Here is a 144,179-nt window from a genome sequence, read left to right on the forward strand (position 1 = left end):
TGAACTCGGTAAAGGTTACTGATGTCTACTAAAGTTTGCCTTTCTTTGCATGTGTAAACAAACATTCCCACATCTGTTTGTGTGTCTACCTGCCGTCCTCACACCTGTAATTACTATGTGAAATATTTATATTTTGGTAGTGCAAGCGAGAAATGATAGCAAGACGGAAGCTGACAGCGAGGGCGACAACAGATTAACTACAGCACATGTCGCTCATTACTGATGTCCACGTGATGATTCCAACAATAACAGCAAGGACTGCGTTAGGTGCTAAGGTCAGTGACGACGAGAGAGTGATGAGGTCACAGTGATGACGATAAAGTGCTGACGTCATAGTCATGACACACAAGGAAGTGGTGACGTCACAGGCTCACCTCGATGTTGGAGAGCTCGTACCAGGGCTGCTGGCCGAAGGTGAAGGTCTCCCACAGCGTGACTCCAAAGCTCCACACGTCGGACTCCACTGTGAAGGTGCGGTACAGGATGCTTTCTGGCGGCATCCACCTGACAGGCAACATGGCCGTCCCCCCTACCTGTAAACAATTCACGCTAACATGTGACATTACCGTCAAACCTCCTACCTCACACCACCTCGACAATCGTCACGGACGTGCGACACTCCATCACGTCCCTCACAACCTCCCCAGCGCCACTGATGGCCGACAGTTTGTGTTGTGACGTGTCGTGAAGGTCTCCGTTGTATCGACTGTATCACACACGTCATCACTGATACAGACAGTCCACACAGCAGTTTCCAGATAACTACTTGACACAAAGATGTCACAGACAGTGACTGCAAACACGTGCTGAAACAAACATTTACAAGTAGAGATGCTCAGTCACTTACCCGGTAGTAGTCTGTGCTGTAGACGTCACGTGACATGCCGAAATCCCCGATCTTGACCTTGAGCTTGTCCCCCACCAAGCAGTTCCTGGTGGCCAAGTCCCGGTGAACGAAGTGCTGAGAGGCCAGGTACTCCATCCCTGCCGATACCTGCGACAACACAGCGATCAACAGGTGTCACACCCTCCACAGCTGCTGACATCACAACAAATAGTTTCAAGCAGAATCGTTGGACTGTCACGCTGCCGAAAGAACTGCTTCAGTGATGCTCGTCTCTGAGTCTGCGCACTGTCGTTTCCAACTTTATTTGGAAGGAGAGAACAAGAAATTTACAAATTTAGCTTTGGTCATCAACTTCACGACAGCTCTTGGTGTCGTGACATTCGGTAATGTATGTGTCGTGACATTCGGTAATGTATGTGTCGTGACATTAGTAATGTATGTGTCGTGACATTAAGTAATGTATGTGTCGTGACATTCGGTAATGTATGTGTCGTGACATTAGGTAATGTATGTGTCGTGACATTCGGTAATGTATGTGTCGTGACATTAAGTAATGTATGGGTCGTGACATTAAGTAATGTATGTGTCGTGACAATAAGTAATGTATGGGTCGTGACATTCGGTAATGTATGTGTCGTGACATTAAGTAATGTATGGGTAGTAACATTCGGTAATGTATGTGTCGTGACAATAAGTAATGTATGCGTCGTGACATTCGGTAATGTACGTGTCGTGACAATAAGTAACGTATGTGTCATGACATTCGGTAATGTATGTGTCGTGACATTAAGTAATGTATGGGTCGTGACATTCGGTAATGTATGTGCCGTGACAATAAGTAATGTATGTGTCGTGACATTCGGTAATGTATGTGTCGTGACATTCGGTAATGTATGTGCCGTGACAATAAGTAATGTATGTGTCGTGACATTCGGTAATGTATGTGTCGTGACATTAAGTAATGTATGTGTCGTGACATTCGGTAATGTATGTGCCGTGACAATAAGTAATGTATGTGTCGTGACATTCGGTAATGTATGTGTCGTGACATTAAGTAATGTATGTAACATTCGGTAATGTATGTGTCGTGACATAAGTAATGTATGCGTCGTGACATTCGGTAATGTACGTGTCGTGACAATAAGTAATGTATGTGTCATGACATTCGGTAATGTATGTGTCGTGACATTAAGTAATGTATGTGTCGTGACATTCGGTAATGTATGTGTCGTGACATTAAGTAATGTATGTGTCGTGACATTCGGTAATGTATGTGTCGTGACATTAAGTAATGTATGTGTCGTGACATTAAGTAATGTATGTGTCGTGACATTAAGTAATGTATGTGTCGTGACATTCGGTAATGTATGTGCCGTGACAATAAGTAATGTATGTGTCGTGACATTCGGTAATGTATGTGTCGTGACATTAAGTAATGTATGTGTCGTGACATTAGGTAATGTATGTGTCGTGACATTCGGTAATGTATGTGTCGTGACATTAAGTAATGTATGTATTGTTACATGTATGTGTCGTGACATTAAGTAATGTATGTGTCGTGACATTCGGTAATGTATGTGTCGTGACAGTAATGTATGGGTCGTGACATTCGGTAATGTATGTGTCGTGACAATAAGTAATGTATGTGAATGGAATTGCTGAGAGAGAGAGAGATGTGCTGGGGATATTAGCTGTGCCCATCGGCCTAGAACCTTCTAGAACCTCGATTTGTAGAGTCTCCACAACATGAAAGAGAAACACGTGATGTCGTTAGGTCTACTGTTGTAGTACCCGGATGAGAAACTGTAAGTAACAGCTCTGTTAACCATTTGGTAGATTAGCTAATGCTGGTTACCAAATAATGACTTTAGCTACATTACTCGCTTTTGAACCAGAACCATGCTTATAGCTTAATCATGGCCTGGTAGCTACGTGGTGCAGATTGCTGTCACAGGTCGACAGGTCACGTGACAGCCGTGGATACCTACAAGGGACTACAAGCCACAGCGAATGGTCTTCTGCACACGATGAGTGTGACAGAGGCAGCTAGTGAAGGAAGGATGGAGGTGAATAAAGCAACAGATCACAAACCAAGATCATGTCAGCCTGCGCACCACATCTACATCAGCATCGACACACTTCTCTTTTATCGCCGCCATTCGACCTCAACCGCCGGCAACATCACGTCTAACACAGCAGCAGACGATGACAGCATCAACAACCGTTATTTCTAGCAGCCCCAAAAGAACTTCCAGCGTCAAAACTCTACAGCAGCGTAGAGAAAGTAAGCAGTGGAGTCAGCCAGTCAACCAGCAACGTGATGTCAACACAACGTCATCAATACCACGTTAGCACCACGTTAACAACACGTTAAAATAACGTTAGCACCACGTTAACACAACGTTAAAATAACGTTAGCACCACGTTAACACAACGTTAACACAACGTTAAAACAGCGTTAGCACCACGTTAGCACCACGTTAACACCACGTTAAAACAACGTTAGCACCACGTGAACACAACGTTAAAACAGCGTTAGCACCACGTTAACACAACGTCACGTGACCACAGATCTAACACAGCGTAACATCAACACAAACACAAAAACCTTAACGTTCCGAGTCTGGAACTAAGGCCAGATGGGGCTCAACGTGACAAGAGCAAGCAGACAGGCAAGAGAAAGTCTAGAACAGTTTGCAGACTTCCTGGAGACGAGGAGAATGCAAATGAAGTCAAAGTAAGGGGCAGTCAGGGAGGGATGCCGACCTCACGGGACGCGCATCTTAACAGATTAACGTCCATTGGTCAACCACACGAGGCGTGCATATTAACAGCTTGACATCTATTGGTCAACTAGTCCCACCCTTCCCACAGTTCCTAGCTCTCAGTTTCCTCTTAAATTCAATTAACTCGACCTCTCTTCCGGAACAGGAAGGCAACAGAAAATAAATTGATGACATTTCTGGTCGACAGCACAGTACCCTTCAAACGAAGAATAATTTGCTGTTTGCCTCCCCTGAATCCAGAATTTGCTTCTGCCTCAAGGAATACCTGAAGGAAGGCCAAGGAATGCCTCAAGGAATACCAAGGAAGGCCTCAAGATGTTCAGAAATGCATCGTGTTTAGCAGTAGCTCGGTGACTCCCCGGGTCAAGAGGAGGTCTGTACCCACCTGGGCAGGTAGGGGGCAAGCAGGGGACACCTGTAGGTGTCAGGAAGCCAGAACAGGTCAGAAGCAAAACAGCAAAAGTCGCATTCAGAAATCTGAGGAGCTCCGGGGCAACCAGCACACGTACCCACGCAACCTGTTTCCTGTAAATGTGGATCTTGCTAACCACTGAGACATAACAACACCCCGAGGTCATCACAAATCATCTACACATCATACACATCACACACATCATCACAACATCACAGAGTAGTAAGAGCAATGCGTTGTCAGCGCACTTCCTGTTGGTTTGTTGATGTCTGTTTGTTTGTTACTCGTTCTCAACTTTCTCAACAACCACGCTGAGCCCCAGTCTTGCTTCAGTTCTGAGTTTTTGCAGTCTTGCTGTTCTCCGATACTTCCACAATCTCCATTTTCCGCTGTTTCCACTGGCTGCTGGTGAAGGAGTTCGATTGTCTTTTTTGTGCAGCTGCCGAGGGCGTGTTTGTCACTTGTCGATAAGCGTCTGACGTCCTTCAAACTTCTTGTCACGTCATCACGCAGTGCCTCCCTCCCCTTCCCCACAGTTTCGCCCCTTTCCTCGAGGAGATGAGGTCAGCAGCGCCACTAGGAATCATGAGAGGAGCGCATTGGAGGGCACGCTGGTCTCATGATGATGAGTTGCACTCCACGGCTCGTTCTCTTCAGACACCCAACAAACGCTGGCGATGCACCCGAGAAAAGCGAACACAATCTGGTTGTCTTGACGACTGGTGGGCGTTGTAGTTGAGGGTGATGTGAGGGTTAGCTCGCGCTGTAGTTGAGGGTTAGGGTTAGCTGTGTGCCAGTGAAATTACTACTCAGGTGTGGCTCTGCTCAGCGTGTTGTAGACTCGTGCTAACTTACTTCAAGTTAAGATGCTCACACGACGAGTACAAACACAGGTTAGCCGAGGTCATGGATGAACACACGGCACCGCCTATGACAGGGTTGCGACGGCTGTGGTGGCCACTGGGTGAAGACGGTGATAAGGGGATTGGCGATGCAGGAAATCGAGAGCTGAGGACTGTTCAACACGTCACCACCCGATTTCTCGTCCATGGCGCTGTCCGGGTGCATTTGACCGGAAAATGTCAAGACCGGAAACCTTCGGAGGTCACATTCTGGTTGCCATAGAAACCGACTACAAAGTGTCCGGTCGTGTGTGTAGCTGTAAAGCACACGACATTACAATTCTGCAAAACATAATCACAGGCTGTGGCTGTGCTTCGGATCGCGCGAGAAACAACAGTTCAGGTCACACGTGGCTGGATAGGTCATAGGTCGTTTGTAAAGCATGATTGACTTCTCTATGTGGGCTTTCTATATATAGGCAAGGTACTGGGACACATACACACATGCAGCCTATACGTTCACACACACATACACACACACAGAGCACACACATACAGCCTATACGTAAACACACACACACACGTGCGTTAAGCCAGACGCCAGATGGAGGAACAGGAGGACGTTTTAGCGAGGAAGGAGTTTGCCGTTGAACCAGTGGCTACAAGGAGGCGCTAGCAGCACTTGAGACTGTGGGAGGTGATGGAGAGACACACTGTGGAGGGACACCATGCTATGTCCACAGGCGGCACGTCGCGCCTAGGGACAGCAGAGGGGTGGATGTCCGCAGGACTGAGCAGCAGAACATAAACCATACTTGGGTGGAAAGGGCAGACAACTCTGATTTGTGAATTGTATCTGATGCTTGAGCTGAGAGGAAGAGAATATCGATATAGAGAAGGGTCACGTGGCAGGTCAGTACGTCACATGGCAGGTCAGTACGTCACGTGGCAGGTCAGTACGTCACATGGCAGGTCAATACGTCACATGGTAGGTCAGTACGTCACATGGCAGGTCAGTACGTCACATGGCAGGTCAGTACGTCACGTGGCAGGTCAGTAAGTCACGTGGCGGGTCAGTACGTCACGTGGCAGGTCAGTACGTCACATGGCAGGTCAGTACGTCACGTGGCAGGTCAGTATGTCAAAATTAACACTGGAGAGAGAGAGATAGAGCGTTTAAAAGGCTTTTGAAGCTATTTTTCGGCGTACACTGTTGACGCCTGCAGTGATGTAGTTGAGGTTAGAAGCGACAGAAAGATAAGATTTGTTGTGCAGGTGTCAAGCACCTGATGTATTGTTAACGTAGTTGTCAGCTTCTCACGTGCAAGGTGTGCATCATCTGCAACGTAAATATACAAACGAAGGTTTTGACACTGTCAACCTGCTGTCTGTTGTACATGTATATAGTGTGTATATATATATATTATGTACCTTGAGTGAGAAGGGAAGACGCGGGTGGCTGCCGAGTGTTTGCAGGGTTAGGGGCGAACACCATTTACCCAAGAACAAAGAAGTTCCGCATATTTTAGCCATTTTCTTTTTCTCCGCCTACACTCAGCTTGCAGACAATAGTTGGTGGCTTTTAAAGTGCAAACCGAGGACTTGCTTATAGGACTAGAGGAAACGTTGATGACAACATTCACGTGTTAATGAAAACAGTTAACTAAACTGCTCATCGTCAGGCACGCTTGGTGTGTGTCACTGAACACAGCAAATACAAGTGACATTCGCATTGTGATGTTACACGTTCATGTTGCAAGGTGTACTTGCAATAACTAAAACCATTAACGGTTTCAGCTTTTCCTCAAATAGTTTCTTTAAATAGATTAGAGGGACTTTGTATTTGAATGAATATCACCCAACGTTGTTTGAAGGTTTGACCACACCTGTGGGATTCTCAAAGGAAGCAAACGGTTTCAGGACAAACGTTCGAGATTTTTGTCACGAGTTTGCGCTAAGTTCAAAGTTGATGTCCCAAACCTTGTCACACTTGCGGTCTGATTGTGTTTAGAAGCGACTGTAAATAAGCGATTTATTTGCAACCCACAATTTGGATTGGAGGTGGTTCAGGACGTCCGTTGCGCGTAGTTGAGCCCCACTGATTGTTTACTTTCTCTTAACAAACAAATAACAACAGCAGACTAGCAGGTAGACAAGTGAGCACTACTCACAAACTACTCTACACTGTGCTGTAATGGCGGTGTCCTCAGTCTCCACACCATGGCCTACCTGGTTAGCGATGTGCAGCAGCTCCACCACGTGCAGGTGGCTCTCGATGACGTCATTCTGTCTGTGGACGTGGTGCACGTGTTGGTGGAGCATTGAATGGTCTTGTAGCAGAGGATGCGGGTGTTGTTGTTGCTGCTGCTGCTGTAGACGTTGGCGGAGACTGGCGTGTAGCGTAGCATCGGACCGTGACTCCTACACAGAGACACAGTGGGACACATGGCACTAGGGTCAGAGGTCATGGCCGTGGTCACACACACACACACAGAGTGAAAGAAAGGAAGAGCGAGAGAAAGAGAGAGAATCTGACACACAACCCTAAAGCCAGAGGCTAGGACCATAGTTCCTACAGAAACAAAAGTCAGTCCCATGCACTAGGGTCATAGCTTATTATAACATTATTATATTTTATCTCTTCTATACCGATCTTTTGGTTTTACTTTGTGAATTTATTCTCTTCTTCAACTGAAGATGAACTGTATACAAACTATGAACAGCAAATCTAAAGATTAACTGGAGAAAATATTTTTCTTAGTCTTCTTCTGGTTCTTTTCCTTCTCTTCCAGTTGATTCTTTCTGTCGTCTGCTTAGGTAACTGTTGCTGTAGGACTAGTAAGTCATAGTCATCTCCCCTCATTCGACCTTTACTTTCTCGTCCAAACTTGAAATTAAACCAAAAATTATTGTGCAACATGTGAACTGCTGGAAATGATTTAATGCTGCTTTTTCACCATGCAGGCAGACAGACAGACAGACAGACAGACAGACAGGCAGACAGCAGACAGACAGAATGAATGAATGAATGAAACTAAAGAGTGTAAAAGACCACCTTGGCGCACTGCACGGGAAGATCCAGTCACAGTCCAGTGAAGAAACAAAAGCAAAGACAGGACCTGGTGACACAACAGCTTAGTGTGGGGACAACCAGTTTCTCACGGGAAGAAGGCAGGAAGAAAGCAGGAAGAAGAACAAGACAGGCGGAGATCAGTGTGAAAAACACGATGTAGATAAAAGTCATCTTCAACCAGGTAACAAAGCCCCAACCAATGACCTGTGAGTATGTATCTCAGTCTAATCGTTTGTTGCTCAATCGTTTCATCAAGGCACCAAACAAAGAAGTGGAAGAAGAATGGAGCCATTGTATGGTGTAAACAAGTGTTTACACATCACTATGTGCATGCACGACAATTGTACAAGTGAATGCGACAAATCACGGACCGCGAAGCAAATGGCAGAGTATGGAGAAGGTCAGTCAACAAAAACTTCATCTCATCCGTACATTCCATCAAAACAAGACAGAAACCCAGAGAGGAAGTCAAGGAGGATGTTATCCACGGTGATGATAGAACCAGAATATTACAGACGAAAGAGAAGAACAAGACTTGCTGCAGTCAGCCTATCAGGGAGGGACATCACAGGCACAGCCCGGAGAAGAAGGTTGTGTCATCAGATGTTGAAGTCATGTGACCAGCAGCATCAGCACAGCGACATGGAGACGGACGTCTGCAAGCCTCTGTCCCACAACAAATGTTCTCGCAAGGATTTATTTGATTTTGTTTTATCGGCCTCCCTGTTGTTTGTTTGTTTCCTTCTTTCTTGGGGCGCAGTTCTCCCGTGATGCCATGTTTGGTCTCATGCACACAGGCAAACATCGATCGCACATCGCCAGCCGCCATTGCTGGCGCTTCTCTGAGAAAATGTCATCAACTCATTAATTAACTCATTAATTGAGAAACCAATGAAATCGATTCCCCGTGCAAGAGCAGCCAGGCACAGTCAATACTTGTCCAGTTAACAGCTTTCTCATACACTTCCATGACATGTGAGCTTAGTGCTTCCGGTCGGCCACACGGTGTCCGGAAGTCACTGGGTTTTCTCTCTTAGTTGTACGTCACGTGCGCAGAACGTGCTTTAGTGTGTTCCTTTATGTTAGCAATCCAGGTGCGACACTTCAAATAGATTACCTGGCTGCTACTTTCTTTTTTACCTGATGGAGTATCGTGGGTAAAGGGAACTGTTCTGAATGCAACGTTTGCAGGTTCGATTTCTACAGGATACTTTGTTCATTGGTATGCTCCGTTTTTTTTAAGGTATGAGTAGCACTTTGTGTTTGTGCGCGTAAAATTATTTGTAACTACTTAACTCGACAGGTGTGCAGGTGTGCACAAAACGGTGTTGGTGCTCAGGTCAGGGTTAGGATTAAGCTTTGGTCGAGGGATTAGGCTCAGGTTGTACGCTCGGCTGAGACCAAGGTCAGGTCACCGGCAAAAGCTTTGAACTGTGGGTGAATGTGTAGAACACACCAGTGACACAACTTCACGGGAACAAGGTAGTCACTGCCAGGTAATGAACTTCTGAGTGACCTGATAGTGTGTGACAACCACTCACAGCTCCCTCTTGACAGATATGTTGACAAGCGGGGCTATGCGAGGAGGCCCAAATGAGTTCAGAGGCCATCGGCAGAGATGCGGTGCGAATACAGCGACATTACAGTGTTAGCTCAGTCACCTGTCGGTCATCGTCATCAGTCGTCAGACCACAGCCTTTAGTTTCAGGGAAAATATTCTTGAGACACTGCGATAATCTTCAACAGAAAAGGATAAAACCAAAGAAACAAGTCTACTAGCATATATGCAAGAGCACCACATCAACTGAACAAGTCACACTGTCCCATGTAATAGTGAAACATCTTTCCATGGAGTAAGATGTGCAAGTTCCACTTCCACAGCTCGTAGTTCAGGTCCACACATTGCTAATCTGTAATGAAAGCAGATCAAGATAGAACTGGAAACAGTTCTTGTCCACAGGTCCCACAGGTCCACAGGTCCACAGCATCCACGTGATGACGAGGCAGACTGCCTGACCTCCCCGGCAAAGTGAGTGAAGAAGGCATGTTGGCGAGGTGCGAGGCCGGCAGTCGATGGCAGGAAGACGTGAGGCGGGGTGGACATGAAGACGGTCAGGTGCAAACAAAAAGCAACAATTCAAATGAATGGCGCACAAAACTCAGACAAGAGAAGACTTACATCCAGGAAGAAGACAAAACTGTGAGAGAGCAGTCCCCCCTCCAGACAGTTAGGCCAAGAACAATCCATTTCCAGCGCTGACATTCCTTGTGTCATCCCTCGTCAGCAAAACTACGCTGTGTACTCTCTGTGTACTCTGTGTACTCTCTGTACTTTACCTTCTGCTTCTGCCCCACTTCCTAAATCCCCCACCCCTCACACTCACCCACACATACACACCCTCACACACACACATACACACACTCACACACACACACACACACCCTCACACACACACACACGCACCCATTGACCTGATGTCGTGTGCCATGAGGTGGCGTGATAAAATGAAGTTTTCCTTGATTCATTCCTCTCACTTATTTTCTCTCTACCTCCGCTCCCTCCATTGTCCACGCCCTCCATCATTACTCAGACTTCATTGACTTGATATTTACAGGAACTCTTTTGTAGACATTTCTATTCTCCTAATCGTCGGTTCTCGCCCTTGTCGCTCGAGGACCGTTATTATTCACGAAGACTTTTTCTCTCCACTTACTATGAACGTGTCTGTCGAGTGTCCACTCGTCCTTCTGTCACTCTGAGTGTGGCAGTCATCGTGCGGAGTGGGTATGACACTACGGTCCGTGCAAACCGGTCTCCGGTTACATTGCTCCCGTATCTATGGCAACGCCGCATCAGGCAGTAGCGAGCAGGGCGAGAGTTACCTGTGTGACCGTTTCACAGTCAATACATACAATCTTCCTCCTCTCGTGTAGCGTTCGACACCACGTGACTTGTGTAGGTGGTGTGACGGTCACAGCGTGTTTCTGCCGCCACCCTCAGTCACATTCTGTGTTTTCATTGGTAGACGCACTGGCACTCACACTTACGTGTAATCACGTGATCATAAGTCTATGAGATAAAGATAGACTAGAGAAGATAAGTCATGGACAGACAAATCATACCAACTGTCACCTCACAGCAGACACAAAAACGCGCGTGTGCGTGTGCTCGTGCGTGTGTATGTACGTGCGTGTGTATGTACGTGCATGTGTATGTATGTGCGTGTGTATGTATGTGCGTGTGTATGTGTCCGTGTGTGCGGCAAGCACTGCTGGAGGAGCAGGTCAGCAATCAGACCTCGCGGCCCTCGCTCCTGTCGAAGGTGAAGAGAGTGACTAGTGCTCACTTCACACACTTGGTCGATGAAGGCTCGGCCAGCCTGTTAGTACGCATGCGCGCTTGTCCACGTGAGGGCGCTGCTTGCAGGCCAGGAGGAGGCAGGCTCAGGGTAACAGCAACCTTTGGAAGAAGCGATCACTCGATGGATCGTAGACAAAGGTCGTCGTTCTTGCTTTTATGTTGATTTCTTTTCAGTTTGCCCTGACAGACAACTCTGGCTTCCAAGATGGATGCTAGTACACGTGACCGACATTACAGACCGTTTGTATGGTTTGTACTAGCCTTTCTTGTCACGTGAAGAGTTGAAACAACAAACAGCGTGAGTAGTGCTTGTCGTCTGTAGACTCAGTGACGTGTGACTGTCTTCACGCTGCTTGCACGTGGCCTCTCTCTCATTGGGTTATCTCCTCTTATCCTCTCCTTGCCCGTCTCCAGGAGGAGCACCAGGCAGGTCAAACTATTGAACATTCCAATTTCTCTTGTGACCCTCTTAGCAGTCATACTCTCACCAAGTCACGTGTTCTCGTCTGTCCTCACGAGATCACGTGTCACTGTCTTGTGGCAGCTTTCACCCCGACCCCAGTTTGTGACCAACGCTTGAGGCCGTGTTCACAGCAGAGTGCAAACTGGGATCGACGATGATCGTCTGATCCTCCTGAACCAGGTTCCGAGTGGGGGTGGGTGGTGGTGCTCAGTCTACACACTGCTTGAAGCATAGACAGTATAGACAGTACAGTCATAGACAGCATCGTGTGTAGTCCAGTCATAGACAGTATAGACAGTACAGTCGTGTGTAGTCCAGTCATAGACAGTGTAGACAGTACAGTCGTGTGTAGTCCAGTCATAGACAGTATAGACAGTACAGTCGTGTGTAGTCCAGTCATAGACAGTGTAGACAGTACAGTCGTGTGTAGTGCAGTCATAGACAGTATAGACAGTACAGTCGTGTGTACTCCAGTCATACAGTCATGTCTCTATGCTGTACAACAGAAGGTCCAAGAACCTAAAAGTGTTTTCTACTCAAGCTGCGTCCAGCTGTTGTCATGGCGACAGTGCAGACAACAAAACAGACGGCAAACTACAAATGTAAGGCTGGCTACCGGAAGCTGTAATGTTGTTCATACCTGTAACATGCCTGTAACATACCTGTAACATACCTGTAACATAACTGTAAGGTTGGTAAGGGGGAGCACATTGCCCAGACTGGGTGTAGCGGGACCTTCACATCCTCGGACAACTGGAACTGGAGGATGTACAGCGACAGGAAAGACAAGAAAGACAGGAAAGACAAGACAGGATATAAAAGTGAAAAAGACAGGAGTTCTGAGAGCAGCTAATTAGTGGCGATTGTCCCCGAACAACAACTGTACAACCAAAGATGTGGAAAAGGTCTTTGCTGGCGGAAATAAAAGTTCATTAATGACTCTGCCCGAGACTTCTCTTGTGAATGAATGATGGCGTGTCTGGTGATTGTTCCTTTGTGCTGTCTGAACTTTCTCTCTGTGCATTCATCAAAATCTTGGAAGCTGCCAAAAAAAAAAAAAAAAAACAAAAAAAAAAAACTAAAGAAATGAGATTTTAAAATGTCTTATCTCGAATGTGCCATCCCTGTCTTTACTTGAGGCCTGTACACAGGGTGTACTTGTGTACGATCCCATGGAAACGTGTAGACAGGTGTTTGATGTTGTGGTGCTGTTACATGTAGTGAGTGTAGAGAGAAATACTGTTGTTACTACAGTGTTACACGTAGTGAGTGTAGAGAGAAATACTATTGTTACTACAGTGTTACATGTAGTGAGTACAGAGAGAAATACTGTTGTTACTAGTGTTACACGTAGTGAGTACAGAGTAACACTGCTGTTACTGCAGTGTTACATGTGTAAGTATAGAGAGAAATACTTTTGTTACTACAGTGTTACACGTAGTGAGTATAGAGTAACACTGCTGTTACTACAGTGTTACATGTGTAAGTATAGAGAGAAATACTATTGTTACTACAGTGTTACACGTAGTGAGTATAGAGTAACACTATTGTTACTACAGTGTAATGCTGATAGTCCAGTAGTCCTATGTTCTCCTGTTGTTACGTGCAATCAGTACAGTCCGTGCTACTGTGAACACTTGTCCACTTTATCATCGTTATCATCAAGACAGTGCTGGCCTCATTTGTGTGGATGCCATGACAGTCGTGTCACGTGACGAGGGAGGTCTCAGTGCTGCAGTCTGGCTGTAGCTGTGCTGCTGGTTCCTTGTCTCGTGTGTCGTGCACGACATTTCTCACCATTAGAGCGACATGCACCCCCTTCCTTGACCTCCCCCGTCCCTTGACCTCCCCCCTGCCTTAAGCTGGCACAGACACAGAACTGGAGGATCACAGACCCACGGCAGGTAGCAGCTGCGATGAAGAGCGGCTCCGGCGGATGGGCTTTGAAAGTAAGTACAAACGGCGCGCGGGGGACGTGTGACAGGCTTTGCTGTCTCCTCATCACCAGTAAGTCCGAGCTGGCAGGCAGGCCTGGAGGGACAGACTCCATCCTCACATCACTCACACCTCAGGCGCAAAGCTCACAAACGAAGCCACTTGAAAGTGAATGAGAAGATCTTTCAACATTTGTTCCAATGCATTTCTATCATCTGAACTTCCGGCGCGTGACCACGTGACATATGTACGTAGCAAGGAGGGGGTGACTGTGGAGGAGGAGACACACACGCCCTGGAGGAATCTGCAGTCTCGAGCTGAACTAACTCTGAGGGCTGAGAGGTTGCGAGTCGGGAAATCGGAGACGAGGCTATTAATGTGTCAGGTGGATACAAACCGTGCGACGTCAATTTGTTTATTTATTATAAGGGAGGGGAGGAGGATGCACCTACCTGAGGTAGTTGTTGAGGTCTCCGTTCTCCATGAACTCGAAGATCATCATGAGTGTGTCGCCCTCCGTACACACGCCGTAGAAGGTGACGATGTTGTTGTGCTGCAGGCCCGACAGCAGCTCCGCCTCGCGCTCAAAGTCCGCCCTCGTGACGTCACTCGGCTCCCCCTTCAGCGTCTTCACTGCCACCAGCGTGATCTCCCCCTTGAAGAGGTGCGTGCACGTGCCCAGGTACACCCTTCCAAACGCCCCTCCCCCAGCACCCGGATGAAGAGGATGGTTTCTAGCTTAATGTTGCGAATGCTGCCTAAACAACACACAATGCATTTCTGGGTATAAGTTTACATAAACAAGCTTGTAAACAACACTTGTAAACAACTCTAAAAATAGACGCAAGCCAGCTACAGTGGAATGGCGTTACTAAGACGAGCGCCACATTGTCTCCCTGAGACAAGCATAGGACAGGCAACAAGGACTTTGAGTAGACAGGACACAAGCATCTTGGGACAGGACTAGAGGATGACACAGGTGATACAAGGACAACTCCAGCAGATGACAGACAATTGAATTATGTCCCCTGAGGTCAGCGATGACCATGCGTACAAAGGGAAAACAATCTTGAGGTCATGGGTCAGGGTTAGGCTGGTGAGGCGGATCTGCGCCAGGAAGCAGGCGAGGTTCAGCAAGATGTTCACTCAGGCGCAGCGCACTGCAAGTATCCATGGCAGCGACCTTTATTTTGTCAGCCTGCGGAGGTTGAATAGACTGCCACGTAGGGGTCGGCCCCTGAGCACCATTCTGTGGTAGAATTACTCGACCACGACGAACGTGCGCGTGCACCCGACCATCGACACGGTCTCCCACGGTCACTCGAGGAAACGTTCACTCACTGCCCACGAGCCCCTTCAGGTAGTCAGCGATGTCCACAGGTCAGCTCAGTGAAGATATTTCTGCTCTGTGGTCTGTCTTTGATGCTGTCCATGGTTCAATGGCTCAATGGTTCATGAGCCAAGGAGGAGAGCACAGCTACCGTCTAATGCGGTTTCTTGGACGGCCAAGTGGGATGACCGTTAGCTGTACGGTCAGATTTCCGGAGGGAGATGGAGGCCCGAGATGCGTGAGCTGCCGTGAGCAGGACACAACACGTTTCCACAGATACTAGTACAATGATAAACACACACACAGACACACACTACAGTACAACCATGTCTAGTCGACAGGCACGCAAGCAGTCACACAGACACAGACACAGACACACAGATACAGACACACAGATACAGACACACAGACACACAAACACACAAACACACAAACACACAGATACTGACACACAGACACACAGACACACAGACACACAGATACTGACACACAGACACACAGACACACAGACACACAGACACACAGACACACAGACACAATCATGGCTACCTCATGACATCAGCAATACGCGCGAGTCCCACTGAGAGAGTGAAGCAATTAGTCGACATCAGTAATTAGTCTCGCGCATGACACAAGTACTCAGGGTGGAGTAGTGTCTGTCACAAGTGATTACACGGGGTCCAGCACCTGACTGACGTCATCACAGGAAGAAGCAGCGTATGACGTAGACAGTCAAGGTCAGGCCGTGCAGCAGGTCACGAGGTCAAGGACTGACGGACCCTCGCAAAACGACTTTGGAGACTATCTGCCAGTCACACGAGACTGTCATGTCACTGTTACATCACACGGATCTGTCCACCTTCTTGTCTTGTATCGTTCCGTGGTCGGGTGTGTGGGTAAGTGCAGTACAGTCAGTACAGGTGTATATATATAGTCAGTACAGGTGTATATATACAGTTAGTACAGGTATATATATAGTCAGTACATGTATATACAGTCAGTACAGGTGTATACAGTCAGTACAGGTATATATACAGTCCGTACAGGTGTATGTATACAGTCAGTACAGGTATATATATATATAGTCAGTACAGGTATATATATATACACAGTCAGTACAGGTGTATATATACAGTCAGTACAGGGGTATATATACAGTCAGTACAGGTGTATATACAGTCAGTACATTTTATTTTTATTTATTTAAGCCCTTTCGCCCCTCCTGGGGCATAGGCCATCGACTACTGTTGTCGATGTTTCAGTAGCAAGGATTTGTTTTTACGGGTGGGGTGCTGGCCCCACGCACAACCCTCCTCCTTTTTCAGCCGGCTTGGAACGTCCTTGCGGAGGCGGCCAGCCCTGTAAACAGATGCCACGTGCAGAGAAAGAACAGCGTGCCCGAGACGAGAAATGAACTCAGGGCAGCCAACCTTCACTGTATTGGTGACAGGCGCTAACAGCGCTAACCGTTGCGCCACCGGGCCGCCTACAGTCAGTACAGGTGTATAGATAGTCAGTGCAGGTGTATATATATATAGTCCGTACAGGTGTATATATAGTCAATACAGGTGTAAATATATATACAGTCAGTACAGGTGTATACAGTCGGTGCACGTGTCCAGCAAGTCCAGGCACCACAGACGCACCCACCACCAACTCACACTAAAAACATACATTGTAAGGAATGCGTGTTTGGCCGACACATCAGCTAACGGACTGAAGGATACTACCCTGACTGTCAATGTGAGGGAGGTAGAGAGTAGAGGAGACCACGCACTGGAGTGAGACAGCTTGTGGGCGGACGTGTCGTCGTAGTTGGGGTTGTCCACCAGGTACAAGCCCGTCAGAGGCATGGCTTCTCGTTGTCTGCTCTCTGTCTTGGCACCTGGCGTCGGCAGCTTGCGGCGGCTTCGACAGTTTCCCGTCTGGCGCGCGAGTTTCCGTCGTCTGATGCGAATGACGATGAGAGGCGTGAGAACGATGATGACGAGAGCAGCAACGCAAGGAGCGATGACGATGTACATCTGCAAACAGACAACATCGTGTGCTCAGTGATGCGTGGCCGTCACAGCAGCAGCAGGAAATCGTATTCAAATATTTCTGCAAAATTATTCCTGAAGTTAGGTCTCACGGAAGAGACTATTTGTTCTGAACTTCCATGTCTGTCTTTGTTTATTTGTTTTTGTCACCCAAACAGCCTGTCTCTCAAGTATTTTCAGTATTTCATTATTATTCTTCTGAAACTCCACACACCTCACCTTCTCGCCTTCGGTTTTCGGCCATGTTGGAGTGAGTGGTGTGAGTGGTGTGAGTACCTACTGTGTCAACACTCAGCGGAGGTTTCATCTGCGCATGCGTGCTGCTGCTGTTGCCCGCAGGGGCTCTGGGCACTGCAGGCAGGTCTGGTGCTCCCCAGGGCACAGACAACTTGTTTGGCTCTGGTTTGTCGGAAGGCATTTTAATGCTGCTGTCTGAAAATAAATTGAAATTTTAAAAAAACTTAATTTTGTGGGCAGCGCTTCGTGAGGCCAAGCAAGAAACGTTTAGTTTCACAGGAAATCCGCCTGAGAAAAAGCGAGACAGTGACATGTCATCGTCACTTCTTTCCTTCCATAAAGAAATTGTTAGGTATGTTGGAAATGCCAGACGATGATGACACGGGTCTACGAAATGGGGACAAAGGGGAACAATTCCACTTCCCGTTTTGTGTTCCTTCGTACAAGGAATGAGTGCCACGGAAACGCATGGGGAATACATTCAAAGACAAATATTTTGTCAAGAAAAGAGAAGTTCTACAAACAAATAGAAAGAGTAAGTGCGGCCCAGAAAAAAGAAAGTTCGTGACGGGGATAGGAACTCAACGAAGGCGCCGCGTGGTGGACACCGGAAGTGCTGTCGGCCTTGTCGGGCTGGAGAAACGAGCGACAGGGACCCGAGGCTGCGAGAGTTTGCTCAAAGTCACGGGCTAACCGTTGCCATCACTCCTATCCTCACAAAGGGCAGAGGTCAGCCACCTGCCATTTTCCAGATGTTCGATCCATAATGAGATCGACTCCATCTTGCCACCGAGGCGCTTCAAGTCCACAATCGACGAGGTGCAGATGGGCACAAACAACGAGCACTACCTTGTCTTCACGAGCCTGTAGGTCCAGCTCCTCACACACGACCCTCGAAGTCGCTGTGACCTGGACAAACTGACAGAGGCGGTCATTGCGGAAGTCTTCAGGCCCACCCTGGGGGCAGGTTTGCTGCCCTGAACTTGGTCGATGGTGAGGTGGCAACCTTCTCTGGCTTCATCAGAGAGGTTCTCCAGCCCACAACCAGAGAAACTAGGGCACTGGATGACACAGAAGTGGCTTGGGGTCACGAAGGAGGCTCTTTGTGACCGCAGACAGATCCTCAAGAATGACAGAAAGTCCAGCCCCAGAGCATCAGCTCCAGAGCAACTGCCTGGTGTCGGAATATCAACAGGGAGGAAGGCGGCCATGGAAGCCTGACGGAAGGGAAGTCTCCAGGAGTTGATAAAGTCAAGCGGAGTTGCTCAAACGTTTAGGAAAAGAGACATGAAATGTACTGACTACACTAGGTCGGAAAATGTGGGTTCTGGCAAACTGTCTGTAGTTCGCATCTCTCTCTCTCTCACCCTCTCTCGCTGTGGTAACTAGCGCAAATAGCGGTGGATAATAATGGTACGACTAGCGATGCTTTGGTGAAACTGGGATCGTACAGGTTAACGAGTCGGGTACCTTTGTAAGGTGCAGGAGGTATATACTCGGGTACCTTTGTAAGGTCCAGGAAAGTATGAGGTATTGACTCGAGGACCTTTGTAGAGTGCAGGGAAGGACACGGTGATGTTGGCGACGTCCTGGCCGAGGGCATTGGTGGCGATCAGCGTGTACTCGCCCTCCAGGGTCAGCACGCGGTACAGCAGCATGCGCCCTCCCTCCAGCCGCCCCTCCTTGCTGAGTCGGTGCTCGTCTCGCCACAGCTGCTCCTTCTCCTTCTCCGCCTGCACGCCATTGTGTAGCCACGTGACCTGTGGCAACGGCCAACCAGCGACATCGTAGCAAAGGCAGGTCTCACTGTCATCGTCTCTTTTCTTCTTGATGAGACTCAGTATGTGTGGAGCGTCTGTAAAGTACAAGTTCATTCTTTGATCTTTTGTCAGCGAGGAGCTTTAGCTACAGAGGGTCTTGGAGCTACAGCCAGTCATGCTTTGAGTATTTGTCTTCCTCCCTTAAGGTGCATGTGAAGTTTAATACAGTTACTTAGCTAAAACTAAATATACACTGTCCTCATAACATGTGTAGGAATTCTCACTTCTTGGGCATGCGCAGACACACAACAGTCGTGTTACTAAAGTTGCTTTTTACACGAAAATACATCTACAGGCCACTACTTGCTCTTATCTTTCTCTCCCAACGTTGATTAAAGTGTGTTGACGGCGATAATAGCTACAGTGTCGCTGTTGCATGACAACACGCTTCACAGGGTCTTTAGCTACAGTTACTTGGATTAATTGTCTTTAGTTACAGTTACTTGCGGTTAGAATGTCTTTAGTTACAGTTACTTGGCTTAATTGTCTAGCTACAATTGTTACTTGCTAATTTCTTTAGTTAACAGTTACTTGCGGTTAATTATTGTCTTTAGTTACATGTACTTTGTTTAATGTCTTTGAGTTAGTTACAGCTACAACCACAAGGACACGTGTGTCATAAAAGTAACAACCATAGCTATTACCTATTCCAGGCCTGATGCCGTGCGGCTGATACAACACAACAGATGACAAGATGATGTGATGGTCGTGGACAGAGAATCACGGTAAAGACAACAAGCAAGTTGCTAAGATAATGAAGAAGTATGGCGATGATAATTTCAGCAAGTACAGCAAAGCATCACACGACTACATTGACCAACACCTCCACACAGATGTGGTTTGTTTACTGCGTAAACTTTCAGTTGTAAACATTGCTACTTAAATGTTGTCTACACACTTCGCTACTTAGATATTGTCTACACACATCACTATGTAAATAATGTCTACACACATCGCTACTTAGATATTGTCTACGACACATCGCTACTTTGATATTGTCTACACACATCGCTATATAAATGTTGTCTACACACATCGCTACATTAATATTGTCTACACACATCACTACTTACTTATGACTGTTTTATCAAGTAGACGGTGTTAGCGGTGGTTTGATCACAAGCATCACTACAGCACTACAAGACTGTTAGCCTGATAGTCAGTTAGTCACTGGTGACACAACATGTCCAACAGGTGTGAGCTGCATTGTGCTCACGACAAATTAAGGTGTGTATAATTATAGTCATAAACAATCAGAACGCAGAATGTTGTAACCACGTGCTACAGCTGGACACACACGCCACAGCTGGGTTTACAACTGTTTGTGTTTCTGTTGGAAGTTATCACACTCACAACGTCTGCCATCACACCACACGTGACTACTATAGTTGACAGGACACCTGCATCATACAGACTATAACAACGACGATGATGAGAGTAATGGACCAATACTTCTCTCCCCTGGTTTGGATCAAAGGGAGGTAAGTGGCGAGGGCAGACTTACGTTTGACGTGAAGCCTGACACTCAGCTTGACGTAGTCCACCCAACTATAGGCAAAGCACGTGACGTTGACGTAGTGGTCGGCTAAGGTCACATTTTCAACCCTCAGCAGCAGCGAGCCGTTGTCCACAGCAGAAATGTGCAGGCGAGATGTCAGGCTATGGGTCTCCCACATTAACGACGGCGTGACGTCACTGTGGTTGGAGTCGCACACCAGTGACACGTCATCCCCGGGAGACAACTCTACAGACGTTTGGCTGACGTGCACCTGCATGGTGTCTGTTAACAGTCATTGATGAGATGTAACATGTTTGCTCACTCACTCTCCCACCCACTCACTCACTCACCCACTCTCACTCACCAACTACTCACCCACACTCTCTCACTCACAAACTACTCACTCACTCACCAACTGCTCACTCACCAACTACTCACCCACACTCTCACTCACAACTACTCACTCACTCACCAACTGCTCACCCACACTCTCACCCACTCACCAACTATTCACCCACACTCTCACTCATCACCTACTCACCCACACCACTCACAAACTACTCACCCACATCCACTCACCAACTACTCACCCACACTCACTCACCAACTCACCACAATGCGTGAGGCGGACGTGGCTGAGAGGCATGGGGCTGCCGGTGGATGTCAGGCAGGTGGTGGTGTCGCCGTGACTCACCGTCAGTCGGTCCTGACGGGAGGACAGCAGCCGCTGAAGCCAGCGAACACTGCAGCTGCACTGAAGGGGGTTACCTAGCAACGACCTGCCACAGGCAATAAGAAAAATACAATGGTTACCTTTCTACTTGTGTGTCTGTCAGTGTGCCCGTACTTCTTTCTGTACATCATCTGTCTGTCTGTCTGTCTGTCTGTCTGTCTGTCTGTCTGTCTGTCAGCCTTCTGCTCTCCCCAAGATGACGGGCTTCTAGTCATCAATCTGCTGTTGGTCATCTGCCTCACCTGAAGATGTAAGGTGACGGCAAATCCTATTCCCTTCATCAAACCAGACCCTGACGTTACAGACCCCAGACTTGCTATCTATCTGCTTTGTCTACGTTGTTGACAGCGCCACCTACAACGTCTTACACGGATGGCCGCACAGACAAGGTACGCAGTGCATTTCTCTGCTGAACACGAGGCTGACGAAAGTTCCAGAGAGTCACATCACAGAGAGTCACATCACAGAGAGTCACATAATCACAGAGTCACGTCACAGAGGTCAATCACATCACACACAGAGAGTCAGAGAGTCAAGAGGTAACAGAGAGTCAGAGAGTCACATCACAGAGAGTCACATCAGACACTGACGCCGACACTCGAGAGCCACCAACACCAGACACACTGTCCTGCACACCAGGGCACCCGGGGTAGCTCCTCCTTGCCGGGCAGACAACTCCAGCGGCATGGCTTAGGGCAGCGCGTGCAGTCGGCTGCAGACACGAAGCAGTCGTAGTGCGCACAAAGTCAACACTTCACGGTCACGTGGTCACGTGCTTCAGCGTCACAGAGACGTGAGAGAGTAGACAAGGCTGCCAGGTCTCGCATCATTCATAGCGAAGAGAAGCGTTGTAGTTGTGTCAACAGTCCGAAACAGTTCATCGCACAATTGCCAAAACAAGTCACAGACGTGGGTGACACAGATGTCACAGTGCAGTTGTGATAATAATAGATGTTGCCGTACACACGTCACAATACACATATGACGTGGCAGTACTGACGTCACAATACACATATGACGTGGCAGTACTGACGTCACAATACACATATGACGTGACAGTACTGACGTGAAGTACACGTCGATGACTGTGACAGTACGTCACAATACACATATGACGTGACAGTACTGACGTCACAATACACATATGACAGTACAGACGTGGCAATACACATCAACGTACAACAAACGGAAAGAGATGGAGAGTAGTCGCCCTTTAGCCACTTGACCAACGGACATCACGCCAGACAGTCATGAAACCTGTCTGTCCGTCTGCCTGTCCTTCTGTCTGTCTGTCTGTCCGTCTGTCTGTCTGTCTCACATACTGTAAAGAAAGAAATGAACTCACAAGTATTTGAGATGTGGGCTTTCTCCCAGAGTCCATGGTATCCACTGCAGCTTGTTTGAGTCCAGGTCTCTGGCCACACACACGTACACACACGTACACACACACACACAGCGTACACACACACACATATACACACACACACACACACACACACACACGTACACACACACACACACACACATACACACACACACACACACACGTACACAATCAGTTACAAGGATTATAAACAACACACAATCAACTCTAATGCTCATAGTCAAACACCAGTGAAAAGCGCAGCTACGTGGCAGAAGCAATCAAGCATGCACGTGAACTGCTGTAGTCAGTCAAGCACATCGTTGCTAATGAACACGCGCGGATGCTCACTCGTCTCACACACTCACTTCAGTAAAGACGGGAGGATGTGTTGCCGGCTGCTGCTGGGGGAGAAGGGGGCGCGTGCGGAACAAACAGCTTTTGCCGTCTGGTGAGATGTACAGGACATCTATGGTCTGCACCTCATCGTAACACCCTGTAACTGACTGGGTCACCTCACCGTAACACCCTGACTAGTAGCCATTACCCAGTCACACACCCTATTAGTTCGATATGTCGTAGCATTTCAAAGCAGGGTTAAACATTCAGAAGCAGAGAGCAATCTGTTATGTAATAATGTCTTGGGGTTGCATATTGTGAGGATAAGTGAGGAGTGATTAGTGAGGATAAGTGAGGAGTGAGGATAAGTGAGGAGTGAGGACGTGTGCGCAGTGACCAAGCACATGGGCCGGTGAGGAAGAGCTGGACCAATGCACTCACAAGTGTTGTAGTTGTGGTGAGGCTGACAAGACATCGGTAGACACCAGGGTCACAGCAGAATGGCGGACTGTCCTGCAAGCAGAAACCATTGGTCAAGACTGTCATCAATGTCAACACCACACGCGCGTCATGTCATCATAGCAAAGGGAGGCAACTAATTCCAGTTGCTGACACAACGCTCCACAGTGCATGCCCTTGCTGTGCCTGTCACACACTGACCACCAGGGTGGAGGCTGCAGGGTGTGGAGCAGCGGTCGCTGTCATTATTTTAGTTTCCGCTCACATACTACATCTTATTATTCCTTACTGCTGGCGTGCCTGATGTCAGGCACGTGACCCTATCCTGACCTTTACCTTCAGCACCGGGCACTGGATGCCCTGTCTGGAGGCCGCCAGACGGACATCAGCTAAAGTCGGTTAGTGTGTCTGCTGCTCACACGTGACCACACGTGACCTCACGTGACCTTTAGTCAGTCATTGCCAACCTGTCTGCCTATGTGCTCACCCATGTTATCTGTTATCATCGCCCCGTTAGTCGGGGCTCAACCCTGTGATGGCGATCATGACATACATCAACTACCCTTCCACAAGGTTGTGGATGTTGCCATGACGACTGTAAACGGTTGATCTCCACGTCACTGCTGACATCTGTCAGGCTCCGTCCACTGTATTGGAGGACGACCTTCTGACGCAAGCCACTCCGCACCTGGACTTTATTTTGACTTCCGGAATTCGTGTCGAACAGTGCGGAGGGCTGTTGTAGTCCTGGCTATCGCTAACGTTCATTTTGGTAGTAACTGTCAGACAGGATAGCTACAGGGTTACCAGGCGATCTGCTCCCATGTTATAGGAGCAGTACAGTAGTGTGATATATGCTTTGTTGTTGTTGTTGTTGTTGTTGTTGTTTATTATAGCACTAGCGTATAAAGGTTTCTATTATCACTAAGTGCTACAAACACTCACAGTGTCCTAAGTTGACCAAAGGTCCTGAGGAACTTGAGATCCAAAGTCTTCAGAGCAGCTTGATTCTCTATCCACCTGCACAAACAAAGCAGGATAGTGAGATGCTCATGTGACCCTGGACAGTGTGGACAGCTGCAGCAGACACAGGACAGTATGGTTGTCAACTCACCTTTCCCTACACCCCGCCCGGCCTCCACTTGTCTCGGGACAAAGATGATGTCATGCTAGCCCCAACCAATCGCCTTCAGCCATAAAGTGAGCCACGGGGCTTTGTAACCCCCGGGATAACCTTGAGTCGTTTGTAACAGCAATATTGACCCCTGTACCCCTTTACACCTGGCTGTCGTTCTGCAGACGATGGATGGAAACTCACTCTGTGTGGGTAGGTCTTCTACACCCTTACTTATGGCGACAGAGAGAGGAGGGCCGAGTGTGTTGTTACTGACACACTGTATTGTCATATCACTGTCATGCCACTGTCATGTCATCATGTTATCCTCCTACGTGCGTGTCACCATCAGATGGTCCTTGTGTCCCCGTCATGTCTTACCATGCTGTTACCTTTCAGTTTTCACAGGAAGCCAATACTTGCAGGTGTAGTGTGGTGGCTGCACGACACCAGGACACCACAGAACCACACCAGAGGCTCCGCCATGTATCTCGGGGTGTCCCCTTGTACACCGCACCCCAGTGGTGCCTGGTGGGACCGGGGAAGGGAAGGCTCGACGGGCAGCTTTGGCGACGGGCCCTCGTCTGGCGGTGGGGACCGGTGATCGATCACATCACAGATACCGGAGATCGATGGCATGACACCGGCAACAGCCTGTTGCACTGTCTTGTGGGCAACTCCAAGACGACACACCGCTGGCTCTCCAACCACGGTGACTGCACATGTCGCCTGCCCCAGCAGCAACAGAGGGCGCTGCCTGCTGTTGACGGAGACCGGGCCACCAGCGGCTTAATGAGCGCCTGTCCGAGCGTAATGCGTGGGTAGGGTGGCCCTCTCACCGGACACCCCCTCCCCACCATCCCCACCACCACCACTCCACACAACACCTCCAACATCCCCACCACCACCATCCCACCACCCACCACATCCCCAACCATCCCCACCACCACCACCACCACCACACCCACCACATCCCCACACCACCACCACACCAACATCCCCACCACCACCACCACCACCACCACCTTGAGGTCTCGTGTGATGGCTGCCTGACTTCCGACGGAGACACAGAGAAATGACGGCATTCTTCACTGTTACAGCGCGGGACGGAAATGAACCCAAGTAAAGCACGCCCTCTGGTGGCAGGTCACATTCCATTTGATAAGGTGCACCACACAGCCACGGCACGTCAGTCTTGCTGTTGCTCCCCACAATAACTGTACAATGTACATGTATGTACAAACTTGCAGGTCACAACCACGTGTACTAACGCCTGACTGCCAGTCTGTAGTCCTGCCACTCAGCTGTTGTCGCTGTTCTCAAGGTATATACACAGATATCACTACAGCCAGCTGTGTGTGACAGCACTATACTGTAACAGTGTATTACACAGATTGCTACAGTGGGACAGACAGCTGTGTTACCGGACATCACTACAGCTTGAGTGCAGACAGCTGTGTAACTTGATAGTATGCCTACAGACAGCTGTGTGTGACGAGATAGTATGACTACAGACAGACAGCTGTGTGACTAGACATCACTACAATATGACTACAGACAGCTGTGTGTGACTAGATACTGTGACTACAGACAGCTGTGTGTGACGAGATAGTATGACTACAGAGCAGACAACTGTGTGACTAGACATCACTACAGTCTGACGACAGACAGCTGTGTGTGATCAGATACTATGACTACAGACAGCTGTGTGTGATCAGATACTACGACTACAGACAGCTGTGTGTGACTAGACATCACTACAGTATGACTACAGACAGCTGTGTGTGATTAGATACTATGACTACAGACAGCTGTGTGTGACTACATATGATATATTTAACCAACACGCGGTGTGTACCATCACATCAAGTGAGGCTTGAGCCCAGCTGTAACCGATGTAGAAAAGTAGCCTTATCACCCGGTTCATTGAAGGCGGTTGACTAACGGCCCACAGCTCCGCACCCCATTGCTCACCACCCAATGTACTCCCGCCACCCGAATCTTGCTGCGGTGGTAGCGGGTGCCGCCAGCTGCCCCAACATGCCTCAATGGTGTGTGTGACAAGTTTGTTGGAGTCATTAGCCTGCTTCTGCACCAACTGAGGAGTAGTTCACTGAGCACAGCTCTGTCTGCCCGCTCATTGTATGCTGAGTAGGCATTCTACCAGCACAATAAACGGATTTTTCTCGCTAAGTTATCATCATCATCATCATCATCATCATCATCTATTTCTCTTTTTATTTGTTCTTTTCTTCTTGACACTTGCTTATTCTCTCTCTCCGTATCTGTGTCTGTGTGTGGCAGTGGGTGGCCGGTGTGTGTAACTGTGTAACTAGTGTGTGAGCGTGTGACTGCCCATCTGTCCATCTGTCTGTGTTTGTGTAAGCACGAGTGTACTTGCGTGTCTAACAAGTTTCAGGTGGCGCCACCACACCAAGGAAAGCAGACAGGAAAGCGCCGTCAGCCTCCACAAGAAAATTAAGTGCATTCTGCTGGGGAAGGGTGGGAAGAAGAAGGAAGGACTTGCAGCTCCTGTCCTAGCCCTATATTATTTCCCATGCGTGTAGTGAAAGCTCCCACTTTTTGCGCTTGAGAGTGTGGCAGAAGAGTGGGTTCCCCCTCCGTCTTCCCGGGAAACCCTTGGTCCTGCCGCCTTGTGTCTGTTCTTTATATGCTCGGGGCATTACACCGCCAATCTTGATGAATTCTTGCAAGTACAATGGGGCCTTGCCTATTGAATCAGGAGAGATGTAATTAAAGAGGCGCAGCACCGGGCCTGTTTCTGCTAATTGGATGGTATTCCGGTCGACAAGCGGAGCAAGCTGGCCAGGGAATTGGTTGCCGAGGCCAGACCTTGGCACCACACCAGTGTGTGTGAAGTGAACCATCCTCTGGCAGCTCAGCTTCATTTAGCAGCTACATCAGCCACTGTCCCTGCACTGGGCGACACACTAACCATCGCCATTGTCGTCAGCGAGTGGTCTAGACTCTGACTAGACAGACATCTTCTGGGCGCGAGGTGATGACAATGGCATTCAATGAACACACCGATGATTGTAGCACTGATGATACAGTAGATACAGTTGTGGTCACGCTAATCACGTTTTCAGTGCCACTAAATGTTAGTAGACTGATGACTGAAGCTGAAGGCTGTTGTGATGACAGTTTGCTTTCTGTACTCAGTGTCAGTTGTCCTGAGGACAATGTGCTCACTGTTACAGTTTGAGACAGTTTGAGACAACAGGAAAATGATGTCAAGGTGAGGCTCACCACCCGGTATGTCTGGTGCCGTGAGTGTTAAAGGGACACTCAAGGTTTGTGCTAAGGCTGTGGCGACGGTCAAACGTTTGTAAAATATATTTAGTTACAATGACAGAGCACGAGAGCGATACAGGAGAAATAAAGGATTCGTTTCTCACTTAATTACCACTTATTAGCACTATTTCCGTTGCGCATGTTTATAAAAATTGAAAAAATCCAGTGAAATCGACCCTTGTGTCCTTCCGCCGTGTAACCACGATAGCTTCCCGACATGATCAAGAATGTCTTCTTGTGACATCAGTCTCCTTATGACGTCAGTCTCCTTATGACGTCACACGCACAAGAAGTGTTTGAGGTCATTGCGAAGATTTGACGTCATCTGTTTACTCTATGACGCACTCTGTGTGTCAGGCTCTGTCTGTCAGAAACTGATGACAAGACAATTTTAATCTTTTTCCATCTTTTCGTGGCAGTCGGGTGCAGCACATTCTCGAGGCATGGTTGTCACCATGGAAACCACACGTCATAGGGTCACGTGACGGAGAACGAGACTTCGAGGAAGCAAAAAAAGAGTCCCGTGTAATTTCTCTTATTAAACACAACATTCTACTAAAAACTTCAACGTTTTCCACATAAACACATAAATAGACGAGATTCAAATTTATCTTCTCTTTACGCCATTTTAATTAGTTTTATTTTGCCGTTAGAATCCCTTTAAAGAGGAAGGTAGATAAGGAGAAGGGGCTACCCTACTTGCCGGTGTGTGCATTGCTACTGAAAATGTGATTTTAACTTCTCTAAGGGAATTTATACTTTATGATGTTTTTGTGTCTAAGTATACTTTTGAATTGATTGTATCTGTATTTTATGTCTGGGTATTATTCATAAAATCATTAAGAGAGGTTTCAGGTTCGCACTTCAAAGACCAGCGCCGTCCCCGACTGACAAGGGGCAGAACTCCTGTCCACGGCCACCAAGCACGCAACAGCGTCCTTTGAAACCTGACAGAGGAAAAGAGAAAAGAAGAAGTGGAGAGGAAGGAAACCTTAGGAGATGAGAATGGGGAGGAAAGAAGCAGCAGCTTAACCACCTACTAGTGATTACAGCGCCATCTGCTACAAGCCACAGCCAGCATCCACCTCGTTAGTCACCTCGACCCTGCAGCAGTCCCCCCAGGCCCTCGGCGCACACCTCCCGGCATTTCTCACTTTTCTAAAGAAGCAAATGTACAAATGTTGTTCTAAACTAGCTCCGGTGCCATTTAGAAAAATGAGCTGATGGAAAAGTCTGGCTTATACAGTTTTATGTTTTAAAACAACTTTTAAAATATTTAAAAATGTGATGTAAATGTATTTTTAGAAAACACTTATCTACACAAGATTTAGGGACTAAAATTGTTTCAGATTATCAATGTGTTGTGTAACTGTCCACAGAACTGCAGGTGAAATATCAGCCTGTTACTACAGGAATATGACTGGGGACTTGAATATTGATGTTTGTAATGTTAGAGTAGGATTGGTGCATGTAATGTAGGTATATGTATATGAAGCACTGGTGTATCGAGTACTGGTGTATCGAGTATTGGTGTATCGAGTATTAGTGTATCGAGTATTGGTGTACTGCTATACCAGCATGATTAGTGTATCTCGGGTTGACAGGATACTGAGTAGAACTAGTGTCGCTGAATGGCGAGTGTAGCTCACAATTCGCAGTTTGGTCATTGGTAATTTGTATCCATGGATACATGGGCATTAACTTAACGTGAGGACAGAAATAACTAGTTGCATCCCCTGTATGTAAACTAGCTGCCTAGGAAACACAGTAAACTTGCAGCCACAGAGTGGATGAAGTTACCAAACCGACTGAGAATCCTCCAAACTGGAAACGATTGGCCATGCGCTGTTCACTCGACATGTGAACCTACAACTAAACCAAACAAAGTGTTTTTAATCTACAAAACCAAACAGGAATTGCGGAAAGTCAAGTTCATTCATTCCTAACGAATGCTGTCCGTAAGGGAGAGACGAGGGTGGCGCTGTCTCCGCAAAAGGCCGTCAGCTGACGTACGAGCGTCAGACAGCGCCAGTCAGCGCCCCCTGATTACTGAGGGCGACGACAAAACTCATCCTTCATACTCGCCATCGCGTCACGTGAGCCGAGCGCCGCCTGACGAGTTATTTCCGTCACCTCACCGAGCCTCGCTCAGGCGCGATAAGCAGGGCTGGCTTCAGGCGGTGACGTCTCCTTGGAGAGTGACATGCATCACGTGCGTCACATCTTGCCAAGGGCAGCAACCGCACAGTGGACACTGGGTGCACGTCACCAGCTGTTTACCCAGCTGCTTATCCTCCCCTGCTTTGGTCCATCGACTGCTGCTGATGGCGGCGACAGGGCCGCATTCCTGACCCCGGGGTCGCCCTGCACAAAGCGTTCTAACAACTGGAATTTCCTCACAGCCTACCTTTCCCCCGGGTGATTAGTTGTGACTGATTCACTTCAACAGACGTGAACACTTTCCACACACACTGGACAGACATCACCGGGTAGAACTGTCGGGTGCGATATAATGACACACTATTCACTGCCTCAGAAATAATGGTACAGAGTTGTTTGTGACAGGTACAATGGTATAAAGCTGGTTGGTACCCACCGTTGTCACTGGAATCGTGATTTGAAATACGAGAAATAGCAGACGCCATGGAAACAGACAGTGAATAGTGCGATGGACAAAGTGTTCAACGGCAATTTTTGTTGTTGATCATTTTGTTCTCGAATGTAAATAAAGAAATATTTTATAGCTTCACAAACATCCTTGGGGGACAGCAAGACTACAGACAAAGGTCACTGACATAAAAACAAAATAGTTTAGCGTCGTGCACTCAAATTATTGCCGTACAACAAAAGCAACTTGCACGAGAGAAAGGTTGTCACTCAGAAAAGTTTTCTCACAGAAAACTCACATAATCACTCAGAAAACCAATATTGTTACTGGGAGAACTCGTGTCGTCTCACAGACAACCCATATTATCAATATAAACCCTCATTCACGCTGAAGAAACGAGAATGAGATGGGAACCTGCTGTACACAGTTGTGTGGTTACTATAGCAACCCGCGAGACAGATTCTTGAGCGAACAAGTTCTTCCATTTACAAATTACACAAGACTTTTTATTTTTTAACTATCAAGCAGCTCAGTTTAAAAAAAAAAATCTTGAACTCAGAAGTTGGTGCAAGATGTGCAGGACTAAGTGTTTAAGCAGATCTCGCGGTGTGTGACGAGAAGGACGCGTGTCACGTGGGGTACGTGCGCGGCGACGATGGAGGACAGGAAGGAGCGAGCAGACACAAAGAGGCGAGAGTCGGAGCTGGTGAATGTGCACGAGTAGAGATTAGGTTCGGACCTCGGCCTGACATGATGTTCTCAACATTTCCCGGCATTCTACTCCTTCGGCATTATCCTCATTCAGCATCACTCCTAGTCGGCTTTATCCTCACTCGGTTTGCCCGTCAGCGTGGGGCCGTGCGCAATCACATTTTAGTCCAGAATGTTGCAGGCAACGTGACGCTCCGGCCGGCGGGAGGGCAGGGTGTGGGGGGAGTAGGGGGATGGGGAGCGTGAAATTCGAGGGATATGCTGGTACTGGCGGCAGGCCAACATTCTACAAATTGTTTCCCGAATTACAGCTGGCTAGATCCGTTGTCCGCTTGACATAGTAGACGATTATACCTTCTATTTTCTCTTTCATTCTCTTCCTCCAAGAACGCCGTAGTAACGCCTTTAAACGACAAGCAGACCCGTGGCCTTGACATCTGTCGTCATGAAAGTTCTAGAACCACTGTTGCTCAAACATCTCTTGGCACAGCTTACCTCAGGTGGTTACCTCTCCAGTTTCCCATCAGGCCAATCGGTCAGTGAGGACCCTGCCTGCTTCTTCACTCTATTCTTCGGTACCTTGCATTCCCCGGATCCTTGTCATCGTGGATGACAGCTCTGTCTTCAGCACCTGTCTTCAGCACCTGTTGCCCCGTGTTTACTCGATGTGTTTATAGCCAGGACATGTAACAGTTGTTACAATTGTAACTCATCACCTGATGTGTTGTTATTTCCTGTTGAAGCCTTGTAAGTAAAGCTGATCAGGGTTGTGTCCCTACAACTGTAGAAGATTACCCCTTGAAGCCTTATACAGTTATTTGCTTTGATGCTTCTTTGCGACCTGATAAAAGTGGCTCACTGGGTAAGTCCAGCTCTCCCCGCCCCTGGCAGTGCTTTCTGTTCTACTCACAAATCTCTTCATAAGTCTTGTCACGGGCACCGGCTAATCCCGACAGGAGGATCAATCGTCTTGACCACAAGCAAACCATCAAACGTGCGGCACGCGGGGATCAGACGCCAGACGCCGACACCACGTGCACCCACACAGGCAGGGGTGAGGGTGGGGAACGAAGCTGGAAAGTAGGAGAAAACTGCCAAGAGGACGAGTGGGGAATAGGAGAAGACAGAGGTGGACGGAGAAAGAAGCTTAAAATAGAAACAACCACAAGGAAATAAAAAGAAAAAAAAAAACGAACAAAAAGAGGAAGACAGAATTACGGGTGAGTGAGAATGGGAGGTCAGGGAGCAAGAGCAGAGAGAGAGAGAGAGAATGAGTTTTCGTGGAGGACAAGCAAGGAGGCTATTTCACGAAGTCTTGGGATATTACCCTGGGCTAGGAATCGTGTCTCACTACAATTTTAAATTAGATGCCACAGGGTTGCAATCTTGGGAGGATGAGATTCATACATTCAACATGTTGCTTGAAACCAAACTTTAATTAAAGGACCGTTGCATCTTTCATGTCTGGGTCAATATTTCTCACTACTTTAAAGCAGGATCTGCTGAAAAAGCCATTTTGATCAACATGGAGGCTCTGTGTACCGTTTATACCGGTTATTGGATACTTTGATAATGCGGGAATCTTGATAACTATATACCTACACATTACATAAGGATTGTGTAAATTTATATATATAGAGGGCGTCCATGGCGAAAGCTTGGCAGCAATGAAAGTGAGTCGCGAAGCTGTTGACAGGCTGGCACGAAAGAAGAAACAAAAATAGCTTTACAGGGTAAACAGTTTGATGGAGTGAAGAGACTAAAGACACATTAGTGATAGCAGACAGCATAAAAACAATGTAATGTATAACAATGTTGTTGACGAAAGAGAAAATATATTGATCATAGTAAACAGATAGAAAACGGGTTAATGATGACGAACAGATTAAAACATAATAATGATAGCAGAGTGAACAAATAATAACCGTCAACAGAGTGAAAACAATAATTATTGTGAACAGAATCAAAACATTAACATGGATATCAAAGTTGTTTCCAAACAGAGAAATTTTAGGTAAAGTCTGTGGATATTTGAGTTAAAGTCTGTGTATTTTTCAAAGTACTCCACATTGGCTGCGCATGCGCAACTATCCAAAGCCAGCAACTCTCTGCTCTCAATCTTTGGGCTAGGATCCCCCAACCCCCTTTCCCCATCCCCCATTTGCCAACAGACCCGAGCTGTACAACGGGTACATGGTCCACATGACAGAAGCAGCCTCAGTTCGGACATTATCCATTATCCCACATTATCCACCCGGTACAGGACGTCCCTCTGACAATGTGAACTGCAGCCAAATGAAGCGGAAGTCGGGACTCACACGCCATGACCATCGCTGTCCTCCTCACCTACCTCTGGGCATGGGCTCATCCTCGTGCTTTGTTTTTCAAGTTGTTTTTGCCGTGGAAGCCGTAGCGGGGAGGCTGCGACGTCAGTGGCGAGGTGGTTTATTTACCTGTCCATTCGTCTCCAGCCAGGAACCTCCCGTCATCACCACAAGGGACGCAAGTCACGTTCCCATCGGAGACCTGACAGACTTCGCCTCTAGCCCAGCACGTGCAACACTTCCAGGCCCAGCATCCATGTGCTCGTCAGCGGAGCGTGTGGCAGCATAGGGTCTGCCTTAGCCGGTCACGTGGTGCGAGATGTTCCCTAGCAGTAGTCAACGAGGTACATCCTCCTCCATCCCTGGACTGCTACAAGTTGATGACTAAATAAGCTGACTGACTAGCTGATGACGAAATAAGCTGACTGACAAGCTGATGACGAAATAAGCTGACTGACAAGCTGATGACAAAATAAGCTGACTGACAAGCTGATGACGAAATAAGCTGACTGACTAGCTGATGAAATAAGCTGACAAGCTGATGACGAAATAAGCTGACTGACAAGCTGATGACGAAATAAGCTGACTGACTAGCTGATGACTCGTCACTTGAAGTGTCTGTTGTCGAGCCCACCCGTGCAATGCAGTCAGCAGTCGCAGCATCCTGGGTGGTGATGGAAGGCCCGCTACACGTGGGCTGGTGACAGTCACATCAGTCAGACTGACATGGCCAGTGTCAGTGCTACAGTCGCTCTAATGGATAGCAAGGGAGCAAGCAAACAAACACACAGAAAGTCACGTGGATACAAAGACGGAAGATGACAAGAGATCTCCGATCTTGCCAAAAACAGTCCGAAGGAAAAAGAGACTAAGCTGGAGAGGATGAAAGATAAATACTTTTCTTCTCAAACTATGGCCACCATCATATCGACAACGGTCCTACTCCTCCCACCCACTCCTGCCTACTCTTCCCTCCCACTCGACCCCGATTTGGAACTTCACGATGTGGGTGTCACTGGATGCAGCAGACAACTGAGTGGACATCTTGTCCGCCTGCAGCTGGCCGTCAGTGCGAAGACATGGCTTGCTATAGTGAGTACAGGACAGCCTGTCTGACAGGACATGGCATGCTATAGCGGGTACAGGACAGCCTGTCTGACAGGACATGGCATGCTATAGCGGAGTACAGGACAGCCTGTCTGACAGGACATGGCATGCTATAGCGGATACAGGACAGCCTGTCTGACAGGACATGGCATGCTATAGCGGATACAGGACAGCCTGTCTGACAGGACATGCTATAGCGGGTACAGGACAGCCTGTCTGACAGGACATGCTATAGCGGGTACAGGACAGCCTGTCTGACAGGACATGGCATGCTATAGCGGGTACAGGACAGCCTGTCTGACAGGACATGCTATAGCGGGTACAGGACAGCCTGTCTGACAGGACATGCTATAGCGGGTACAGGACAGCCTGTCTGACAGGACATGGCATGCTATAGCGGGTACAGGACAGCCTGTCTCTCAAGAACAGAAGCTACGCCTAGACACACACAGGAAGACAGTCGCGCATACTTGGCGCACACAGACCCACAATGCATTGTTGTCAGAGATGAGGATGACGTGTATCTTTATGTCACATGTCACTGCCGACTGTCAGTGAGCGAGTGTCATATAAGGACACATAGAGTCAGCATGAAACTTGACAGTTATCGCAAATATCGTCAGTGTTGTCACTGTCATCGTCAGTGTTATCTCAAACATCGTCCGTGTTATCTCAAACATCGTCCGTGTTATCACAATCATCCCCAGTGTTATCGCAATCATCGTCAGTGTTATCGCAATCATCCCCAGTGTTATCACTATCATCCCCAGTGTTATCACAATCATCCCCAGTGTTATCACAATCATCCCCAGTGTTATCACAATCATCGTCAGTGTCATGTCTAGCCAGACGCTTCAGCTGCATGCTGTCTTGTTTGCTGTGACGCTCTCATGCACTCAGCGCACAAAAGCACTCTCGCAGCTGCGCCTGCCTAGCGCTGGGCTTCATGTCAGCTGTTGGGAGTACAGCTGTCGCCGACTGACATCTGGCTGTGGGATTGATTTTGTCCTGAGCTGACGACTCAAAGGAGAGAAGCGATGTTGGCCTCTACTTGTCAGACCACCCTGTGTCTTGTATTGATTGTGTTTTACCTTCGACACGGTGAAGTTTTCAGTCTTTGTCCATCTTATGACAATGTCCAGCCTCACTGTCATGAGACTCCAAGCATCGCTCCGTCCAGCATCTCGCGCCACGTGCATCAAGCTGCTCCGCGAAGCTCTCGTGGTCTTTTGACGCGACTTGACGTCCTCCTCAGGACATCGTCAGACGGCGCTGACTGACCCACGGGCCACCTGAGTCTTGGGCCTTTCCTACAGAAACCTGTCAGCTATCTACATCCATTGCTTGTGCTAGTGGTGCATCACTTCTGGAGATATTTATGTATATGTGTTTTAGTGAGTGTTGTGGGAGTATGTAGGAGTGAGAGAACGTGAGGAAGGACAGAGGGAGCACAATGCTAATAACACACTGCACATTGTCACTTATACAAATATCAGATAGCAGCTACATATCTGAAAGTGTAATTAAAACATAACAGATAGGTCTGACTAGTTACATGAAACATTGAGTGCAAGCGGCGGAGAACTCGGCATCTGAGGATGCTAGGAAATGTATGTCCACACATTTTGTTTTTGTTTTCTTCCACTCTTTCACTGCGCCAGACTGCTCCAGTCGTTAATTTACCATTCACCTGATAATGATCATATACCGTGAACCTGCAGCTGACAAATAACTGAGTCAATATTGTTACATTGTTTATAAGTTTTAAACCGAATTGCATCATTGACATCATTGCTCGTGTTTCGTGTAAATGTCTGTTCACCGACACTGTCTTTGTTTTTGTTGTCAGGAAAGTGACATTCGATGTCATGTGCACCGCTAGTGCGTGAGGACGTCAGTAGATATGTTGGGGCGAATGTAGATGTAAATGTAGATGTAAACGTAGATTGACATGAGGAAATGTAGATGTAACAGACTGACGAGCACATGTAGATGTAAATGTAGATGTAACGGACTGACGAGCACATGTAGATGTAAATGTAGATGTTACAGATTTACATGAGGAAATTGATTTCACCAGCCAGGGGGGTGAGGGTGGGTGGCTTCACATCCCAGACGCAACTCGCCACTCCAGTGGCGCCGCCTGTCGGGTCTGGGAGAGCTGCCCTCGGTTATCGTGAGGAAACGAAACCAAAGGTTGAGGGCTAAGGGTGCCAGAGACGGAAAATAATTTCTTTCTCACATCGACCTCTAGACAAAACATTTTTCTAAGAATTACTTCCCCCTCTTTGTCCTTTGCCTCACACTTGTGGCAGCTGTACTCGTTACTTGATGTGTCTGTGGTGACAGCTGTACTCGTCACTTAGAGTGCCTGTGGCGGCAACTGTACTCGTCACTTGAAGTGTCTGTGGTGACAGCTGTACTCGGTATAAGGTGAGGGCAGAGAGGGATCTGAACCTGCAGACGTCCTGGTATCGAAAAGGTTTTGGCCTTTCACCAATTCACCAATACAGTTAAGATTGGTTCCGTGGGTTCAAATCTCGTCTCGGGCAGGCTGCTGTTTCTCTGCCTGTGGCTTGTGTTTACAGGGTTAGCTGCCTTACCGTCCTGTGCCTTAGTAGGCAGCTCGGCGCCAAACATCAGTCCCTCCCGTCAAACACACAAACTTCAACCTAAGAGGAAAAGAGGAACCGTTTTTGCTGCGGTGGGAAGAGCTCGTTGCTCAGTTTGGTGCTGCATTGACTCACACGTGTTCACAAACATCACGTGACCATAGCCGTAGTTTACATAGCAGCAGTCTTTGAGAAAATGTCGACGGAGAGACAGGACAAGAGCTACACAAATATTTTGTTTCACCCACTTTTCTCCTCTTGCCTGTTGTGTGTGCATGTCTACCTAGCAACTGACTGACAGCAAAATGCAGGAAAAGAGTTTAGTTTGTAAACATTCACACCACGTGTCATTCAGTCACAGCCACTGGTTCACAGCCTCTCAAGGCTCAAGGAGTTGTAGGACTAGACAGCTGTAGAGCTAAGTCACAGAGAAGGAGTAGACAGCTGTAGAGCTGTGACAAAGAAGTAGACATCTGTGCATCACTTCTTCATGCAAGATAGTGTTTACACAGCATGTCAGGGAGTGTTTACACAGCATGTCAGGGAGTGTTTACACACAATGACAATATGCAGACGTTAAACTCCAGCATCAGGGCTGAAGACTGCAATTTAAACATGGCCGTCTTACACTGACTTTTGACGCTCTTCACACAAATAAACTGACAGCTGACTGTTGCCCTTTGACCCTCTCCACACAAATAAATTGACAGCTGACTGTTGTCCATCAGGTCTCCGCCCTCACTCTCGTCACAGGTATATGCACCCAGCTTTAGACCACGCATGCGCCGCGACCTAATGCCATGCCATGACCTAACAACCGCTGAGCATGCCGTGGTTGACGTCAGCGACGACGACTGTTGCTGAAGATAACTGGCACTAATGGCGCCCGAGGCTGTCGTGAGCAATGGCTGACTGCCAGTCACTCACAGTTGTTGTACCTTGGTTAGCAGGCTGTTGGTGTGTGACTGTTGTTGTCCGTGTGTCGTACACAGCGAGAGCTTTCACTGGAGCGTGGTAGTCGTGACTGTGTGATTGTGATTGTAAAATGTCGTCAGTCGTAGCCGTGTCCCTATGTGATTGTGATTGTCTATTGTCATCAGTGTCTTAGTCGTGACTCTGTGTGATTGTGATTGTCTACTGTCGTCAGTGTCTTAGTCGTGTCCCTGTGTGATTGTAAAATGTCGTCAGTCGTAGCCGTGTCCCTGTGTGATTGTGATTGTCTACTGTCGTCAGTCTTAGTCGTGTCTCTGTGTGATTGTGATTGTCTACTGTCGTCAGTCTTAGTCGTGTCTCTGTGTGATTGTGATTGTCTATTGTCGTCAGTCGTGTCTCTGTGTGATTGTGATTGTCTATTGTCGTCAGTCGTAGCCGTGTCTCTGTGTGATTATGATTGTGTACTGTCGTCAGTCGTAGTCGTGTCTCTGTGTGATTATGATTGTCTACTGTCGTCAGTCGTAGCCGTGTCCCTGTGTGATTGTGATTGTCTACTGTCGTCAGTCTTAGTCGTGTCTCTGTGTGATTGTGATTGTCTACTGTCGTCAGTCTTAGTCGTGTCTCTGTGTGATTGTGATTGTCTATTGTCGTCAGTCGTGTCTCTGTGTGATTGTGATTGTCTATTGTCGTCAGTCGTAGCCGTGTCTCTGTGTGATTATGATTGTGTACTGTCGTCAGTCGTAGTCGTGTCTCTGTGTGATTGTGATTGTCTATTGTCGTCAGTCGTGTCTCTGTGTGATTGTGATTGTCTATTGTCGTCAGTCGTAGCCGTGTCTCTGTGTGATTGTGATTGTCTATTGTCGTCAGTCGTAGCCGTGTCTCTGTGTGATTATGATTGTCTACTGTCGTCAGTCGTAGTCGTGTCTATGTGATTGTCCTTGTGTCGCACCCAGCGGTTCTCGTGCCGCTAGACGGGTGGCCATGCTCTACCAGTATTACTGAGGTGAGTGGTATTGTCGCTTGAGCTGCTAATCAATAGACACACTGCCTTGTAACGGCTTCAGTTCTACGTCATCATTCTGTGTGCACCACCGTCACGTGACGTCATGGGCCACGTAGGCTACAAGTTATCACAGAAACCGTTAAAACAAAAGCGGATACGCTAAACCAGCGGTTCTCAACCTGTGGGGCGCGACCCCCTGGGGGGTCGCGACGTGCCTACAAGGGGGTCGCGAAGGTGGTCATTTTTTTAAAAAAGTTTCTTATACTGGTATTAGTGAAATTAGTTTACATTGTGTAACCGAGTGGTGAGGGCGATCAAACTCCAAATCGCTTTTCCCTATTCAAGTACACTGTCTCGGCATGCAGTGACTTCTCACTTCCAAAACTCAAAACACAATCCCCCTCTCAACAATTAAACCTCCAATCTCCCTCCTCTCACCTTTTGCCCTCTCTCTTCCCCAATCTCTCATCGCTGACTCCCCTCTCCCTCTCCAGTCACACCTCTCTTTTTTTTAAAAACATCTAAAAGGCACGCATTCAGGAAACGTCCATCATTCACACCCTTTCATTCGCACGTGCTCAGTCCTAGTACTCTATAGGTCCCTGACAGAAGGCCATGACCAGACAAGGGAAAGACACCACCATATTACAAACAACTGACAAGATGAATGCTTTCGTCCGAAACATTTCGTTGTGGACGCAGAAGATACTCCAAGAAAATATTTTTGATATGTTTCCGTGCTTGTGTAAGTGCAAGGCTGACTTTAACTTGAATCTTGATCAGGTGAAGAATGTAATTATTGCCCATCTAAACGGACTGCAAGAAAGGTTTCAGCATTACTTCGCTGAAATTGATGGGACTAAATACGATTGGATTCGTAATCCATTTCTGGCTGATCCTAGCACAAGCGGGTTGTCCACGCAAGAAGAAGAGCAGCTCATCGACCTTTCGAGTGACCAATCCCTGAAAATGGTCTTCCAAACAACACCAGTGCCAACATTCTGGATTAGCATCAACGGTGAATATCCTCTCCTTTCTGAGAAAGCAATGAAAGTTCTTCTGCCATTTTCAACTTCGTATATGTGTGAGCAAGGATTTTCAGCATTGGCAGCACTGAAGTCGAAATACAGAAATCGTGTGGACGCAGAGGCTGAGCTGCGAATAGCAGTGGGTACGAACATCGCACACAGGTTCGCTTCTCTATGCAACAGCAAGCAGGCTCAACCTTCTCATTAATCAAAGTGAGTGTCCAATAAAATAATATTTATTAGCACCGCAGAATTTGCTTTAGTAAAATTTCATTAACAGTTATACTTCTTGCAGATACCAACTTTGTTCTTCCGTTGTTGATTTCCTCGACGCGGCGTTCGAGGTTAGCTAAGGCTCCCCACCCCCCACCCCCCACCCCCCCCCCCCACCCCCGCTCTTCCACCGACGTAGCTGGCTAAGGGGGTCGCGGACTTACCGGTGTTCGTCAGGGGGGTCGCCACATGTAAAAGGTTGAGAACCGCTGCGCTAAACGAACAGGGGTAGTGATGGGAGATAATTCTGCAGAAGAAACTAATATGATGGCGTTGTAGTCGCGGACATCACGTGGCTGTGCCTAGTGCACTAGGTGTCGCACCTGTCGACATTACAAATCTCAAGGTGGAGAGACCACGAAGTCTACACATCGCGAGCAGAGGACGAGCGCGTGCTGACGTCGGCTGAAAAGAACCACAAGTAATGCCTTGCTGGTAATGTGCTGCTGGTAATGCGGTGTCGGTAATGCAGTGCTGGTAATGTTGGGCTGAGAGGTGTTTGTAATGTAGAGCCAGTAATGTTGAGACTGAATAGATTGTTTTCTACAACTCAGTGACACAGTACTCACGAGCTGCCAAAAAAGGACACACAGTTCAGTGACATAATACTCACAGCTCAGTGACGTTACTTCTGCTGTCTCCCATGTCCGGCAGTGACGTCAGTGTCCCTGGTTTAGTGCAGTTGACGTGCAGCTCACCGCCCAACCACTCACAAACGCACGCGCCGTCCACACAGTCGCTGGGGGTGGCAGTTGTCTCCCCTTGTACCCGCATGACCATGGTCCAGACGCAGGCCACCAGATGGAGGCACACGCTAGGCCGCATGCTTACCTCCCTCTCCCTCAAGAATCTGTCACGATTTAGTTGGCGGCCAGTGTCACGATACAGGCGGGGTCAAAAGTCACGAACTGTTGGCGCCCAGTGATGTTGAGGTACCACCAGGCCCACGTGATGTCATTGGCAGGTGGGCATCACACACCACCACCTCCTTGTCCTCAGACCAACGCCTGTAGCTGTGTCCTGACACCGACACCTAGCGGCGAATGTGTTTGTTGTCTTGTTGTCGCGGGGGCAACTGCTGCACGCCGCAAGCTCTACAACTGAATGGTTGTTGCTGGATGTTGCTGTAAACATGGTCTGTTGCTCACGCTGTCATCATTAGCAGCAAGTACAGTGGTGACTGTGTATTTTCTCTACCAATCACATTTGTAGTGTTAGCAATAAGACGGGAGACAAACATCCAGGGCATCTAAAACTACAGGGGGCACAACTCTAGCTGAAAAAACCTTGTTTAACTGTCACTTGTTGCTTTGAAGTTGGTGTAAACTACAATTGTACTTGTTGATATTTGAAGATCTTCACCAGCCTGTGTGTGAGCAAGTCAAAGAGTAGTCACAGAAGGTGCAACAGAGGCCGTCTCCTCTTCCAGTGAAGGAAGCAATGGTGGACAGCTAGACCCTTGCTGATGCCATCGGATACTGAATGAAACTTGCTCCGGAGTGAAGAGCCCCAGTCACTCCCTCCTACTGGACCCTCCAGTGATGGCTATCGGAGGTTTCAGGTTCGATCATCGGTGTTGCTACACACGCAGCCTTTGTGTGTGACACAGACCCCGACCCCGACCCCAGCAACACAGCTTCTGTCTTCCTGCAACAGAAGAGGAATAAAATCAACATTCTAAATGACTTCTCTCTTTCCCTCTACCATTATTTAACGGACATTTCTGAGCTAATGTTCGCTCAGCCTCCAGTCTACAGACGATGGGGACCACACGTGGCAACAAGGAGTAGATGCACTCGACCTGCAGTCAGACAACTACGAGTTGATTAATCTGCAGGGTTAAGGGTCAGAGGTCGGGCTAGGAGTTGACCTGCAGTCTCCTACTTGCTCTGACATTTCTTTCTCGCTCTTACCTAGCGGCTTGTACACTCAACACTTTCTTCAATTTCCCTGCAGGGTTAGTCTTTCATTTTATTTTACATGCCTTTTAATGTTTTTAGCTTATATCACTTCCCCTGATTGTTTTCCCACATCTATTTCTCTTGTTATGTTACATCCCTTCCCTTCTCATCTTTACATCACCTTTCCCGCTATTAACTGTTACATCACTTCTTGTCTTATGGTCGTGGCTCTCATCTGTCCTGTTGGTTTAACTCTTGCTGTAGCTTCACGCACTCTCACCTAATACTTGCCAAAGCAACTCACCGGTGATTTCATTTCTATAAATATCATGTTTTCCACAATAGTCTGGTTGTCATAGTAACAATCCACACCACACACATCATGCACATAAATACACTTATCATGAAGAGTCCGTGTCTGTAACACGAGGAGGATGCTCTGAATGATGTCTGCTACCTACAGGAGGGGATTGTCATGAAAATGTGGCGGCCGTCCAGCCACAAACAGTGGAGACAGAAGACATTTGTCAGTCAAACACCGACTGAGAACAGTCCGATGAAGATGTTGGCCGAAGGACGAGAAACATTCTGCTCTTGTCTAAAGACAGACAGGACATCAAACATGTGTACCAGGTGTACCAGCGGCCTAAACCAGTTTCAAAAGCCATCTGAAACCAGATGAACAAGTAACTTCAAGCAAACTGAAAAAGTGACTCCAGGCCAGTTTGAAAAGATTTTGTGAGAAGACGATTACAATAAGCGAGGCAGAAAATTTCACAATATTAAAAACAGGAGTTGAAACATTTCTGTAAAAATCAGACTACTCCAGTGTCAGACCATCAGCGGAGGCCGACAGGAGCTGAACCCACCTCTATGTCTATGGCCGACAGAGAAATGATGAGGCCTTCAACAGCAAGAAAGGACTACAAATAGCACAATCTGATTACAGTGGGCACAATGTCACCAGATTTCCTTTAAAAATATTAATTTAAAAAATCTGTTACTGGGTATTCTGGGTAAAACTGTTAAGGCTTCACCACGCATCTCATTTAAAACTTTGTATTACTTGAAGACATGTTTTATCAAAGAAAAGCAAACATCAATCAGATTATTTGAGATCGCAAAAATGTCGCCTCCCACCTTCTGACGACATCGCACGTGAGGACACTGGGGGAGTGAGATGGTCCTACACCGCCTGTTGGATGTAGCACTACATAGTATTACATGGCATGTTGGATGTAGCACTACATAACATTACATAGCATGCTGAGTGTAAAACACTGATGTTTGTAACATAAAGTAGTAAAGCTCTACATGTCACATCAAATAATCATCAAACATGATATTACACCACATGTTGGGTGTAGCACTACATAGCATTACATGGCATGTTGAATGTAACACTACATAGTATTACACGGCATGTTGGATGTAAAACACTGATGTTTGTAACATAAAGTAGTAAAGCTCTACATGTCACATCAAATAATCATCAAACATGATATTACACCACATGTTGAGTGTAGCACTACATGGCAAGATGGTCAGAAGACATGACCAGTCCTTACTGAGGGAGTCAGAAGACTAACATTTTTATTACCTTCGGGGTTTTTTTTTCAAAAAAATGAAGAGAGTGAAGAGGACTAGTGTGGCGAGGGGTGAAACAAAGGGAGGTAAGCACCGTTAGAACAACGTGTGTTTGTACTGATGCTCTCTTACAATCGTGGCAATCCCAAGCATTTGTTGGGCCACAACAAGACCTGCTTCTTTAGCAGTCCTGCTTTCTTACAATTGTGCGGGGGTCGGCCGCAGCTCTTAAGAAAATCATCTTGCATGGGTTGCTATGGAAACGAGTCAAGTCGATGGAATCGGTGTCACGAAGAGATGTTTTGTGATTGCGATTGTGTGAGATACAGATTGCTGACCCCAGCTATGAACTCGACTCACTCTCTGACAAGACTGTGAAGTCATTGCGATGCCCTCGGCTTCTACGACCTTTGCTAACCTTTCCCTCGAGTGTCTGTCATGGCTGTCTGCCTCCGAACTATTTCTTCATTAACTTCCTACGTAAGAACTACAAGAAAACTGCAAGCAACAAGTAGTTGTAATGTGAGGTAGGAGCGAGGTAGTCGTCATCAACACCTGAAGGCAAGCTGTCGATGTTCCACTCAGTGGTTGTGGCCGTCACTGGCGTTGACAAGTTCCTCCCAAACTCAGTTGCACTTGTCTACAGACGCCGAGGCTCATTTAAAAACAAAACAGCAGCCACCACTTATTCAGCTGGGCTCTTGATTATCTCCGGCCTTTTGTGTTCCTGTAGTGTTTACCAAGGGAAGACAACTAAGCACGCTGCTGTTGGCCGACGCGTGGTCTGCCCTTGGCTGCACTTAGTGAAAATCAAATGCACCCACAGGCTGCACTTAAAGTGTCTGATGACACGGGATGAGCAGCCATTACAGGCGACACACTTCCCGTCTGCTCACTGGCCAAGCCGCTCCCCTCTGTTCTAAATCACAAGGCCTCACAGCCTAGCCTTGTGTCACAACACAACCTAGCCTTACATCACAACCTAGCCATGTGTCACAACACAACCTAGCCTTACATCACAACCTAGCCTTGTATCACAACCTAGCCTTGCATCACAAGGCCTCACAGCCTAGCCTTGCATCACAACCTAGCCTTGCATCACAACCTAGCCTTGTATCACAGCCTAGCCTTACATCACAACCTAGCCTTACATCACAAGGCCTCACAACCTAGCTTTACATCACAACCTAGCCTTGCATCACAAAACTTCACAACCTAGCCTTGTATCACAACCTAGCCTTGCATCACAACCTAGCCTTACATCACAAGGCCTCATCTCAGGAAAAGCTTGACTGCTGAGGAAGAATACTAAGTGAACACAAAAAGTCTATTTTTCTTTTACTTATTTCTAATTAATGAGAAAATAATCAGGCAAAGACAATATTTGTGTTTGTCTGAAAGGTGAAGGTGCTTCTACGTCTAGAGTTCTCTCAGTCCCAGGAGAATGGGAATCTGGGGAACATGGGGAGGGGGTTGGAAGGTGGCAGGGAAGGGGAGGATCAAGGTAGGTGTGTCAGGAGGGTCGCCATTCTGTGATGTCACAGGTGTTGGCAACTGTTGGTGGTGGTCTCGTCTAGTTGTTACTGCCTGCTTGTAGTGTGCAGACGGCCTGAGGACCATATCATTTGTGTTTCATCATTAATGATATTTTATGTAAACTTATTTACCTTTTATTTTATTATATTGCACCTTTTTATTATATGAACAGTTTATTGCAATTTGAAGCTTTCAGCTTTGAAGCCTTGAGATTTCAGTTTTGTTGCTAAACATTTAGAATGTTGTAACTTTTGGGGTAAAATCAGTCTACTTTGCTCCCTTTTATCATTTAATATTGCTTATATTGTTATACTAAACTAGAATTTTGATTGTTTGCCAACTTCTTTACAATTACAGGCAGTGCAGTCTACCATAGAATTTACATGGGTTGAGACAGCTATATAGGTTTATATTTATATTTGGTGAAGACTTCTTTATTTGTTCTGTTTGAGCAATTTTCATTGCACTAAACTGAGTGAGAGAGGCTCATTGTACACAGAATGGTACTGTGCCTTTAGTTTTCCTCCTCCTGCTTAGTCAGACACATGTAAACTCTGTTCCAGCAAAGTGAAATGTAAGTTCTTATTCAAGCTACTTAGTCAGATATGTAAACTCTGCTCCAGCAAAGTGAAATGTAAGTTCTGTTCAAGCTACTTAGTCAGACATTTGTAAACTCTCTCCAGCAAAGTGAAATGTAAGTTCTATTCAAGCTACTTAGTGAGATATGTAAACTCTGTTCCAGCAAAGTGAAATGTAAGTTCTATTCAAGCTACTTAGTCAGATTTGTAAACTCTGCTCCAGCAAAGTGAAATGTAAGTTCTGTTCAAGCTACTTAGTGATATGTAAACTCTGCTCCAGCAAAGTGAAATGTGCAAGAGTTGCCAGATGTCGAGTTAAGGTTCATAATGTTCACTGCATGAAATAAGGCTCTGAAACCTTTCCACATTTTCATACACAAATAATGTGTTTTTGCAATAAACATGCTTATATGCAAATAAATGTATTTTAATGTAGAATTAAGGATCAAAGACATCAAGAAACAGTTTGCTGCCGTTTGACAGAACCAGGAGGAGAGATGTGTGCCATGGAGGACAATAGCCTACCCACGATATTCGCCACACTGTCCCCCACTCAAATCTTTGCAATTCAAATTAAAAGCTATATTTGCTTGTTGCCTTCGTATTGTTTTATAAGACCTTCCAGATGGGGAAACAATTATGAATCCGTTATGGGTCTGAAACAAAGCGAAGACATCGGCGAGAACAGACATGGTTAGAGTGACCATGAGGTCTCTGGTTAGTTTCTGTTAAGTTGGAAGCCACCAGCGAGACTTTATGACCACAACAAGTGTCAGTGCAAGACAGTTATTTGTCATATCAAGTAGGCTCGGTAATCCAAGAACCAGTCACACGTCAGTCAAGATGGCATTATACAATGAATTATACAAATATTTCTGGCAACGCCAGTCTTCCCCTCCACAAAGGAGGGATGGCATGTTGGGGATGACAGAGAGGCAAGAGAATGCACGGCCTTTAAAGAGGATGTCAACTTGAGTGATAGGTAACAAGGGGATGTCATGTCCAGTCTGCTTACTGTACTGATTCCAAAGAAGAACTGCATATGTTTTCTAAATATTCAGTAAAATGCTGTTCCCAAAACGAAAGCCATTTTAAAAATATTAGCTGACGATTTTACAATTGTGAAATTATGTCGAGAGTAAATGCTTCATGATAATTCCAATTATCTAATCTACCAAGTATTTCGTAGAAGCATCCTAACAGGAGCACTAACTTTTATAGTTTGAAGGCTTTATCAAAATAATTAAGTAGTTTTAAATTAAATTACGAGTCCATAACCACAACCCAAAATGCCGTGAAAATTCAAAAGATGTAAGTGATGATTTTCAAGGGGAACACATGTCTTCAGTTAGGAAAGGTGAGACCTTCAGGTAGCAAGGGTTGCTAAGTGGAATACAGTAAAACCTCCGGATGAAGACCACCTGACATCCACCAAGTCAGGTGGTAACTGCGAGATGGCAGTAGGGGATGAACCAATGTTCACTACACGCAGCATCACTTCAAACACCTGTAATTCTGCTGAAATGTTGGAATAAATCTCCTAAAAACTATTTCATTTTTCTTTGTTTGCTTTCACTTGGCGATGTTTATTGCGCGTTGTGGCACTTGAATGAAGATTTATAAGGTACTGAACTCTCCAGGCAACAGTCCCCCAAACTCTAGACTAATATAGGAAAGGTAAAGGTTATAACGATAACATAGCCATCATATAGCCACATATAGCCATAGACATCCCACTAATCAAAACTAAACACACATAGGAAAGAGATATCAAACTTCTAGCACCCAGGCTAAAGATAGAAAGTAAAATCCTAGAAGAAAGCCAAATAGAACACAACAACAGGAGGGACACTGCAACCAATGCACTACATCACCAGGGAGGACTGATAGTAGGTGACAGCAACAGGAAAAGACGACACCAGCTCAGTCCACCACCATCTCCACCTTGGCAGGCTTCACGACTATAAACAGAAAAGAGGGCACAGACAGTTGACCGCCAAAACACACTCAGCAAACCTCCTCAACACCAACAGGCAAAGAGAGCACAAACAAGACTAGACAACACCTTTCCTCATCCTTCACCCACATCCTCCATGATCCCCATCCCCCACAGCATGAAATCACCGCCAGGTGGAAGCACGCTCCGTTCCAAAGTCAACAACAACAAACTAAAGACAAGAGCAGTCGATGAGTACATGTGTACCGCAGACAAAGACTGTCACAAGGTGGCAGTAAGTCAGTTGGTGACAGGAATGTTTAGACACGTGACTTCTACAAAAAGTCGTTAGCAAAGTCCACTTCTCTCTGCCTTGTGTGCCTTGATGAAGAGACAACATCCATGGGAAGAGGGGAGGCAGGCCGGTCCTGGCGACCACTAACCCTATCGCCCTCCCGCATGAGTGGAGTGGACCTCGCCAGGACCATGTTGGACCACGTGCCAACACCCACAAGTCCAATGGACCCATGACCAGGCTTGATGAATGGCCACAGCCACACCTGTCTGATGATAAGCCAAGGTGTAAGTCAGACACTCTACAGACTTCCGGTCCGAGTGTAAACAGTGTCCCTAGTGACACTAGCAATGTAGACTACTTGCTGACACTGTAGACAAACAAATAACATGATACTTACCTACTGGATACTTCATCACCATAGTAACCAGACACCAACTGCTACTTAAAATAGTTTAAGAGAAAATGGCATTGTGTCACCACGAACTTGTATGACTGGACTGCTGGCAGACGGTTTTTCCAGTTAACTACTAAACGAGGCAGGAGTGTACAGAGCTTCCGGTTTAGTCACATTCTTTGTTACGGCTCGCCGAGACTAACAGTGGAGAGCTTGGCAAGAGGCTAAGCTTATCTCGGCAGACAGACAGCCGTCCACCTCTACACGTCCGTGGTGTCACTGAGGTTTTTTCTCTACATTTGTGATACAAGCGGCCATTGTTGTCTAGTAAGCTCCATATTCTGTAAAATGAGTTGCTTGTTTTACCTTATCCCAGATGCTAATGGGTCTGATGTGCAAAGGCGGTTATTTAAGATGTGTTAGACAGAGATGAGAGCTGGTGTAGAGGCTGTAGCACTCTATGGCCTTCTTGCTCGCACTGGCAGACTTTTTTTTCAAAAACTTTGCTCATCAGCTTTCTTTCGTGCTAAAGGAGATTTTCTTTCAAAGAGTTAAATGATTTTTACGTTGACTGAGAAACTTCCCACACGGTATAGTGTGAAAAAAGGACGATGGTGGTTGTAATATTGAGGAAGGCTGGTTTGAATCTTCTGTTGAGAGAGCGTTAGGCAAATGGACTGACACTTGTGGAACTCTTACTGCCCACAAAAATGAAGTACAGGACATCTTACTCCTGAAGATGTTGGCTAAAGTAAAAGGCGATACACAGCAAGGGTGTGAAGAGAAAAACCGCCAGGAGCGCAGCTAGTCAGCCCACCGCCAATGGCAGACACATCGACCACGCCGGTGAGACAGTTCGACCACCAGTGACAGCAATCGTTGGTCATTCAAAAGTGGCTGACTAGTCCGGCACTGTTCCAGCACTTTCTGTTCCACTCTGTTACATACTCTACTCTTGGAACTGAGGAGTGTTCTATACTATTATATATATACTTATACATTGCATGACTATGTACTCTTGAACATACTGACTGTGAACGCCTGATGGACTAGTATGTCGCACACTGTACTTGTACTACTTGTCTACTAGTATATTTCATACTCAGTCCTATAGACTGGAATACTATAGTGTATACTCAACTGCTATCGTATATGCTGTAGTATATAGTCCAATAGAATATATTGTACACAAGTACATTGCTTATTAAGTGATTTAGTATCACTCTATTGCATTCTTTGTTACATCCTCTATAACTCACTCTCCACGTCATTGTCTACTACACAACATACTTTGATTATGTTCCATTATGTACTTTAGTATACACTCCATTACTTACTTTTGTATAGCAAGACGATATAATTGTTTTCGATGCAAGTTAGGTGCTTGCCTGTAGGTCCGTAACCATGGTAACACACAAGCGTGGATGCTGCAGCATAGCATAAAACCTCCGCTACAAAGTCCCAGTACTGTTTACAGATTTTGTTTGTTTTGTTTTACTTTTTAGAATATTGTCCTCGCTGTTGTTTATTCTTTACTCGGGCAGTTCTGATCCATCTGTGATTGTGAACGTGAGGGTCACGTCAACCAGAGTGTGGCTGAGCTGCTCATACTGCCAGCAGCAAGCGCTCGCATGTCTCAAGTCACGTGGCCACACTGAGGATGCCACGTGACCCATTCGTGAAGAAAACAATTTCCGTATTGATGTGTCTTGGTGGTCAGGTCAATGCGCATCTAGCAGAGGTCAGTGTGGTCACGAGAGTGGCCGAGCTTTCTGTAGCACAGCCTCGTGGTTACAGTAACACACTGTAGCCGGTTCGAAACCCGACTGGCGCAGCTGTGAAACACGTTCCTCAATCCCAAGATGCTTAAGAAAGGTAAGGCAGAGAGATATGTATATATGTATAAAAGCCGGACTACAGATAGACTAGGGTTCTTACACCTGTCTACCACTGTCAACTCACGTTGCCCCACCAGGTCTGTAGACAGCTACATCTGTCGGCCGTTTGGTTGGACTACAATGGAATAGTACTGGTAGAGTGCGCAGATTACAGGCATAGCGACCTGACTATGCACATGGAATGGTCACGTGACAGTATGTAAATTACAGTGGAAGTGGATTTTTCCCTAAGGCGAATCATAATGGATTAGATGGATAGTCTGCCAACCTGCCTTCTCCTGAAAACGCCATAAATTGTCTTTAAGATTAATAGTATTGCTTAGATGATGATGATGATGATGATGATGATGATGATGATGATGCTGATGATGAAATTCCATATTCTAAAGCTCTTTTTGCATATCTATAGATTTATCACAATCATTCTCTTATGATCATTCCTTAAATTATAAATATCAAGTGACAAATGAGAAACAGGAAGTGGCGCAAATGACAAACATCTCCTGCCAAATGCCACGTGACAAATGACAAACGGGGTTGATGGGTGTCCACAATGCGAGTTGTGTATCGATGAGACGAGGAATGGACGGCGACAAGCAGGAGGCAGGTGAATGCACTGATTAGACAGCTCTGGTGGTGGAGGGAAGTAGCCTCCAGGATGACAGCCTCTATCACAGGCTTCATGTCAGTCAGTAGACAAACAGCAGCTCAACCCACACACCGGACACAGCCCACTGTCAGTCATGTTGCTCTAGGGTGTGTCTAGGTTGGCAGTGGCAGTGTGTAGTCCTATGGCTCCTTGTGACATCATTGTCAGTTTGGTACTTGTGTGGTTCGTTAGTTAAATTATCATCAGAGGTTACTTGTGTGCTTCTTGTGTGTGTAGTTGTGTGTAGTTTAGTGTGTAGTTCAGTGTGTAGTTGTGTGTGTAGTTCAGTGTGTAGTTCAGTGTGTAGTTGTGTGTGTAGTTCAGTGTGTAGTTCAGTGTGTAGTTCAGTGTGTAGTTCAGTGTGTAGTTCAGTGTGTCATTGTGTGTGTAGTTCAGTGTGTAGCTGTGTGTGTAGCTCCATGAGCACACCATGAAGTGTGCGCTATAACTTGTCTTATTATTCTTATTTATAACTGTTGTGCTTTTAACAAATTGTAAAGGTGTCTGTGGCTGGACTAAAGCACTTCTGTTCAATGCTGCCAGCTGCTACATAAAGCTCTGTCACTGACACTGTACTATCTGTCACTGTCACTGTCACTGTCACTGTCATTGTACTATCAGTATCTGACACTGCACTATCTGTCACTGTCACTGCACTATATGTCACAGTCTGTCACTTTCATTGTACTATCAGTCACTATCTTTCTCTGTCACTGTACTATCTGTCACTGTCTGTCACTGTCACTGTACTATCTGTCACTATTCTGTCACTGTCACTGCACTATCTGTCAGTTTCTGTCACTGACACTGCACTATCTGTCACTGGACAAAACAGGAGTGGCACTACTGTAAGCCAGGGACTATCAGACTATCAGACGGTTGTAACCAGTGGGTAAGGCTCAGCGCAAGACTGTTTGCCAAGCCGCCGTGAATACCCCTTCGTCCCCCAGGTACCCGCCTACAAACATCTGCCAGCAAACAAAGGTCAGAGGTCACGTTTGTACACTAACACGTCTAATCAGCATTTCATCTCAGCTCTTCCATTGGCTGATGCCTGGACAGCCTCCACCTACAGGTAGCTAGGGGCAGCCCTGACCAAGGAGCTGTGCAGACAACCAACAGACCACCGAGAAGACAGGGACGAGGACTGGGTGACTGGGTGACTGGGTGACAAGGAGTCAGTAGAATGATGTACCCCAGTCTGTGTGACCTCCCAGAAATAGTTCTCATAACACTGGTAGCACCCGCGTGACAGGACTTCGCCAGAAGAGAACAGCACAAAGTTACAGCAGAGCGACTTGAAGACTTGGAGAAGAGATTAGAGGAAAGAAGATAAATATTTACATGTGTCACACAAGATGTCGAATAGTTTTATTGTAAGCAAGATGTATATTTACACACGTTACAGACATCAAGATGTCTGTGTAATGTTGTAAACATGGATTTATCATGGCAAGGTTGATGTCGGCTTCCTATCGATGGCGGAAGCAGATTTCAAAAGTCACATCTGCCGAAATCAATAAACAAGTCTTTCAAATGCCAAAAATAAATAATTTGTTGGCGCGCGACTGCCCCCGCAAACAAAAGCTCAAAGATTTGTGTGGTGGTGGGAGGAATATTGCATCCTCCCCAGGCCTGAGGTGATTTCTATGTTAATGGCTGCGTTGCCAGGTCCTGGCGCGAGATTACATTCCATAAACTGCGTCATCACCAGTAGCGCGAGGGCCGCACGTGCGCCGCCCAGTAATCTGCTCAGGGATGCGTATGTAAGTGTGTAGCTAGGTGTGTAGCTATTTAACGCAGGTGTGTGTAGCTAAGTGTGTAGCTAGTGTGTAAGCTATGTAAGGCATGTATGTATGTATGTAGCTGTGTGTGTAGCTAGGTGTGTAGCTAGGTGTGTAAGCTATTTAAGGCAGGTGTGTGTAGCTGTGTGTGTAGCTAAGTGTGTAAGCTTTGTAAGGCAGGTGTGTGTTAAGGCATGTATGTGTGTAGCTAAGTGTGTGTAGCTAGGTGTGTAGCTAAGTGTGTAAGCTTTGTAAGGCAGGTGTGTGTTAAGGCATGTATGTGTGTAGCTAAGTGTGTGTAGCTAGGTGTAAGCTTTGTAAGGCAGGTGTGTGTTAAGGCATGTATGTGTGTAGCTAAGTGTGTGTAGCTAGGTGTGTAAGCTATTTAAGGCAGGTATGTGTGTAGCTAAGTGTGTGTAGCTAAGTGTGTAAGCTATTTAAGGCAGGTATGTGTGTAGCTAGGTGTGTGTGGTATTTAAGACATTATGTGACACACTCTGTGCCCCTGTTCAAACCCCTCAGTACAGCATGTTCATACAGACATGAACACTGATGTTCCTCAGTTCCCACCCGAGACTGCGAGGAGGAGGACGCGGCGGTCGACTGTCAACAAGAATGTAGACTGTGTGCTGCTAGAGAAGCTTTAGAAGCACAGAGACTGGGGTAGATACTGTAAACTGACCAGTTACAACAATTTGTCCGAATTGACTAAGAGTGGGAATTAGAATGGCACTTTAGGCATTAATTAGATATGGCAGGTCTTTAATTATATGAGGGATGCTCCCAGTTTTGTTTGTCTTTCACCTCTTGCCCTCTCTGTCACGTGCTGCAGTACCTCACTACTCACAGGATGTTGAGGCTCCCTCACTGTGGGAGTGTGAAGCCTCCCGCCTCATGATCTCCCAGTCTGCACCTTTTTCTTTCTCCCCGCCCTCCCCTCCCCCATCTCGCCTGAATGTGTCGGCTGCTGAGTGGGCTTCACTCTCATGGACGTCGATTGGCCTGAAAAATGTCCGTTGGTCCGCCGTCTGTGACCGGCCGCCTGGTGACCGACGCACCGCCCACTGGCAGCATGGAGATCGAAGCAGCAGCTTTGTTGCATGCAGATGTGGTGTTACTTCTCAGTCAATATATTGCTTCTCTCTTCCTCTAAGGGAGACTACACACACGAGGACAAGGGCGAGACGCTGTCACGTGGCCGCTTATTAACGCCCCTGCTGCGCGCCGTGATGACCAGCGATTGGCACTCAGCCATTGGCCACCAAGAGTTAACGGCCTTGTGTTACTACAGCCGTTAGCACTTGTGCATGTGGACCACTTCCTTCGTGTTATGAACTCCTAGAAGTCAGGCAGCGAGGTCTTCTGTCGTCAGTCTGCTTTGATGAACTGTCTCACGCTGGTCCATCGTCAACATTCCTCCCTCGCCATCTCCTCCAGCGGTCTGGCTGACAGTTGAGTCTTGGACATTTCCGGTCTACATCTGTCGCCCTGTGTCAAGGCGACTGTCGCCCTGTGCTGTCAGTAGTCGTCAAGGCGACTGTCACCATGTGCTGTCAGTCGTTGTCAAGGTGACTGTCACCATGTGCTGTCAGTCGTCGTCAAGCGATTGCCAACATAAAAAAGGAGCGGAAGTGGGGAGGACCCGTTGTCACTTAGCGTGGACCTCAGAGTGTCCATTGCACAACTGGTTTTTCATTCTCGCCTGCTAAATATGGTGGTTTTATTATAGTTTTCTTTTGTCTCTCCATTTGTTTTGTTTTTCATTTATTCGTTTTCTCATTCGTCTCTTTTTTTCCTATTCCTCATTTTTTTATTTGTTCTGTTCTTGAGATATTTGCTAGTCCTCATCCTCATCATCCTCATCATCCCTGGCGTTGAATTATGTCTGTATTGCCGCCATCATTCTTCAATCTTCACCACCCACCCCCTACCTTCGCGACCAGACATCCTCGAGTGCTATGAATGTTTCGCCCGGTAATGTTCCCCCGTCCATCATCCATCATCCATCATTCATCATCTGTCATGGTAGTCCTGATAAACCTTATTTCCTCCATCTAGCCAGCCTTTTATCCAGCCAGCCAACCAGCCAGCCAGCCAAGAAGAACAACTGCCTGTAGTTGTGCTGGCGGAAGTGAGAAGGAAACGTGTTGAATATTTGTGGGCTGGTGACGGGGGTAGCGGACCTTCACCAGCCTGTAACCATGGCGACTCCACAAACATCTTATTTCTGGTGTGTGAGGGGGCAGAGGGCAGGGGGCAGGGGGCACAATTTGTTTCTGACGCTGGCCACCCTGACTGTTTCTTTCTGTCTGCTTTCTTTCTTCAAACATGCCTGCTGTTGCCACGGACTACATTGTGGTCGTCACGCCACAGCTGCCTGCCACGTGCGCCGGTGCTGAGCAGCTGTAGTGGACACTTCCACTCCATGAACTGCCAGCTGTACAGCTGTACTGTGTCAGCGTCTGACGTACCATTACACGTGATGACAGTGCCAGCCACAACCGTTATAAACTGTCAGTGTCAAGTGCTGTCACGTGACTAGGAGACTAGGAATTGAGTTACAGCAGCTCACGACCAGCAGTCAGCTCACAGCCTCATGACTGCTAGCAGCTTAGTTGACTTGTAATTAATTAAAACTTAGCATGCTGCTACAGCGGCCCGCGATCGTCTCCCTTGCTGATGCCCTTGATCCTTGATTCCCTCCCCTGACTGCCTACAACACTGAAGTACACATGGCGATTGGCTGTTTGCTGTGTAGTAACTGGAAAATAAATGTAACATCTTGTTGTCATCCAAACGAAGGAGGATTTTACCTTCTGTCTTGCTTGTAGATAGTGATGGCAGCTACAGACAGTACATATATTTATTTATACACAGCAGTACAGTAACATGATATACAAACATCACTGACACTGAAACCATGGAATACACAAACAGTACTGACACGTCATACAAGGAATTCTTGATATTCAGAAGTAAGAAATACTGATTATCAAAAACATTAATTTTTATACAGAAAACATTAATTACTCATAAACATACAAGTTGACTGCCGATAAATAAATGAAAATGAATGGCAATATACGGCAAAATAGAAACTGATACAAACACTAAGTAATTATCTAAGTAACACCAAACATACTGTGGTGCAGAAACATAGATACGAGCTCTGAACGCCGATAGCCAACAAACTAAACAGCGATAAACAACAAACTGAGCACCGATAAACAACAAACCGAACACCGATAAACAACAAACTGAACACCGATAAACAACAAACTGAACACCGATAAACAACAAACCGAACACCGATAAACAACAAACTGAACACCGATAAACAACAAACCGAACACCGATAAACAACAAACTGAACACCGATAAACAACAAACCGAACACCGATAAACAACAAACCGAACACCGATAAACAACAAACTGAGCACCGATAGACAACAAACTGAACACCGATAGACAACAAACTGAGCACCGATAGACAACAAGCTGAACACCGATAGACAACAAGCTGAACACCAATAGACAACAAACTGAACACCGATAGACAACAAACTGAACACCGATAGACAACAAACTGAGCACCGATAGACAACAAGCTGAACACCGATAGAAAACAAGCTGAACACCGATAGACAACAAACTGAACACCGATAGACAACAAACTGAACACCGATAGACAACAAACTGAGCACCGATAGACAACAAGCTGAACACCAATAGACAACAAACTGAACGCCGACACACGTAGAAGTGACTCGGGACGCAAACCCAACACTGAAATGTAAATTGTCAACAAACAGCAAAACAAACTAAATACTGATGTGCAAACTGAACATTGACAAAGGAGAAAGTGGATACTGATATAGATACAAGTGGATGATGAGAACATGAGTAGCGGTATACAGCAAGCTAAGGACTGGCCTCCGACAGACCACGTGTTGGTAAACGACAGACTGAACAGTGGTGTGCGACAGACTGAACAGTGGTGTGCGACAGACTGAACAGCGGTGTGTGTGTGTGTGTGTGACAGACTGAACAGTGGTGTGTGTGTGACAGACTGAATAGTGATGTACGACAGACTGAACAGTGGTGTGTGTGTGAGACAGACTGAACAGCGGTATGCGACTGACTGAACAGCGGTGTGTGTGTGTGCGACAGACTGAACAGCGGTGTGTGTGTGTACGACAGACTGAACAGCGCTGTGCGGCAAAATGTACAGCAAGCTGAATGCCGATATATAAACTGAACAGTTGTACAAATGTTGATGTACAAAGTAAAGACTGACAGGATATGAACACTGACACACAGCCAGCTATTCACACGGTCCTCACAAAGCCCACAACAAATTATTTGCTAAGCGAAGTTGCTGCTAAACAAGTGGAGTTGCTGCTTGAGGATTTTCTGTAGGCTTAGGGTTTGGTTTGCATTTTTCTCGACACGTACTTTGGTATTGGAGAGATAAAGGCAGAGATGAAATGGAATATTTGAGTGTTTTATACTAAAATGGATCAGTCATGTTATCACTTATGGTAAGTGTTTAGCGGATTCCACAAAGCATCATTGCTGAGCGTGAATCGCTGACATTTCACCATCCACCCTCATGTCTAAGGTGGCCACCCGTCCGCTAAGCTTTCCTTTTCTTCATCGTTGTTTAACAGACTGCCTGAGATCTCCTGTGACACAGACAGGGTCAAGTTCACAGTTCAAGCACGTGATTACATTTGTAGCAGAGAAACGAGTGCCAGCTGCAGTCTGCAGGTCGTGCAGTCACGTGTCATCCACTCTGTGGAGACTCAACTGCTTCTTCGTGCCCCGCGCACCCACTCAGCCCTGAAGGTAGACTACCCCCGGCGCCTCTACCTGTGGTTGTCTGTGATCCCCCCTGGTGCCAGCTGACAACACATGTCTGGTGTCAAGCACCTTTAGGCCTAAGGTCTGTTGATTTTAAACTTTTACAGAAAGTTTGTAACCGCAGCGCACAACACTGTTACAACACTTTCTACTCAACTCGCTTGAGTAAATAATATTGTTTATCCCGGCTTCTGTACTATCAGCACCTGCTTATGTAAACACGATGGCTTCCATGATAAAGCAGCATGAATGTAAAATTTAAAATCATAAAACTGATCATGCGCAGTGGGAGCACAGCCGTTGGATTGATTGCTTGCTCTTCATATTCGAGACTAGCGAACACGGGGGCTAACCCACTGATAACACAACTCCACCACATTATTATGCATTAAAATATTAAACATTCAAAGCGTCTCCAACTACAATGTGGGTTTTTTTTTCAAAAGTGGCGAACCAAGCTGTTCTTTGGTCAGTAGTCGTTGTGGCGAGTATTTCTGGTGATGTTGTTAGCATGCAGCCCGCGGAAACACTAAGTCGCCCTTTAATCTCATCAAATATTCTCGTGTTTGTAAAAACCTCGAGGTCACTTTTTACCCCGAAACTGATTGTCACAACCGCGGTCGTCGCTGTTACAACTGTTTAAACCAGCTTTAGACCAGCTCCGCCCTGTCTTAAACTTGAAAGACAAAACCGCTTTAAAAACGCTCACACGGAATGCGTGCAAAGCATCAAAACATAAATTCAGGGACACATTTAAAAAAACAACTAAAATTTCTTGTGCAGAACAGCTTTTTTTGCATGGGCATGTTTGTGTTTGAGAGAGAAACAGAGAGAAACAGAGAGACAGAGAGACAGAGGACTAGTGGATGGCATCCAGTGATGGCCAACGTGCACACGAGGAAGACAAAGGACCTCCTCCCTTGTATTGCACACTGGTGATGCCAGTGAAACGTGTCACTACGTGTGTCACACTGTCACATTCAAGATAAGGATCCCAATCCACATGTCACTCCACTATGACCAAATCACTGGCATTGCCAGCAACATGACAGTGCACAAACACAGTCAACTCTGTCAGACATGTCAGCCGCCAAACAACCTGTCAGACAAGTGTTGCAAGGGGCACAACAGTTGGCGGTGTGGCCAGCAAAGATATTAAATCTGACAGTTGTGACAGTTGTGACAGGGGACAGCATGTGACACGTTCACAAACGTGCTGCAAGATTCCCAGACCTTGACAGTCACAAGTACATGGCTACAGAAGGGGAAGAGATGGCAATAGTAGAAACCTACGGATAGAGACAGGAGAGAGACAGAAAGGCACACAAGAAGAGACGAAGGTATACTGCGAGACTGAGACAGGCTGGGCTAGTGGACAAACGTGACGTAGACAAGGCCGGCGGAGGCAGACATTGATTTGCGGGTCCACAACACAACAGTCCTACTTTCTTGCAAGTTTAACTGAGACTTCAGCACTCCTCGTCCTTACATGCTTCTTCAATGACACTTACAGCTGACAAGACACAACTTACATGACACTTACAACTGACAAGACACAACTTACACGACACTTACAACTTACAAGACACAACTTACATGACACTTACAACTGACAAGACACAACTTACATGACACTTACAACTGACAAGACACAACTTACATGACACTTACAACTGACAAGACACAACTTACATGACACAACTGACAAGACACAACTTGCATGACACTTACAACTGACAAGACACAATTTACATGACACCTACAAGCAGATGACAACCAGAATGACAATGAATTGGTTGAAAGTGACTTTGTATCAGACTACAATCAGTGTAGTCAGCAGCACTGACACTGGGTCGCCATGCTGCTCGCTGTCAGCAAGTCTCAGGTCAGTGTCTTGAACTTACAGTGACACGTGTCTTCTGTGGACTTACAGTGACACGTGTCTTGGATATACAAGAACGAAATATGCATTTATTCATAAAATAATCATTTCCAGATGAATTCCTGTCGTTCGGCATGTTCCTGAGATGAGTTGCGTACGACGGAGACCAAGGAATCACACCTGACAACCATGTCTGTGGTGACAGGACTGACGGAGCTGTCAGTTAACTAGCGCAGGTCGTTTGTCATGACACTACAGGATCCCTGGGTTTGACAGTCCATCACAACTGTTAGCCCTTGGGGTCGTGCTACAGGATGTCAGTGATTTACTTACCGGTTTGAAGTGAAAGTTGTTGCTGTATGACCGTTCTTCGTAGAATAGGTTAAAGGTCAGCAGCAGCTTGTCCACACGTCGCTTGCATGTGTCGTGGGCAGTGGATGGATCTTGATCCGCTCAGCTTGTGTGTTTTCTGTGGGTAATGGATCTCCGATGTTTCAACTTTTAGCCAGACACAGCCCAGGCAGAAGTGTAGCAAACAGCAGCAGACACAGACTCTAGCCTCATTAGTGTCACACAGTCATCACAAGCAGTCACGCTGGTCAAAGAAACAGATGTCGCCAAGTGTGACGGCATACCATGGCTGAATAGCGTGTGACAGATGTGGCAACACCAAGCCGGCACAACTCACCACAGATTGGCTAACAGCAAGCAGTAAGTTGTGCCACCCTGATGTTAATACAGAGATGGGGACACAAATCATTGTGAGGACGGGGCAGCCTCCATCTCACTCAGGCCCACACTCGGCACGCGCATGCCTCTACACGCGCCCACAAATAAACAAGCACACAACATCGTGTCCGGCGCTGAAACCTCGAAATGAAGTGAAGACTTAGTCACGTGACCTGACTGACAACCTCACTCTCTGCCAAGTGGTGTGAGGAGAAGACTGGTGAGTCTGCTTTGTGTGGGGTGGGGACAGGGGTGGGAGTCACACACCCAGATGATCAAAGTGCGAGATGAGCGGGGCGCGTGGTGTCAACTACTCGGGGTGGGTGGGCAATGGTGGGCAAGGCTGGGTGGTCAAGAGGGCCGAGCCAAGGAGCAGTGGGCCGCCCCTCCCCACGGTCCCAGTGCCCTGCCCTGCCCCCTGTGTGTCGCGTGCACATCTCGCGCTCGCTCGCTCTGCGTCTACAGCCGCCGCCGGCCGCGGTGCAGGTCGCTGGTGGCGTCTCAAGGTGGCGCAGCGATCGACGTGGCACGTGCTTCCAGCTCCACGGCGCGTCCAGCAAGATGGTGTCCCGCACCTGACCACAGCCACCGGCGCTGTGGACCTGCCTACGTCACCGAGTTCTCGGGGCACCCTTAGTGACAGTCAGGGGGAGGCTGGGGGCTGGGGTGCCCCGACTGACAGCTGGTGTCAGTGTAATGACATGACTGTTGCCATGATGTCGTAGTCTTACTTCATAGCAATGCCACAAGTAAAGTGCAGGGTGGGAGGAAGCATCGGAAGTCAGGGTCTATTCCACTTTCGTCTGTTTGTTTTCCTTTGTCACCTCCCTCACCCCAGTGGGCGATACTGTCAGCCTGCCCCACGCAACACCTGAACCTCACCTGGCAGTCCTGCCAGAAGTCAAAGAGTACTGATGGTTTTCTTTCACCAAAATCAAACTTACAGATTTTATTAGCGGGGGGAGCGGAGGGCTGTTGATTGTACACAGAATAATAATTGTAGCATGTGGAGGTGAGTAACGGACATTGTATTGACGACTGTTGGTGGTGCATTATAATGTGCAAACAATGTTGAGACATTCCTCATGACCCTGATCATTTTTCCGTTGGTGTCCGACTTACAGTTTGTGTCCCCGACTACATCAGGGATGAACTAGAGTTGATGAGGACTGAGGACTTTAGAGGCCAGGCCTTGACCTTTCATTCTGATCCCTAGGTATGCCCTAATGACATACACACATTGTTGTAACACACACAGTGTTGTAACACAGGACATTGTTGTAATGACATACACACATTGTTGTAATGACATACACACAGTTGTTGTAACACACACATTGTTGTAATGACAGGTGCGACATATTTTCATGTAAAGTGAGTCGCTGTTGGTCAGATATATTGGTCTTCAGTGTGGTGATGGTCAGATGAAGGTTCAATGCGGCGATGGCAAAGGGCGAGAGCTGACAGAAGTAGTTGGTCTGTCACCTGGTGTAGATGTAGTGGTTGTGTCTGACTGTCATCGCCTTTGTTGGACGATTGCTACTATCTGCTACTTCACCACGCACACAACACATCGCATCTTGAACTTCACGTGGGCTCCTTCACACAAATGTCGGACATGCAGGGTGTCTTAGCATGAAGGCTTCACGTCCTGCAAAAAAGGAAAAAAAAAAAAGAAAAAAGAAGGACGTTGAACAAACAGATGGAGAAATGCTGTAACCGTCTTTAGTGACGTCACTGTGGGCGGTGAAGGGTGAGATTGCTCTTTGCTGACTTGTTGGGCTTCATCCCAGAAACTCATCCATTTTCATTAATGGCGAATAAAGCTGATTCTCCCCCCTCCCCTGTCCATCATATTGCCACCTCCATCCCTCATCCCCATCCCGGTCGCCCGCCTCCCCGTGTCCTCCTCCTTCCTCCTCCTCCATGTTGTCACTCGTCGTCCTGCAGGCTGACGGCCATTTTCACAGCATTAACCTTCTTGGGTCTAACAGTGCGACTGCGGCGCCCCGTCCTTCTGTCCACCAAGCAAGGCATTCACCCATCGATCCCTGCACGCACTCAACCACCTACTTATCCCTCTATTCATCTGTCCATCATTCCATCTACCCGTCACAAGCCCTAGTAGCTAGCGACATGGCGGATGGTGTGGGAGGTTGAATCACTTGCTCGCCTGCCTGTCTGTCATCTGTCACGTGGCTCTACGCTTTTCTCAATGTTTGTTTTTATTTTCTTTTATTCTCTGCTTCTTCTCTCCTGTTTGTCGCTCCTTTCTTCACGCCTCTACGCCCCAGTCGCCTTTCTTATTGCATGTGCACCGAGTTGCAGCAGCTGAGGCTGGTCATGACCAGCTGTGACGTGCAGGGAGGGTCAAGACAGGTCCCCCATTGTCTACAGCTGTGACAGTGACAGCTTCACCTGACCTTCAGTTGTCACACTGGTAGTCACTAGACAGGGCACGTGACTAGCACCGGATATTGATAGACACATCAAACACGATGGGTTGTGATGACTTTGGCAGCTTTGCTAACTGTCGGGTGCGTGCTGACTGCTGCTGATACCCGGGACTAGCATTGTAATCATGTCACAAAACCTGTCACATAATTAGCTGTCCACCATAGCAGTGACATAGCAGTGACATAGCAGTGACTACTATTTACCCTGGTGGTACCCTGTTCTATGTTACTACTGTGGTAGGAAAAGAGTTGTGTTATTCCTGGGTAACGGGCGTTGTACCGAGGTAAAACATTACTGACTGGTAATGGCAAAGGAAGCATTACAAGGGTTAATTGTTAGTGATGGATACTCTGCGGGAATGTGAAGTGGTAAACTTAGTAATTAGGGTATGCGGTGTTGAAAGCTGTGTGGGTAGATGGGTGGTAAATTGGTAATTAGTGTATTGCTGTGTTCATGTGTGATGCTGTGTTTACACACCAGGCGGGAGTGTCGCGGTGCTGCCATCTACAGTTTTGATAGAGTAACCCACCCAACACTTCATGATGCAGGTAGTTCGGACGCCATGACATGAATGACATGACATGACACGTGTAGTGCGAGGCTGCAGTGACCAGTCAACTCGTCCTGCCCTCAATCAAGTCGTGGAAGTCCAGTTTGTGGTCTGGTGGACTGCGTGTCTCGCACTTCATCAACAGTCATCGTAAACAGCGACAGCTGCTCCACAGACGACACCAACGACACGTCAGCGATCTTCTCCTCGCCTCTTTCATCGCTGTCTCGCCAACCTACTTGCCGACTGATGTGGGGTAGTCCGATGTACCACTCTCTTTTCTGCGTGCGTGCGTAGATGAGTGTGTCTGTGTGTGTATGTGTGTGTGTTTATCTCTGTGTGTGTTTGTTTGTGTGTCTATGTGTACGTGTGTCTCTGTGTGTGTGTGTCGGTGTGTATCTGTGTCTGTGTATGTCTGTGTGTGTGTCTCTCTCTCTGTGTCCGTCTGTGTGTCTGAATGTGTATCTGTGTGTGTGTGTCTGTGTGTGTGTCTGTGTGTGTGGATGGTGGCGGGAGATACGAGGACATTGTTCCAACTGTCACGTCACTAGTTACATGCGGTGCGTGTGACGTGCAGCTCACCTCAGCGGAAGCGGTCGTAGGGAGGTGTGTGGTGGACATTGAAGAACTGATTTGAATCACGTCGTCAAGTCACGTGGTGTCTGTTCTGTAATGTAGTTCTGTAGCCTGTATATGTCACGTGGTGTCTGTTCTGTAGCCTGTATATGTCACGTGGTGTCTGCTCTGTAGCCTGTATATGTCACGTGGTGTCTGCTCTGTAGCCTGTATATGTCACGTGGTGTCTGTTCTCCGAGTGCTGTGGAGTTTTCTCTACTAATGTGGATTCTTTTAATCGTGTCTCTCCTGGCAACCCTGACAGTTGAAGATTTCATTTCTGGTGACTGTGAAAGTGAATTTGATATATTTGATTTGACGGGCTGCTGATTGGATTACTCAGGCACAAGTTTGGTGCCCGCCACACATGCGCACAAAGCTCGTCACGTGCCCGGATGAAGACAGACCCGACCCTGACCTTGCTCTCAAGCATAACCAGGTTAACATTTGTAAACCAGTGACCGTTATTCTTGGGTGAGGCAAGCTGTCAGCAAACGTCACTGGAATTCGCAAGTTAGTCCCACCCTTTAATCAAATGATTGTTAATTCCCATTGATTGAACATTACTACAGCTTGAGCGACTGATTGTCTGTATTGCAATGTGATGTTCGTTACTATGGCAGCTGTAGAAAATAAACAAACACAGAATTCGACCTTATTGTTATCATTTGTTTGATCTTACTTAATGAAATACATCTGTGCACATGTACAGTGAGTACAAACCTGTGTGAACGATGTAACTGCATTCAGAGACCATCATTCGTGGCGGACCTGCAGGTGTACAGGTGTACAGGTGTGCAGGCTGTCAGCAGTACAATAATGTCTCTCCATGTTAATCAGGGGGAGATCAGTCGCGAGGTGAGGTGGATGTGTGGCTTTATTTGAAGACAAAGACAAAGACAGCCCAGTGGGTGTTAGAAGATGTCATGGATAGTTTCACTGGTGGAAAATTCAAGTATCTTGTGTTTTATGGGAAGTACAATGGTCCAGGCGAGGTTTCGAACTGTCTTCTCTCGTCTCTGCTGTTCAACATTTTACAAGTGCATTTCGGGACAACCTAAGAAATTACTGTTTGGAGGGAGCAGGGTATGGTGACAAATCTCTAAAAGCATTTTCTTTTTCCTGTTTTGGAGAAAAGTTTTAACAACTGTGCCAGGGCAAAGATTCTGAGTGACAAGGGCTTAGGTGCAAGAACCTTACTCGGCCTGCACTGTCATCGTGACAAGCCTCGCCTTGAGATTGGACTCCACCACACACACACACCCTAGTGGTGACACTGCCCTGGTGATGTCACTGTCACGTTGTCATCCACCACACACACCCCTAGTGGTGACACTGCCCTGGTGATGTCATCCATCCACACACACACACGTGACACAACACAGAAGGGTAGGGTGTGAGACTGCGAGTGTGCGAGTTTATATGTGTTAGTGTGTGAATGCCAGTGTCAGTGTATGTAAATACTGTGTGTCAGTGTGTGAGAGTGTGGGGTGGTGTAAGAGTATGTAAGTGGTCATACACGATGCCACGTGAAACGATTTGCCGGACACGTGTCTTTATCCATGTGTCACAGACCGTGTCCCGATGAACCACCTCCCGGCTGTTTACACGTCTGGCACACTGCGCCATCTGTTGAAGCCTTTCAACACGTCACACGCAGGGGGAGCCACTAACAAGTGTCCTGTCCACCAGAGAGGTGTGAAGGTCTCTTCTGGAGCATTTCTCAGCATGGTGGGTCTGTGTGTGATGTCACACCAGCGCCAACAGCGGCGTCTGCAGGTTAATGAAGACCTCCACTCTCTCTATTTCAAGCTCACCGCCAGCTCCGCTTTACTGAGAATTTTGAACTCTTCTGTCAACTCCGTCAAACTTCTCTAAATGCTTTACGAGAGGTGTGAGCAGCACAAAACTTTTCTATTTGTTCTTGGAGAGGTGTGAAGAGAAGCAGTTAGTCGACATAAAATAACGGTCTTGGAGATCACGTGGCATTAACCGTTTGCTTGATGACGTCAGAAGGAATGGCAGCCAGCCCCACTGCCAGCTGCTAATTGCTATTCCGGCTAACAGTCCTTCCTCAGATGTTCTCACAATATTCTCCTTTTGATCCTCGTGTTTATTTATTACAGTCTACAAAGCCAGCAGATTCTACTCAACAGCTCACAGTGCACACAGGGGACCTCTACAGCAGCGGCCACCCGACTGAAACACTCACTCTGTGGACTAACACGATGGGTTCTGATGGTCCTAGTAGTGCCATCGTTGTTGAGGCATTGATGGTAGCACTTGGCACTTGAAGTATACACAGTACCACTGCACTTGACCAAGGCATTGGTAGTCTCATTACAAAGGGTTAACAGGAGGACAATATTTACGGGTAGTGTCCAAGTGAGCAGCAGATGCTGACATGTGTACTGTGTACTGTGTGTACACTGTGTACTGTGTGTACTCTGTGTATACTGTGTACCCTGTGGCGCCCAGAGCTCTACCATCAGGGTACCACAAGCTACTGTCCCAGAGTGCACTTGCCATCACCCTGACATCTCTCAACTATCCCATAGAGCAGCTGAGTTCAGTGAACATTCCGCCCACGTAACGGATGTGAAGAGCAGTTGGTGGAGTTGACATCGACATGTACACATCAACAACAACACTTTGACAGTGACGTTACCACACAGGCTCTCACAAGATTCACTCGACTGTGACGTTCGTCTCAGCTTCACACTGCAAATGTTCACAAGACAAAGACAAAATGCTGAGTAGATATTTACAATCACACAAAGCAACAAAACATTATGGAAATTCTCCTAACGAGTTAAAAGGTTGCCATGGTTACACAAGGTCTACTTGAGATGGTCGGTAGGCACACAGGGGGCGGTGCTGCGGGTGTGACCAGGTAGAACACACAGAGTACAGCCTGTCAAGGTGCACAGTGAACTCTCGTCACCATTCTACACACGTACACACGCTGCACACAGCTCACCCACGCAATACAAGCAACACTGGCAAGTCTACCTTACACATCTAGCGTGTCACAGCAACACACAGTGAAACACAGTAACACACAGACACAGTATCACACAGCAACACATAGTGAAACACAGTAACACACAGACACAGTATCACACAGTGACACATAGTGAAACACAGTAACACACAGTGACACATAGTGAAACACAGTAACACACAGTATCACATAGTAACACACTGTAACACATAGTGGAACACTGTAATACATAGTAACACACAACACACTGTAATACAATGACACACTAGCCAGTTGTGTATATTGTGTATATTGTGTATGCTGCACTTATTGCTGTTTCTCAATCTCCTGGCCTGGAGAGGGAGAACTGTGCAGTGCTCGCCCCTACCTGTGGCAGACGCAGCAAGAGTTAAGGTTTCTTGTCTGCGGACGGACAACTCTCGAGGCTTAGCGAGGTCGTCTGCGGCTGTAATTAAAGTCGGTCACGAGCTTCAGCTCTTGTTTGAAGAGATTCCAGCAGACGCAATGGCGCAGCAAGTGAACTGCTCACAGGGTGTCCACCCCTCCACACACACACAAACCGTTTGTCTTCACCACCACCAGGGGGAGCTGCTGCATCGATTCACCACCAGACCGGTTTTCAAAGTTTACCCACAGATTTTTCTTCCCAGCGACACTGGGCACTCGGCGATGGCAAGAAGCGAAAATATTCGGGATCCGCAGCATTATTGGAGAAAAAGTGTTTTTCTGTAAAAAGACTTATAAGATCATCAGTGTTTGCTCCCCTGATTTCAGGCGACGGTTATTTGATCAAGGGCGAGAACTGGATGGCTGCAGACCCCGACATGTTCCCCACAAGACGAATCATGGCCGACAAGGACGGCCTGTCTCATTGTCCACAAACTCCGTCGTCGGTGAACATGGCTGCTCGTGACATCAAAATACCACACAACAAAATACACAACATTCCTGTTGACTTGAGAAAATTACAATTTATTTTCCTTACAAAACTAGAGCTCACAATCTTCCGCACTTGTCTGGAGGCCAGCTTCACGTGAGGGTGGCACCCATCTCCTCTTACCTTCCCCACTCCTTACCTTCCCCACCCGTCTGTGAGTCAGGTACCCATTTCTGTCAGCCAGGCTGACTGGGGAAGTAAGCTGCGCTAATCAGGCATTGAACCAGCGCGCTCTCAGTTTGGACGCCAGCGCTCTAACCACTGGGCTATCCGCTTCCCCGGAATGGGATAGCTGTATAGCTACCGTGGATAAGTCAGACTAACCTGCGAAATGTAACCCTCAGAACCTCGGTAGTTTCTTGGCCTTGACTCCTGTAGTTGTTCAAGTTGGCAGATTTTTACTGACACAGTCTGCAGCTGAGCCATGCGCTGAGCGCCATCTATTGATGTCGGAGTAAAATTCATTGTCTGTACTTTTCTCTGTAAACAATCTTATTTGCTCGCGTTGCAAGTACACTGAGATTGTTTACACAGCGCTGTCTGTGTATTGTAGGAGTCGAGATAACATTTCTCAGGCGCTGCCTTGGTCTTCCTACAAATACTGTGAGCTCACCTTTACTGGGTTGATGAAAGACCAGCAGACAGCCAGCAGACAGCCAGTAGACAGCCAGTTAACAGCCAGAAGATAGTCAGTACAAAGCCAGTAGACAGCCAGAAGACAGTCAGTAGACAGCCAGAAGATAGTCAGTAGACAGCCAGTCAACAGCCAGCAGACAACAGCCAGTAGACAGCCAGCAGACAGCCAGAAGAATTGCAAGCAGGATCACAATCAGGAGGTCACAAACAAGGAGGATTACCGGTATTACATGAGCGATTACCACCACACACGCAGGCAACATTGAGAGCAGGCTGTCACGTGGGTGAGATCAGCCCCCCACCACCCTAACAACCTCCCGCCTCCTGAGACTGGGGGTGCATGTGAGCCGACAGGTGGCAGGAGGGAGTCTGTGGGGGCGGTCATCGATCACATCTAACAGCAACTGTCCGCACATCGCCATCTCTCGTCCTCACGCGCCCGGGCTGCCACAGTCGTCATACGGCGGGTGGAGTGTGTCACAACTCCGGGTGGCACCAACACCACACGCCTCTCCTTGTGACTCACTCTACCCCGTTACGTCACACGGTAGATACTGTGTACAGTACTACACACACACACGTGTGTAGTGCAACAGACTACAGTACTGCCATCAGTACAAACTAGTGTAATGTGTCTACTAGTGGAAAGTGTCTAGTAGTGTAATACTGCCATCAGTACAAACTAGTGTAATGTGTCTAGTAGTGTAATGCGTCTAGTAGTGTAATGCTATGCATACAGTAGGTGAACACTTCATTACACTCACGTTACCAAACCTAAGCTATGACACTAATCATTATCACCACTAAGCGCTCAGTCATCTGTCACTCGCACTAACTGTTGTCTGTCAGCAGTAGACTGTCAACCAGTTGTGTCTCATGGCAACAGCTCTGATATACGTGTGTCTGTATGTGCGTCTCACCCTGTGTCCTTGCGTGTTTGTGTGTGTGTACAAAGGCATAAACTGATATACAGACACGCACAGAGTCATAGACTGACACACTGACAGACTGACACACTGACAGACTGACACACTGACACACTAGTAAAGACTGACAGCTAAGAGTTTTGTCATCCTCTCCTTACATAGTGACTGCACAAACAGCTCAGTACAAAGTTGAGGAACAGAAAGAAGACAGTCACGTGACTTTTCAAAACTTATTAAAAATGGGAAATTAAAGAGTCTAGAAAAATTCTCTTATTTATGAAGTAGAGATCACAAACATAGAAATGTAAACAAATTTGTGAAATTGTGAAATAGAAGTGTGTGCGATTACCTACTGAGTCATGCTTGAGGTTCGTCATTCGCTCTCGACATCATGGTGACAGGAGACAGAGGCAAAGCCTGAAACTGACAGACTGACACAGTCACAGACTGACAGACTGACACAGGCACAGACTGACAGACTGACAGGCACAGACTGACAGACTGACAGGCACAGACTGACAGACTGACACAGGCACAGACTGACAGACTGACACAGGCACAGACTGACAGACTGACACAGGCACAGACTGACAGACTGACAGGCACAGACTGACACAGACTGACAGACTGACACAGGCACAGACTGACAGACTGACACAGGCACAGACTGACAGACTGACACAGGCACAGACTGACAGACTGACACAGGCACAGACTGACAGACTGACATAGAAACATAGACTGACAGACTGACAGATAGAGAGGAATTGACTAGCGAAAGACACACAGACAGACACACGCAGCACGTGACGCACGTGACGCACGCTGTCCATTGTCCACGTGTTAGTCGCCAGGATGCTTTACAGTCGCCATTAGCCGCCATTGTTGACGGCCTTGTGTACCTCAACATGTTTTTATTGTGTTGCTCCTTCAATGTGATCACGTGCGATACAGGTAACAACTCAGGTAGAAACTCAGATTTCCGGGTACCAGCTCCTGACATTAGTCTTGTCTGGGTAGATTGTGACGTGACGCATCCGGCTGTTAATGCTTCTCGTGGTGTTCGATGTTGCGAGAAATGTGACTTCCCTGACGGAGGTGTGACAAAATGTCGGTGAACATGATTGCTGTCATTTCTGAGAGGCAGACTGGAGAAGGTGTCTTCTGCTGCAGTTTGCTGGGCGGTCGACTGGCACCCAAGGGGCAGGAGGGGCAGGAGGGGCAGCCAGCGGCCACACAGCCAGTAATTGTTGACAACGTCTCTCGTCTCTACTCTCGTGGCCACCTTCAAGAGCTGACAGTGTGACAAAGCAGTCTGCTGCTGTCATGACGACTTACTTAGTGCAGTAAACTATTTTTAGAATGTTTACTAGCAAGTTCCTTTGAAGTACACGCTTGCAAACATCACATGTACAGAACGATCTAACCCCTTGCTCGACCTTTTAAACCTAATTAATCTACTTTACAGACAAGATGAGCAAACCAGTAACACGGCCGGGTACAGACTGTCCACATCATCGTCTCCACCCCGTTGACAGGATGTAAGACTTGTAAGGAAGCGGGTGGCTTTTTTCATTCACACACTTCGGAGAGGCAGTGTTTCCTGTATTTCTATCTACCTCTCATGGAGAACGATAGCAGCGACATTGTTCCGGGTATTGTGACCCCAGCAATATTGTGACCCCGTGGCAAGAGTAAGCTGCTCTTGTTCAGACCCGTGACCCCACACGACATTCTGCCTCTCATGGGAAGCGGTCCAAGCTCATCTTGTTTGGTCACGTGGTGATATCAGGGTGGTAACGCCGAGGAGGACAACGACAATGACTGTTTAACACAAGCGATGGACTGCCAGACAGTGGTGACCTCACGACGGGCTGAGTAGCCCCCACTTCCCCTTGGAGGCTGCTGCATCCATCCAGTTGTTTCCCCTGACAGTACCGGCGGACCAAACTTGCCGTTTGTCAGCTGATATCAGTCAATGAGGAGAGGAATAAATAAATGTAGGTAGATAGATATGTACTTATGGTTGTCTATATTATGTGTGCGTTATGTACTGAACACTTTGTCGTCCTCTACCTGTGTGTACATAGATATATGTGTACACCAACTTGTGTGACTGGACTGCTGGCAGACGTGTCTTTCCAGTGAACTACTAAAACGAGACCTGAGACTATAAAGCTTCCGGTTTATTCACATTCATTGTTTAGGCTCGCAGAGACTAGCAGCGGAGAGCTTGGCAAGAGGCTGACCGTTGGTCTTGGCAGACAGACAGCCGTCCACCCACACATCCGTGGTGTGTACGTACTGAAGGCTTTGTAAGAGTTGTACCCCTGTACCTGTGTATACATAGATATAAGTATATATACTGAAGGCTGTGTGCTCCTGTATTTGGTAGTGTAGAAGGTATTCTGTGTGTGCGCATGCCCACAGACTCAGCTATGTTACAGATAATGTGCGCGTGATTATGCTCACTATAAATCTCTTGTCAGTGTTACTGTGATCAAATATCACCTGTGTATACTTACCTGCCTGTGTATACCTGTAATACAGCCAAGTACTGTGGGTAGAGCGTTGTTTGTGACAGGTGTGTGGTCAGTGCCAGCAGTCAGCGTAACCTACAATATTCACATGATAACCGGGTGCTGGTGCTCACCATAAGGCTCGTACCTACAGAGTCCCTGGACACTAATGGCAGGAGGGGTGGCAACGAGGAATTCAGCAACAGGTGAACATATACCGTTCATTTCAAGACAAGAGGTATCACGTGGGTGACCAGACACCTTCATTGGTAGACAAGATTTAGCCTGTAGACGAGACTCAGTTGTCTACACTACACATCGACAGCCCTAAGCAGTAAATTTACTTTGCACCAGATTAGTCTGGCCTCTCAGGCAGGGAGAAACTAAACGCTCTTCACATCCGATTGGTAAGAAAGGTGATCACCGTGTTTTTGACTACAGCGTGCTCTCCCTTGGATTATATGGAGGCTTGTGTTTGCCTGACAGTCACAGTGGAGTGTAGTAGCCATAGTTTGACTGCGCAGTCTCGCAGAAACCTGCAAACCACGTGTGTGTTGTACAAGTCTGTGGTGTTCATGCGAAAAGTCGTGACAGTCTCCAGTTGCCCTGGTGATGATGTATGTGTTGGCAGTCCTCAACGCCCCCTGCTGGACATGTCACTTCCTGCGTGGAGAGGAAGTTGTAGATGATGGTAGCGGCCAGCACGGCAAGGAAACGTCTGGCGTCACCTACGCCTCATCACAAGGGGAAGTAACTCTCTGAGTGCCAAGGAAAGACAACCTTCACGTTGGGCGATTCCTGGAGGATTGTAGTGCGGTGCTACATCAATGCCTGGCTTCAGTCCTGTTTGCCACTGTCAAAGGTGCGGAGAGCTGAGTGGTCTTTACAAAGTGTGAGGTGTAGTGTGACAGGACATTACGTGTGCAGACGCCACAGCAGAGTTTTATTTCACTTTTTCTTATCTCGCCCACACAGCAGCCCCAGCCTTCAGGTGACACCTACTGGGTGATGAGACCAACCAAAATAGCGACTAATTTAGCAGATGAAACAGTGCGCTGACCTGCAGGCAATGTCTGAGCATCTGTGAAGTCGCCCCCCTAGGTGGGTGAGTCTTGTCTGGCAGACCTGACACTGGTGTGATGGTGAGTAGGGCGGACTGACAGTCGACATGCACGCTTCGCGATTAAACGTACGTGCGTGTGTATGTGTGTGCATTATTTTATTCACAACCTCTTTAACTGTCGCGGTCGTGATTTACCAGTTTTCTGCACAATGAACTGTGAACAGGAAACCGTTAAAACACAACATTTACACAACAAAGAACTGCCGTGTGCAATGAGAATACATTTGAAACATACTTCAACACATAATATGTCAACTCTAGACGAAAAGTCAGTCCAATGACATAAACATTCACTTACATACTCACATACTCGCTTACATACTCACTTACATACTCACTTACTCACTTACATACATGCTTACATACTCGCTTACATACTCACATACTCACATACTCACTGCAACAAACACCAACATCGGACCCTCAAGGGCAGGGGTGGGCAATTAATTTTTCCAAGGGGCCGCATGAGAAATTGTGATGGTTTTAGAGGGCCGGACTAATATAGTTAACTCAGTTTTACCCAATACTGTATACATAGTATATATACTGGCGGGCGAACCAGCGGGCGGGCCGGTCAGAGACTGAAGGCGGGCCGGATCCGGCCCGCGGGCCGGCCTTTGCCCAGGTCTGCTCAAGGGGGTTAATCGAAGTTGTGCCGACCTGTGTGTCAAGCTAGTGACATATGAAGTGTCATGTCCGCGGCTCTAGTCACTGACATCGTGGAGGATCACAATGGTAGATGGCGATGTCGAATACCAAATAACTACCATCAATGATGTTTCGCAAGCAAAGGCTATTATACAGATACACAAAATCAAGAAGTCTAACCATAATTATTAATTATTGTAATTTGGAAAGTGTAGCACGAAATGAATGCACAAGTGTCTGATTGTGAGAACGGTTACAGTGTTACTGCAGGTCAAGGACGCTGACAAGTCACTAAGGTGCAGAGGTTAGTGAAGTCAGCGAGAGCTGTCATGTCATGTGTCATGTGTACCTTACACGTAGCAAGCATGTCCGTGACAGCATGTGACATTACACGTAGCAAGCATGTCCGTGACAGTAGTTGACATGACACGTAGCAAGCATGTCCGTGACAGTAGTTGACATGACACGTACCAAGCATGTCCGTGACAGCATGTGACATTACACGTAGCAAGCATGTCCGTGACAGTAGTTGACATGACACGTACCAAGCATGTCAGTGACAGCATGTGACATGACACGTACCAAGCATGTCAGTGACAGCATGTGACATGACACGTACCAAGCATGTCAGTGACAGCAGGTGACATGACACGTACTCAGAAGGTGAGGGGACGATGTAACAGCTGGTGTCGCTTACCATAACTGCAAGTGAAGGGACACAGACGAAGCTGTGCATCCAATAAGCTGCCATTATTTACCTGTCTACTTAGATATGTAGGTAGAAGACTAGACACTGGCAGGCTGATGACTGCTCATTCATGTAGAATAAGACAAAGACGATCTTATCAGCGACTCGTCTGATGACCTAGGGCCTCGGGAGTTCAAGAGACCCACACAGGGTCCACAAAGATCAAGAATTCCTGGAAAGTGATGGCCATGTGATCCTCAGAGAGATGGAGCTGGGAGTGCCATGGACAGGTCTACAGGGATCCTCCATCACGATGTGGGCTTCTACAAGCAGTCAGCTCGCTGGGTGCCAAGGCAACCTTAGTGACATCCAATCACAGGCGCTCTCCCGACTGCAACCACACGTGATGAATGTTGGTTCTACAATCTGCACCCTGAAGCCAAGGTCCAGTCGCTGATGTGGTCATTGCTGCAGGAAGGAAGCAGCTACAGTTGATGCCAGACTCGGCAGTCTTTGAGTGTTTTGAAAATGGATCCACAGGACCGAGAACTGTCCTATTAGCGGCGACTGGGTTACAGAAGTTTTTAACTAGTTGAAGAAGAAGAGAAAAATTATCTACGTTTGTTTCATTGCCAAGTCCTGGGTGACGTGGAACATCACTCGGATATTACATGACATGTCAAATGCCAGTCAGCTGCAATGTTTGTCTCATGCCAGTGACAAGCATGTTTCACAAGATTTACTAAACTGTACTTGTTTTTACTCGCATTATTTATCACAAAATGGCTGACTGCAGCTTTATCTCACTCCATAAAAAGAACATTGTGACAAACGTTGTTGGACACTAGCCATATCATACTGCCCTTTACGTTGCCCCCAATGCCCACGTGACCCTGGTACGCCACCAAAGGTGACGGTGCAGTAAGGTGAGCCTCGAAGTGGCTCCACGTAGTTCGAGATGGCCGCATGCTGTACACCCCCCTTCATCCGCATCCCCCTCCTCCCACGTGGAAGTTGCAGCTTGCAGTGTGGGGGTCACGTGACCGTGAAATCAGTGTCACAGTGTCACGTCAGAGTGACGTCAGAGTGACGCAGGCATTGCGTCAGCGCGCGGTCTTGTTGGCCTCAGCGCCGACCGATCTGACGTCCCCGCCGTCCGCCTAATGAGACTGGAAGCCGTGAGACTAATACTTTCCGGTCTTCCACTCATTTGTGTCACTTCCTGTCGGTTTTCACTGCCGGCAAGACGTGCAGCCATTCGGGGGATGCTGCTTGGCGCCAGCTGCTGCAGCTGACAGGCGACAACACACGTACCGACACAATCCGATTAGGACAGCAGAGTTATCGCCGCCTGTCGCCTGAAGAACGTTGACTGTTGCCACAAAGACATCTAGCGATTACTGACATTACATTGTTCGTCACTGATCATGGGAATATCACCACACGTGACATCTAGGGATTACTGACATTAAATTGTTCGTCATCGATCATTAGAGTATCATTACACGTGACATTGTGAATACAACACCGATAACATTCACCTCCACATTCAGCACATAAATGGCGGTATCTAGGAGCACCTTAGACGACATAACATTACTGTTCGTCACTATCATGGGAATATCACCACGTGACATCTAGGGATTACTTACATTACACTGTTCGTCACTGATCATGGGAATATCACCACACGTGACATCTAGGGATTACTTACATTACACTGTTCGTCACTGATCATGGGAATATCACCACAAGTGACATCTAGGGATTACTAACATTACACTGTTCGTCACTGATCATGGGAATATCACCACACGTGACATCTAGGGATTACTGACATTACATTGTCCGTCACTGATCATGGGAATATCACCACAAGTGACATCTAGGGATTACTGACATTACACTGTTCGTCACTGATCATGGGAATATCATCACACGTGACATCGTGCATCAAATGCCGATCATAGGAATATCACAAGTGACATCTAGGGATTACTGACATTACACTGTCCGTCATTGATCATGGGAATATCACCACACGTGACATCTAGGGATTACTTACATTACACTGTTCGTCACTGATCATGGGAATATCACCACAAGTGACATCTAGGGATTACTGACATTACACTGTTCGTCACTGATCATGGGAATATCATCACACGTGACATCGTGCATCAAATGCCGATCATAGGAATATCACAAGTGACATCTAGGGATTACTGACATTACACTGTCCGTCATTGATCATGGGAATATCACCACACGTGACATCTAGCGATTACTTACATTACATTGTTCGTCATCGATCATTAGAGTATCATTACACGTGACATTGTGAATACAACACCGATAACTCAGATATCATTAATTTGGTGATGATGGTTGCGACGATAATGGATAATGGTTTGTGAAATCAGCCAAGTCGTTTTCAGTTGGAAGCCCTGATCAGCTGACATACGTTGCCGCTGTTGAGACTAAGTAGCCAACTGTCAGGGAACTCATCTTGTCATGTTGATCGGATTGGTCTCGTGAGATAACACAAATATCCGTGATAATGACATATAACAGTCTACCTCTGTGACTAACATGTAACAGTCAACTGTTGTAATATGCTATAATATACTGTAATATGACATGTGACAGTTTAGTGTTCTACTATACATACATAGTATCTGTGATGTAACATACAAAGACAGTATAGAATATGAGAGAGTGAGTCCCTTCGAGTAACTGTGGTGACTGCTCCCTGCTGTCTGTCTTTGTCCCTTGATTTTAGTGAAGTTTTGTTCGTAATGTTATGACATTCATCTGTTATATATTTGCTGGATGGATTTCTGTGTCTGCGCCACTTGTCATCTTTTCTTGAACCAGTTTATTTCTACTGTCACATCGGTGCCATCTTGACATGACTTATGTGTCACATCTATACATGGCAGTGGCGACATTGGTGTCACAATGGTGTGCTGCTCTCACAAGACCTGTTGATGACGGAGGTTGCTGTCTGCCAAAGGTGAGCCACTGCACCAAAGATTGCGAGATGAGCCTCCATGCAAATGTCATGATGACTTTCAGACATTTGTGGATGTTTTATTTACTGACTTATCGAAGATGACGTGTAATGGCATGTGTTCAGTCTGTCTATTCCTAGCTAACCTTCAATTGTCTTCCTGTGTCATCACTGTCAGTGCAGACAGTGCCACCTGTCTGGTCGTGATGCTGCGCGTTACACTTGCACAATTAAATGAAAGGAATATAATAGCAGTCCACAGTGTCAACCTCCCTCACTGAGTCCTGTGGGTAGTCTAGTCAAGACAGGGTGCGTCTACATTCACCTCCACATTCAGCACATAAAGTGGCGGGTATCTAGGGAGCACTTAGACGACATTTGCATGAATAGCGGTATCGAGCGTGTGGTGGCCGAGTAGCCTCATCCAAGCTCTTGGCCTGACGGGCCACATGGATGGAGTCCGCTCTGGGCGACCAAAGAAGGAGGAAGCTGTGAGCGAATTGACTGTTAACATAAAATCTATGGACCTGTCTATGGAGAGGCTAGTGTCTGGTGGAAATTGCTGCCACAGGCTGTCTGGTCACGACAGCCGTAGGTCCTGAAGACTCACCATGGTGACAGCCCCTGTGGTGACCTGTAACTCAGGTGTGCCCGCACGGGGGCGCCAAGCAAGAAGCTAGAGAACAAAGAGAGCGCGATTACAACACCTGATCACACCTGGCAGAAAACGCCTTGGTTGACTTTGTCGCCCCAGCTTAAACAGTCTACAGGCCACAGTCTCTAGATCGCTCAGCACACGGGGCCTGTTAAGCAACACGGGGCCTGCTTTCTAGGACTCCGTCTGTTCACGTTGTGTTCACTTGTCTTCACCGTGGGCAATGTCCTTGATCGCCGTGAGAAGAACGATGCTGCGTGTCCATGGCAACGTTTTTTTTTATGTTCTGTCCTCCAGTCGCGTCTATCTGTTTTATGTCGTGGTCCGTGTAAAAACCCCCCCTGTTTTTTAACTTCCTTCTGTCTGTCTGTTGTCTGTCTGTCTGTCTGTCTGTCTGTCTGTCTGTCTGCTGTCTGTCTGTCTGTCTGTTCTGTCTGTCTGTCTGTCTGTCTGATCACAATCTCGACGTCAATGTTTGCAAATATATTGCTGAACTCAATGACAGCTACACCTTCAAACACTTATTTAGAGTATGAAACCAAAAGTTGCGCACACGGTCTTGAGCACAGTTCACCCCCCCCCCCCAAAAAAAAGGTACAGAGACAAAAAACGACCGAGCTAGGGATGTCGCCCTGACCCCAACCTCATATTAATTCTATCTTTTAGTTCTATCTGAATTCTACTTTTAATTCTATGTTAATTCTATCATTAGTTCTATCTTTAATTCTATCTTTAGTTCTATATTAATTTAATTCTATCTTAGTTCTATATTAATTCTATCGTTATTATTAATTTCTTTTAGTTATATTAATTTATTTTAATTCTACTTAGTTCTATCTCTATCTTTAATTCTATCTTTAGTTCTATATTAGTTCTATCTTTAATTCTATCTTTAGTTTTCTTTAATTTATTTATCTTTTTTCTATTTTTTTCTATTTTATTTCTATATATTAATTCTACCTTTAATTCTATTTTAATTCTATATAATTCTATCTTTAATTCTATACTATTTATATTAATTCTATATTAATTCTATATTAATTCTATCTTTAATTCTACCTTTAATTCTATCTTAATTCTATATTATCTATATTAATTCTATATTTCTATATTAATTCTATATTAATTTTTTTTTTTTATTTTTAATTCTATACTAATTCTATATTAATCTATATGTAATTCTATATTAATTCTATCTTTAATTCTATACTTATATATAATTTATCTATATTAATTCTATCTTTATTCTATATTATTTATAGTTAATTCTATCTTTAATTTCATTCTTTAATTCTAATTAATTGATCTATCTTTAGTCTATATTAATTCTATTCTTAATTCTATCTTAGTTTGATATTATTCTATATTAATTCTATATTCTTTAATTCTACCTTTAATTCATCTTAGTTCTATATTAATTCTATCTTTAATTTCTATCTTTATTCTATATTAATCTATATTAATTCTATCTTTAATTCTACCTTAATTCTTAGTTTAGTTCATATAATTCTATCTTTATTCTAATAGTCTATTTTAATTCTATTCTTTATTCTATATTTATTCATCTTTAATTCTATTTACTAATCTATACTTAATTCTATATGAATTCTATTAATTCTATATTAATCTATCTTTAATTCTATATTTAGTTCTATATTAATTCTATCTTAATTCTATTATCTGATCTTTAATTCTATATTCTATATTCTATACTATCTTAATTATATTAATTCTATCTTAATTACTTATAATCTATCTTTAATTCTATTTAATTCTTCTATACTAATTCTATAATTAATTAATCTATATTTATTCTGACCTCTTTAATTCTATCTTTTCTAGTATTATTCTATACAGTTAATTCTATCTTAATGTATACTAATTATAATATTAATTCTATATTTAATTCTATATAATATATATTAATTCTATATTATTCTTTATTATTCTATCTTTAATTCTATCTTTAATTCTATCTTTTTAATTCTATTTTAATTCTTCTTTAGTTCTATATTGTATTCTATCTTTAATGTTGTATATTATTCTATCTTTAATTCTATGGCTTTATTCTATATTATTTCTATATTAATTTGTTCTATCTTTAATTCTATACTAATATATATATTATTCTATATTAATTCATCTTTAATTTATCTTTAATTCTATCTTTATTCTATATTAATGCTATCTTAATTTATTCTAATTAATGTCTATATTAATGCTATTCTTTAATTCTACTTATTTTAATTGCTACCTTATTCTATCTTTAGTTCTATTTATTCTATCTTTATTCTCTTTAATTCTATTTTGTTCTATTTATTCATTTTATTCTATCTAATTCTAATAATTCTATCTTTAATTCTATCCTATTCTATATTATTCTACTTTAATTCTATCTTTAGTTCTATATTAATGTCTAATTAAATTCTATTTACCTTTAATTCATTTAATGTTCTTAATATTAATTCAGATCTAGTTCTATATCTTTATTGACTGTTTTAATGAATAGATTAATTCTATATTATTCGTATGATATTATGTTCTATCTTTAATTCTCGTTTATCTTCTGTGTAATTCTTCTACTTTAATTCTATCTTTCTCCTATATTTATATTGTTAATTATTCTTATCTCTACTTAGATCTATCTTTATTTTTTTAGTTCATTAATGTACCATTCTATAGATTATTCTATATTTAATTCTATCTATTACTATTCTATATTATTCTATCTTAATTCCTACTTTTAATTCTATCTTTAATTCTATATAATTCTATCTTAATTCTATATTAATTCTATAATAATTCTATCTGTAATTTTCTATATTAAATTCTATCTTTAATTCTATACTAATTCTATCTTTAAATTCTATATTAATTCTATATAATTCTATCTTTAATCTATACTTAATTCTATCTATTACTAATTCTAGAATGTCTAGTATTATATATTCTAGATGCTAATTATCTAGGTTCTATCTTTAATAGATTCTATCCTATTAAATTCTTCTTGTTCTATATTAATTCTATCTTTAATTCTATATTATTCTATAATTAATTCTATACTATCTTAATTCTAATTCGTTCTATATTAATTCTATCTTTAAATTCTGATTTTAGTTTATAAGATTCTATACTAATGTCTATCCGCTAATTCTAATTTATTTAATTCTATATTAATTCCATCTTTAATTCTACCTTATCTAGTATTTATTCTATTAATTCTATATTAATTCTATAATTCTATATAATTTCTACTTAATTCTATCTTTAGTTCTTCATAATTCTATCTCTCTATATTAATTATTAATTCTATTCTATTCTATACTAAATTCTATCTTATTCTTCTATATTTATTCTATCTTTAATTCTATACTAATTCATACTAAGGTTCTTATTATTCTATATTAATTCTATATTATTCTAGTCTTTATTCTACCTTTAATTCTATCTTTATTCTATATTAATTCTATACTTAAATTCTTATTAATTTCTATATTAATTCTATTCTTTCTATTATTCTATTAATATCTATATTAATTCTATCTTTAATTCTATACTAATTATTCTATATAATTCTATATAATTCTATCTTTAATTCTATTTAATGTCTATTCTATATTATTCTATCTTTAATTCTATATTTAGTTCTATATTAATTCTATTCTTAGTTTATTCTATTAATTCTATTTTAATTCTATACTTTTAGTTCTATCATTAATCTATATTAATTTTCTTCTTTCAATTCTATACTATTATATTTGAATTCAACCTTTATTCTATTTAATTTAGTTTTAATTCCTATATCTAATTCTATATTATTTATCTTTAATATTATATTATTCTATATTAATTCATCTTTAATTCTACCTAATTCTTAATCTTTATTTAATCATTATTCTATGTTTAACTGTATTTATATTTTCTATTCTTTAATTCTACTAATTCTATATTATTTTCTTTAATTCTTACTAATTCTAATTAATTCTATCTTAAACAGCTGAATTATTCTATATTATTCTTATCTTTATTCTATAACTATTATTATTAATTTTCTGATATTAAATTCTATATTATTCTATCTTTATTATCTTTAATTCTATCTTAATCTATCTTTAATTCTAGCTGTTCTATAATTAATTCTATCTTTAGTTCTATATTAAATTCTAGTCTTTAATTCTATTTTCGTTCTATATTAATTCTATATTATTCTATCTTAAATTCTATACTAATTATATATTTCTAATTATCTATATTAATTATATCTTTAATTCATCTACCTTTAATTCTATCTTTTAATTCCGATATTAATTCTATCTTTAATTCTATTTAATTCTATTAATTAATTCTAATCTTTAATTCTCTCATTCGATAATTCTTCTATCTTTTAGTTCTGATATAATTATTCTATCTTTAGTTCTACCTTTATTCTATCTTTAGTTCTATATTATTCTTCTTTAATTCTACTAATTATACATATTCTATCTTTAATCTATCTTTCTAGTTCATATTATATCTATTCTAGGGTCTTTAATTCTATCTATTAATGTCTATTAGGTTAATTGTCTATCTTTAATTCGGTGATGGGTCTTTATCTCTATTACTAATTCTATTACGAATTCTATTAATTAATAGTTCTATAATTAGAATTCTTATTCATATCTTTATCTATAGTTAATTCTATTTAATTTAATTCGTTTAGTTCTATTATTATTCTATACTTAATTCTATCTTAGTATTAATTCTATATTAATTTATATTAATTCTATCTTTTATTCTTATAATATATCTATATTGAATTCTATCTTAATTCTGACCTTTAATCTATCTTTAATCTATCTTAATTCTATCTTTATTCTAGCTCTATTTAATATTAATTCTATAGTTCTTATCTATTATGTGATCTATATTAATTCTACTTAGTTCTTTAGTTCTATCTTTATATTCTATATTCAATTCTATCTTTAATTCTATCTTCTATCTTTAGTCTAATTCTATATAATTGTTCTATATGTTTATTCTAGTACTATTCTATAAATTAATTCTATATTAATTCTATATAATTCATTCTAATTCTATACTTTTTCTATTCTATTCTAATTCCTAGTGACTACTATTCTATCTATTTAATCTTTTAATTCTATCTTTAATTCTATCTTTATCTAATTCTATATTAATTCTATACTAATTCTATATTAATTCCTATATAATTCTATCTAATTCTATAATTTTCCTTAATTCTATTTAATTCTATATTATTCTATATTAATAATTATACTATACTAATTATATATAATTCCTATATTCTATCTTAATTCTAGATAGAATGCATCCTTTAATTCTACTATTAAGTTCTATCTTTAATTCTATTCTTTATAGTATTAAGTTCTATATTAATTCTATTTTTGATATCTATATTAATTTTATTAATTGTATCTTTAATTCTATCTATTCTATATTAATCTTTATTCTATATTCTATCTTTAATTCTATCTAATTAGTATTAATTCTATATTAATTCATATTTTCTATCTTTAATTCTATTTCTTTAGATTCTATCATTCTATATTAATTAATCTATCTTTAACTCTATATCTAATTCTATAGATTAATTCTATCTTTAATTCTATCTTTAATTCTAATTATCTTTTAATTCTATCTTCTATTAAGTTCTATCTTTAATTCCTATATTAATCTATTTTAATTCTTTTCTTTAATTCTATCTTTAGATTTATCTATCTTTAATTCTATACTCTAATTCTATATTAATTCTATCTTAATATCCCTAATTCTATATTCTAATTTTTAATTCTACTTTAATTCTATCTTAGTTCGGGGTTATTAATTCTATATGCTAATTCTATAATTTATATTCTAATTCTTATCTTTATCTTAATATTCTATCTTAGTCTTTAATTCTATATTAAATATCTACTTTAATTCTATACTCATTATATGCCCTTTAATTCTATCTTTAGGTTCTATCTTAAATTCTACCTAGTCTATGTTCTCTTTATTCTATCTAATTCTATATTAATTCTATCTTTTATCTCTTTCTATATTAATTCTCCTTCTTTGTTAATTCTATATTAATTCTATCTTTAATTCAACCTTTACCTAATAATTCTATCCTAGTTCTATATTAATTCTATATATCTATCTTTAATTAATTTAATTCTATCTTTAATTCTATCTTTAATTTATCTTTAGTTCTATATTTAATTCTATCTTAATATAGATTCTATATTAATAGTTCTATATTAATTATCTGTTACTTTAATTCTATATAGTTCTATATTATCCTATAATTCTACTTTAATTCTATATTAATTCTATATAAATTCTATCTTTCTATATTTAGTTCTATATTCTACTTTATTCTATTTTAGTTTATTTATTCTATCTTTAAAATTTCTAATCTTTTAGTTCTTATATTAATCGTCTAATCTTATTATATTTCTATATAATTCTATCTTTAGATATTAATTCTATTTTATTCTATTAATTCTATCTTTAATTCTATATTAATTCATTATGTATATATCCATAATTCTATAATTCTATTAATTCTATCTTTATTAATTCTATATTAATTCTAATTAATTCTATCTTTCTATCATTATATCTATTAAATTCTATTTAATTCTATAATTAATTCTATTTAAGTCTTGACTTTAATTCTATCTTTCATTCTTATATTCTATCTTTATTCTATCTTTAGTCTATATTAATTCATATATTATAATCTTCTTTAATTCTATATCTATATTTTATTCTATCTTTATTCTATATTAATTCTAAATTCTACTTTAATTCTATCTAATTAGCCTTTAATTCTATCTTTAGTTCTATATATTATTTATCTTAATCTATCTTTATTCTATCTTTAATTCTATATTAATCTATCTTTAAATTCTACTACTTTAATTCTTCTATAACTATTCTAATTAATTATCTTTTAATTCTATCGTTATCTATATTAATTCTCTTCTTTAATTCTATCCTTAATTCTATAACTAATTCCTAGTTCATATTAATCTACTCTTTAATTCTATATTAGTTCCTATATTAATCGTATCTTTATTCTATATTTATTCTTTGAGTTCTATAACTAATTCGATTATAATTCTTATTATTCTATATAGATTCTATCTTAATCTACCTTTAAATTCTATCTTTCGTTCTATTATTATTCTTCTTAATTCTATACTATTCTAATTAATTCTATTCTATTAATTCTATACTAATTCTATATTAATTCTACCTTTTCTATACCTATTCTATATTAAATTCTATATTAATCTATTCTATTCGTTTATCTTAATTCTATCTTTATCCTTTAATTCTATCTGAGTTCGTATATTATTCTATCTTTAGTTCTATATCAATTTCTATCTTTTAATTCTATCTTTATTCAGTTCATATTAATTCTATATTAATTCTATCTTTTAATTCATACTAATTATTCTATCTTTAGTTATCTATATTACTCTTCTAATTCTATAAGTTCTATATTAATTCTATCTTTAATTCTATATATTTCTATACTATTCTATATTAATCTACTTTAATTCTATATTATTCTATATGAATTCTATCTTTAATTCTACCTAACCTTAAGTTCTATCTTTACATTCTATATTTAATTCTATATCTAAATTCTATACTTATTTCTATATTATTCTATATGTGAAATGTGCTGGATATTAATCTCTCTATACTATATTATATATTAATTCTATATTATTCTATCTTTCTTTAATCTAATTCTATCTTTAAATTCTCTCTTTTAGTTCTATATAATCTATCTTAGTATTCTATCTCTAGTCTTTAATTCTTACCTTTAATTCTATTCTATAGTTCTATAATTCTATATTAATTCTATCTTTTAATTCTATATAATCTTTATTCTTCTTAATTCTACCTTTAATATAATTAATTCTATTCTATCTATTTAATTCTATCTATCTTTGAACCTTTATTTCTAGTCTATATTAAGGTTCTAATCTTTATTCTATTCTTTATTCTATCTTTAACCCTCTATTAGGGTGCAAACTTTACTCTGGCCTAGACCTGTTTCGGCAGGTTAATTAGGCTAGGGCATCCAGTCCGACATATCATTTGGCTTCCCCTCTAACCTTCTAATTACTATCTCTACCTTAAGATTAAATCTATTTTATTTGCGGACGTTATCTATATTAATTCTATTTAATGCCTATTCAATTTACTATTCTATATTATTCTTCTACTAATATAATTTTTGGTTATTATATGGTTTCTATATTAATCGTTTAAATTCTATAAACTAATTCTATATTCATTCTATCTCTATATTCTATCTTTAATTCTATAAGCTAACCTTGGTTAATTCTATCATTCTATAATATCTCAGCATTTACTATCTCTTATTCTATATTCTACCTTTATGTCCTAAATATTAATTCTATCTTTAATTCTATATATTCTATCTATAATTTATTCTACTCTTAAATATATAGTTATCTTAATTTCTATTTAATTTCTATATTATTCCAATTTTAAAAATTCTATAATTATCTATCTTTATTCTTAATTATCTATAGATCTATATAATTTCTATGTAATTCTATATGGTTCTATTTAATTCATCTTTAATTCTACCTTATTTCTAAATTAATTCATATTAATCTATCTTTAATTCTATATTATTCTTATCTTTTAATTCTATATAATTCTATCTAATAATTATTCTATCTTTAGTTCTATAATTCTACCTTTAATTTCTATATTAATTCTTTCATAGTTCTATTTAATTCTATATTAATCTACCTTCGAATTCTAATCTAGTTCTATAAATTCTATATTAATTCTATCTTAATTCTCATAATTCTACTTTTCTAATCTATCTTTTAGTTCTATATAATTCTATCTTTAAATTCTATCTTTAGTTCTATCTTTATATCTAGTAGGGTGGCGGTGCCCAACACTTTAGTCTGGGCCTCTCCCCGCAGACCTGTTCGCATGGATAAGCCTGCCCCGAGCCACTAGGCGAGCTCCCAGCCGACATAGCTCTGTGGATCAGCAAGGCACGCAAGCCACCACACCACGACAAGGTAAGTTGCACCAACTGTGGTGGCCCCCCTAACTTTACACTAGTTTATTTCTATTTAATTCTATTTTTATGCTACTGTTTAAATTTACTATATTTATTAATTCCTATTGCTACGTTTACAGTTCTATATTATTCTATTTTAATTCTATATTAATTCTATGATACCCTTTAAATTCCTATCTATCTTTATTCTATATTATCTATATTAATTCTATCTTTAATTCTATAACTTAAATCGTTATTTTTTATTCTATATTAATTCTTTAATTCTATATTAATTATCTATTTTACTTTCTATATTAATTCTATTTTATTTCTATAATTAATTCTATCTTAATTTTATACTAAGTTTATATAATTCTATATTAATTCTATTTATTCTTATTTATTCTATATTAATTCTATCTTTTAAGTTCTATATTCCTAATTAATTTCTATATTAATCTATATTAATTCTTTAATTTACTTCTTTAATATAATTAGATTTATATTTAATTCCTTTAATTCTATTAAATTCTATATTAATTCTATCTTTAATTCTATATTAATTCTATCTTTAAATTTCTATATTATTCTTATTAATGGTAAATTAAGTTCTATATTCTATATAATCTCTTATAATTAATTCATCTTACATTTCTATATATTCTATCTTTAATTCCTAGTCTTTATTCATATATTAATTCTATATTAATTCTACCATTAATTCTATATTAATTCTATCTTTCAATTATTCTATCTTTAATTCTATCTTTACTTTCTATATAATTCCTATATCTAATTCTTTAATTTGTTCTATATTAATTCATATTAATTCTATCTTTAATTCTTTTTTTTTTCTATATTATTTCTATATTTAATTCTATCTTTAATTCTACCCTTTAATCTATAATTCTATATTAATTATCTATATATTAATTCTATATTAATTCTAATTCTATATTAATTTCTATCTTTAATTCTATATTAATCTATCTTTAAATTCTATTTACTTCTATATTAATTCTATAATTTCTATCTCTATTAATTCTATATTCTATCTTTATTCTATATTAATTCTATATTAATTCTATATTAATTCTATCTTACTATAAATTCTATATTCTATATAATTCTATCTTTAATTCTATATTAATTCTATCTTAATCTATCTTTAATTCTATAATTCCATTTTCTATATTATAGTATCTAATTCTATATTAATTCTATATTAATTCTATTTAATTCTATATTAAATTATTTCTATCTTAATTCTTTTAGGTTTAATTCTATATTAATTCTATCTTTAATTCTAATCTTAATTCTATCTTTAATTCTGTCTATATTAATTCTATTCTATCTTTAATTATATTCATAAATTCTATATTATCTATCTTTAATTCTATTATTTCTATCTATCCTTAATTTATCTTAATTCTGGTCTCTAAATTCTATTTATATTAATTCTTCTATCTTAATTCTATAATTCTACATCTTTAATTCTACTTTGATACTAATTCTATAATTAATTCTATCTTAATTCTATATTAATTCTATCTTAATTCTATTTAATTCTATCTATATTAATTCTATATAATTCTATCTTTAATTCTACTATCTTAATTCTATCCTAATTCTATCTTTAATTCTATATATAAATTCTATATTAATTCTATCTACTACTTTAATTCTATATTTATTCTATCTTTAATTCTATACTATCTAATTCTATATTAATTCTATATCTATAATTCTATATTTTTCTATATTAATTCTATCTTAATTCTATCTTAATTCTATCTTAATTCTAATTCTTTATCTTTAGGTCTATATTAATTCTATCTTAATTCTATCTTTAATTCTATATTAATTCTATCTTTAATTCTATTTTTAATTCTATCTTTAATTCTAATCTAATTATTCTATCTTTAATTTCTATCTTTATCTTTATTCTATTTATTAATTTCTATCTTATAATTCTATATTTAATTCTATCTTTATTTATTCTATCTTTAATTCTATATTAATCTATATTAATTCTATCATTTTAATTCTATCTTTAATTCTATCTAATTAAATTCTATATTCTAAATTCTATCTTTAATTCTATATTATATTTAATTCTACTTTTTCTAATTAATTCTATATTAATTCTAACTTTTAATTTCTATATTAATTCTTTAATTCTATAATTATTATTCTATATTAATCTACTTTAATTCTATCTTTAATTCTATATTAATTCTATCTTTAATTATTCTATATAATTCTATATTATTCTATCTTAATTCTATTTAATTCTATATTAATTCTACTTTAATTCTATCTTTAATTCTATATTAATTCTATCTTTAATAAATTCTATCTTTAATTCTATATTAATTTAAATTCTATCTTTTCTATATTAATTCTATCTTTATTCTATATTAATTCTATCTTTAATCTATATTAATTCTATCTTTAATTCTATCTTTAATTCTATATTAATTCTATCTATTAATTTAATTCTATCTTAATTTATATTAATTCTATCTTTAATTCTATACTTTAATTCTATATTATTCTATCTTTAATTCTATATTAATTCTATATTTATTCTATATTTAATTTCTATCTTAATTCTATATAATTCTATCTTTAATTCTATATTAATTCTATAATTAATTCTATCTTTAATTCTATATTAATTCTATCTTTATTAATTCTATATTTTAATTCTATCTTAAATTCTATCTTTTAATTCTACTATATATCTATCTTTAATCTATCTTTAATTCTATATTAATTCTATCTTTAATCTTTATTCTATATTTCTAATTCTATCTTTAATTCTATATTAATTCTATCTTTAATTCTATATTAATTTAATTCTATATTAATTCTAAATTCTATATTAATTCTATCTTTAATTGTCTATCTTTAATTCTATATTAATTCTATATTAATTCTCTATATTAATTCTATAATCTATTAATTCTATATTAATTCTATCTTTAATTCTATCTTTAATTTCTATCTTTAATTCTAAATTCTATCTTAATTCTATTTAATCTATCTTAATTCTTATCTTTAATCTATATTTAATTCTATCTTTAATTCTATATTAATTCTATCTTTAATTCCTATATTTAATTCTATATTAATTCTATATTCTATTCTAATTCTATATTTCTAATTTCTATCTTAATTCTATATTAATTAATTCTATCTTTAATTCTATATTAATTCTATCTTTAATTCTATATTGTAATTCTATCTTTAATTCTATTATTAATTCTATATTTATTCTATCTTTAATTAATTCTATATTAATTCTATAATTCTATCTTATAATTTAATTTAATTCTATCTTTAATTCTATATTAATTCTATCTTTAATTCTATATTAATTCTATCTTTAATTCTATAGTTAATTCTATATTAATTCTATCTTCTAAATTATTAATTCTATATTAGTTTATTCTATCTAACTTTCTATACTAATTCTATCAATTCTATATTAATTCTATCTTTAATTCTATATTAATTCTATCTTTAATTAATTCTATCTTTAATTCTATCTTTAGTTCTATATTAATTCTATCTATCTTTAATTCTATATTAATTCTATCTTTAATTCTATCTTAATTCTATCTTTATTATATTCTATATTAATTCTTTAATTCTATATTAATTCTATATTAATTCTATCTTTAATTCTATTTAATTCTATATTAATTCTATATTAATTCTATATTAATTCTATCTTTAATTCTATCTATCTATATTAATTCTATATTACTATCTTTAATTCTATCTTTATATTCTATATTATTCTATTTAATTCTATATTAATTCTATATTAATTCTATCTTTAATTCTAGTTCTATATTAATTCTATCTTTAATTCTATCTTTAATTCTATATTAATTCTATATTCTATATTAATTCTTCTATCTATCTTTATGCTATCTTTATTTAATTCTATCTATTTAGTTCTATCTTTACATCTAGTTAGGGTGCAACACTTTAGTCTGGCCTCTCCCCAGACCTGTTCGGCATGGTTAAGCCTGCCCCGAGCACAGGCTAGCTCCCGCCGACATAGCTCTGTGGATCAGCAAGGCACGCAAGCCACCACACCACGACAAGGTAAGTTGCACCAACTGGTGGTGGCCCTAACTTTACATCTATTTTATTTCTATTTAATTCTACTTTTATTGCTATCGTTTAATTCTATATTAATTCTATCTTTAATTCTATATTAATTCTATATTAATTCTATCTTTAATTCTATATTAATTCTATCTTTAATTCTATCTTAATTCTATATTAATTCTATCTTTAATTCTATATTAATTCTATCTTTAATTCTATATTAATTAATTCTATCTTTAATTCTATCTAATTCTAATTCTATCTTTAATTCTATATTAATTCTATCTTTAATTCTATATTAATTCTATATTAATTCTATCTTTAATTCTATATTAATTCTATATTAATTCTATCTTTAATTCTATATTAATTCTATCTTTAATTCTATATTAATTCTATATTAATTCTATCTTAATTCTATATTAATTCTATCTTTAATTCTATTTAATTCTATCTTTAATTCTATATTAATTCTATCTTAATTCTATATTAATTCTATATTAATTCTATCTTTAATTCTATATTAATTCTATCTAATTCTATATTAATTCTATATTAATTCTATCTTTAATTCTATATTAATTCTATCTTTAATTCTATATTAATTCTATCTTTAATTCTATCTTTATTCTATTTAATTCTATCTTTAATTCTATTATTCTAATTCTATATAATTCTATATTAATTCTATCTTTAATTCTATATTAATTCTATCTTTAATTCTATATTAATTCTATCTTTAATTCTATATTAATTCTATATTAATTCTATCTTTAATTCTATATTAATTCTATATTAATTCTATATTAATTCTATCTTTAATTCTATCTTTTCTAATTCTATCTCTATCTTTAATTCTATATTAATTCTATCTTTAATTCTATATTTAATTCTATTTCATATATTAATTCTATCTTTAGTTCTATATTAATTCTATCTTTAATTCTATATTTAATTCTATCTTTAATTCTATCTTTAGTTCTATATTAATTCTATCTTTTAATTCTATCTTTAGTTCTATCTTTCTAGTTAGGGTGCAACACTTTAGTCTGGCCTCTCCCGCAGACCTGTTCGGCAATGGTTCCTGCCAGCACTAGGCTAGCTCCAGCCGACATAGCTCTGTGGATCAGCAAGGCACGCAAGCCACCACACCACGACAAGGTAAGTTGCACCAACTGTGGTGCCCTAACTTTACATCTAGTTTATTTCTATTTAATTCTATTTTATTGCTATTTTATTCTATATTAATTCTATCTTTAATTCTATATTAATTCTATCTAATCTATCTTTAATTCTATATAATTTCTATATTATATTCTATCTTTTTAATTCTATATTAATTCTATATTCTAATTCTATTTTCTAATTCTATCTATAAATTCTATATTAATTCTTTCTATTCTATATTTAATTCTATCTTTATTCTATATTATTCTATCTTTAATTCTATATCTATGTTCTATAATTCTATCTTCTATATTAATTCTATCTTTAATTAATTCTATCTTTAATTCTATATTAATTCTATATTAATTCTATCTTTAATTCTATCTTTTAATTCTATATTAATTCTATCTTTATTCTATATTAATTCTATCTTTAATTCTATCTTTAATTCTATAATTAATTCTATCTTTAATTCTATTTATCTTTTTAATTCTATTCTATTTAATTCTATCTTTAGTTCTATATTTAATTCTATCTTTAATTCTATTAATTCTATATTAATTCTATCTTTAATTCTATATTAATTCTATCTTAATTCTATATTAATTCTATCTTTAATTCTATCTTTAATTCTATATTAATTCTATCTTTAATTCTATATTAATTCTATATTAATTCTATCTATGTTATCTATATTAATTCTATATTAATTCTATCTTTAATTCTATATTATTCTATTTAATTCTATATTAATTCTATCTTTAATTCTATATTAATTCTATCTTTAATTCTATTTATTCTATCTTTAATTCTATATTAATTCTATCTTTAATTCTATAAATTCTATCTTTAAATTCTATCTTTAATTCTATATTAATTCTATATTTAATTCTATCTTAATTCTATATTAATTCTATCTTTAGTTCTATTCTATAATTCTATCTTTAATTCTATATTAATTCTATATTAATTCTATATTAATTCTATATTAATTCTATCTTTAATTCTATAATTCTATATTAATTCTATATTAATTCTATCTTTAATTCTATATTAATTCTATCTTTAATTCTATCTTTAATTCTATATTAATTCTATCTTTATATTCTATATTAATTCTATCTTTATTCTATCTTTAATTCTATCTTTAGTTCTATATTAATTCTATCTTTAATTCTATATTAATTCTATCTTAATTCTATATTAATTCTATCTTTAATTCTATCTTTAGTTCTATCTTTACATCTAGTTAGGGTGCAACACTTTAGTCTGGCCTCTCCCCGCAGACCTGTTCGGCATGGTTAAGCCTGCCCCGAGCACTAGGCTAGCTCCAGCCGACATAGCTCTGTGGATCAGCAAGGCACGCAAGCCACCACACCACGACAAGGTAAGTTGCACCAACTGGTGGTGGCCCTAACTTTACATCTAGTTTATTTCTATTTAATTCTATTTTATTGCTACGTTTAATTCTATATTAATTCTATCTTTAATTCTATATTAATTCTATCTTTAATTCTATATTAATTCTATATTAATTCTATCTATATTTTCTATCTTTAATTCTATATTAATTCTATCTTAATATCTATATTAATTCTATTCTATCTTTAATTCTATATTAATTTAATTCTATATTCTAATTCTATCTTTAATTCTATATTTTCTATATTTTCTATATTCTAATTCTATATTAATTCTATCTTTAATTCTATATTATATTTAATTCTATATTTAATTCTATATTAATTCTATATTAATTCTATCTTTAATTCTATATCTATCTTTAATTCTATATTAATTCTATCTTTAATTCTATATTAATTCTATATTAATTCTATCTTTAATTCTATATTAATTCTATATTAATTCTATCTTTAATTCTATATTAATTCTATATTAATTCTATCTTTAATTCTATATTAATTCTATCTTTAATTCTATTTTAATTCTATATTAATTCTATCTTTAATTCTATATTAATAAATTCTATCTTTAATTCTATTTATATTTTCTATATTAATTCTATCTTTAATTCTATCCTATATTAATTCTATCTTTAATTCTATCTTTAGTTCTATATTAATTCTATCTTTAATTCTATCTTTAGTTCTATATTAATTCTATCTTTAATTCTATCTTTAGTTCTATATTAATTCTATCTTTAGTTCTATCTTTACATCTAGTTAGGGTGCAACACTTTAGTCTGGCCTCTCCCCGCAGACCTGTTCGCATGGTTAAGCCTGCCCCGAGCACTAGGCTAGCTCCAGCCGACATAGCTCTGTGGATCAGCAAGGCACGCAAGCCACCACACCACGACAAGGTAAGTTGCACCAACTGGTGGTGGTTTCTATCTTTACTTCTATCTTTAGTTCTGTAGCACTCTAGTAGTGTGGTGAGTTATGCAATGTTTGTTTGTACAGAGTCGGCGTCGTACTGCCCACGTTGTCGCTTTCCCACGTCGGCTGTGCATGTAGTAGCCGGCCTTGAGCTGCCCACCCGTGGCTACCGGGTCGTTGTTACATCAAAAGTTGTGTGAGCCTTTTAGGCAAACAATGACGAGACAATGCGGGGTGGATGATTCCTCGAAAGCTCGACTGTATAGGTAGCGTAGGTTTAAGGCCTATTCCCACGCTGCAATGTTTCTTGTACAAAAAACTTGCGCCTAGGCAGCTTAGCGCCATCGTCCTATTCCCACGTAGCTAGGCCACGCACGTGTCTTGCGAGCTGATGTCATCCGCGCAGCGCATTATGGGTAGTCAACAATATGGCAGACGACATCGACGACGAGATACTTTTGGAAGCAACTGCGGTTACGATAGTGAGATTGTATAATGTAGCGGAGAGATAGAAGAAGAATGAAAAAGATATGTGGGTGAGGGAGTGGGGAACGCGAAGGAGTCGCTTAGGAGCATAGTCATGTCTTCTAAAGGAAATATCTTCGGAAGATTCACGAGAGAACGTGTAGACGTTTTTTGCGAATGTCGTCTTCCAAATTGTTACCTGTCATGCCATTGCCCACAGCACGAGCGATTTCCATGAAGATATTCTAGCCTTTTATCTGTTCATGTAATCGGGGTGTGCAGTGTCCAACAGACTCGGATAATTCTCTCCAAGAGAAGTCATGAGCACACAGCTCGCATGGCCATTGTTTACAATGTGGAGGTCAAAGGGAGCCTACTGTGTTCAAGCATTCCGATTGGCTACAGCCCTACAGCGTAGGTCGGCCTAGCGAGAAAATAGAAACACACGTTATATCTCTATACGCGTGCGATATCTCTATACGTGTGCTATATATCTATAGATATCTCTATACGTGTGCTATATCTCTATACGTGTGCTATATATCTATAGATATCTCTATACGCGTGCTATATCTGGAAACCCAGTGAGAAGGCCTTTCTGCGTGCCGTGTGCACAACTCACTAAGGCTTGCGGGGGCTGCTAACCCCACTAAGTGCCCAACATTGCAGCGTGGGAATAGCCTTTACAGTGGCGACGGACCTTTTACGATTTGAAAGTAAGATTGGAGGGAGTGCAGTCCAGCCGCCGAGTGAAACACTGAATAAAAACTACAGTTGCCGAAATTCCATCTTTGTTGTTATTCCTGTACCAGTAGCCCACTCTACGTAGCGGTCCGGTGGCGCAACGGTTAGCGCCTGTCACCAATACAGTGAATGTTGGCTGCCCAGAGTTCATTTCTCATCTCGGGTACGCTGTTCTTTCTCTGCACGTGGCATCTGTTTACAGGGCTGGCTGCTTGCCATGATATAGCCTCAGCTGCTGGCACGGCGTAAAACACCAATCCCCTCCCCCAGTCTACGTAGCCATCAGTGACTGACGTGTTGGCTACATTTCTGGCGTCCAATGTGGGGCTAGTTGTACTAGAGTAACTTTAGTCACTCGGCAGAACACCATGGCTGACTGCAACACAACCAGCACCGGAGCACCAGACCAAGATAGCATGGTTGAAGAACTTCGCCGCCAGTTGGAAGAGGTCCGGTCGGAACATGTGAGAAACAAAGCAACGAGACCGATACAAGTGCAATTACTACCGCCCGTTCCTCTCCCGGAATTAAAAACATTTACAGGACTTCCACCTACATCGCCCCAAGAGGTCACCTTCGAGCAGTGGAGAGTGCAGGCGCTCGAAGTACAAGACGATGCGCTGATGGAGGAGAAGGTCGGCTTCCTGAGACGAAGTCTGAAGGGGGCGGCACATCTCCACACCAAAGACAAACAGCATGGCACCGTCAGCGAGTTGGTTGCAGACTTGCAGGCGCTGTTCGGAGAGATCTGCAGACGACATGTACATTGAATTGTGCCAGACAAGACCGACCAGAGGGCAGTGCCTGTCACAATTCCTTCTGCAACTCTCCACAAAGATGTCGGAGCTAAAAACATTAGGCGGCCTGGCAGAGGAGGAATGCAACCGCAGGCTGTATTATATATTCTCCAAGGGAATCTCCGAACCGATGGTTGCCATGGAGATTCGAAGCAAATTTGGAATTCCTGGGGAAGGTAGGCCCACCTTCCCTGAGTTATACCGCCATGTGTGGCAGACTGAGAGTTTGATCTCAAAATGTGATGCACCAGGTGAGAGGAGTGAGAGATGCACCAAAGCCCGTACAGAGGTGCGTGTCACCCACGTACAACAGGACAGACCGGTCCGTAAGGTGAGAAGAAGCAAGTACTGTTTCAAGTGCGGGGAGGAGGGGCACTTCTATCGTGAGTGCAACAATCCGGTGAATGCGGCGCTGGTGGTGCAGAGGGAGCGAGAACGGAGGAGGCAGGACAACAAGTGGCGGAAGAAACAGGGCCTCCCCGAAGTGAAAAGCACACCACAGAGGGGCGAGTGCTGGTCCGAGAGGGCGACCGTGAGACCCCAGCAGAGAAGGTGAGAAAACAACATCATCTGCTTTCAACCGCCGCTAACACCATCGAACAGGGCCTTTTAGAACTACGGCCAGTTCGGTTAAATAGTGCAGTGCTGGATATTCCTCCGCAGCAAACTGTGGAACTGTGTGGTAGCCTGACAACGACTCTGAACGCACCTGTTACAATCACCGCGCGTTCACAAGAATGGTTACCGGACAATATCACGGTAGTGTCAGCCAGTGTCACAGGGTCAAGAGTGCATGTGGCGGTGAGAAACTCCTCTTCCAGACGACATGTGAGGCTGCACCCGGCCAGCGTCTTGTGTCACAGTTCAAGTCTTGTCAAGTGGGACTTGTCACTGGGAAGTGAATATTCACTCTGGATGGTAAACAGGTCAGCTACCACACTTTTCCGTTTGACAGTAACGGGTGAATCAGTTTAATAAAGTCACTCTAATCCGCGGAAGAGTGTTTGTTGCCACTTTACCACTCAACACGCACACACCGTCCGGTAACGCCTCCACTGTTGGCTCCTGGAGCAGCACAGCGTCCTTGTTGATGTTTACACCATGCCGCACAATCCCTCGGACATCGGTCACCGAGCGTGGTGGCAGTGTTATGTCCGGTGTCAGCAGTCGTACCGGGCACAGATGTCCATTTGGTGCACTTGTCGCCTCCCTGTAGGCGTGAGCGATCATGCCACACAGCGGTAGTCTTGTGAAGTTCCGCCCCGCCATACGTTCGCACTGCCGGGCGTAGGCTCTCAGGATGTTGGTGCCGGCTATCACTGGCACTCGTGACGAATACTCCGTGTCTGGACAGACAAGTAACACTGTGTCTACTTTACTGTCCACACCAACGACATCTTTAGGCAACCACACCGACACACGCACAACACCAATATAGGGCACAGAATGACCGCCTGCTCCTATCACTTGCAGTGTAGAATCCAGGTTTTCCAGCTGTCGATGTCGCATATTTCTGCGGAAAAAAGACTCCGACACAATAGACACCTGCGAGCCGCTGTCTATCAAACAGCGTGACGTCACGCCGTCGATGCGGATGGGTGATTCGCAGCTCGGTCCCACCAGCGCCTCGAGGTTTGTTTGGTCTGCGCCGGGTGAGTGTAATTCCGCGAGCACCACCCGACTGGACAGCGTCCACCCGGTTCGCATTGCTATTATCGGTTCTGTAGCGCGCTCGGTAGACGGAAAGAGCCCATGTGTAGCTCGCTCCCAAGCTCCACTGCTCGCTACACATGGGTATATCCCAGGGTTTCCACTTCTCAGCGCAACGCGGTCACCGAGACAAGCGCAAAATATTTGATTAAAAAGCGAAAACTGATTTGATGATGATGATGATGATGATGTAGTTTTGAAACGCGCTAGTATCCGTATCACAAAGATGCGCTCAATGCGCGGGGAACCCAGCAGCCACCAAACTGCAGGGCAAATGATAACTTCAAATAATGTTAAACAAGTGAGTCTTAAGATTTTTCCGAAAAGATGCAATACTATCAGACTCCTTAGTCGAGAGGGAAAGCGAGTTCCACAGAAGAGGGGCTACATTAGAGAAGGATCTGAAACCCGCAGTCTTCTTGTTAGTATTCCCTGACTGAACACTCGGTCGTTCAAGTCTGAAGTGTGCTGCTGAACGAAGGTTCCGCTGAGGTTGGTAACGGTGAATAAGTTCTTGGAGATATGCAGGCGCAAGGTCGTGAAGACAGCCATATGTCAAAGTTAACAATTTGTGGATAATTCTTTTCTCCACAGGAAGCCAATGTAGGTCACGTAGTACAGGAGTAATGTGATCAGATTTCTTCTTGCATGCAACTATTCTAGCAGCCGTATTTTGCACTCGCTGAAGCCTCGACAACTCGCTCTTTGAAATCCCCCAGAGGCAGCTGTTTGCATAGTCTAATTTAGAACAGATGAGGGACACAGCAACTGCATTTGCAGTCTTCCTATCGAGAATGGGTCGGAGTCGTCAAAGTGTGCGGATGTGGAAATAACATGCCTTGACTACAGAACTGACATGATCAGACATAGTAAGAAGATTGTCGACATAGAGTCCAAGGTTCCGTACGGAGCTGGAGAGAGGAATTCTAGCTTGACCCACTTGGATGGAGTCTAGAGAGACTTTGCTAAGGCTAAGCTTGGAACCACATAGCATCGCCTCTGTCTTCTCATCATTAAGCTTGAGTTTATTCCTCAGCATCCATGACTTGACCTCTAAACAACAATCTTCTACAGCACAAACTGCCTCACGCACCGACTCACTGTCAGTACTAAATGAAAAATAGAGTTCAGTGTCATCTGCAAACATCTTACGGTTCACATTATGCTTCTCAATGAGAGGACCAAGCTGAGATGTGTAAATAGAAAATAGAACCGGGCCCAAATCAGAGCCCTGCGGGACACCGCACAGCAATGGAACTGTCACTGAAGAAGCTTGATTGACCATCACCCTTTGTGTGCGGTCACTGAGGTAGGAATGGAACCACTGCAAGGCGGAACCACCAATGCCCACCTCCATCTGGAGACGAGTGAGTAGAGTGGAGTGATCAATGACATCGAAGGCCGCACTCAGGTCAAGGAGGACCACAAGAGTCACTTTCCCTGCATCCGCACTGCACAGAAGATCGTTCATAAGACAGAAGGGCTGTCTCACAGCTGTGCTTGGGTCTGTACGCCGACTGTAATTTATCCAACAAGCTGTAGCGGTCCAGGTGGAATGTCAACTGCTGAGCAACGACACGCTCCACAAGTTTCGAAACAAAAGGCAAATTCGACACAGGTCTATAGTTTTTACACGAGCTCTGGTCCAAGTTGTGCTTCTTTAAGACAGGCTTGATCACAGCTGTTTTAAATTGTCTGGGTACAGAGGCAGAGAAAAGGCTAGCATTGACTATGCGAACTATTACAGGAAGTAGAATGTCAAGGTGCTGGAGAAGAACACGAGTGGGGATAGGATCATCCACAGACGTGGTTGGGCGACAACGCCGAACTAATTTCAATAGTTCATCTTCTGTCACTGGTTGAAAGTTAGAGAGGGGCGTGCCACAAAACGAGTCACTGGTTTGCTCCACAGTATCAACCGAGTCACTGAAGCTGTCCATTATGGTCTTTATCTTGTCTTCAAAGTAAGCACTTAATGTACTGGCAGCGGTCTGGTCATCCATCTCTGGAAGAACAGGCTGAGTCACATCTTTACCCAGGAGACCATTCACAACTGCGAACATCTTGCGGGAATCAGAAACTGCAGAGCTTAGAATATTCATAACATACCGCGACCTAGCTTTGACAATGATGGCTGAACACTGGCTCCTTGTATGGCGATAAATCTGACGATCCACCTCCAGTCTACTCTTGCGCCATCTGCGCTCCGCCTGACGCCTGACCTTCTTGGCTCGGCGTACCTCTGGAGTAAACCACGCGGTATCAGGACGCTCAGTAATGCACCTCTTTTTCACAGGCGCAAACTTGTCAAGAAGAGCAGTCAGGGTGCTGTTGTACAGAGCCACAAGCTCATCCACATTGTCAGGAGGGGAGACCAGGAGATTTACAACTTAAGATAAAATAGCCAAAGATAGCAAGGATTGAAAAAAATGAACATTTACTACAATGGTCAGACAAAAATAAACCATTCTTAAAAGTAGAGCTACAATGAGCAAATAGCGTTTTAGTTTGTTAATAAGTGTTCGCAGAAGATGATCACAAGAAAGACCACGAGTCTTGACCGATCACAATACTAAATCCTCATCTGCGAGGATCATCCTCTCTCGCGATTGGTCAAACATACTTCAGTCTTACCTTCAACCATTCTGTTATCTAGCTACAACCAATCACTCGTAGCTAACGCATGATAGACAGGTGGTCACCGTGGCTTATTCCAGTCCACACTACACCCCTCTTTACCCCCTCTCACTAGAGACGTGCCATCCCGTCTGGCTTCCCATTCGATACCTGTGTCCAGCGGGTGACAATAAAAGGTAGCGCTGTTGTCCTGTTTCAAATGCGTCGCGGACTTCTATAATTAACGGGCGTAGGCTGACGATGCTCTCCCTTTCTCTGAGAGATCCCCTGTACCGACAACTACCATCCCGCATTCCAACCTGACTTTGATCTATGTCCGTCGTGACGTAAGCGGTCCGCGGTTCACGGGCTTACTGATTCCAGGGGAGATAAACAGTGGTGAGACTTCTTGGCCCTTTGTCCACCCGACGGTCCAGTGCCGCCAAAGGCCGACTACCCGTCTCGACATACCTCCCGCAAACACCACTTACAGTTACCCATCCCACCTTCTGACAGTCTGCTTACCAGCGCGTCCGCCTGTTTCATGGAGGGAGCAGAAGTGAGACATCAACACTAGAGCCCTATACTAGTTATCACATGACACCTGTTCACTTCACATAAGAATGAGATAGGGAAAAAATATACAATGAGGAAATGAATAAAGAAGATTATATATTCATTGTCTTCTAGCAATTTCATGTTCAATGTACATGTATTAAGAAGTGATATAAGAGGTATCACTCCTTGGGTAGGTCTTTAAAATAGTGGGCGATTCAAAGCAAAGAAATGCAACAAAGCTTCTTTATAAGAAAGAAAAATTCTTCTTCTAGAGACAGTAATGACATTCTCTTTCTGCAATCAGCTTAGCTGCTGGATGGCACCTCCTAATGCCGCGGTTCTCAAACGGTGGGGTTACGTGCTTGCAAGGGGGGCACAAAGGTGGTCCTTTTTTAAAAGTTTCTTATACCGGTATTAGTGAAATCAGTTTACATTGCTGGCTAAGTGGGGTGCGCGGACCTACCTTTGGTCGTTGTAGAAAAAATGTTTTCTACTTTTGTGGCATTTTGTGTATTTAGTGGACTTAGTGTGTTATTCGGTTGGGGTAGCTTGATTACAATGATTAAAGCAGTGAACTGGTCAAGCTGGCGGCATACCGGCCCGACTGGCGCGCCAAATGTCTGGCCAGTCGAAGCTAACGACAACACCTGACGTAAGCGGCCGCGAGTCAACCATGGCCAGGGGGAGACCACCGGGTAACAGCCCGACCCTCTTTGTCCAGCTGAAGGTCGGGTACCGCCTGAGGCGAGCAACGCCCCTTACACCTGCGTCCAGACCCTTGCTACACCTCCAAGGCCAACGGGAGGAAGTTACGCCACCGGAAGAAAGGAACCAAGTCTGGGGGAGGGGCAGAGAACGTCACTTCTCCGGGTAGCGAGCTGGTGAGCGGCCGCTGAGAGTCCGTCTTATGGATCATCGAAGACGTTCAAGTCCACGTGGGGACTGAAACCGTGAAGTGTGAATTTTGTAAGCAGGACTTGTGAACTCTCGTTGAAGTCTACATGAGACTGAACTGTAACTTGTGAACAGTGAGCAGTGGAATTATTATCGTGAAAAAACTAACAAGAAGAAACACCAGAGAGATAAGTTTTAAGATATACTTGTAGCCAATCTTTTATGTAGATATGTGTATATATGTACACTTTTCTTTGATTATATCCTTTGTTCATATTGAAGTTCGGTATTTTGAGGAGTGTTTTGGAGTGAGCGTGTGGACGCATGCTGGACGGGTGCATGCGAGTGGAAATTAATCATTGCGCGCAGGACCCACACATTACAGTCGTCAGGGGGGCGTCACTAGTAAAAGGTTGAGAACAGTTGTCCTAATGTTTAAAATTTAATGCTATATGCTATTTACAAAACAGAGAGGTAAACATGTATACATTACACATCAGAAGAAAATGGTATTGAGGCCAAACTAAACGTCTTGCACTTGCAGCCTGGTGGTGTGTCACGGACCAGTCTGTGAGGGGCGGGAAGTTGTTGCCCCTGTCTTTTGTTTTCTTAGAGATTGTTGCCCTTGCCTTGCATTTATGAGTATGTAGATTGCGTCGCGGTTTCTCGTCAGAACCCGACGTCATTTTATGACGCAAAAAATGACGTAATTTGATAGAGACGCAAGTGAAAAAATATTTGGAAGAAAGCAGACGGCTGTGAGCAGGGAAGAGAGTCGGATAGAAAGTGTGTGTGGTGTTCGTTTTGGATATTGTGTGGGTCGATCCCTGTGGATGTATGTGTGGTACCAGCTTTGGGTCATGTGTTGACCCCCCAAGAGTTTATTTGTGGTACCAGCTTTGGGTCATGTGTTGACCCCCCAAGAGTTTATTTGTGGTGTCAGCCTTGGATCATGTGTTGATCCTCCGGAATATATTTGTGGTACCAGTTTTGGGGCAGAGAGGATTTTACGTAGACGTGGCAATTGTGGATGTGAGTAAGTAAGACTAATGAAATATTCAGAAACATATGACAGTTCGTAGAATATTGAAAGGAACATGTGTATGTTGTCTTGGGACATGAAGAGAACTATTGGAGCAAACTGTGCGCTGTAGTATTTCGGGAATTGAAAGATATTTGACGTATATCTTATAATTTAGAAGCGAGCTGAAAGACTCAGACATTTCTATATCTTTAGTTAATGTTGACTGTTATAAAGTTTTTATTGCCTTCGACAAATCTAAGTGTTTTTGTGAGTGAAGGAAAGAACACGAAAGGGGACGCGTGCGTGAAGTGAAAGTGTGAGATTCAAAAAAACAAAAACAGCGTTCCTGACATGGTGTATGCTTGTCAGATCTTGCAGATGAATGATGGTGATCTTACTGCTGAATGCGCCTGATTTTACTGATATCTTGTGATATTTTACTGCAGATTGGCAGTTTTTTTTTTTTTTTTTGTAAGTTGTTTATTTGTTGTGTTAAAGAGAGAAATAGCAGGCCTTTGGTCTTCCAAGAAATGCGTGTTCCAACCTGTTTTTAAATATTAATTGTGTGATGTATATTCATCCCCTGCACCAAGCATACTCATCAAGTTCATTTAACTTGTCATAAAGATGTATATGGAAAACTCACAGATGGGTGACAAGGACTCAGGGGAGAATATCCCAAATAACTTTTTGTTTGAAAGGGGAGTGACAGCCCGCTGAACAATACTTTCCACAATATTGTGAATCGTTTTTTTTTTTTGAGAGTTTATCTTTATTGCAAAAGTTGCTATTTTCTTGATGCAGCTGTAAAATGATAATGCAATATTTTAAGTGAAGCAGTTCAAACAATGTTTTGTGCAGTGTGCCATGCATTGTTTTACTCTTTGCATAGGCACCAGTATATCTTGCAAGTCACTGAAGCCAGCAATATCAGTCTTGTGTGGAGGAGGTAGATAGAAATTTTGCTGATTCTGAATACAAGAACTGCAGGGCATTTCATTAGTTATTTTGCCATAACCATCTATCCATCTAATCCTCTCCGTGAATCAGGTTGCACATAAGGCCTCAACCAGAGTCCGCCACCGATGTCGATCGGCTGAAACCCGCTCTAGGTGAACCCATGTCCAGCCCTTTCCTTTCATCTCCCTTTCCACTGTTCTTCTCCAAGTTTCCTTTGGGCGGCCTCGTTTTCTTCCGCCGTCTGGAGTCCATCGCAGGGCGACTGTGGAGAGGTCTGCTGTCTGCTGGCGGAGCACATGTCCAATCCATCGCCAACGCCTTCGTTGAACCTGCGTGGTGATGTACTCGGTTTCAGCTCTTCGGTGGAGTTCTTCGTTGGTGATGGTGTTTGGCCAAAAGATGTTAAGTATGCACCTGAGGCATCTGTTTTGGAAGACGTCAAGTCTGTTACTGATGGTTTTGGTCATCTTCCATGATTCTGATCCGTAGAGGAGGGTGCTGATCACAGTTGACTGGAAGATTCTCAGCTTGATCTTCTGACTGATGTTTTTGCCTTCCATGTGTTCCTGAGTGAGGTGAAGGCGTGGCTGGTTTTCAAACATTTTGGACCCAAGATAGGTGAAACTGTCAGCTTCCTCAATCTCTTCTCCATTTAGTTTGATGCTGTCTTGGACTCTGTCGTTCATTCTAATACTGTTCGTTTTCTTTGCACTGACCTTCAAGCCAAGGTTTTCAGCTGTTTCTGAGAAGGCATTTGTTTTTCTTGCATGTCTTGCTGGCGGTGTGGCCGCAGGCAATGTCATCAGCAAAGTCTAAGTCTTCCAGCGTTGTTGTTGCTGTCATAGTCATGGTCCATCTGATCCCTCTCCTCTCACTGTCGGTGGAAGTCTTCATGATCCAGTCCACGGCCAGGATGAAGAGGAACGGCGACAGAATGCAGCCCTGCTTCACCCTGGTACTGACGTTGAAGGGGTCTGTGAGCTCCGTATCACAGACAACCTGGGTAAATCCAACACCCATGTACATCAAATTCCATACACAATCTCACAACTACCCCTAGAGGTGTCTGTCAACAAATATGGCTACTAAATGGGAGGGATCGACCGATCACACATCAGTTTCAGGTAAACTCAGTAAACTAAGCCACTTCTCCAATACCTCCATTACTTCAAGTACAGCCCAGTATACAGACTATATTCCCTGAGAGTTAGTTTTCTGACTAGAACCTAAAAGATTTTGCATCTCCTGTCGGACACCATGCAGCTTCCCCCTGTCCGACTGATTTGCACTCGCACATCGGTGCATAAGATTTAACCTGTCCACCGGTCGGCGGATTCTGTCAGAGCGGCGTAGAGGTTGCTGCTCTTCACTGTCGCTCTCTGTTGTCTCCTCTCTTTCATCTTCCTGCTCTACTCCCTCCTGCCGGTTTTCTGCAGGTACCGCGGCTGGAACAAACTCTGGTGCCTCTGGCCTCAACTCTAGGCCCACTTTGATGTCTGGAAATTGCATCGGTTCATCTTCACCATTTCCACAGTCGGGGGGTGTGGCTGCTACCTCGTCTGCGCGCTGTCTGGGATTGTTGTTTCTGGTGGTTCTTTCCTGGGCCAAAGGTGGTGCCCAGCCTAGTGCACCCACTGGGAGTAACAGATTCCCACTTCTAAAGTTGCTGCCAAAGCTCCTGCATCATACCTTATCTTGTTCTTCAGTGAGGCCTTTTCCATTTGCTATGTGGCCATTCTGTATGCACTATGGAGGCTTTCTTTCAGGTCCTGTATATCCTGGTCTCTGGCTCCGTCACTGTCAGGTCGGTTCCTTCTTTGAGCGCTTGGAAGACAGCGGCTATGTGTGGGTCTTGCTGCTGTAACCTCCGCCAGTCGTCGACTGTCAGGGTGGCAAAGTCTTGCTCCCCGCCCTCCGGCTCTAAGATGCCGTCTGGAATGGTGTTTGGGTCCCTTACGACAACTTCGACGGCTGGAGTGAAGTTGTCAGTGACGTCATTGTCACGTGACATGGGCGTGATGTTCGGGCTGTCTGCTGGCAGGCCTGACGAGAGGGGGGGACAGGGGGGTCAGGGGGGTCTGGTGTACCCGGGCCCGCGGCTGTCAAGGGGGCCGGCCTTGGTCAGTGGATTTTTTTTCTTCTTCTCCTTTCTTTTCTTTTAAAGAAAGGTCTAAGGACAGAACACCCAAGCATTACACATGCAGAAGTTGAGTTTCAAGTCTGTAGAATTGTAAACATACATTATATACTGGGAAAATAATTTACGATTCCAAGTACAAGGGGCCCGGAGAGGTCGTCTGTCCCGGGGCCCGGGCTGGCTCTCGGCGGCCCTGTCTGCTGGATGGAATGTTCTGGCCTGCCTGTGCTCTTGGCTGTCAGTATGCTCACAACTGCACTTCGATTTACAACTTGTGGATTGTCGTCTTGAAATCTCCTCGCTTTCTCCAGGAGGAACCCAACTTTCTCTAAGGTGTCCCTGTATTCTTCATCTGCTTCTGGCGGGTCCTGTGGTCGCCTTGACAACCCGTCCGCATCTGTGTGTGTTGAGCCCTGTTTGTACACGAGGTCGAAGTCGTACAGTGACAGGGATGACAACCATCTGTGGCTAACGGCATCTAACTTTGCATTCTTCAGCACATGGCAAAGCGGGTTGTTGTCGGTAACCACGGTGACGCGGGAGCCCACGATGTAGTCGTGAAACTTTTCTGTCATGGCCCATTTCAGAGCGAGAAATTCTCGCTTGTGCGCGGGGTAGTTCACTTCTGTCTTGTTGAGCCCTCTGCTGGCGTATGCGATTACCTTAAGTTTGCCCTGTTGATGTTGGTACAGCACGGCTCCCAGGCCAGTGCCACTCGCATCACAATGCAGGATGAAGGGCTGGGAGTGGTCAGCAATGCCAAGGCCAGTGCCACTGGCATCACAATGCAGGTTGAAGAGCTGGGAGTGGTCAGCGATGCCAAGACCAGTGCCACTGGAATCACAATGCAGGATGAAGGGCTGGGAGTGGTCAGCAATGCCAAGACCAGTGCCACTGGCATCACAGTGCAGGATGAAGGGCTGGGATTGGTCAGCGATGCCCAGCATCGGCTCTGCAGTCAGTGCTTTGATCAGGGACTCAAACGCACTTTGTTCTCGCTCTCCCCACAGGTGAGATATGTCTGACGACAGATTGAGTGCACCCGCCTTCTTAGCTGTTTTCTTGAGCTTGTGGGGTACATATCCAACAGTAAGGTCGTTCAGAGGCTTGACAATTTGCGCGAACTGGGGAACCCAGCGCCTGTAAAATCCTGCAAACCCTAGGAACGCTTTAACATCTCGCACTGTTTTGGGGACAGGCCAACTGGTCAGAGCCTCGATCTTTTCAGGGTCTGGCGTAATACCTTCTGCGGAGATGAGGTATCCGAGGTGTCTAACCTCAGTGGTGGCAAAAATACATTTATCGGGGTCAAGTTTCAGCTTAAAACTACGTAACCTCTTCAGAGCTCTAATTGTTCTATCTTCTAGCTGCTGGAGGTTAGTGGCACATACTAAAATATCGTCAAGAAAAATTATCAGCTCTGCCAAGTTCATGTCACTCAAACAACAGTCCATCAACCGCTGAAAGGTCATGGGGGCGTTGACCAGGCCAAATGGCAACCTCTGGAACTCGTACAGTCCGAACGGGGTGGTAAATGCAGAAATCTTCGCTCGCTCGGACAGAGGCACCTGGTAGTAGGCCTTCGACAAGTCTAGGCTTGTGAAAACCTTAGCCCCACTCAACGTTAAAAACAGTTGTTCTATTTTTGGTAAGGAATAACTGTCCCTCACTGTCCGCGCATTCACCCTCCTGTAGTCTACACACATGCGCAGTGCCCCATTCTTCTTCCTCACTAGCACAATGGGTGAAGCGAAGGAACTGGTCGACGGCTTGATGATGCGAGCATCTAGCAACGGGTGGTTTTCACGTGACGTCATCAGTTTTTGCGCGCTGCTTCAGCGGCCATGTTGATTACCCTACCGAAGCAGTGGTTACAGAAGCTTGCTGGCAACTGATCGGTTATCATGGTCGTCTGCGGTATGAAAGGATGCGGAAACAAGCCTGCAGTAAACGAAATGTTCCTCTAGATGTATCTTTTCATAAGATACCCAAAATTATTTTGAACCAAGGTGACGAAACAAGAAAACTTACAGAAGAACGACGTCGTCTGTGGAAGGCTTTACCGAAAGGATATTACAACAGAAGAGAAGTGGAACAAAATACTTATCTGTTCGAAACACTTTGTTCGCGGTAAGAAACCAGACGCTTTCCAAATTGCTAAAGTATTTAACGTTGTTCTGCATGTTGTACACATTGTGATAAATATTTTCTTCAATGTAGGTGTGTGACCGTTCACGTGATTTGAGTGAACATCAAAACAAGACTTGCATTATGCATGACCACGACTAATAAACTATAGCTATAGAGAGAGAGGATAAAAAATGTTATTTCTACTTCATTATTTTTCTTTTTAGACGTGTATTTGGTTTATTTTGTTTCAGTGCTGATTATTATTATTTTTTGTAGCCAATGTCACAAAGATGTAATTCATGGGTTGTTTTATTCTTGTGTCTAGGAAAGCCAGCATATGTGAATTTCCGGAACAGCCCTTCCTGGCTTCCCACTCTACACTTGGGACATGAGCGATCAAGTACTTGCTCAGAATCTGAGACTTCGAAAAACAGGTATTTGAGGCTTGTGTCTCGCAAAAGAAGTAATGCATCTGTCCTACTCTATATGCTGCAAGCAAGAAGCGAAAATCAATCAGCAGTGAGACAAGCCAGGAAGAAAAATTATGTGAAAGTGATTTTGGTTGCGCAAGTGCTTGCGAAGAAAGTTTACATGGTGACATAGAAGATTCATGTTCAAATGATCAGAACACTCAAACAGATTTGACTGGACTAAATATAGATGCAATCATGCAGGACTCTGAGACCAGACTTCTTGATTCAGTTAAAAACAGACAACATTGTTCTATTTATGAAAGACAGGTGTATGTTGAAGATGAAGCTTAAGTTTCATTCTACACGGGACTTCCTTCATTGGCAGTAATGGACCTTATTTTCAGAACGGTAGAGCCATACATGTCTAATCAAACACAGTCACTGTCCAAAGAGCAAGAGTTTTTGCTGTGTTTAATTAAGATCAGACTGAACTACCAATTCCAGGATATAGGGTATCAGCTGAAAGTATCCCTGTCAACTGTGCAAAGGAGTTTTCATAGAACTCTTGATGTACTTGTAGCACGGTTGTCTTTTTTGTTGCACTGGCCTTCAAGAGAAGCTCTGAAACTGTCTATGCCAGGGGTGTCAAACACGCGGCCCGCGGGCCAGATCCGGCCCGCCAGGAAATTTTCCCTGGCCCGCTAATGAATTTTAGTAAATCATTGTTAATGGCCCGGCGACAAGTAGAAGGCAAACGACAGAAAAGTTCCCGTCAAGGACAGCAAGAGATGGGATGAGTTTAGTGAAGTTTGTACAGACCACCAACTGTGCACTGGTCAAGTTACCACCGCTCCTGTTGATGACCTGAAGGGATGGTGAAGGCGGGGCCCATAAATCTGACCTTTGACACGCGACACCCTGGCCTAAACACGGGCCGAAGATTTTTAGTACCTGTTAACTTCCCTGAATCGGTCCGAGATCAAAGGGTGACTAGGGGAAACCCACGTGTATGATGAGGCAGCTCATCCTCAGACTAGTAGAAACTCATCACTTTCTGACTCTAAGTTGTGAGAAGCAAACTTGTGGAGATCAAGTTGGTGGGAGTATAGCTTCTCCAAGGACTTATATATATCTACCATCTGGAATTACATGTGGGAACTGTGCATGATACGTGTGAACTGTGAATTATACACGTGGACTGTGGATGATAAGTGCCAACTGTGGAATACTGACTGTCCACTTCCTGCGTCGTCAAGAGTTAATGACTGTCGCCAAAGAGATAAGTATCCGAGTATAAACAGCAAGCCACGGTGTAGAAATAACTGCTGCTTGTGTATTGATGGTTTGTGTCTTCTTTGCCTGATTATATCTTCTTTTACATACATATACTGATGCAATAACATCACATGTCATAGCAAATAGTACTGAGCGGAGCAGAGCAGAGCACGCGATTATTTATTATAATTAATTGAAAGCTGTGTGTAGTGTGCGAACTTAACGCTAGTCGTATGTATTGGTGCGCCATCTGTCGAGGAACAAAGGCAGATGATCAGAGCTAAGCACGTGTTGTGACTTTTCTAAAGACTTTTACTTACTGTTAATTTACTTAATAAAGATCGAGAACATTACACTGTGTAGTGAAGGGATTTTTGTAATTTCAATACCAATCAAATTTCAAATTAAAGCTAGCCGTTAAAATGGCCAAGAGAAAAGTTGATTTTGAAAACAGAGTCTTTCAAAGCCAATGGGATGCTGAATACATGTTTACTAATATCAGCGGTAAGCCAGTGTGTCTACTTTGTGGAGATACAATAGCTGTGACCAAAGAATATAATCTTAGACGGCATTACGAGACTAAACATCAGGACAAGTTGAAAAGCCTGAATGCAGAACAGAAGCTAAAGAAAGTGTAATGAGTGACTGAAGGCAAAGTACGACTGTGTGGGGCCTGCACAGTTCACTCATTCCCTCCCACAAACGATGCCCCAGCTTCGTCTACATGCGGCTCGAATCTTGAGCATGTTTGGCAGCACATATTTGTGTGAGAGACTTTTCTCTGTGATGAAGATCAACAAAGCATCACAGGAGTCGTCTTACTTATGTACACTTGCAGTCCATCCTGAGAATCGCCACAACACAGAAACTTACTCCAAACATAAACAAACTTGTTGTCAAGAAAAGATGTGAAGCGTCCACTTCTGACAAAATAAATTAAAAAGAAAAACTGCTAAGCCTTGGTTTGTATGAGTTTGTTTACACAAAATTAATAACAAAAAGTTCATTTTTGGCGTTCAATAAAAAGTTATCGGACTTAAATATAATAACTTTCGGCCCGCCACCTTGTGTGTGATGTGAGATTTGGCCCGCTGGTCAATTGAGTTTGACACCCCTGGTCTATGCCTATGTGCTTTAGAGAAAACTTTAAAGATAAAGTTGCTGTTATTGTTGACTGTTTTGAACTTGAAGCACAGAAACCCTCGGGCCAAACCAATCAGATCCAAGTTTATTCCAACTATTAAAAAATATCATTCTGCCAAATATCTGATTGGGATCACACCACAAGGTTCAATCAGCTACATTTCAGATGCATTTGGTGGCAGGGCTTCAGACAAACACATCATTGAAAATACTTCTTTGTTGTCCAACTTGTTACCAGGAGATGTAATTATGGCCGACAGAGGTTTCAACATTGAAGATGAAGTTCTTTTTTATCAAGCTAAATTAATAATTCCAGATTTTACCCATGGGAAAAAGCAACTTCACCCACTACAAGTTGAAAATTCGAGACAAATAGCCTCTGTACGAATTCATGTTGAGAGAGTTATAGGCTTTGTTCGCAGAAAGTTTGGAATTTTGCAGTCTAAAGTGCCTATTGACCTGATGGCAACAAAGCTTGGTGATGATAATCCAGTCATAGACAAAATAGTTCGGCTTTGTTACTGCATTGTAAATTTACATAAATCCATAGTGCCGATTGAGTAGCTATAGTGCAATTTTTTAGTTTGAAATCAGCATTTATTTTCAGAATGCATGCTTGCAATCTGTATATGTTTACATTACCAGAGAAGTTATTCTCAGATATAAAATGCACAATTACCTTACTGTAGTTCTTTTTCTTTCGCACTGCACTTTATTTATAGTAGCATGATGATATCCAACTGATCAGATAAGTTACTTGGTAAATTGATGTGAAACTGTGAACAATATAGAATTTGTTCTTTGCTGGAGATGTCATGCTTTGTATGTTGTTGATCAAAATATTTGCTGTTGACAGAATATTGTTAATATGTTTTGCTTATTAACAGGATACTCAAACATGTATAATTGAATCAAATGTTATTGTCATTTGAATGCAAATGCCGTTTGCTTCCTCAGAAGCTAATTCAGAGCAATATTGATGCCAGAGCTTCTTTGTGGATTTTAGATTACCTAACCAATAGTTCTTCTTAGTAATCCATATCAGTGATGTTATTTAGATTGGGATTTTGATATGTTCCTTCTTACCCTGTAATGATTTTTTTATGTTATGTTCTGTCAGCAGACACAAAAATTTTCTGAAAAGGATTAATAAATATGCATTTGAATGTGCAAAAGTTCTTGTTTGATGTTAAAGAAGAAAGAAAGAAAAGGTGTGACTGGAGAGGGAGAGATTGGGGTAGCAAGCAATGAGTGAGAGGAGGTGAAACTGGACACTTAATGAAGGGGAGGAGGATTGTGTTTCTTATTGAAGTGAGAAGCCACTGCCGGGACAGTGTGTTTTAATAGGGAGAAGAGAAAAGGATTCGGAGAGAGGTGGACGCTTGTTTAAGAGTAGAGAGCCTTTTGCTAGACAGTGTGTCTCACTAGTGTGTAAGACATCGAGTACATTTTAGTTTGGAGGTTGTGTTAGTCGAAGTGTCATTGCCAAGACAGTGAGTTTTAATAGTAGATTCCGTGGATTTTTGTGATTGTGCTAGAAGAGCCATCGCCAAGACAGTGTGCTTCATAATGTGTAGAAGATTCAGTGGAGATATGTGATTGTGTTAGAAGAACCATTGCCAAGACAGTGAGTTTGAATAGTGAGTAATAGATACAGGGATTTGTGTGATTGTGTTAGAGGAGACATTGCCAAGACAGTGAGTTTTAATAGTGTGCAAGGAGTTCGGTGGACTTGGTAAATGTGTTTGACGAAAGGAAGAGCCATTGTTATAGTGACTGTGTTTTCATAGTTTTTTTTTATTTTATTTTTTTATCAATAATCATAGGCAGATTTGTATAGGCAAAATCGTTTATTTGAGTGAAAGAGCACGCAATTGTCCGACTCCGCTGGTGTGCTCGAGAGAGAGAACGACCCACTGTTGCACATGCTGTCTGACCTCCTCCAGGTCCTGTGGCGGTATAGGCCTCGGTCTTTCTCTAATCGACGGACCTGGAGTCAGTTCCATGTCATGCACAACATCTGTCATGTTCAAATCAAATTCTTTTTCCTTAAACACATCGCTAAATGTCAACAACTTCTTTGTGAATCTGTCTTTCCATGTTTGGTCGACGTTCGCACCAAAACGGAATCTACCCGACAGTTCAGGAACACTGTTCTTTTCTTCTTCTACGTGGTTGACATTACAGTGAGTCCTGCCAGCGCGGGTGTTCGCATTGGTGCTCGAAGGGGAAGGTTGTATCCGAAATCTGTTCAAGGCTGTTCAGATTCTCTGCTGTGAGTTTGTCTGGGAATCGTGACAACTCCAGCACAACCGACTCAGGTGTGGAAGACCCGCTCTGTCGCAGAGTGTACAAAGCTTCATCTCCAGTATCTGTTTGGCCGCAAACAGTAGAGGGAGGCTGGTAGATAAGTGTCGGTCCTGTAGGCGCTGTTAAGCTGGAGACAGCAGTCCGGCCTAGGGACGAGACAGACACGTGGTGGAACGCGGTGGTGCCAGAGTCTCAGCGCTTGCGAGGGAATCAGCAACAACCGACGGAGCATCATCAACGGATTCTCGGACGTCAGCATCGGAGGGGCCCCTCACGTGACTAGAGACTTGTGTGTAAAGATAAGTGGCGAGTGCATGTGCGGTGTGTATTAGTTAAGTTGATGAGTGGCTCATGTTACCTAGACTAGGGATAGAGAAATAACGGACACCCTAGATAACGGCCATATTTTGAGTGTGTATCATTTGTAAATTGTTGTAAAAGACTCTCGATCATTAACAACGTTCTTAAACGCACTAAATTGCCTTGAGTTGTTTATTGGGGAGGTACGTTGGGGGCTCTTGAGTCAAGTAAAGGGTAATTAGCAATTTGGTGTAAGTGTCCGCGTACATGTCTATGTCGGAGTGAGTTGGTAGAGGTGTCGAGAGTGTCATCAGCCCGAGGGAGCGGCATCGCAACCTCTGACCATCTTCACGTGCTCTTCCCCAGAGTTACACGACAGCAGGTATGGCAACAAAAGCCAGACAACTCAGATAGCTCAATTTTAAAAACAAATTTTAGTGAACATTTTTACAAGTGAAGTACAATATCCTGCCATCATGAAAAGAAAACAGAGCTTACCTTGGGTGTACTTTTTGTAGAATATCACGAAATGTGTCAATCTTTCGCATTTGCTTACAAAGGTCATGAACTCTTAGCCCCTCTTCGTGGCTTTGAACTGCCTCGTGTCAGTGCACTTTTCCTGTCGGGTAAAAACAGAGACAACATAAGTGAACTGTTTAAAATCCTACAGTGCAAACTGTTCATTACTACATCTGGACATTGTTAGTCAAAAGCCAGTAGTGTAAAGGTATTATTGAATAAAGAAATTAAATAAGGTTCTGTGGTCTGTGATACTATAAAGCAGTCAAACATCCGATACCTAAAATTTTCCGCTCTTCTTCAGACTGAGGTATTTGCAATCCATTGTTTTCATCTTGTGACTCTGTCCCCAGATACAGACTCTCAAACATTGCTAGCAACTTGTCCATATCTTCACTGTCTGAAACAACCATTTAATATATTGTTAGCAACAGCTTATACAATGCCAGATTCTCAATCCATCATCCTTACACAAAAAGTATCTTTCCTTGCCTGTTTCATTTAGTGTGGAATCTAAAATGATGTCAATTGCAAGTGCTAACATTTATTTCATCTCTTCCAGACAAAAAAGCACATTAACCCTTACCTTTCTGTTCTAGTACTGCCATGGCAACATGGAAATGTGCACAGCCTTTGTAGAAATAGTGTTTTGTCTGAGCCATTGTTATCCAGGGGAAGGGCAGGTAACTCTTCACCTCTTGCGATGCGTGTCACGATATTTCTCTGACACCTAGAGACAGCACAGAGATGATGAGGTTAATATGAGATACAATCAGAAACTACTTTATCCCAGATGACAATTAGTAGCAGCTCTGCACAGATGCAAGGGTTAGAACCACACAGCACAACATTAAAAATATCATCAGACATGCATACTCGCCACACAAGTCCTTACACACTCACACTTCAGACTTGTGTGATCACAATTCATTCCACACGGTAGCAGTCAGAGGTCGTACCGCAGTCAACAGCTTTAAGTTGTCGATCCTGCATACAGAGACAGAATCTGTGGCGAGACAGAAGTTCTCGGAACTTACCTATTCTCACGATGAATGTTCTTGTACAAAAACTTCCACACCAGGCAGCTTAGCATCATCGTCCTATTCTCACATAACTCGACCACACAAGTGTTTTCAGAGCTGACGTCATCCGCGCAGCGCATTATGGGAAGTCAACAATATGGCAGACGACATCGACGACGAGATACTTTTGGAAGCCGCTGCGATAGTGATATTGCATAATGTAGCGGAGAGAGAGAAGAAGAAAGAAAAAAATGTGGGTGAGGGGGTGGGGAACGCGAAGGAGTCGCTTAGTGGCATAGTCATGTCTTCTAAAGAAAATATCTTCGGAAGATTCACGAGAGAACGTGCAGACGCTTTTTGCGAATGTCGTCTTCCAAATTGTTACCTGTCATGCCATTGCCACGAGCCACGAGCGATTTCCGTGAAGACATTCTAGCCTTATATCTGTTCATGTACTCGGGGTGTGCAGTGTCGAGCAGACTCGGATAATTCTCTCCAAGAGAAGTCATGAGCACACAGCTCGCATGGCCATTGTTTACAATGTGGAGGTCAAAGGGAGCCTACTGTGTTCAAGCATTCCGATTGGCTACAATGTAGGTCGGCCTAGCGCAAAAATAGAAACACACGCTATATCTCGTAACCTAGCAACGAGACCTTTCTGCGTGCCGTGTGCACAACCCGCTAACACCTGCGGGGGCTGCTAACCCCCCAAGTGCCGTGTGCACAACCCGCTAACCCCTGCGGAGCTGCTAGCCCCGCCAAGTGCCGAACATTGCCGCGTGATGCCAGCCTATAATAACTTACCTGAGGTAGCGACAAGTACCTGTGTGCCGCGAGGCATGTGGTCCGCTGGAATAGCGGCTAGTGGTGTGACTACACTGCTAGCCTTATGACATGTCAGCACGACAGCATGGCATTGATATTGTCATCAAGAGTGAGCAGGATTGTCCTACAAGACTTCAGGAAACCTCGGGACAAGACCGGACGGCACCTCTAGTCAATCAACACCCGGTGTGTCAACAACGTTAACGGAAGGTAAACATCTTGCTAGACATCGCTAAGGTTATCGTAATACCCTGGGTTGTCTCTAGTTACAGGAAGTTGTTCTCAGGGTACTCTGGTTTCTTCCTTACATAGAGCTGACGTCACTGTGCACGTGACAGAGCTAGCGAGGGAGTCACCCAGAAGCCCGTTGACTGAAGCGCTCACAGTGATACACTGACGCCACGTTCACATGTTTGTCACTATTCGCTCAGGTTACATCCGGGACTCTACTGGTTCCTTTAACGCCATGTACCACGTGATCGGCGTGTTCTCGCTGCTGGCGGCAGGCGTCGTCTTCTGCATCCGGTTCTTCAGCCATGACCTTCCAGAGGCCAAGGACAGCAAGGGAGAGCACCAGGAGTCGATACCTTTGAGCAAAGAGAAAGTGTGACGTGCTCTCCCCTTAGCGGGACAATAATTATCTCCGGTGTGTGTGTGGAGTGGGTGGATGGCTGGGCGGGTGGGTTTGTGTGTGTATACGAGTTACTGGTACAGATGTATTTGTGTGCGGCATGGACATGTGCCAGTTGCCCTTAACCCCACCCCCCCAGAGCCCTTTGACCTCAAGATGTAAATATCTATACCATTTACTGCACAGTAATCAGGTCTGAGACAGTGAAGCCCAGTGAAACCTTTGTTGTAGTTAGAGGGTCCTTTGTTGACTAGCTGACCGTGGGGGACATTCTCTCACCAGACAAAACTGTTTACAATAAATTATTTTCCGGCGTGGAACATGTTGAAGTGTGAGCGTGTGTAAAGTATATGTGTGAGGGGGTGTTCGCGCTGATATATGTATACATAAGTATAGAAATGTGTGCGTGCATGCCAGCGAGTGAAGCTGAGCCAACGTCTGGTACAAGAAATGATCAGTTGACAAGTGGACAGTGGACATGGCTTGACTATCGGTTCTGATGATGCGTTGGAAGCAAGTATCTACAGCTGCAGCTGCTGACGAAGCTGGCCATAGTCATGCTTAACGACCAGTCCACTCCATATTTATTTTATTTGAGTTGAAGTTCAGCCTATCTGCTCGACACTGTTTGTATGGCTGCATGTTGTATTTACATGTTTGTATACATACTCGACTCTCTACTACATGACATATTGAGTGACGTATCCAGTGAAACGTTACTGGGGTCAAAGCACATTCACATCAACATCACACAAACCCTAAGTGAATGGTCAGACATTTATTAACCTGCTTCACAGCTGGTAATGTAGGTGGTCACCGTGCGTTAAAGTCGCAGGTGAACAGGCAGATCGTCGCGGTGACGTGCTGGTCACGTGGTTTAGTTGGAGCAGACCACGCACGTGACGACCTTGCCCTCAAAATACGGGGGACACGGCAGACTGCCGCAGCTGCCGATGGTGTAGTAGAAAAGTTTACCGTTGTAGTCAGCGTTGGAGCCGTACCGTGCGTCTTGTTTCTTGTCCACACAGATGTACTCCGTGGAAGCAGGATGAGAGTCATGGCCTGCCATCAGATACCCGCTGTACTCCAGAGTCCACCCGTTAGGACAGACGTTAGTTCCGGGTATCATGAGGGTCGTGGACCGATGGACACGGCAGACTGAACACACGCCATCTTGGTTCTGCTTCTCTTCTGGAGACGTCTCGTACTCACTACCGTAGAGATTTGTATTCGCACTGGTGGGGTTGCGGCCGTCGTAGACAGGCTGGAGGGTGAGACACAGGGCGTTGACCGCCGACCCACTAGCTCCATAATTCCCTCCTCCGATGACACCTGTTGTAACATTCATCTTGACATACATGCCATGCTTATATTATGACAGAATATCAAATTCTCTTGTCTGAATGGCAGTAATATATATATATGTATACACACACAGCCACAGCCACGCACACACTGTCCACAAATGCGATGACGAGCTCTGTACGGAGAAGAAGGAATTCAGGCGATGCTGATGACTTACCCTTGTACACCTGAGTTGACGTGTTTGAGCAGGTTTTACTTCCCCACCGAGTGTACAGCGAACCTGCAGACGAAGTACACATTTTATTCTAAATATCCACAGAATTCGTCACAACTTTCGTCATACAGTGATCTCAGACATGATGGAGACCTTACAGTGCACTGGCAAAATGTAGTAAAGATTTCCTGATGTCACTGCAGTGTCAGTGTCATTGTCAGTGACAGTGACGATGGTACTGACATGAACAGACCCATGATGTCATTTATTCTAGACTCCACTGTAGTAAACGATCTCATTGTTTTCTGTGGAGGAAGCTGCAGTAAACATCGCAAAGATTCTTCTACATCGTAGAAAACTATTTATCTCTTAGAGCGATTGTCTACATCGATCCATAGATTACCTATAAGTTGATTTTAACGCTATGTATATTTTTTTCTATCCACTTTTCACTTATCTAGACGATATTAGAAATAAACATGTCTAGCTAGCTTGACAAAGTGTGGCTCGACTGATGCTTTATAGGAAACTGCCTTCTGTACGTCACAGTGTGGACATGTCACTACGATGTAAAATTGTAAAGTATACCGAGCCTCAAGTTTTTTGCATGAAACTAGAGAGAAACAGAATAGAAAGAGAGGGAGAGAGAGAGAGGGGTAAGGAAAACAAAAACAAAAACAGAAAGAGAGAGAGTGAGCAAGGCAGGAGAAAGTTTGTGTTCGAGAAGTTTGACAAGACTTTGTGACGTCACCTGTACTCACCGGCACATAAAGGCCCTGTGAGGTGACATGACATGTACTCACTGACAGAAACAGGCTGTGACATGACATGTACTCACTGGAAGATAATGGCAGTGCCGACTGTAGCTGTGACGTCACGGTCTGTAACTCAGTCACGAGGGCGGCCAAACGACCTGTTGCCCAAGATCGAAGCTCGTCTAAATCTTCTTTTGTGGCCAGGTCGAGAATGTTTGCCTGTAGCTCCACAGAGTCCACGGCCCTCTTGTCCTGCTCCTGCAAACTACAAAGGACATTCCCGTCACGTCTCCAAACGTCACGTGTTCATCACAGTCTGTGGAGACTGACAAAAGTAACGTCACTGCATATAATGGATTCAGCAAGGTCTGTCTCGCTACAAGATGCCCGGATGACGACATGTTTATAGCTATGATGGAGTGTCCATGTCTACTATACTTAGAAATGTTTGGTGTCACTATAGTGCTAGCTTATGACATGTCAGCACGACAGCATGGCACTGACATTGTCATCAAGAGTGAGCAGGATACTCATACAAGACTTCAGGAAACCTCGGGACAAGACTAGACGTCACCTCTAGTCAACACCCGGTGCGTCAACAGCTTTAACGGAAGGTAAACATGTTGCTAGACATCGCTAAGGTTATCGTAATACCCTGGGTTGTCTCTAGTTACAGGAAGTTGTTCTCAGGGTACTCTGGTTTCTTCCTTACATAGAGCTGACGTCACTGTGCACGTGACAGAACTAGTGATGGACTCACCCAGAAGAAGCTCCTTGACTGTCTCCAGGATCCACGGCGAGTGAGGGGGCAGCAGACGACACCAGGGAGACAAGAAGCAGCGCCACGAGCGGTGACATGTCGGACACTTTGACGACGACGACGACAGCAGCTGAAGGTTGATTGTTGCTGGTGGAGAGCCAACGACACACAGCTTTTCCTCCGACTTTTATAGTTAAAAGTACACAGAGCTACAGAGCTACAGAGCTATCAGGATGTTGCAGCTCCAGCTCTGTGACAGCTTTAGTACGTCACAGGCTCGTGTTTCAGTTAATCTCATGATTCCAGTTAATCTCATGATTTCAGCATCGCGGTCACCAGGTGGACAGTTTCGGGTGGCAAGAAATTCACGGTACGCCAGCTCACGGTCCGGAAGGACGTAAATGACGTCACAGACACGCCTTAAACTGAAGTATAACAATGACATCACAGTCTCGTCACATATGGCAGTCACTGTGACGTCACACCGTACTACAGACAGTTGGACTTGTTGACGTGAAAGTCGTTGTCAGTCTGACATGCCATGTGAATGTCGGCTGTCGTTAGACATCAGGGAAGGGTGTGTGGATGTCACTCAGTCTAGGTGGAGACACAGGGCTCTAGTTTAGGACTGTACACTGTTTGTTTGTTTGTTTGTTTACAGTCATAAACGCTCTCTTCCGCCAGTCTGCTCAAGTGGCTCAGAGACGACAACAAGGAAGACTCTGACGACAGCTTAAGTTGTATTAACACAGAATGCAGGGTCTCGTGTAGCACAACACAAGGACAGGCTTCATAGCAGGCTGGCTGGCTGGCCGGCTGGCTGGTTGTTGTTTCACACCGTGTCAGCACCACGGATGGTATCAGGGCGCCAACAACTCTACCTTTGTGATTGATGGCTTTATGATTTGCTCTCACATGAAAACCAGTCGCGCAAACAGTCGAAAGACAATTTTATGCAACACCAGACACCTTTGCTAGAATTTTATGTGTACGTGTGTGTGTGTGTGTGAGAGAGAGAGGTTCTGAAGGCAAATTAATTGTAAAATGTTTAAAAAGAAACAAACAAACGAGAGGATAGAACCAAAAATTGTAATTTTACTTATTAATTTGTTTTCATTAGCTCTAATTACTTTACGGCTCTTCTTTTATGCCACTTCATTGGAATTAAATAATTTGAGAATGTCTTACGAGTTTGTAGATGTGTCTATACGTTCATTACTGATGTCATCGATGAGGACTGAATCATTTCTCAATATCTAAAAACCGAATTTCACAATATTTCAAATCGCCATCACCAACAAACAACGTGTGTTCGGCACCTGGTGTTTTCACAGATATTGACTTCACTCTTCACCTACCGTAATCACATGTACACCTGTAGGTGTGAAGACACCTGTAGACAGACACTGATGATGACAACAGAAGTACAGCATGTAGACCGCGAGACCTGACTACAAGGTTTGATATCACAGGTCAACACCGACATCAGTACTGAGTGGAAAGCTCCGTCTTGTGGTGACCACCATGACCCTGCAACACTTGCTGCCTCCAATGGCTGTTATTGGAGGAAACTAGCAAAGACAGTCTGGGGACAGTTTAGCCATTAGTATTTTATAATTAAAATGTTTTTATTGAATTTTAGTCAGAAAGGTTGTTGCTGTTTTTAATGGAAGGTGCTTCCACCTCGCGGTGATTTCGCATTCTCTCAGAAAATCGAAGTCATGTGGCTTCACCTCCTGGCGTAGTAAAACTAAATGAGAGAGAAAGAAGGGGGTAAGCAGGGGAAGGAGGAAGAAGAGAGACAGAGAGGTTTGTCCGTTCGACAGATACGATAGAACCACTTGTATATTTTAGTCTGGGTACACACATCGTGTGTCTTGTCTGAACAATTATAATTTATGCATAGTAACCTGACTTTCTGACTTTCTGTCTCCCTTCATCACGTGACGTGTCAGTCAAAGCACTCCTTAGTAACACGAACAGAGACTGGCTGATGTTTTCTGTCACCATGGATACCTTGATGTAGATGGGAGAGTTTAACAGATAGCAGACTTATATGTACGTGTGTATGTATCATAATGTATGTGTGTATGTGAGTATGCATTGCGTTTACGTGTATGTGGAGACACACGCAAACAAACATCATCCTGCACAGACGACACACACGTCAGGATAGTACGAGAAGACGTTGACGTTGTCAAGACTACAGCCAGCTGCACAGCTGGGGCCATAGGCATCGGATGTGAGGTCACGACCCTCTACATGTTGACAGCTTGTATGTCTGTACATTTAGTGACATTAACACCAACAACAAAATCACACAAATCACACGTTAATGGTTTGAGGTTTATTGAGGTGTATATCACACCTGATAATGTAGGTGGTCAGCGTGCGTACAGCTGCAGGTAATGATGCTGACTGAGGTCTCGGGTACAAAGTGTGTCGAGGAGTTACCCAACCAAAGCGGCGGTGACGTGCTAGTCACGTGACTTATTTGGAGCAGACCACGCACGTGACGACCTTGCCCTGAACATACGGGGGACACGGCAGACTGCCGCAGATGCCGACGGTGTAGTGGTAGACTTTACCGTTGTTGTTAGCGTTGGAGCCGTACCGTGCGTCTTGTTTCTTGTCCACACAGATGTACTCCGTGGAAGCAGGATGATCGTCACGGCCTGCCATCAGATACCCGCTGTACTCCAGAGTCCACCCGTTAGGACAGACGTTAGTTCCGGGTATCATGAGGGTGGTGGACCGATGGACACGGCAGACTGAGCAGACGCCATCTTGGTCCTGCTTCTCTTCTGGAGTCGTCTCGTACTCGCTACCGTAGAGAGTTGCACTCACACTGGTGGGGTTGTGGCCGTCGTAGACAGGCTGGAGGGTGAGACACAGGGTGTTGGCCGCTGAGCCGGGATTGCTATAGAACCCTCCTCCTATGACACCTGTTGTGATGATTTTTCCTTAAATCTCTCTAATAGACGCAGCTAAATGTAGGTAAGTGTGCTTTGTTTATCACGGTCAAACTGACACAAGAAAACAAGATTTCGGTTACAGAGGTAGAGCTGAGGGTTGTACAATAAAACAAACAATTTGGAGCTTACCTGTATACAGTGATGACGTGTTACAGAGTTTACGTATGAACACTAGTGATGGCGTGCTAAGGAGCTTACTTGTATACATTAGTAATGACGTGTCAAAATGTTTACTTGTATAGACTAGTGATGACGTGTTTACCTGAGTACACTAGTGATGACGTGTTTACCTGAGTACACTAGTGATGACGTGTTTACCTGAGTACACTAGTGATGTGTTTACCTGAGTACACTAGTGATGACGTGTTTACCTGAGTACACTAGTGATGACGTGTTTACCTGAGTACACTAGTGATGACGTGTTTACCTGAGTACACTAGTGATGATGTGTTTACCTGAGTACACTAGTGATGACGTGTTTACCTGAGTACACTAGTGATGACGTGTTAGAGCAGGTCTCACTTCCCCATCGTGTGTACAGCGAACCTGCCATTGTAGAGACTTTATAGAGACATTATATAGACACATTATAGACATTGTAGACATTGTACAGACACTGTCATCTGGTTTTGTTTAGTAAAGTAGGCACAGTCGTTCAGATGTAATATACGGCATATATAGATATATAGATATATAGATATACACATTCCTGTCTAGGTCTGCAATTCTTTACAGGACTGTATATATCTATATCTCTATCCTGCAGGGTTTAATGACAGCATCCAGCAGGTGAAGGGACAGATTCCTCAATAGTGACTGCAGGATGTGGAGACAAGAGAAATACAGAGAGGAGGATGGAAAGACAAAAAGTTGCTGGAATGATCTTCCTTCTCAGACAGAACAAAAATGTAGCAAAACCTCTACTCACTGGCACGATTAACGATCTGTGACATGACATGTACTCACTGACAGAAAAAGGCTGTGACATGACATGTACTCACTGGCAGATGATGGCAGTGCCGACTGTAGCTGTGACGTCACGGTCTGTAACTCGAGGGTGGCCAACCGACCTGTTGCCCAGGATCGAAGCTCGTCTAACTCTCTTTTTGTGGCCAGGTCGAGAATGTTTGCCTGTAGTTGCACAGAGTCCACGGCCCTCTTGTCCTGCTCCTGCAAACTACAAAGGACATTCCGTCACGTCTCCCAACGTCACGTGTTCATCACAGTCTGTGGAGACTGACAAAAGTAGCGTCACTGTAGATAACGGACACAGCAAGGTCTGTCTGGCTACAAGATGCCCGGGTGACGACATGTTTATAGCTATGATGGAGTGTGCATGTCTACTGTACTTAGAAATGTTTGGTGTGACTACACTACTAGCTTATGACATGTCAGCACGACAGCATGGCACTGACATTGTCATCAAGAGTGAGCAGGATACTCACAGAAGACTTCAGGAAACCTCGGGACAAGACAAGACGTCACCTCTAGTCAACACCCGGTGTGTCAACAACGTTAACGGAAGGTAAACATGTTGCTAGACATCGCTCGATTCTCGTCTCCGGTAACACTTACCTGACTCCAGTTAAGGGAGGGTGTTCTCAAGGTATTCACTACACAGAGCAACGTCACTGTGCACGTGACAGAGCTAGGGAGGGACTGACAGCCGACGTCACTGTGTAAGTGACAGAGCTAGTGAGGGACTGACAGAGCTGACGTCACTGTGCACGTGACAGAGCTAGTGAGGGACTGACAGAGCTGACGTCACTGTGCACGTGACAGAGCTAGTGAGGGACTGACAGAGCTGACGTCACTGTGCACGTGACAGAGCTAGTGAGGGACTGACAGAGCTGACGTCACTGTGCACGTGACAGAGCTAGGGAGGGACTGACAGAGCTGACGTCACTGTGCACGTGACAGAGCTAGTGACGGACTCACCCAGAAGAAGCTCCTTGACTGTCTCCAGGATCCACGGCGAGTGAGAGGGTAGCAGACGACACCAGGGAGACAAGAAGCAGCGCCACGAGCGGTGACATGTCGGACACTTTGACGACGACGACGATGAAAGCAGCTGAAGGTTGATTGTTGCTGGTGGACAGCCAACGACAAACAGCTTTTCCTCCGCCTTTTATAGTTAAAAGTACACAGAGCTACAGAGCTACCAGGACGTTGCAGCTCCAACTCTGTGACAACTTCAGTACGTCAAAGACTCGTGTTTCAGTCAGTAATCCCGGGATTTAAGGCGGTCACCAGGTGGACAGTTTCAGGTGTTCAGTAGGTGTACAATTGAGGGAGAAATCAAACTAATAATAATAATAATCATCATCCCTCATCATTCATCGTCACAACCTTGTGGGTGTGAGTTCAGTGTGGTGCGCACAAAGTTCTACAAAGGAAGCGACAGAGACACAGTTTAAACATCAACAGAAAACACATTTAATAAAAACGTTTGTGGATGAAGAACTGAGTGAAACAGTGCTCTTGTTTGTTGAAGGTATTTCTTAAAGAGATGGATTTGAATGTCTTCTATGGACTAACAGACAAACATAAAGTTTGAATGATGCTTCATCATCATCATCATCATCGTCAATCATCATTCATCGTCCATCATCATCATGTCAAGATGCCAACAAGCTAAGTAGCAGATTTCAAGTGTCGGACCATTGTGGGGATAATTATTGTATATCTGATTCCTTTTTACACATTTCTGTTCTTTCTTAATTATATTTTTTTTCTGTGTGACTGGATTGGCTTTGCGGATGCGCATGTGTGAGTTGTGATGGTGCGTGGAATGGTGAGACAACATCATCCAGGTGACACCCACACCCAACTGTACAGCAGACTCGTACACACATACACGATGGTCTCACAGGCACTAACAGACAAACATCAGGATGTCTCAGACAATAACTTCAGTCCACATGCTCTGTGTACAAAGTGTTGTAGTATGATGTACACCACGACCCGTGAATAGCAGTGAACCAGTAGACGTCACGTGATACAACAACAGATACTATGCCCACGCAGATTGTATCGGAGGCCGCAAAACACCTTTATTATCGGAGCTTATATCCGAGGACATACAAACACTGGATTCTCGCAGTTAAATAATATTGTGGAAGGGATTATTTCTCAGGAACTATGATCCCTGCCTGCACGTCACACGTGTGTCACCAGGGTGTGATGTGACAGCTTTACCTGCCATAACAATTAATTGCAATGTATTGAGTTTCTATTTTTATAATTGCCTGACTTATTAGAAAGTCAAGGTTGATGTCAGCAGGACGACCACAGCAGCGACATCAACAACACGAGATGCTCAACGCTCGCCACACGCCCACCTTTATTCTGTCAGCGACATCGACAGTCGCACCACGTGGCAGTTGTTTACAGTAAACAGTAAACAGTGAGTGTCAGTGACGACAGGCAGCTGAGAGAGTTTAGCCTTCCATCATCTTGTAGATAGTCGACACACACACAAACACACACTCATCACATATACACACAAGTTAACACGCGGACACACTCACACACACGAAGACATATAAAATCGTACACTCAAACACACTCTCTCTCTGTTAATGTCATAATGTGTTAGCCTCATAACAAAATAACAATAAAGTACACAAATAATTAAATACAAGAAAAACATTTGCAGTAAGTGCTGTGCTATATTCCAGTATCTCTAATAGTTTGGATAATTTGACGACGACGACGACGACGACGACGACGATGATGATGACGACGACAATGATGATGATCTGAGTCAGATTTCACATTGAGTACACTAAGGTCCCCCAAGAAGGCAGTTGGGTAGCCCTATGGGAAGAGATTTTAATCTGTCATTGAGGATAAGTAGGCAAACATGACATCTGACGGTTAACATGAAGTTAAAAATGTAGTTTGCTGTAGTCAGATACGTCTGAGTGGAACATGTAAACAGGTAGACCGACAGGTCAACAAATAACAGAGAGGTACATACATATACCGCAAACAAAGGCCGTGAACAGGAACAACCAAGAGAGACTGAAGAACGAAGACCCGGAGATAAACAAAGGGCGAGGGTACCACACCTGGTGAATAAAGTAGGATTGCAACAAGTCCCGACATGTTTACCGAGGTCGTGTTTCCAACTGGACTTCAATCCCGACATGTGAGGCTCCTTGTTGCTCTGATGTCTGTCACATCTACTGAACTGTTTGTTGTAGTTGTAGTAGGGTTGTAACAAGTTTGACTGTCATTACTACCTTGATTGACTCACATTCTGCTCGTCAGAGGCTGTAGTTGTGAAGCAGAGGTCAGGTGACAAATGTCATCACTCGTGTCGATGTACCTCCGGTTTCTTACTATTGTTTACGAGTAAAATATGGACATTGAAAGTGCAACGATAAGTGAGAATGTTTATTTTCACAAATATTTACCAACAGTTTGTTTGTGTTACGCACATTTTGAAAGCTCAATAAAGAGAGCATCATGTCAGCAAGTACATTATTCTTATAAGACTCACCCAACAACTAAATGAACGGAGGAAGGCAACAGACGAACATCGAAGACCAACAGATGGTTAAAACCAATAGATGACCGGAGGAGAGAAACAAGGAGAAAAACAGCGACGACCAACAGATAAATCAAGAGTAAAATGTGAGATGTATATAAACACGACAGTGAGATGAGATATTAATCAACAGCATTTGTAAAGATGGTTTAAGTTGAAACCTGCTGACACTGTTGTCCTTCTCATGTTTGCGAAGAGTATTTGTCTTAGCTTCATGACATCCAGACATTGTTTGTCCACAGATGTACATCACATCTATGAAGCTGTCAGCTGTGTTTGTCATGGCATTAGCCCAAGGTCTAATATCAACTGTTGTTTATCTGGTTATCAGTCGCCACCATCGTCAGATCATGTTTGTTTTTTTCACTCTTCACAAACATTATTGACAGATTTGTGAAGGGAATAACAGTCCGAACTTACAAATGACAATAACAATGATAATTTTTTTATTAAGGTAAATTAAGCGAGAAAATGCTTTTTCCATTTAACTCTAGCCCTTTACGGGGGAAAAATAAACTAAGTAAACGAGTACTATGAGAATAATTAGTAGTAAACATAGGGTGAAGTATCCAAGGAGCCAAATATGACAACCCCACAACAGACATTCTCTTAAAGATCATGATAGCGGCAATGGCCAGGCTGGACAGAACCTGGTCTAACAACACCATCAGGTTTGCCACCAACGGCAAGCTGTACAGACCCTTGTGGTTCGAATCTTGCAGTAGGGATGAAACGTGGACTTTAAATGCTGACACGGACAATGCAGGCTTCAAGACCAGAAAGTCTGAGGAGGCTGGTCCGGATCTCATACAGGGAACATGAAGCCAACGACGTGGTAGTGAGCATTGTGGGACTACACCAGGAACAACATCGGCAGTGTAGGGGCTGAGGCTGGTGTTGACCAGTGGTCATCCCTCTTTATAACGACCAATCCATTCTTCTTCCTTTGCAAGCCAGTTTTTCCTCTCTTCTCATCAACGTCGACCCTCCAAGGGACCCAAGCAGTCTTCAAGAGAGCGCCATGCTGAGTCACGTGACCCAATCAGACCAGCTTACTCCGTTGTCAGGGTTCCTGCATGACAACCAGCATCGTCAGACCAGTATAACCGTTTGTCAGCTGGTCACAGTCAAGGTATGTGTGAATGTAATATAAACATGTTGACCTTACATTTACATGTGGTGCAATATGCCGAGGATTTATGTTATGTTTGCACCACACGCTAGGTGAGCAAGTAACATGTCAACATGACATCCACAGGAAATCCGTCTCCGCCTGTGATGTCAGCCTCACTTCTCACCTGACAGACAATGTTTAACGTGAGATAATCTGTAAGGTCTGGCCTCAATATCGGGACTGTTTACAACCCTGTTGACAATTAAAGTGTGTGTTGCTAAGGAAAGCACCATTCGCCACACACAGAGAATCGACCTGGGACAGAAATACAAAGGGAGATAACAAGTGACAGGATTAAATTCTTTGATTCCACTAGTGATCTCCCCTGGAAAATCCTGGGAATTCAAATAGTTCTCCCAAACTGACCTAAAAACCAACAGAAAGTAAAATTAAAAGAACCGAAGACATTAAAATGACAAAAGAAACATAGTAAGAATAGGGATTAGGACAAAAATGTTGTAAAAACAAAAAAAACTGGAAAAATGGAAATAAAAATAAAACTGTGTGCATGTAAGTGTGGATGTGTACTTGTGGATGTGTGTGTATGTGTACGTGTGTATATGTGTGCATGTGTGTAAATGTACGTGTGTGTATATGTACGTGTGCAAGTTGTGTGTGTATGTGTACATGTGTGAACGTGTATGTACGTGTGTATTTGTGTGTGTGTGTGTGCAAGTTGTGTGTGTATGTGTGTATGTGTATATGTGTCTATGTGTGTACGTGTGTATGTGTGTGTGGGGGAAGCTAAGTCCTTATTCAAGCATGTGAAGAGAAATCAGTTGTCCCAGCCTAGCGATGGACACTCACTGACTTACCTCCAGGGCAGACAGCGGAGGTAGTAGGAATGTGCGACTAGGGATGGACACGTGCAGACACGTAACCCTGAGAGGCAGTGGTGTGCGAATACAGGCCTGACGAGAGGGGGGGACAGGGGTCTGGTGTACCCGGGCCCGCAGCTGTCAAGGGGGCCCGGACTTGGTCAGTGGATTTTTTTTTCTTCTTCTCCTTTTTTTTTCTTTTAAAGAAAGGTCTAAGGACAGAACACCCAAGCATTACACATGCAGAAGTTGAGTTTGAGTGTAGATATTGAGATTGGAATTGTAAACATACATTATATATGTAACGTTTTACGAAAGAGTGTGTTAAATGTGTTTGCGAGCGCGTGTAAACATCTGCATGTAAACCACGCTCGCCGCACTCTTTCACCTTTTTCAACAAAAAGGTCCGGCCAACGATTAACACATTTAATGTTTATGAAATTAATTAGCGATGAGATGTAGATGAAACAAAATAAAAGAACGCTACTACCCCCAGCGTCAACCTCCTAACGTTTCTCAGACGGTTGGCTAGATCACTGACTAGACCAGCAGGTTAATCCAGTGAATCACTTCACGCAGTTTGTGAAGCTAAGGAGAGATTAAAGCCGTATCGGCGAAGATGTTATATTCCGACTGAATTGATTACTACACCACACTCGGAATACACACGATAATACTCCACAGGAAAAACGTTGGATATCCGTTGCAGGTAGTTAACCACACACTGTTCACTGACCACGGAGCTCTGTACTCTGCAACTGCTTGGTCTCGTCTGTCCCGAGAAACGTTAGAACCACCTAGTTAACTCATCCTTTTTCTTCTTCCTGACCAATCAGGCACCCCTAGTGACCAGGTAACTAGGACGACCTCCTAACAGTCTTTCTTGGAGACTCTCTCAACCAATCATAAGTACTACATGGCTCTCCATTGCCTACCGTCGCCCTAGTTACGCTGTGCTCAGTTCATTTACGTCATTCATCCATGACGTAAAAAGAATTAGAACTGACGCGGCCTCCGCGCGATTTCCCTCCCCTGACAGCAAGTAGAATTAAAAATAAAAATGAATCTAATTAGATTCACCTGAATCGCGAATCGTTACAATATACTGGGAAAATAATTTACGATTACAAGTACAAGGGGACCGGAGAGGTCTGCCCCGGGGCCAGGGCTGGCTCTCGGCGGCCCTGCCCGAATAGTCACGTGTGCATCATCAGAACTCTTCAGATGACGGAGGCAGAAAGTTTACTCGTGACAGACGTGCGAGGTGTGAGTCGGACATCATGCATACATCATCTGTCTCGTCATCGCTGTCATCATTTCTGTAGTAATATACAGGTAGAGGGAAATGTACTTTGTCCTGAGGTCTGCCTGTCTGTCTACCTGCTTGTCTAGTTGACCTTCAGTTTATGCGTGCAAAATGCGTGCGTGCGTGCGTGCATCCGTCTGTCCGTCCATGCGCGTGGGTAGATTTGTGTTTATTTGTCAGGCTCCTGTCAGCTCGGGTCTGCGGGCTGAAAACATTGATGCTTGATGACAAGACGGCGATGACAATAACACGAGAAGAAATGTGTTTGTGGTGAGGATTAGAGAACACTAGCACGTGTCCGGCAGTTACCGCCATCAACAGACAAACAGCTGGACAGATGACTGGTGACAAAGCTCGCCACTCAGGTCTGTCTTGATGACCAGGTCCTGCCCGCTGCCATCCACCCACTTGTTGATATTTGTCACCAGCTCTTGTCAGGGCGTGTCGCTACTGGGTGACGTTTAAACGCCTGTATGTCTGGGACCGGAAGTTAGGTTTCCTCGAGGTTACCCATGAGATAAGTTATTCCATTTCACATGAAGATCCACATATCTGATGTCGTCACTTTGTGTCCATGTCTGTCCTGTGTGTCTGTACTGTGTGCTTACTTGTATCTATACAAGTACTGTACAGTCAGTCACTGTATCAGGTGAGTGATTACTCCGGTCACAGCACATTCACACCAACAACAAAATCACACAAATCACAAGTTAATGGTCTGAGATTTATTGACCAACTTCACACCTGATAATGTAGGAGGTCAGCGTGCGTACAGCTGCAGGTAATGATGCTGACTGAGGTCTCGGGTACAAAAAGTGTCGAGGAGTTAACCAGCCAAAGCCGCGGTGACGTGCTAGTCACGTGGCTTATTTGGAGCAGACCACGCACGTGACGACCTTGCCCTGAACATACGGGGGACACGGCAGACTGCCGCAGATGCCGATGGTGTAGTAGTAAATGTTACCGTTGTTGTTAGCGTTGGAGCCGTACCGTGCGTCTTGTTTCTTGTCCACACAGATGTACTCCGTGGAAGCAGGATTATTGTCATGGCCTGCCATCAGATACCCGCTGTACTCCAGAGTCCACCCGTTAGGACAGACGTTAGTTCCGGGTATCATGAGGGTGGTGGACCGATGGACACGGCAGACTGAACAGACGCCATCTTGGTCCTGCTTCTCTTCTGGAGTCGTCTCGTACTCGCTACCGTAGACAGTTGAAGTCCAAGTAGGGGGGTTGTGGCCGTCGTAGACAGGCTCGAGGGTGAGACACAGGGCGTTGGCCGCTGAGCCGGTTTTGTTATTCAACCCTCCTCCCATGACACCTGTTGTGATGATTTGTCCTTAAATCTCTCTAATAGACGCAGCTAAATGTAGGTAAGTGTGCTTTGTTTATCACGCTCAAACTGACACAAGAAAACAAGATTTCGGTTACACAGGTAGAGCTGAGGGTTGTACAATAAAACAAACAATTTGGAGCTTACCTGTATACAGTGATTACGTGTTACAGAGTTTACGTATGAACACTAGTGATGGCGTGCTAAGGAGCTTACTTGTATACATTAGTGATGATGTGTCAAAAAGTTTACCTGTATACACTAGTGATGACGTGTTTACCTGAGTACACTAGTGATGACGTGTTTACCTGAGTACACTAGTGATGACGTGTTTACCTGAGTACACTAGTGATGACGTGTTTACCTGAGTACACTAGTGATGACGTGTTTACCTGAGTACACTAGTGATGACGTGTTTACCTGAGTACACTAGTGATGACGTGTTTACCTGAGTACACTAATGATGACGTGTTTACCTGAGTACACTAATGATGACGTGTTTACCTGAGTACACTAGTGATGACGTATTAGAGCAGGTCTCACTTCCCCATCGTGTGTACAGCGAACCTGCCATGAGAAGATTGTAGAGACATTGTAGAGACATTGTAATGATACTGTAGCGATATTGTAGAGACATTATATAGACACATTATAGACATATTATAGACACATTGTAGACATTGTAGACATTGTACAGACACTGTCATCTGGTTTTGTTCAGTAAAGTAGGCACATTCGTTCAGGTAAGTCTTGATGTTTATTGGTGTCAACTGCTGCATTAACCGTTCGCCAGTTTTGGATAATCCGCAGGTGATCGTCTGGGGTGAGCCTCTGTATTAACTGCTCACCCGCTTCGGATATAAACCCCCATTGGATACACCCCGCCGATCATCACCTCAGGTAACTGCCATCTTAACCGTCCACCTGGCTATCCCATCGCCTCCTTACATAAACATGAAATGTGTCCAACGGTGGCCGCATCTGTTTGTGTAAGAAAGGTAGAAGTCTGCTCGCAAACATTGATAAGCACTCTGCACAACACGTGACAGTAGTTAGATGGAGGTATGTGACTTCTTTGTGTCTCCTGTGCCTGCTGTTAGAGAACACTGGTATCACAAGAGTTTACTGAGTCTTGTTTGTTTATGCTCTGAATGTTTACCTCTCACTGACTTAAAGGAGATAAAACGAAAGCAGGAGAGTATACTAAAATCCATTTTCGTCTGGATATCAAGGTGCGGGCAGGGCCGCCGAGAGCCAGCCCGGGCCCCGGGACAGACGACCTCTCCGGGCCCCTTGTACTTGTAAACTATTTTTCCAGTATATAATGTATGTTTACAATTCGAATCTCAATATCTACACTCAAACTCAACTTCTGCATGTTTAATGCTTGGGTGTTCTGTCCTTAGACCTTTCTTTAAAAGAAAAAGAAAAGGAGAAGAACAAAAAAAAAAAAAAATCCGCTGACCAAGGCCGGGCCCCCTTGACAGCCTCGAGCCCGGGTACACCAGACCCCCTGTCCCCCCCTCTCGTCAGGCCTGGGTGCGTGAAGCCCATTAGCAGGTGTTTGTGTGTTGACGAGGTCTGATGTGTGTGAGGCTGTGTGTAGTGACTGGACACAACGTGTTGACACATGCCTGTACACATGTCACTGTCCCCTACCTGTTCATCTATCATCACTGGTCTGTGCAGCGAATGCGATCTACCTTGGTCATGGTGCTGTACATTATAGATACCTATCATCATCATCGTCATTTACCATTCCTCCGGCGGGTCGCCTACAAAGAGACAGAACTACCGACAGGCTGATGCTACTGATGACAGGTGTTTTAGTGACAGGGCTGCTGTAGAGACTTGCGGACCTAGGTAGGACGGTATATTTATCTATATCTCTATCCTGCAGGGTTTAATGACAGCATCCAGCAGGTGAAGGGACAGATTCCTAAATAGTGACTGCAGGATGTGGAGACAAGAGAAATACAGAGAGGAGGATGGAAGACAAAAAGTTGCTGGAATGATCTTCCTTCTCAGACAGAACGAAAATGTAGCAAGACCTCTACTCACTGGCACGATTAACGATCTGTGACATGACATGTACTCACTGACAGAAAAAGGCTGTGACATGACATGTACTCACTGACAGAAAAAGGCTGTGACATGACATGTACTCACTGGCAGATGATGGCAGTGCCGACTGTAGCTGTGACGTCACGGTCTGTAACTCGAGGGTGGCCAACCGACCTGTTGCCCAGGATCGAAGCTCGTCTAACTCTCTTTTTGTGGCCAGGTCGAGAATGTTTGCCTGTAGCTCCACAGAGTCCACGTCCCTCTTGTCCTGCTCCTGCAAACTACAAAGGACATTCCCGTCACGTCTCCCAACGTCACATGTTCATCACAGTCTGTGGAGACTGACAAAGGTAACGTCACTGCATATAATGAACACTGCAAGGTCTGTCTCACTACAAGATACCCGGATGACGACATGTTTATAGCTATGATGGAGTGTCCATGTCTACTATACTTAGAAATGTTTGGTGTGACTACACTGCTAGCCTTATGACATGTCAGCACGACAGCATGGCACTGATATTGTCATCAAGAGTGAGCAGGATACTCATACAAGACTTCGGGAAACATCGGGACAAGACAAGACGTCACCTCTAGTCAACACCCGGAGTGTCAACAACTTTAACGGAAGGTAAACATCTTGCTAGACATCGCTCGATTCTCGTCTCCGGTAACACTTACCTGACTCCAGTTAAGGGAGGGTGTTCTCAAGGTATTCACTACACAGAGCAACGTCACTGTGTAAGTGACAGAGCTAGTGAGGAACTGACAGAGCTGACGTCACTGTGTACGTGACAGAGCTAGCGAGGAACTGACAGAGCCGACGTCACTGTGTAAGTGACAGAGCTAGTGACGGACTCACCCAGAAGAAGCTCCTTGACTGTCTGCAGGATCCACGGCGAGTGAGGCGGAAGCAGACGACACCAGGGAGACAAGAAGCAGCGCTACGAGCGGTGACATGTCGGACACTTTGACGACGACGACGATGAAAGCAGCTGGAGGTTGATTGTTGCTGGTGGAGAGCCAACGACACACTGCTTTTCCTCCGACTTTTATAGTTAAAAGTACACAGAGCTACAGAGCTACAGAGCTACCAGGACGTTGTAGCTCCAACTCTGTGATAACTTCAGTACGTCACAGGCTCGTGACTGTCAGTAATCCCGGGATTTATGGCGGTCAACAGGTGGACAGTTTCAGGTGTTCAGTAGGTGTACAATTGTGGGGAGAAATCAAACTAATAATAATAATCATCATCCCTCATCATTCATCGTCACAACCTTGTGGGTGTGAGTTCAGTGTGGTGCGCACAAAGTTCTACAAAGGAAGCGACGCAGACAGTTTAAACATCAACAGAAAACACATTTAATAAAAAAGTTTGTGGATGAAGAACTGAGTGAAACAGTGCTCTTGTTTGTTGAAGGTATTTCTTAAAGAGATGAATTTGAATGTCTTCTATGGACTAACAGACAAACATAAGGTTTGAATGATGCTTCATCATCATCATCATCATCATCATCATCATCGTCAATCATCAATCATCATCCATCATCATCATGTCAAGATGCCAACAAGCTAAGTAGCAGATTGCAAGTGTCGGACCATTGTGGGGATAATTGTTGTATATCTGATTCCTTTTTACACATTTCTGTTCTTTCTTAATTATATTTTGTTTTCTGTGTGACTGGATTGGTTTTGCGGATGCGCATGTGTGAGTTGTAATGGTGCGTGGAATGGTGAGACAACATCATCCAGGTGACTCCCACACCCAACTGTACAGCAGACTCGTTCACACATACACGATGGTCTCACAGGCACTAACAGACAAACATCAGGATGTCTCGGACAATAACTTCAGTCCACATGCTCTGTGTACAAAGTGTTGTAGTATGATGTACACCACGACCCGTGAATAGCAGTGAACCAGCGGTGTGCGTGAGTGAAGGACATCGATGTAGGGACTGATGACGCCGGCGATAAGACGTCACGTGATACAACAACACGTGATACAACAACAGATACTATGTCCTGGCAGATTGTATCGGAGGCCGCAAAACACCTTTATTATCGGAGCTTATATCCGAGGACATACAAACACTGGATTCTCGCAGATAATATTGTGGAAGGGATTATTTCTCAGGAATTGTGATCCCTGCCTGCACGTGGGTGTGATGTGACAGCTTTACCTGCCATAACAGTTAATTGCAATGTATTGAGTTAATTGCCTGACTTATTAGAAAGTCAAGGTTGATGTCAGCAGGACGACCACAGCAGCGACAGCAACAACACGAGATGCTCAACGCTCGCCACACGCCCACCTTTATTCTTTCAGCGACATCGGCAGTCGCACCACGTGGCAGTTGTTTACAGTAAACAGTGAATGTCAGTGACGACAGGCAGCTGAGAGAGTTTAGCCTTCCTCGTCCTGTAGATAGTCGACACACACACAAACACACACTTATCACATATACACACAAGTTAACACGCGGACACACTCACACACACGAAGACATAAAATCGTACACACAAACACACACACACACACACTCTCTCTCTGTTAATGTCATAATGTGTTAGTCTCATAACAAAATAACAATAAAGTACACAAATAATTAAATACAAGAAAAACATTTGCAGTAAGTGCTGTGCTATATTCCAAGATCTCTAATAGTTTAGATAATTTGACGACGACGACGACGATGATGATGATGACGACGACAATGATGATTATCGGAGTCAGATTTCACATTGAGTACACTAAGGTCCCCCAAGAAGACAGTTCGGTAGCCCTATGGTAAGAGATTTTAATCTGTCATTGAGGATAAGTACGCAAACATGACATCTGACGGTTAACATGAAGTTAAAAATGTAGTTTGCTGTATTCAGATAAATCTGAGTGGAACATGTAAACAGGTAGACCGACAGGTCAACAAATAACAGAGAGGTACATACATGTACCGCAAACAAAGGCCGTGAACAGGAACAACCAAGAGAGACTGAAGAACGAAGACCCGGAGATAAACAAAGGGCGAGGGTACCACACCTGGTGAATAAAGTAGGATTGCAACAAGTCCCGACATGTTTACCGAGGTCGTGTTTCCAACTGGACTTCAATCCCGACATGTGAGGCTCCTTGTTGCTCTGATGTCTGTCACATCTACTGAACTGTTTGTTGTAGTTGTAGTAGGGTTGTAACAAGTTTGACTGTCATTACTACCTTGATTGACTCACATTCTGCTCGTCAGAGGCTGTAATTGTGAAGCAGAGGTCAGGTGACAAATGTCATCACTCGTGTCGATGTACCTCCGGTTTCTTACTATTGTTTACGAGTAAAAATATTGACATTGAAACTGCAACGATAAGTGAGAAATGTTTATTTTCACAATATTTACCAACAGTTTGTTTGTGTTACGCACATTTTGAAAGCTAAATAAAGAGAGCATCATGTCAGCAAGTACATTATTCTTATAAGACTCACCCAACAACTAAATGAACGGAGGAAGGCAACAGACGAACATCGAAGACCAACAGATGGTGAAAACCAGTAGATGACCGGAGGAGAGAAACAAGGAGAAAAACAGCGACCACCAACAGATAAATCAAGAGTAAAATGTAAGATGTATATAAACACGACAGTGAGATGAGATATTAATCAACAGCATTTGTAAAGATGGTTTAAGTTGAAACCTGCTGACACTGTTGTCCTTCTCATGTTTGCGAAGAGTATTTGTCTTAGCATCATGACATCCAGACATTGTTTGTCCACAGATGTACATCACATCGATGAAGCTGTCAGCTGTGTTTGTCATGGCATTAGCCCAAGGTCTAATATCAACTGTTGTTTATCTGGTTATCAGTCGCCACCATCATCAGATCATGTTTGTTTTTTCACACTTCACAAACATTACTGACAGATTTGTGAAGGGAATAACAGTCCGAACTTACAAATGACCATAACAATTGTAATTCTTTGTTAACGAGAGGTAAATTAAGCGAGAAAATGCTTTTTTCCATTTAACACTCGCCCTTTACGGGGAAAAAATAAACTAAGTAAACGAGTACTATGAGAATAATTAGTAGTAAACATAAGCTAAGGTACCAAAGGAGCCAAATATGACAACCCCACAACAGACATTCTCTTAAAGATCATGACAGCGGCAATGGCCAGGCTGGACAGAACCTGGTGTAACAACACATCAGGTTTGCCACCAAGGGCAAGCTGTACAGACCCTTGTGGTTCGAATCTTGCAGTGGGGATGAAACGTGGACTTTAAATGCTGACACGGACAATGCAGGCTTCAAGACCAGAATGTCTGAGGAGGCTAGTCCGGATCTCATACAGGGAACATGAAGCCAGCGACGTGGTAGTGAGCATCGTTGGACTACAACGGAGTAAGGTGGTCTGATTGGGTCACGTGACTCAGCATGGCGCTCTCTTGAACACTCCTAGGGTCCCTTGGAGGGTCGAGGTTGATGAGAAGAGAGGAAAAACTGGCTTGCCAAGGAATGGATTGGTCGTTATAAAGAGGAATGACCACTGGTCAACACCAGCCTGACAGCCGCTGTGCTGCTCTAGTTGTTCCCATGACAACCACCATCGTCAGACCAGTATAACCGTTTGTCAGCTGGTCACAGTCAAGGTATGAGTGAATGTAATATAAACATGTTGACCTTAGATTTACATGTGGTGCAATATGCCGAGGATTTATGTCATGTTTGCACCACACGCTAGGTGAGCAAGTAACATGTCAACATGACATCCACAGGAAATCAGTCTCCGCCTGTGATGTCAGCCTCACTTCTCACCTGACAGACAATGTTTAACGTGAGATAATCTGTAAGGTCTGGCCACAATATCGGGACTGTTTACAACCCTGTTGACAATTAAAGTGTGTGTTGCTAATGAAAAGACCATTTGTCACAGAGAATCGACCGGGGACAGACATACAAAGGGAGATAACAAGCGGCAGGCGTCATTTCTTTATTTCCACTAGTTATCTCCCCTGGAAAATCCTAGAAATTCAAATAGTTCTTACAAACTGACCCAAAAACCAACAGAAAGTAAAATTAAAAGAACTGAATGAGAAAAGAAACACAGTAAGAATAAGGAGATGGACAAACATATTGTAAAAACAAACTGGAAATCTGGAAATAAAAATAAAACTATTGAACGTGTGTTCGGCACCTGGTGTTTTCACAGATAGTGACTTCACTCTTCACCTACCGTAATCACATGTACACTTGTTGGTGGGAAGACACCTGTAGGCAGACACTAATGATGACAACAGAAGTACAGCATGTAGACCGCGAGACCTGACTACAAGGTTTGATATCACAGGTCAACACCGACATCAGTACTGAGTGAAAAGCTCCGTCTGGTGGTGACCACCACCATGACCCTCCTACAATTATATACTGCCTCTAATGGCTGTTATTGGAGGAAACTAGCAAAGACAGTCTGGGGACAGTTTAGCCATTAGTATTTTATAATTAAAATCTTTTTATTGAATTTTAGTCAGACAGACGAACGAACGAAAGAACGCATTCTTTATTGAATAAACCTTTTGGTTTGTTTCATGGGGTTAGAAAATTACAGAGAAAAAAACAGCATCAGCACTATTCCTAATAAATTCATAATCAATGCATACTAAATATACTTATTCCATTCTTATTTTTAAATACATGATATAAATATCCTGATAATAGTTGTTTCCGCTTTATAATAAGACGAAGGACTCTCAGAAAGGGTTGTTGTTTTTAAGGGAAAGTGCTTCCGCCTCGCGGTGATTTCGCATTCTCACAGAAAGTCATGTGACTTTAAATCCGAGTGTAGCTGAACTAAATGAGAGAGAGAGAAAGAGAGAGAGAGGGGGGGATAAGCAGGGGAAGAAGGAGGAAGAGAGATTGATAGACGACAGAGAGGTTTGTCAGTTCGACAGATACGATAGAACCACTTGTATATTTTAGTCTGGGTACACACATCGTGTGTCTTGTCTGAACAATTATAATTTATGCATAGTAACCTGACTCTCTGACTTTCTGTCTCCCTTCATCACGTGACGTGTCAGTCAAAGCACTCCTTAGTAACACGAACAGAGACTGGCTGATGTTTTCTGTCACCATGGATACCTTGATGTAGATGGGAGAGTTTAACAGACAGCAGACTTATACTTATAATGATGTGTGTGTGGAGTGGGTGGATGGCTGGGCGGGTGGGTTTGTGTGTGTATACGTGTTACTGGTGCAGATGTATTTGTGTGCGGCATGGTAGTAAGGACATGTGCCAGTTGCCCTTAACCCCACCCCCACTGCGTCCTTTGACCTCAAGATGTAAATATCGAATACCATTTACTGCACAGTAATCAGGTCTGAGACAGTGAAGCCCAGTGAAACCTTTGTTGTAGTTAGAGGGTCCTTTGTTGACAAGCTGACCGTGGGGGACATTCTCTCACCAGACAAAACTGTTTACAATAAATTATTTTCCGGCGTGGAACATGTTGAAGTGTGAGCGTGTGTAAAGTATATGTGTGAGGGGGTGTTCGCGCTGATATATATATATAAAACTATATAAATGTGTTCACGCATGCGAGCGAGTGAAGCTGAGCCAACGTCTGGTACAAGAAATGATCAGTTGACAAGTTGACAGTGGACATGGCTTGACGTGTACCAGCTGACTGTCGGTTCTGATGGTGCGTTGGTAGCATGCGTAGAGGTAAACAAGTAGACAGCTGTATCTACAAGTATCTACAGCTGCAGCTGCTGACGTAGCTGGCCATAGTCATGCTTAACGACCAGTCCACTCCATATTTATTTTATTTGAGTTGAAGTTCAGCCTATCTGCTCGACACTGTTTGTATGGCTGCATGTTAAATTTACATGTTTGTATACATACTCGACTCTCTACTACATGAATATTGAGTGAGTATCCAGTGAAACGTTACTGGGGGTCAAAACACATTCACATCAACATCACACAAACCCTAAGTGAATGGTCAGACATTTATTAACCTGCTTCACACCTGGTAATGTAGGTGGTCACCGTGCGTTACAGTCGCAGGTGAACAGGCAGATCGTCGCGGTGACGTGCTGGTCACGTGGTTTAGTTGGAGCAGACCACGCACGTGACGACCTTGCCCTGAACATACGGGGGACACGGCAGACTGCCGCAGCTGCCGACGGTGTAGTAGAAAAGTTTACCGTTGTAGTCAGCGTTGGAGCCGTACCGTGCGTCTTGTTTCTTGTCCACACAGATGTACTCCGACGATGCAGGATGAGAGTCATACCCTGCCATCAGATACCCGCTGTACTCCAGAGTCCACCCGTTAGGACAGACGTTAGTTCCGGGTATCATGAGGGTCGTGGACCGATGGACACGGCAGACTGAACAGACGCCATCTTGGTCCTGCTTCTCTTCTGGAGTAGTCTCGTACTCCATACCGTAGAGATTTGAAGAATAAGTGGTGGGGTTGTGGCCGTCGTAGACAGGATTGAGGGTGAGACACAGGGCGTTGACTGCTGACCCGCTGGCTGCATGATTCCCTCCTCCGATGACACCTGTTGTAACATTCATCTTGACATACATGCCATGCTTACATTATGACAGAATATCAAATTCTCTTGTCTTAATGGCAGTAAGATATATATATATATATGTATATACAAACAGCCACGTACACACACTGTCCACAAATGCGATGACGAGCTCTGCACTGAGACGAGGAATTCAGGCGATGTTGATGACTTACCCTTGTACACCTGAGTTGACGTGTTTGAACAGGTTTTACTTCCCCACCGAGTGTACAGCGAACCTGTAGACGAAGTACACATTTTATTCTAAATATCCACAGAATTCGTCACAACTTTCGTCCTACAGTGATCTCAGACATGATGAGACCACTGGCAAAATGTATTAAAGATTTCGTGATGTCAGTGCAGTGTCAGTGACAGTGACGATGGTACTGACATGAACAGACACATGATGTCATTTATTCTAGACCCACAGAGACTCCACTGTAGTAAACGATCTCATTGTTTTCTGTTTAGGAAGCTGCAGTAAACATCGTAAAGATTCTTCTACATCGTAGAAAACTATTTATTATTTAGAGCGATTGTCTACAACTCTACATCCATCCATACATCATCTACAAGTAGATTTTAACGCGATGTATATTTGTTCTATCCAATCTTCCCTTATCTAGACGATATTAGAAATAAACATGTCTAGTTAACTTGACATTTGCTCGACTGATGCTTTATAGGAAACTGCCTTCTGTACGTCACAATGTAGAGATGTCACTGCAATGTAAAGTATACCGAGCCTCAAGTTTTTTTGCATTAAACTAGAGAAAAACAGAAAAGAAAGAGAGAGAGAGAAACGCAATGGAAAAAACAAAAACAGAAAAAGACAGAGCGAGTGAGGGAGGAGAAAGTTTGTGTTCGAGAAGTTTGACAAGGCTTTGTGACGTCACCTGTACTCACCGGCAGATAAAGGCTTTGTGAGGTGACATGACCCGCACTCACTGACAGAAAAAGGCTGTGACATGACATGTACTCACTGGAAGATAATGGCAGTGCCGACTGGAGCTGTGACGTCACGGTCTGTAACTCAGTCACGAGGGCTGCCAAACGACCTGTTGCCCAGGATCGAAGCTCGTCTAAATCTTCTTTTGTGGCCAGGTCGAGAATGTTTACCTGTAGCTCCACAGAGTCCACGGCCCTCTTGTCCTGCTCCTGCAAACTACAAAGGACATTCCCGTCACGTCTCCAAACGTCACGTGTTCATCACAGTCTGTGGAGACTGACAAAAGTAGCGTCACTGCATATAATGGAATCAGCAAGGTCTGTCTCGCTACAAGATGCCCGGGTGACGACATGTTTATAGCTATGATGGAGTGTGCATGTCTACTATACTTAGAAATGTTTGGTGTGACTACACTGCTAGCTTATGACATGTCAGCACGACAGCATGGCACTGATATTGTCATCAAGAGTGAGCAGGAGACTCCTACAAGACTTCAGGAAACCTCGGGACAAGACAAGACGTCACCTGTAGTCAACACCCGGTGTGTCAACAACTTTAACGGAAGGTAAACATCTTGCTAGACATCGCTCGATTCTCGTCTCCGGTAACACTTACCTGACTCCAGTTAAGGGAGGGTGTTCTCAGGGTATTCTGTTATTTTCACTACACAGCAACGTCACTGTGAACGTGACAGAGCTAGTGAGGGACTGAGAGAGCTGACGTCACTGTGCACGTGACAGAGCTAGTGAGGGACTGAGAGAGCTGACGTCACTGTGCACGTGACAGAGCTAGTGAGGGACTGACAGAGCTGACGTCACTGTGCACGTGACAGACCTAGTGAGGGACTCACCCA

At 43.3% G+C, this 144,179-nt stretch overlaps 5 protein-coding genes across 7 annotated transcripts in view; all 5 read right to left on the bottom strand.

The window, feature by feature from the left end:
- Positions 1 to 391: 391 nt before the first annotated feature.
- LOC112555761 (NT-3 growth factor receptor-like) lies at positions 392 to 61,229 on the bottom strand. Its single transcript, XM_025224257.1, is given in 15 exon segments — positions 392 to 533; positions 848 to 994; positions 7,117 to 7,308; positions 14,172 to 14,418; positions 14,421 to 14,477; positions 16,827 to 17,073; positions 17,369 to 17,520; positions 18,830 to 19,180; positions 20,650 to 20,925; positions 21,256 to 21,422; positions 22,722 to 22,790; positions 23,520 to 23,591; positions 24,483 to 24,557; positions 41,179 to 42,212; positions 60,206 to 61,229. Coding segments are annotated over 14 exon segments (2,268 nt in total). The 5' UTR covers positions 41,391 to 42,212; positions 60,206 to 61,229; the 3' UTR covers positions 392 to 529.
- Positions 61,230 to 98,048: 36,819 nt separating this feature from the next.
- On the bottom strand, positions 98,049 to 98,789 carry LOC112555597. The gene has a single exon (XM_025224028.1). The coding sequence runs from the start codon at positions 98,787 to 98,789 to the stop codon at positions 98,049 to 98,051; it is 741 nt and encodes a 246-aa protein (XP_025079813.1).
- A 19,507-nt stretch (positions 98,790 to 118,296) lies between these two features.
- Positions 118,297 to 121,113, bottom strand: LOC112555731 (short-chain collagen C4-like). The gene is made up of 4 exons (XM_025224222.1): positions 120,584 to 121,113; positions 119,907 to 120,088; positions 119,072 to 119,134; positions 118,297 to 118,881 (listed from the first exon to the last, which is right to left on the bottom strand). The coding sequence occupies exons 1-4, from the start codon at positions 120,679 to 120,681 to the stop codon at positions 118,427 to 118,429; spliced, it is 798 nt and encodes a 265-aa protein (XP_025080007.1). The 5' UTR covers positions 120,682 to 121,113; the 3' UTR covers positions 118,297 to 118,426.
- Positions 121,114 to 122,911: 1,798 nt separating this feature from the next.
- Positions 122,912 to 125,679, bottom strand: LOC112555732 (short-chain collagen C4-like). The gene is made up of 4 exons (XM_025224223.1): positions 125,497 to 125,679; positions 124,560 to 124,735; positions 124,042 to 124,104; positions 122,912 to 123,528 (listed from the first exon to the last, which is right to left on the bottom strand). Exons 1-4 carry the CDS (start codon positions 125,592 to 125,594, stop codon positions 123,074 to 123,076), a joined length of 792 nt encoding a protein of 263 aa, XP_025080008.1. The 5' UTR covers positions 125,595 to 125,679; the 3' UTR covers positions 122,912 to 123,073.
- A 6,442-nt stretch (positions 125,680 to 132,121) lies between these two features.
- LOC112555647 (short-chain collagen C4-like) overlaps positions 132,122 to 144,179 on the bottom strand; it is a 12,237-nt gene continuing 179 nt past the window's right edge. The window contains exons 1-4 of one of the 3 annotated variants that reach the window (XM_025224089.1): positions 144,177 to 144,179; positions 134,914 to 135,089; positions 133,249 to 133,311; positions 132,122 to 132,732 (exon numbers count right to left, since the gene is read on the bottom strand). The exon at positions 144,177 to 144,179 is cut by the window's right edge and continues 179 nt beyond it. In XM_025224089.1, coding sequence (XP_025079874.1) covers positions 132,278 to 132,732; positions 133,249 to 133,311; positions 134,914 to 135,089; positions 144,177 to 144,179 — 697 coding nt within the window. In that variant the 3' untranslated portion in view covers positions 132,122 to 132,277. Of the gene's footprint in view, positions 132,733 to 133,248; positions 133,312 to 134,913; positions 135,090 to 135,670; positions 135,848 to 141,790; positions 142,360 to 142,550; positions 142,614 to 143,360; positions 143,543 to 144,176 lie in introns of those variants that run through there. The other 2 variants (XM_025224088.1, XM_025224087.1) reach the window with 2 other exon arrangements.

The sequence above is a fragment of the Pomacea canaliculata genome, linkage group LG14 (genome assembly GCF_003073045.1).
Source record: "Pomacea canaliculata isolate SZHN2017 linkage group LG14, ASM307304v1, whole genome shotgun sequence".
NCBI classification, from domain to species: domain Eukaryota; kingdom Metazoa; phylum Mollusca; class Gastropoda; order Architaenioglossa; family Ampullariidae; genus Pomacea; species Pomacea canaliculata.

Coding starts and splice junctions, on each gene's coding strand:
- LOC112555732 (XM_025224223.1), bottom strand. CDS start 125,594: ATGTCACCGCTCGTGGCGCTGCTTCTTGTCTCCCTGGTGTCGTCTGCT. Junction 124,736..125,496: donor AGTCAAGGAGCTTCTTCTGG/GTGAGTCCGTCA, acceptor TGTCCTTTGTAG/TTTGCAGGAGCAGGACAAGA. Junction 123,529..124,041: donor GTCATCACTAGTGTACTCAG/GTAAACACGTCA, acceptor TCATCACAACAG/GTGTCATAGGAGGAGGGTTC.
- LOC112555597 (XM_025224028.1), bottom strand. CDS start 98,789: ATGCGAACCGGGTGGACGCTGTCCAGTCGGGTGGTGCTCGCGGAATTA.
- LOC112555731 (XM_025224222.1), bottom strand. CDS start 120,681: ATGTCACCGCTCGTGGCGCTGCTTCTTGTCTCCCTGGTGTCGTCTGCT. Junction 119,135..119,906: donor GGCACTGCCATTATCTTCCA/GTGAGTACATGT, acceptor CTTCGTCTGCAG/GTTCGCTGTACACTCGGTGG. Junction 118,882..119,071: donor GTCAACTCAGGTGTACAAGG/GTAAGTCATCAG, acceptor ATGTTACAACAG/GTGTCATCGGAGGAGGGAAT.